Genomic DNA, 120,627 nt, shown 5'->3' on the forward strand with positions numbered 1-120,627 from the left:
AGGAATAACAAATACAACTGCTTTTTATCTTTTTAAAGAAAGTTTCACCTTCAGGGTGTGTAGAAAGAGATTCATAATCTCCCAGAAAAGAGCAACTATAAAGATTAAATAACTGAAGGATTTTTTTTCTTTTTCTTTTTTTTTTTAAGTAAGTTCTACACCCCACGTGGGGCTTGTACTCACGACCCAGAGATCAAGACTTGCATGCTCTACTCACTGAGCCAGTGGGGCACCCGAAGGATTAAATAACTAGATCTTTTAAAAATGATCAAAAAATGGGGTCACTTTGTCTAGTGAAAACCATCAAACACTTGATGGTTTGAACATTTAAGATGTAAAGCATCAAGCTGCAAAGTTCATGTGCTGAAATTTAAAAGAAAGATCCAAAGACATTGAATCATCCAACTTAGTTAAAAATTAAAAGTGATTAATCATTGCTTTCCTTCAGTGAAGGTGAATTATACTCATCACTTAACCATTAAGGAAGTTAAAATATATCCTATGGAAATATATTTTACATGTTAAAATATTTTCTAAACTGCGGAGTAAGACTGCTGGTTCGAATCCTGGTTCTACCATTTATTAGCCTACTGACCTTGGAAAGTTATTTAACTTCTCCATTCTTGTTTTCCTGTCTGAAAAATGGGGATAATAATTGTACCCAACTCAGAATGTTATTGGGGGGAATAAAGAGATACTATGTGTAAAATATTTAACACAAGGCCTGGACCATAGTAAATCTCAAGAAAAATTTGTGACTGTCATTAGAGATATAATAAAGAACTTATGAATCAAAATTGATAATAGGGGTACCTGGGTGGCTCAGTTGGTTAAGCGTCCGACTTTGGCCCAGGTCATGATCTCACAGTTCGTGAATTCGAGTTCCACATCAGGCTCTGTGCTGACAGCTCAGAGCCTGGAGCCTACTTCAGATTCTATGTCTCCCTCTCTCTCTGCCCCTCCCCGACTCATGCTCTGTCTCTGTCTCTGTCTCTCTCTCTTAAAAATAAACATTAAAAAAATTTTTTTTAACCTGGGTGGCTTGGTGGGCTAAGTGTCCAACTGATTTCAGCTCAGGTCCTGACTCATGGTTGGTGCGTTTAAGCCCTGCATCAGGCTCAGCGCTGACAGTCTGGAGCCTGCTTAGGATTCTCTCTCTCTCCCCCTCTCTCTGCCCCTCCCCTGCTTGCACTCTCTCTCTCTCAAAATAAATAAACATTTTTTAAAAAAACAAAAGTTTTCAAATACTGAACGTCTATAATGTGTCAATCACCATGTTAATTAATTTTCATACATTATTTTTTTTTCAACGTTTTTTATTTATTTTTGGGACAGAGAGAGACAGAGCATGAACGGGGGAGGGGCAGAGAGAGAGGGAGACACAGAATCGGAAACAGGCTCCAGGCTCCGAGCCATCAGCCCAGAGCCTGACGCGGGGCTCGAACTCACGGACCGCGAGATCGTGACCTGGCTGAAGTCGGACACTTAACCAACTGCGCCACCCAGGCGCCCCTCATACATTATTTTTAATTAGTTATTTTTAAAATTTTTTAATGTTTATTTATTATGAGAGAGAGAGAGAGAGCACGAGTGGGAGAAGGGCAGAGTGAGAGAGAGAATCCCAAGCAGGCTCCACACTGGCAGCACAGAGCTCCATGCAGGCTCAAACCCACGAACCGTGAGATCATGACCTGAGCTGAAATCAAAACTCAGATGCTTAACCAACTGAGTCACCCAGGCACCCCTAGTTGTTTTCAAATTATCTAAGACATTGGAACACCTGGGTGGCTCAATCGTTGGGTGTCAGACTTCCGCTCAGGTCATGATTCCCCAGTTTGTGGGGTCAAGCCCCATGCTGGGCTCTGTGCTGACAGCTCAGAGCCTGGAGACTGCTTTGGATTCTGTGTCTCCCTCTCTCTCGGCCCCTCCCTTGCTCATGTTCTATCTCTCTCTCTCTCTCTCAAAAATGAATAAACATTAAAACAATTTTTTAAATGAATTATCTAAAATGCACATGCCCCCGTGGCCAAGGAATTAACACAGCATGATTAAATGTGAAAGTGAAGATTAGAAGAGCCCAGCCTACACTGATGTTTACATTGACCACCTCTAATTCCAAGAACTCAGAGAGAACTACCGTAAACTTTCTTTTTGGTAGAATAAGATCATATGCTCCTAGAGATTTCTATGTCTACAGTAGTATATACATATATAATCTTCATCTTTTAGTATACAAATGCTATACATGCTATCCTACAACTTGCTTTTTCTTTTCCCATTTATTATATGTCGATTTTCTTTCTAGATCACTTTTTAAAAATAAACTTTTCATACTGGAATAATTTGGGGCTTACAGAAACTTGTAATAGGATCTTGTATGTAGTTTGAGACATGAAATATGAACACAAGATATAACTTAGATACATTTGTTGAACATAAGAAACCAATATTGGTTCGGGGGTATTAGCTTAACTCTGGATTTTGTTCCGATTTCACTAGTTTCTCTGCTAATGTCCTTTTTCTGTCCCAGGATGCAAGGCAGCACACCATGATGCAATGAGTTCACATCAATTTTTAGTTTTCTACCTCATTCTAACAACCGAATAGTGTTATATATTACAAGTGTACCATAATTTACATAATCCTATTGACAAGTTTTCATATTTTTTCTAGCTTTTGGCTACTGCAAACAGCACTGTAGTGAACATCAAATTGTGTACAGGCATGCCTCATCTTATTGTGCTTTGCTTTATTGCACTTCACAGATCCTGAGGTTTTTACAAACGTAAAGTTTGTGGCAACCGTGTATCCAAGAAGTCTATTGGTGCCATTTTTCCAATAGCATTTGCTCACTTCATGTCTTTGCATCAGATTTTGGTAATTTTTGTAATATTTAACTCTTTCATTATGTTAATTATGGTGATGTGTGATCAGTGATCTTTGATGTTGCTATTATAATTGAACCACGCCCATATAAGACAGTGAATTTAATCGTTAAATGTTGTGTGTGTTCTGACTGCCCCACTGACCAGTTATTCCCTGGCCTCCCTATTCCCTGAGACACAACTATATTGACATTAGGTCAATTAATAACTATACAACGGTCTCCAAGTATTTAAGTGAAAGCAAGAGTCACACATCTCTCACTTTAAGTCAAAAGCTGGAAATGATTAAGCTTAGTGAGGAAGGCATGTTGAAAGCCAAGATAAGACCCAAATTTGGCATCTTGCAATAGTTACGTTGTAAATGCAAAGGAAAAGTTCTTGAAGGAAATTCAGAGTGCTACTCCAGGGAACACATGAATGGTAAGAAAGCGAAACAACCATATTGTTGATATGGAGAAAGTTTTCATGGTTTGGATAGAAGATCAAACCAGCCACAATGTTCCTTTAAGCCAAAGCCTCATCCAGAGAAAGGCCCCGACTCTCTTCAATTTTAGGTAGGCTGAGTGTGATAAAGAAGCTGCAGGAGAAAAGTTTGAAGCTAGCAGAGGTTGGTTCATGAGGTTTAAGGAAAGAAGCCATCTCTGTAACATACAAGGGCAAGGGCAAGCAGCAAGTGCTGATGTAGAAGCTACAGCAAGTTATCCGGAAGATCTAACTAGGATAATTAATGAAGGTGGCTACTCTAAACAACAGATTTTTAATGTAGGTGAAACAGCCTTCTATTGGACAAAGAGGCCATCTGGGACATTCATAGCTAGAGAGGAGAAGTCAATGCCTGGTGTCAAAGCTTCAAAGGACAGACTGACTTTCTTGTTAGGGGCTAATGAAGTGGTGACTTTGAATTGAAGCCAATGATCATTGATCATTCTGAAAATCCTGGGGCCCTCAGGAATTACGCTCGATCTACTCTGCCTGTGCTCTATAAACGGAACAACAAAGCCTGGATGATAGCACATCTGTTTACAACATCGTTTATTGAATCTTTGAAGCCCACTGTTGACAATTACTGCTCAGGAAAAAAAGATCACTTTCAAAACATCACTGCTCATTGACAACACACCTGGTTCCCCAAGAGATTCGATGGAGATGTACAATGAGATTAATGTGATTCTCATGCCTGCTAACACAACTTTGGCCCTTGGATCAAGGAGTAGTTTCAAGTTTCAAACCTTATTGTTTAATAAATACATTTCATAAGGCTAGAGCTGTCATAGATAGTGATCCTTGAATGTAACGGGGCAAAGGAAATTGAAACCTTTTGGAAAGGATTCACCATGATAGATGCCATTACACATTTTGTGATTCATGGGAAGAAATCAAAATATCAGCATTAACAGGCGTTTGGGAGAAGTTGATTCCAACCCTCATGGATGACTTTGAGGGGTTCAAGACTTCAGTGGAGGAAGTAACTGCAGATGTGGTAGAAATAGCAAGAGAACAAGAATTTAAAGTGGAGTCTGAAGATGTGAATGAATCATTGCAATCTCATGAGAAAACTTTAACAGATGAGAAATTGCTTCCTGAGAAGCAGGATTCCATCTTGAGATGGAATCTACTCCCGGTGCAGAGGTGCAGAGGCCATGAGGACTGTTGAAATGACAATAGAGGATTTAGAATGTTACATAACCTTAGTTGATAAAGCAGAGGCAGGGCTTGAGAGGCTGGACTACAAAGTTGAAAAGTTCCAGTGTGGATAAAATGCTATCAAACAACATCACATGCTACAGAGAAATCATTCCGTGAAAGGAAGAGTCAACCAATGTGGCAAACCTCATTGTTGTTTTATTGTAACAAATTGCCACTGCCACTCCAACTTTCAGCAACCACCACCACTGTGGTCAGTGAGCAGCCATCAATACCAAGGCAAGATCCTCCACCAGCAAAAGATTAGGACTCACTGAAAGCTCAGATGATGATTAGCATTTTTTAGTAATGAAGTATTTTTTAATTAAGGTATGTACATTGTGGGGGGTTTTATTTGGACTTAATACTACTGCACACTCAATAGACTGCAGTATAGTAGAAATACAACTTTTATATGCACTGGGAAACCAAAAAATTCATTTCCTTTGCTTTTATGAGATGTTTGCTTTATTGTGGTGGTCTGACTTCTGCAGTATCTCTGGGGTATGCCTGTACATCTTTATTCATTTGTACAGTAGGATAATCTTAGAAATAGAACTGCGGGGTATAAAGATGTGTACATTTTGTACATAATTTTGATGTACATATTGCCATATTGCCTTCAAAGAAGTTTACACTAATTCATATTCTACAAAATGTAAATGAGTTCTTATTTCCCCATAAATCTTGCTGATCTGAGAGTGAAAAGAGCATTTTGTTTTTTTCATCTGCAATTCTTTAATAATGAGTAGGGTGGAGCATCTTTTCTGATGTTTATTGGCAATTTGTATATTGCTTTTGTATGAAATGCCATTTTTTCTCCTTTATACAGGAGTTATTCATCTTTTCCTTATTGATTTATAAGAGTTCTTTTATATTAAGGAGATTAGCCATTTCTTATATTTGGTGCAAATATTCTTCCAGCTAATATTTTGTCTCTTGACATCATTTATATTAACATTTTGCTACACACAAGTTGAAAAGATTTAATTACCATCTTTCCCTTAAAACTCTGAGTTTTGTTTTTGTTCCATGACAACATTATTATAAAATATTCACCTCTGTATACATTATGTGTAATCCTCACAATTTAGTAAAGTAATTATTGCAAAGAACACTTGATATTCTCGAGGAATACTGAGATGTCTTCAAACACCAAATTTGTAAGCACTACACTATTACAAAGATCTTATGAAATCATTCAAAAGATTAACACTGTGACTCCAACTTTGTTTTATTGGACTCCTCCTTATTTTGGACCTTGAAATTTAAGTGTTTGTAGACACCTAGAGGAAGCTAGGATGAATCATGGTCAGTTTTCTTTGATTTCATTAAGCTCTGATATTTGTGTCTCTTCCTTTGATATATTTGTAAGGCACTTTCTGTTAGTGTGAGCCTCTTTTTATGCTGTCGAACACACTAACCCATAAACCTTTTCTTTTATAAACATCTTCAGCTCAGAAAGAGGCAAGCACTTCCTTGGCAATGATTTTTTTTTTTTTTTTTTTTTTTTTAGTTTATATCAATGGAAAATGCTATGTCAGGTCCTTGAACCCATCTCTCTTTGAGGCCAAAGTGGGTTAAGAGTTCTACTAACATCTTCACTAATTGCTTCATAAAATACTTGCATATGCTCCTAGCTCTCTCTTGGATTACATTTTCCTGAGCATCATGTTTCCTATTCTTATCTTTACACCAAGAGTTACTCATGTTTTCAGTGTTTACTGGGTTTTCTACTCATTTGATGAATTTTTTTTTTTTAACCCCAGTGGTGGAAGCACTCACTGAACATAGTTTCTCAAAATTGTTTTTTCTTGCTTCTTTATTGATGTCATTTCCATCACAAATATAAGGCTTTGACCAAGGTTACATTCCACTCTCTCACTTAATCAAAGAGCCTATCTCATGGCAAAGAGCCATCACTTTATTAATTTCTTCAATTTCATTGCAAATAAATTTGCAATTTCATTGCAAATAGAATTTCTTTTCAGAGCCATTTTTTACAAAAGAAAATTTTAAGCATTCTCATGGAGATACTACCTAAGTGGAGAAGAGTAGGCAATAAAGAAACTATGTCAAAGTACAGTTGCTGGATGATTAACAAGATTTATTCACTACCTAAATGACTGGTTTATTTACTCATTTATTCCACAAATATTTAAAAGCACCTATATGCCAGGCATAATTAGGGCTGCATAATCCCTCATGAAGCTCAGTCAAGGGCTGGAATAATTATAGCCAGTACATATTGATTGTTTCATATTTGCTGGACAGTGTGCTGCATGTTTCAAAGTCTTTGTATATCAAGTTCCTCACTTGCAAAAAGGGGATAATAGAGTAGTTTTGCATAAGGCTGCTGAAATAATTAAATGAAATAATGTGTGTAAAGTGCCTAGAACAGGACTGGCTACGTATATAAATAAATAAATAAATAAATAAATAAATAAATAGCTTGTTACAGTTTTATGATTATTATTATTTTCTTTGTATTTAATATACCTTAAAAAGTGGTGTTATTATTATCCTCATTTTATAGATAAGAAAATTGATGCTTAGTAAGCTTAAGAAACCTATTCAAGGAAAACCACACAGTGAATAATAACAGAGGTAGGATTCAAATTCAGGTAAACAATTCTCAGCTTATTCTTTCAACCCCTCAGCTATCCAGTCTCCTATACTCTGGCTAATGGTAAAATTTAAACTTCCTTTCTAGCACAATTATGGAGGGTTATATGTCATGGACCTTTCTGGCCAAAACTGAAAATGTTAAATTGATAAATGCCAACAGTCCACTTTCTACTTGAGAAAAAAGAGATTCAGAGAGGTCTTATATGGAAAAAGTGTCTGAGCTTAAATCTCAAAACAGGGGTCCAAAGCCATATCACACTGACTAAAAGATCTTTTTAACTTTATTAAAACATAGTCATGGTGAAAATTTCTATTCACATTTATGGAATACATTTAACAGTATTACTGGTAGTTGCAGTTAGAGTGGTAAACATCATTAGCTCTTAAATTATACAATGTGACTTTGACTATATGGCTTTAAAAATGGTTTAAAATGTTTTGTAAAGGGTCTTGAAAGGAAAGGAAAGAAGAAAGGAAAGAAATGCCTTACGTATTACAATGGACATTTCTAAATGCACTTTTTATTTTGGGGAAATTTTAGATTTGCAGGAAAGTGGCTAAGAAAAAATGAGAGAGTTCACACGTACTCCTCCCAGTTTCCCCTTTACATTACCATTGTACATTACCATCATACATTTGTCAAAACTGAGAAACTGACATTGGAACATTGTTAGTAACCAAACTATCTATTTTATTTCACCAGTGTTTTCATTAATATTCCCTTTCTGTTCCAGGATCCAATCTAGGGTACCACACTGCATTTAGTTGTTATGTCTCCCCAGTCTCCTCTGGTCTGTGACAGTTTCTTAGTCTTTTATTGTTTTTCTTCAGCTTAACTGTGTTCAGGAACACTAGCCAGATATCCTGTAGAATGTCCCCCCAGTCCAGGTGTGCCTGATGCTTTTTTTATTTTTCATGTTTTGACTGGGGTTATATTATGAACTTTTTAAAGTGAAGGGAACAAGAAAAATAATCCAAAACAATTTATAAGCTTCTGACCTACACCAGTCCTGGCAATTTTTTAAAATGTGAATCTCCCCTAAGAAATGTCATTAATTCAATACAAATTTATTAAGCCTGTGCCAGGCACTCTTATAGGCACAGAGGAAACATTAAGGACAATCAGCCTAGATTGAATGGTCATGAAAAGCCTCTTTGAGGAGGTAACATTTGAGAGGCCCAAATGACCAGATGGAACTACATAAGAGCAAAGATTTGGGAGAAGAATGTTTAGGAAAAGGGATTAACTACTGAAAGGCTTTGTGGCAGAGGTAAACTTAATTTATTTAACAAGCTTCAATAAGGGCAGAGTGGCTGGGTCATTGTTATAAAAGGAAGAGTGGTAGATGAGATGAACAAAGTGGCCAGGGGCTAGCTTGCATTGGGCTTCGTAGGCCATGGCAAGGGATATGAATTTTATGCTGAGTGGGACAGGAAATCTTTGAAAGGTTTTAACTAAGAGAAAGTTTTAACTAAGAATTATATATAATCTGATATATTTTAAAAGGATTACTCTAGACATTTTGTGGAGTATGAATTTTGTGGGATAGGAATAGAAGCTAGGAGCTTCTAGTTTGAGTTCTAGAAGTTAGGAGACAATTAGGTAGTCCAGGCAAGAAAAGATAATGACTGGAGTAGGATGGGAAGTAGTGGATATAAAGAGAACTGGTTGGAATCGGGTAAATGTCAGAGGATGAGGCAACAGCACTTAGTAATGAATTGAAAGTGAAATAAAGATTTTTAAGTTTTGGGCTTGATCAACTGAATTCATGATGGTGCTACTTATTGAGGTAGAGAGAGCCGACAGAGCATATGTTGCAGGAGGAAGGTGGGGGAGGCTCAGAAATCAAAAATGATCTGTTCAGGTCAATTTAAATTTGAGATGTTTCAAGTCATCAAAAAGGCAGATGTATGTATAAGTTTGGTGTCCACCAGAGTGTTCAGGAATGAAGACATAAAATCCATATAGAAAATAAACAAGCACATATGCATGTAATATTAGTAACTTAATTTAGAGCAGGAAGAGTAGGAAGAGTAGCCAGACATCAATATTTGCTTATTTATTTATTAATCAATTCATGCATTCATATACTTACTCCACAAATATTTACTGCATAACAGCCAACCTATCAGGCTTTAGTACAGCCATGTCAATGGCCTCCAAAGAGAAGAATACAACCAGAGAAGGTGGATCATGGGAAGAAAACATTAGAACTTTAAAAAAGTATTTTTATCTAAAAACATAAAAAAAACTAAGTCTTATGAATATTTAATATGTAGATTGACACTGGCATCTCACTATTATAAGTAAAAATTATGAGTTATGCAATGTGGGGAATAATTCAGGGATTTTTTTCATTTTCTTTCATTTTAATCTATGGTGTGTTTTTTGTTTTTTGTTTTTTGTTTTTTTTGAGAGACAGAGAGAGAGAGAGAGAGAGAGAGAGAGAGAGAAAATCTTAAGCAGGCCTCACGCTCAGAGCAGAGCTTGATGCAGGGCTCAATCCCATAATCCTGGGATCATGACCTGAGCCTACATCAAAGGTTGGACATTCAACCTACTGAGCCACCCAGGCGCTCCTTAATATATTGTGATTTATTCCAGTTTATGTGTGCTGGGTTAAGAAAACTTACCAATGACATTATTATTTCATTAAACTAATCCCTCACTAAAAGGAAAGAAGCTAGGGGTGCCTGGGTGGCTCAGTCAGTTAAGTGACTGACTCTTGATCTCAGTTCAAGTCTTGATCTCAGGCCAAGCCCCATGTTGGGCTCCATGCTTGGCGTGAAGCCTACTTAAAAATAAATAAATAGAGGGGAAAGTGGGTGATGGGCCTTAAGGAGGGCACCTCTTGGGATGAGCGCTGGGTGTCAAATGGAAACCAATTTGACAAATTATATTTAATATATAGAAAAAGCTTTAATGTAGGGGAATATAATGTTGCTAGCTCTTCTAACACACTTAATAAAAATTTAGGCTAGCAAAAAGATAAATTATTTAAAAATAAATAAAATGAAAGTAGCTAGAAAAAGATTTCTGGAAAGAAAACATGAGTTGAAGACAATAATGCAAACATAAGCAAAAAAGGTGATAGGAGAGATGACATATCTACTTCCAGCGTGAGCTGTACAGAAACCATCTTATTAAATAGTGGGAAGAACATTTTGAAATCAATGATTTGGAAATATTTCTATTATAGGAGTTTAATGTACAAATGGTTTGTGTGCTACCTAAGGCTGAGACAATGGTAAGTGAGGTGAGGCATTCCCCTCCGGTGCAAAACTTAAGAGAACAGCCACAACTTCAGTAATCAAGATAAACAGTATCTTACTACAACATTTTTTTTTTTTTAATTTACTTATTTTTGGAGTGGGGGGCAGAGACGGAGAGAGAGAATCCCAAGCAGGCTCTGTGCTAACAGCACAGATCTCATGAACCACGTGATCATGACCTGAGCCAAAATCAAGAGTTGAACGTTTGACTGAGCCCCTCAGGTGCCCCCTAAAAATTCAAAATTAATGCAAACATCTATGATGAACAAAATATCAAAATTTTAAATAAAGACAAGGTCAGTACCCTAAAAAAATCTTACACATGTACATTAAAACTTGAAGGCAGAATTCTCTAAGCTATTGAAAACTCTTCCAGGCAACGAATTCCAAAGAGTTCTGAACCCATTTGTTAACAATTTAAAATGCAACATTTTCTGGCTGACATCAGGAAAGATAGAAAGTTAGTTGAATTTCAATAAAAACTTTTCATGATTGGTGGATGGAAGTGATAAAAATGGATACTTGCATTAGTAAGAACAGCCAAAGATGTACTTCTTCCATTAAGATTTACATATCTTTGTGAGTTATCTTTTCCAGCTTATGACAGCCATTAAAATGAGGTACAGAAATAGTCTGAACGTTGAATCAGACAATTTAATAACTGCTTCAGAAGGTATTAAAGATTTTAAAAACCATTGAAACCCAGTCAATCATATTGCTTTCACTAAATATATTTAGTGAGAGTAACAAGAATTCTTTCTACCATTAATATAAAAAATAACTCTTACAGTTACCTTTAAATGTTTATTTTTATCTTATCCTTTTTACATATTAAAAACGTTTTATGTCACATATAGCAGGATGTGTATATGACTTACACAAGTATACAGACTTACACACACTTTTTTTTTTTTTTTTTGCTAATAGGGGAATGCAATCAAAAAACGTTTAGAGAGGGGCCCCTGGGTGGCTCAATCTATTAAGCCCCTGATTTCAGCTCAGGTCATGATCTCACAGTTCGTGAGTTCAAGCCCCACATCTGGGCCCTGCGCTGACAGCTCAGAGACTGGAATCTGCTTCCTATTCTGTCTCCTTTTCTCTCTGCCCACCGCCCCTCACACTCAAAATTAATAAACGTTAATAAGTAAACTCAAAAATAAATAAACATTAAAAAATTAAAAATAAAAGTTTGGAGAGCACAAGTACAGGTAGTTAATGCTGTGGGTGTTAGGAATATGGCAGGATTATATTATCTCAGCACGGTGTAAAATCTCTGTACCCACGGAAGTCTTCACGAGGGACCCCTTGATGAGTCTTCATAAAGTAAGGTTTCATGAGTGAGATTTGGAAAAATAACTATTGCATAATTTGTTTAGTATAAAACAGAGCACAATGCTGACAGAGGAGATTTAAGCACTCTGAAAACATTCTTAAAGAAGATGGTATGTTCAAACCGCAGCCCTATTCGCAGAAGCGATCTCAGTCCCAGACTTGAACCTGTCGGGAGAAGGAAGTTCCCATAAAGGGGGCAGGAGAGTGCCGCTCTAATGGAGGGTGTGTGTGTGTTTGGCGGGGGAGGTGCGTGGAGAGTGACACCGTTTCTCTGAGACGAGGGCTGCCGCCTCCCCTCGCAGGAAATGGCCTTGAGGTCCCTCGAGCCGGGGCCATCAAGAGGGTAGGGAGAGGCGAAAAAGAAAACGCAGTTCCTTCAGGCTGGGGCCGCGTCTGAGGGCGGAGGCCGAGAGACCGCCCGTGACGCCTTCTCTTCCAGAAAGAGGCCAGGGCTATGTGAAGAGGGGCTGAAGTTCAGCCGCTTTTCTAACGGGAAGGGAGAGCCGTATTGGGGGTGGTGGTAGGGTCAGAGAGGGAGTTTTCGGCTCGACTCTTTCCCTGGTGGGCAGCGGGTCCGAACAGCCCCAGAAGGCATGGAGTATTCTGAGGCCTGGCCCTCTCCCTGCCGGCAGGGGGAGTCCCGAGATGGACGGTCCAGAATCCCTCCCACGAAAGGCGTTTGCGGGGCCGCTGAACCACTTTTGTACATCCCGGGGCTGAGTAAGAACTGAGGTAATTAGACGCGAACGACAGCTGCCTCGGCACCTTGGGCGCCTGGCGCGGGGCTGGGAGCCCGACGGTCCGAATTCTCGCGAGAGCGGCCGCCGCCATTTTTCCATTGATTGCAGCGGGCTGGGGGAGGGGCCGACGACGAAGGCGACGGCGGCGGCGGCGGCTGCGGCGGCAGCGGCAGCGGCGGAGCAGCCGTGGGTCGGTGTCTGCGCGCTGGTGTCTGAGGCCCAGTCTGAGGCCTCCGCGGTTGCCGGAACGCAGACGCTGGAGAGGATGACTGCCGCTGCCATTCTCTCCTGAGTTAGAAGGCCGCCACCACCCTGTCCCCTCCCCCGGCCGGGCAGAGAGGAGCGGCCGGAGTCTGAGCCATGGTGCCCGGCGAGGAGAACCAACTGGTCCCGAAAGAGGTGAGGGGCCAGCGGAGGAGGCTAGGCCCGAGGCCTGCGTCCGCTCGAGGCAGAGCAGGCCCGGGCGAGGGGTCGGCTGCGGGCCCAGCTCTTGTGCGGGCCTGGCTGTGAGGGAAGGAGGAGGTGTGTGGTGGGGGCTGTACGGTGGGTGCGGTGAGCAGTTGGGAGACCTGACTGGATCTAAGGGGCCTGGGGAGTCGAGACCTCCTTTCTCGCGTTTGTCGGGCTGGACAAATAAAGGAGCGGAGTGGAAGAGATCAGGTCCAGCTTTGGGGGAGAAAGTGGCCTTTTAAGTACTTATTTAACATGTTGAGCCAACATAATTTTGAAGACAAAATTCTGTAACAGTTGGTAATGGGCACGACAGGGTGACGGTGCTTCTTCTGGTTTTGACAGTGGCAGTGTGTAGCTTTCAGGGCTTGTGAAATCTACACCCAACTTGAGATCTGTGGGAGAACAGAGTTAACTGTTAGGACTTTTTTGAACTCCTGTTACTCGGTAAATACTGTTGGCCTGCCTAAATGGGGCCTATCGAAGATCGTTGAAAAAGTTAATGTGACTTTCATGTAAAGGTAAGAGATAGCCAAACATTACCATATGGAGAGCTGCACTACTTTTGTAGTTGGGTTGTGTATGCTAGTTTTGGGTGACTTCTTGAATTCTTAAAAGCAAGTGATATGAGAAGCCTTGACATCTTGGCTTCTCTTGAATAGTAGTAGAAGGTTAATGGTAGAATCCAGCACTGGCCAGTGAATTTCAACATATTAATAGTATCTCTGTTGGCTTTATAAATATCTTCAGCGTATCCAAATGTGTATTTTTAACTGGTTAATCATCAGGCTAATGCTTTGGATTTTTATTCTCATATACCTTAAATAGAGGCAGTGTCTTTTTGAAATGAGCTGTGTAGAATCTTGGTATTTGTAAGTGATGTTCCTTAAAAATTCTTAGTTTTGCTTTTTTAGTTGCTTTGTAGCAATTGGTTGTTACTTAAGCAAGCTCTGACACTGCAAAAGTGATATTAGAGTTATTTATGATAAAAATATTTTTCTAACTTTGTCAGATGATATTGTTTTGCAAGCACAGTTTTTTAAAAACTCCGGTATCATGTGTCAGTATTTATTCATCGAACATCACAAACTCTGTGCAAAGTGGCTAAGCAGATAAATTAATCAGAATTCTTGCCTTGGGAGCTTGCAAAGCTACTAAGAAAGAGAACACTGGTAATGTTCCTTGAGCTTCATTTAGGGGAGAGGTACCTTATTACCTAAGTAACTCTTATTCAAGGATCGAAGTAATAGTTGCTATAAGAAAGATACAACATGCATTTTCTTTTAGAGGTACATACTGCTGGTTTTCATTCTTACAAAAACCAAAGTTAGTCCTTTCTTTATTTTTTGACCATTAGAAAAATCAATATAGGTGAAACGTTAAGAAAATGCAACATCAGATTTCCCTGATTGGTGTATAAAAGACACGTTATGGATATATAACTTCGCAGGAAAATATCTGTTGTGTAAAAGCTGATACTGTAATGCTGCTTTTACCAAAGTTTGGATTTTAATTTCCTCTCCTTTAAGACTAACTCCTTTACCTAAGGCTTCAAGCACATCCCAGTTTTTTCTTCTTCTATATTTTTTGGAACATATGCCTTCCCCCCCCCCCCCCCCCCCCATCATCTAGATTCATCTTCAGGCTGTTCTTTTTCCCTGGCTCTTCTCATGATTCCTGGAAGCATGCACAGTAGTCTCACATCTTAAGACTGTCACTTGAAGTTCTTGCCTTTTTAAGCTAGCTAGCTACCTAGTTCTTTTTTGATAGCCATACTCTTTCTGAATTCTTCTTACTTGCTTCTCTTCCTTGGGTGTTCTGTTGCATTTGCTTTTGGTGATATTGTACTTTTTTGTTTTTTTTCCTATCTGTTTGTCTTATCTGCCTGCTCATTTAGTCAATGCCTTTTCTGTGTCCTTAATTATCACTTCTGTCTTTGTCATCTCCTGTCTGGTCTTTGTAGTAGGAATAGAATTATACAGTGCTAACGCTGAGGGAGAGCATAGTGATCATCTAGTAACTTACATCCCTTTACTTTAGAGATGAGGACATAGGGCCAGAGGATTGAAAGTGACTTGTTTAGGATCACATGAGTAAATTAGAGGGTGAGGACTAGAACTCACATCCCTGCACTGTTCCTTGATTATATTCTAATTTATAGATCCCTCCGTGTAACCTGGAGGGTCTGGAAGAGTAGTGTGTAACTAAATAAATTTGCTATGTGAAAATAAATTGTAGAATTAAAAAAAAAACTTGCTTTGGTTCTAATGGCTTATTATCAACAATCTAGAGGATTCTGTTGTTTTTGTTTGCTTCGTTTTGTCTTTAGGACCTTTGTATGGGGAACCTCTTACCTCTACTAGATTTAGATCTTGGTTGGGTGTGTGCATTCATGCATGTGTGTAGTTGTTGAATGAATAATATATTATTCTCATCCCTGAAGCTCCAGGACAAATGTATCATAGACCACTCCAAAGAAGGCAGCTTAGTGTAGTACAGGTATTGGTAAACCCTGTGTGTCAAATCCAGCCCGTAGCCCGTTTTTGTATGGCGGTTATTGTAAAAAAATAAATAGAATAATTTGTGCCACATGAAAATATATGAAATTCACATTTAGTATTTATAAATAAAATTTTACTGGAACACAGCCATGCCATTTATTTACTGTTGTCTGTGGCAATAGGAGAGTTGAGTAGTTACTATAGATGCTGTCTACAGGATAAATTTGAAACTACTTAGCTTTGTATTCAAGGCCTAGTACAGTTGATTCTGGCCACAACCTTCCTTTTCAGCTTATCTCTTCTCCCATGAAACAAGTTTTTAATACAGCCAAACGGGTTTCTCTGTAACTTGCTTTTTACTTCTGTTTGTACTATCCCCTCTTTGTTACTTCTTTGTTCAGACTCTTAGTATACATTTTTCCTTAAACACCCCATAGCTCATTTATTGTAAAAATCTTTTTATGACCATTTTAACCTTAGGGATTTCTCCTTCTTAGGATACCTTTACATATGACTGGAATTCATTTGGCAACTAATGAATAGTGCTTGGTGACATCTATTATGGTCTCAAACTGTAATATACATTTTTATATTATTATTTTTTAATGTTTGTTTATTTTTGAGAGAGAGAGAGAGAGAGCGAGCGAGCAGGGGAGGGGTAGAGAGAGAAGGAGGCACAGGATCTGAAGCAAGCTCCAGGCTCTGAGCTGTTGGCACAGAGCCCAATGTGGGGCTCAAACTCACAAACCATGAGATCGTGACCTGAGCCGAAGTCGGACACTTAAGCGACTGAGCCACCCAGGTGCCCCCACATTTTTATATTATTTTTTATGAATTCCTTGGCAGCAGAGATCTTTGTGTGTGTTTCTCAGTTCTCTGTTTTTGTATACATTATAGGTCTAGGACAGTATCCTTTCTGGAACATATATTCAGTAATATTCATTGATGTGGTGACAGCGTTGTAAAGAAACCTAGAATTCTAACCAATTATCCCCTACTTGGATGTTTTCCACAGCACCGTTGGCAAGCTGTTTTCCAACCTTTGCTTGAACATTTTCATGACTAATCTCTGATAACATCTTTGCCTTAGAAAAGATGTTATTTTAAGTTTTTGAGCTGAGAGAAGTCTAGACCTCTATACCTGCCATTTTTTGATGATTGCCTTTGGACAACAGAGAAATCCTAAATCATTTCCCATGGGATAGCTTTTTCTCATTGTTGAAGATGTGAGGGGGAGTAGGAAGTCAGTCCTCTTTTCTACAATCTGAGCGTCCTCAGTTCTTTAACTTTTTCTCAGTTGCTCTCTTTTAGACACAGTCCAGTGTTTTTAGTATCCCTCCTAAATTATTGTACCTAGAGAAGAGCAAAGAGAGTGTGATCTGTTCATTGTGGTTAACAGTAAAGCTTTTCACCTCACTTTTTCATTCTATTCTGTCTCTTTGAATTGTATTAATATTGGATTTCAGATCTCTTGCTTTTACTATTATCCCAATTTTTATTTATTGCTTTGTTGCTTTTATTATTCTCCTTCTTTATAAGGATTTGTGACACTAATATTTATTGAGTCCTCACTGTGCATATTACTGTACTGTGACATGTAAGGAATATGTAGAGGAAATAGGAGAGATTTATTTTTTCCCTCAAGTGTCTTATGTGTAATTAAGGATAAGGTACATATTTACTAATGGTTTAACCATAGTACTTAAAGTGATGTCCAGAGTGTATAAATGTAGAGAAGATGGAAAAGTGAAAGAAAAGACAAAAGAGTATTTAGTTTCATATCTCAGTGCATTTCTTTCTGCCTCTTTTCCATGCAGTAACTACTGCTTCTATATGGAACTAATGGTGGTGATAGTAATAACCAATATTTATGGAACATTTATTGTATGTCAGATACTGTTATATGTGCTTTGTATATATTACCTCATTTGAGCTTCACAGTGACCTCACATATGAGGTCTTATATGAAGACCATTGATATTGACAACTCTCAAAACATTATTTTTTTTTAATGTTTTTGTTTATATTAGAGAGAGAGAGAGAAAGAGAGAGAGAGAGAGAGCTTGAGCCGGGGAGGGACAGAGAGACTGAGACAGAATCTGAAGCATGCTCCAGGCTCTAAGCTGTGAGCTGAGAGCTGTTAGCACAGAGCTGGACGCAGGGCTCGAACCCACGAGCAGTGGGATCGTGACCTGAGCCGAAGTCAGATGCTTAACCAGCTGAGCCACCCACCCAGGCTCCCTGAGAACTCCCAAAACATTAAAACAACTTATTTTTTATTTGTTACCTGTTTTTCTTTTATTCATTTATTTATTTTTGAGAGAGAGGGAGCACACAGGAGTAGAAGAGAGAGAGGGAGAGAGAGAGAGAATCCCAAATAGGCTCTGCTGTGTCAGCACAGAAGCCAATGCTGGACTCAAACTCACGAACCGTGAGATCATGACTTGAGCCGAAATGAAGAGTTGGACGCTTAACTGACTGAGCCACCCAAGCGCCCCTCTATTATCTGGTATTTAATAAAATCCATCAATATTTACTACAGTCAATGTCAAATGAATATTTTTTTAATTTTATGTTTCCTAATTACTTGAGGAAATATGCTGCGATGATCTTTCTTGGTTTTGGCCGTTATTTAAAAATTAGCCTTTAAAAAAAATATTTGGAGTATTGATTTCCTTTACCAGTAAAAGGCAGTTTGGTAGTTATGTCAAGTAACAACCGTGGTTTACATATATTGGAGTGTTTAATAAAAATCATTAGTATTTCAGACACCATTGGGGAAATGTCCACTTAATAAAGCAAAAAAACAATGCAGTTGTGTATGATTCCAAATTTGTCAGGGAAAGAATGGACAATTTAGGGTTATGCGCACTTAAAGATTAGAAGGAATACTCTAAAATAATAATTATTGTTCTTGGATATCTGGATCATTGAGCTATATTTAGATTTTCTTTACATAGTTCAACAATGGGCATGTACAGTACTAAAAAAAAGAAATTTAAATGAACTAATTGTAGTTTTTGAGGTAATTTTTGGTATTATATTGTTTTTTATGCTGATTTTTATCTTTTCCCTCTCTTCTTGCTCTGTGTATTTGCCACAGAGTAATCTGATCCACTTGCGTGGCTTCAGCCTTTCATTGTAATATACCCATTTCTGTCTCCAGTCCTGACCTCTCTTCTTCTAGATTCAGATTTCCACCTGCATACTCGATATCTCTAGTTGGTTGTACTCTTAAGACCCACAAATTGAATGTAGGTAATATCAAGATCTTTTCTATCTCTCTTGTCATGTTCTCCTCTCAACACTTTTCTTTCCTGTTCTGTTCAGTTAGTGTTGTCAGCATCTATTGATTTGCTTAAGTTGGGAGATTTTTTTTTGACTCCTCCTTTTTCCTTTTTCTTATATTTAAATTAGTTCATCACTTGTATCCTTACTTTTCACTTTGTGGCTCTGCCTCTGTTTTCTCATTCAAATGTATTCCTGCTAAGTGGTGTTTTTTTGTTTTGTTTTGTTTTTTTGACCTGTAGGCTGTTCTCTTTCCTAAGCTGTCCTCTCCACAACATCAGTTAGTTTCTAAAACAGGTGAATTTATGATTTACTTACTTTGAAAGTTTATAGTTACTACTCTCCGATTGCCAAGTGAATAATAGGTACTGTTTATAAACACTGTGTGCCAGACACTATGCTAAACAGTTTACATATGTTATCTTATTTAATTCCTGTAAGAGCCCTCTAAGACAGCTATTATTTTTCATTATCTTATAGATGAAGAAGGTAAGGTTTAAAGAGGTTGAGGACCTTGCTCAAAGTTATAAAGCTGTTTGGTTCTAAGTCTGCACACACAGCCTTCACCAGTGAAAGTACTTCATAATCCAGCTTCAGTTGATTTTTTTTAAGTTTAATTTTTATCAAAGTTATACATGCACACATTTAAAAGAGTTTAATAGTTCTGCAAGATTATTGACAAAACATAGTCGCTTGCAAATTCTCCTTCCCTTTTATTTCAGGCTCTTCAAAGACAGCCACTTTCAACTCATTTTTTTGATGTTTATCTCCATATCTCAAAATAGCATGCTAGTAGTGTTCCTTCTTGGTTTTTGAGTTTAAGGCATTATCTACTGACTTCTTACAGTGGAAGATACGGTTTACTGCTCTCCCCAGCCACTCAGAGACACACTTCTCAAACCTGCTTCATCTTCCCGGTATTGTCATATTGCAAGTACTTTGGTTACATCAGTACTCAATGTGACTATAAGCTATTCATAGTTGAGCCCTGTAGTTTGCTGTGATTATTTTCCTTTCTAGTACATCTTGTTTTCCCTGAGTTAATGGTTTTTGTTTTTGTTTTAAATTGGCTTTTGTTTAGTTTTCTGTGTACTTCATTTAGCCAAGGCGTTCTCAACAGGGGGCAACCTAGTGGACATTTGGCCTTGTTGGGTGGGTGGAAGGAGGGCAGGGAGTGTGCTACTGATATCTAGTAGTGGAAGCCAGCTGTGCTGCCAAACATCACCCTATACTGCACAGGACATCCTCAACAAAGAATTATGTGGCTCAAAGTGTCACTAGTGACACTGTTGAGAAACTGATTTAGTCCAAACTCTCTCTCAAGTGTGTAAATCTCGTCTTATTTTGTTCAACCTACTAATTTTTTATTTACATTTTTTTGAATTGCAGCTGTTGTCTTAGATTTGCCTTTACTGTCATCTTAGTAGACCCCCTCAGGTCTCTCTTGTATTGGGTCTCCTCGTTCTGTATCTGATGTCTTCTTTCTTTGCTTGTTTTCTCATTTTGGAGGACCACTTTCAGTAGTGGTCTCTGGATGAGATACAATTTTTTCCAGACCTCACATGCCTGAAAATGTTTCTTTTCTCTTGCTTTATAGAGTTTGGCTGGACAGAGAATTCTTGGTTAGAAAAAAACTTTCTCTCAGAATTTTGCAAACATTGCTCCGCTGTTTTCTTTTTTTCAGTGTTGCTGTTGAGGCATCAGATGCTTAGAAGATTTTTTCCCACTATTTTGAAACTTTTTTTTTCCTTTCTGGAAGCTTAGAGAATCTTTTTGCCTACAGTTCTGAAATTCCTGTATTATGTGCGGGAATAGGTATAGGTCTTTTATAATCCATTTCTATTGAGTTCAGGGTAGTCTTATTTGTTCAGAAATGTATTTCATCAGTTCTGGGAAATTTCCTTAAATGTATTTTTTTCATTTCCTCCATTGGTTTTCTTTGTTCTCTCTTGAGTTCCTGTTGTTTAGTCGTTGGGCCTACTGACTGCTTTCTCTAATTTTCTTGTCTGTGTTCATCTATTTTCCATTTCTTTTCCCCTTGCTTTCTGGGAAATTTTTCTCAACTTTTATCTTACAGTTCTTCTACTGAGGTTTTATTTCTGCCATCATATTTATAATTTCCAAGCACTCTTTTTATTTTTCCTGAAAAAATTTTAAATATTCCGTTTCTGACTTGTGGATGCAATGCTTCTCTTATCCCTGTTGGGAAATTAGTATAGTTTTCCTCTCTGTGTATTCCCCCTTTCCTCCAGATTTCCTTTTTGTGTTTATTTGCTTGGGCTTTGTCTTTCATATGAGATGGCTGGTGATCCTTCCAAGTCAGCTCTTAAAAGAGGTGGCTTAAAAAGCTTAGAAGCCCTACAAGTGGGTGATTATGATTTTCCCTGTAGAGGGATATAGTTGAATAACTTCCTTGCAGATTACCAATGACACATCTTCTATCTTGTGCTGGACTGATTTCCCAGAAAAGGTTTCTGATCTTATGCCGGGAGAGGACAAGCTTGGGAGTTGAGTAGGAAAATCATTAAGAATGTAAAAGAATGTAAATACATTTTCATTTGTTCTCCAGGTTTCAGTATGGCATTCCTCACATTCATTTGAGCCTGGCGTCCTCTAGTGCAGAGACACCCTGTTTCATGCTCTCCGAGGTCATTTGGCCTTTTGCCAGGGAGGGTCAAGGAGTAAAAGAGGGGCCTGGGGGTTCTCACTGCCTCTTAAATTTCAATCTGTTCTTCTAGTTTGGACCCCACCCTTATTCCCACGGTGTCTGAAAATGCCAGCTTCTGTGCCTTTTAGGGTTTTTTTTTTTCCCCTCCCATTTTCCTTTAAAGTTTTTTTGTAGAAAAGTTGGAAAAAGATTGGAGAATTCTCATATACATTTCACCGAGCTTCTCTTCATGTTAACATCTTATGTAACTATGAACACTTATCAAAAGTAAGAAATTAACCAGATTTAACTAGTTTTTCCACTAATGGGCTTTTTTTGTTCCAAGATCCAAATTCTTGATCCTATGCTGCATTCTGTTGCCTTGTCTCCTTAGTTTCCTTTTATCTGTGACAATCCTCACCTTTTCCTTCTTTCATTGACCTTGACACTTTGAAACAGTTATTTTGTATAATGGCCCTTAATTTGGGTTTGTCTGACATTTTCTCATGATTTATGACCTCTCTCATGAGGTTAGGAATTAAAGAGAGGGATATTACAGATGTGATGTGTCCTCAGTACATCATATGGGAGGTCTTGGGGAATATGATGTACTGCTAGTGATGTGTTAACCTTGATCTCTTGGGTATGGTGTCTGCTGGGTTTCTCCACTTGTAAAGTTACTATTTTCCTCTTTAGTAATTATTAAATATTGGAGAGTATGCAGTTATCTTGTTTCTTTTTAAACTTATTCTGCCTACTAATTTTTAGCATCCATGTATGGATCTTGTCTTATTACTGGTGCATTCTAATAGCAATTTTCTATTTTCCTCATTATTTCTGTGTTTATTAATTGTAATTCTGTGAAGAAGAGTTATCCCTATTCTCCATATATCTACTTATATGTTTATATCGATATAGACTTCTGGGTATTTATTGTATTCTTTCAATTATAACCCAATACTATTTTATTTGCTTTGTTTTTTAAGCTGTTCCAGTCTTGGCCAGGGAAGCTCTTTCTGGTTGGCATTGGTGTGTTCATCCTTGCTTTTTGAGCACTTAACTTACTTTCTGGCACCACATTATGCTTCAGCCCGTGGTATATTTTCTCTGCCTCAACCCTGGAAACATCACTTCTGGGAGTATAGGAGGTCTTTTGGTATAAATGTAAATCTGATATAAACCAGGTGTCTGGTTTTCTTCTAAGCTAATGTAGAATTCAGCCTCTTCAGATGTAGAGTCATTACCATTTGATCTGCTTTCTGGTTTCTAAAACCATGTTTCTGGTTTCTTACAGGTTTAGGCTCTTCAAAATATTTCTTTACTCTTATTTTAGCAATATCTTGAGAAGCTGCGGAGCTGAATGCCTATATGTAATCAGTCTATCCTCTTTAACCTCTTTAATCAGTCTATCCTCTTTAAATTCGTAACTTAATGTTTTTGTCTTCTGCCCCAGGCCAGTTTTGTTTTAGCCACATTTGACTGTATTAGTTGCTGTTCCTAGGTGAGTTGTTTGCTTTCATGTGTCAATTCTGTGCCCTGCCCTGAGTGCATAGTATGAAGTACTTTTTTATCATCTGGTTCCTAGGGAGTTTTAAATGGGTGAATTGGATTTTACATGAAAACTACTATTTAAGTACTTTTTTAGGGTTTCCTCTTTTTTATTTTCCATTTCTTTTGATTAGTCACATAAACTTTTTGCATCTTAGTGTTGAGGTACCACAATTTTTTGCTGGAATGGAAGGGAGAGAGCCAGTACATTTCTGGGGTACTAGAGTACCATGGTAGCCCAACTTGGAAAGAAAAAATTGTATTGAAAATAGGGTGTTGTGAAAAACATAGTATTAAATGTATATTTAAATATCTATTATAAATTAAGGTTCCAGAAGACATCTACTTTTAAAACGGATTCATTTTTTTTAATGTTTATTTATTTATTTTGAGAGAGAGACAGAGCGTGAGTGGAGGAGGGACAGAGAGAGATACAGAATCCGAAGCAGGCTCCAGGCTCTGAGCTGTCAACACAGAGCCCGTTGTGGGGCTTGAACCACAAACCATGAGATTATGACCTGAGCTGGAATCAGATGCTTAACTGACTGAGCCATCCAGGCACCCTATTTGTGTGTGTGTATATGTGTGTGTGTGTGTGTGTGTGTGTGTGTGTGTGTGTGTGTGTGTGTGTGTGAGAGGTTTATTACACAGATTTTAAAGTGTTCTGTCCAGATACTGTTAGCTTAAAACCTAATTTTGTACGAACATTCTCCATTGTACAAAGTCTCTGGGGCAAAATGATTGTGATTGGCAGTGATGGCAAATGATTAGCAAAAATGACATAATCCTCCACATCAGGATTCTTAAAGAGCACACCTTTCTCCTGAGCATTATTTGGTATTTATATGGTGGAAGAAGGGGTGGATATAAGTGTAGTGTAAGTAAACAGAGGTCTTCTTTCTGTCTTACTGCATACTTCTGTTTACTTTATCTCTAGGTGTGGAAGCAATAACAACTGCTATATTCTTTTGTTTAGTAGGACCAAACTGAACCGTGCATACATAAAGTAGCCATGGATATGAATATTTTCATTTACATAAAACTTGCTACAGCCCACTGTTGAGAGATTACTGTTTTTATGAAAATTACTGAGATATATGTCTTGAATTTTGATGTTTTTTGAAAAAATGCTTTTAAAATTTTATCCTACCAGCAAAATCTAGCCCCTCTTACTTCCTACAAGAAACCGTCCTGATTCTCCTCTTTCAACCAGATTGCATTTCCCTAACCCTGAAACCCATTGCACTGTATCTTTTGGCATTTGAAAATTATACCCCCTTATTATAAGTTACATGTTACTGCGTTAATACCTTTATTAGATTAGAAACTCTTCTCAGTCAGGAGATGACAGCCAGAGTGCCTGGGTTTAAATACTAAGCATTGTGACCTTGGGCAAGTTACTTAGCTTCTTGGTACCTTAGTTAAATGAGGATACTAGTAACTACCTCCTAGGGTTGTTGGGAACATGAAATGAGTTAATACATGTCTTGCATATAATAAGCACTCTATAAATGTGCAGTAGGTATCATTTTTGTTAATACCTTCATTATGTTATTGCTTGCATCCTATATTCTTTCTAGGGGCCAGCACATTTATTGTTGTCCAATAAATAGTTATTGATGAAATGAAATTGTATTTTAGTTATTAAATGTACTAGTCAGTTATGGTTACAGTTCTGATTATGACCTGTCAGCTAAATATCTTTATGTGTTTGCACAAATCCTAAATGATTGTTTGATTGGACAGGTTCTTTTATATCCTGAAATATTGCTGGTATGAATATACTGCTATTCTTAGTGTTTTGAAAACTGAAACATGTAACAGAGTACAAATACTAGAAACAAATTTTTGAGTCTAATGAGGTTCTGACAAAAATCAGTTTAGTATGTATAGGTATTTGTCAGGATACCTTATGGGATTAACAAATTAGTGCTTTGTAAGATTTAGTGTGAAATGTTATTTTAAAGCAGGATCCATGTTAAGAGTAGTTTGTTTCTGGGGCGTCTGGGTGGCTCAGTAGCTTAAGCGTTGACTCTTGATTTCGGCTCAGGTCATGATCTTATGGTTCGTGAGTTTGAGCCCCACTTTGATCTCTGTGCCTGCAGTGTGGAGTCTGCTTGGAATTCTCAGTCTCCTTCTCTCTCTCTTTCAAAATAAATAATAAACATCACAAGAAAATAATAGTTTGTTTCTGAAAGAACTTTATGTGTTCGATAATTCTGATTTTCTGTAACTCTAGAGTAGTACCAATTGACATGGATGGAAGAGACTGTTGCTGTCAGTTGTATATTGATTGTGCTCTAGATTTGATCCTGTGTAGTTGACTGCTATGAGACTTGCAGTCTTTCAAATATCAGCATAACATGCTTGTATTCAATAAATACAGTGGCTTCCCAGTAGAGAGGAATTAAGGGCTATTAAGTGACATAATTAAGAAAAGATTTGGAATTTAAATCTTTCTGTATATAGTGAATCCAGTACCTTTGTTAAGATTATAGATTTAGCTTTAGGAAGACCATGGACCTCATTTATGACTTAAGTGAAATTTTCTAGTATAATCAAAGCATTGTAGTCTGACTATAAATATCTTTCTTGTTTCAAATGATACTTAGCTATTTTTATTTAATCATAAATATCCTTTTTCAATAGCTCCTGATGCACAATTCATTCATTCAGTTAAGCACTGAGTTAGTAGCTGCTAGGAGTCAGATTCAAAGATAAATAAGGAACCTGACCTAGTTCTAGAGGCTAGCCCAGTTAGTTTAGTTAGAGGGAATAGTGTTTAAAACACAAACGTTTGTAATATATTTTAAGGAAGTGAGAAAAAGTTTAGGGTACATGCATAGGTTGTCTGGGATTCAGTAGGAGAAGATGGTTCTGGAAGGTTGTGTCTTAAAATGCTGAAGGCTCTGTATGCCTATAAGGAGGTTAGATTTTTTATTGTGTATACATTAGGGGGCAGGAAAAAGTTTTTCCTAGAAAAAGTTAACAGGTTTGTTTATAATTGTTAGAAAGCTTAATTCCTGAAACTCGTTCACTGAAACATTTTTTACTTGTGTGAATGTTTTATGTCCCTGCATTAGTGTGAAAAATCTACACACAAATGAAAGTGGAAGAGGAGGAACTTGCTAATACCTTATTCTCTTGTTTTTGTTTTTTCATTTGCAGTTATTTAATTAGGTACTTTTTTGTTTTTTAAGAATGAAGTATTTCCCATCATAATGCATCCTAAGTGCATTTCCCGCATATGAGTTGTGCTGGCAGAATATCTTTTGGCATAATTGTTATATTTTTATATGGATAACCCACAGGTAGGTGTCTTCAAATATGCTAAATAGATAGGTTTCATTTGCCTTCAGAAAGTGCTAGGAGAGCTACACTCTGGCAGTATAGATCTGTTTTGAAGTCCTAAGCAATTTCTCACACTCGATGCTAGAAGGGAAGTTTGCAAGTGAGAAGTTCAGTGTTCTGATTTTCACTGACAGTACAAGGCTTATAACAATGTGGTTTCTTCACATAAGACACATTTTTGTGAGTGACTTTTGTAGTTGGTTGCTTCCTGAGTGCTTTAGCACTGATCTGTTTGCAGGCATTAGGCTTGGTAGAGATGCTGATATAGAGAACTCCAGTGTTTACCACCCTTCCTATTGGCTGAAGCTCAGGAGGTAGAGGTAGCACTGGTGTTGGAGAATAATGACTCTCATGATGACTGTCATGTTGGCAGCTGCGCAACTGAGAACACCACAAAGAAATGTTTTTAATTAGGGGATTAATGAAATCATCCCAAGGATATCCCCAATGTTCCAAATAAAATTAAGACTTTAATTCTTAACCACAAGGAGCTCTTGACATAGCCCTGGTTGTGGGTTGCATTAAAAAGTAGAATTTTTGGGGGCGCCTGGGTGGCTCAGTCGGTTGAGCGTCCGACTTCGGCCCAGGTCATGATCTCGCGGTCCGTGGGTTTGAGCCCCGCATCGGGCTCTGTGCTGACAGCTCAGAGCCTGGAGCCTGTTTCAGATTGTGTCTCCCTCTCTCTCTGACCCTCCCCTGTTCATGCTCTGTCTCTCTCTTTCTCAAAAATAAATAAACATTAGAAAAAAAAATTTTTAAAAAGTAGAATTTTTGACTCGTCTCCTAAAAGGTGTGTATTGCTTTATTAAATATAAATGAATTTATATACATTTATTCCATTTTATTGATATAAAATGTCTACCCTTTTATGTGTTTAGGTGTTTTAATTTTTTTTAAGTTCATTTATTTATTTTGAGAGAGAGAGCAAGAGAGAGTGTGGGAGAGGGGCAGAGAGAGAGAGAGAGAGAGAGGGAGAAAGAATCCCAAGCAGCCTCCATGCTGTCAGTGAAGAGCCCAACATGGGGCTCGATCTCACAAATCATGAGATCATGATAAGGTGTTTTAATATTATTGCCTTTAATTTTGAGTTTATACCAAGTTGTGTAATTTGTTACGTTATGTTTATTTATAGTACTTTGTGGTAATGAAAGAGAATTGGTGAAAAATTAGATACCCAGCGATGAAGTCTCTTATTAAAAGACATTTGAGAAATATTACTGCTTTAATTTTGACATTTTAAATATACATGTCTTGTAATATTTATTTATCATTACGTTATTTACCATTAACATGGCACAAATACAGACTCAGAATAGACACAGAAAGAAATAGACACAGAAAATGTTTCTACAATTCAGTAATATGATTTAATATAGAAAGGATGTAGTAGTTAGGTATTACAGCCCCTTCGTTTTTAGATTAGAAAAACAAAAAGGCCGTACAAGCTCAGTAACTTACTCAAGGTCTCCTCTAGTGGAAGAACTTGAATGAAACTTTTTTTTTTCTTTAAGTTTATTTATTTTGAGAGACAGGGGAGGGGCAGAGAGAGAGAATCCCAAGCAGGCTTCACACTGGCAGTGCAGAGCCCGATGTGGGGATTGAACTCATGAACCATGAGAACATGACCTGAGCTGAAGTCAGATGCTTAACAAACTGAGCCACCCAGGCGCCCCAAACCGAACTTTTCTTTTAAAGTCAGGTTTACTGAGGTATAATTTATATAGTAAAATTTGCCCTTTATGGTATACAGCTTTGTGAATTTTGGCAAACTGATAGGATTGTATAGCCACCACTACAGTCTAGATATTGAATATCTCCATTATCTTAAGAGAGTGTTCTCATGCCCCAGTCCCCACCTCCACCTGCCACTGCCCCCATACATGTTCAGGGCCTACAACCACTGATCTCTGTCCTCATATTTTGCCTTTCTAGAATATCATATAAATAGAATTCATATAATATGTAGCATTTGGAGTCTTCTTTCCTCTAGTATAAAACTATCAGAGTCATCCATGTTGTTTAAGGTATCAGTAGTCTTCCTTATTGCCAAATGCAACCGTTGTTCATCCATTCACCAGCTAATGGACATTTGAGTTGTTTCTAGTTTTTGGTGATTCTGAATAAAGCTGCTACAAATAGTTGCGTACTGTGTTTTGGGTGGTAAGTACATATTTAACCTTGTAAGACACTGCCAGACTCTTTTCTGAAATGGCTGTACTGTTTTGCATTTGGATCAGCAATGTATGAGCATCTTAGTTGCTCTACATCCTTCCTTGTTGGTACTTGGCAGTTTCAGGGCGTCAGGGGGGTTGTTTGTTTAGTTTTTGCTCTGTTTTTTTTTTTAACCATTCTACATTCTAGTAAGTGTGTCGTGATGTCTCTGTGGTTTAATTTGCATTTCTGTAATGACTAATGATGTATAGCATCTTTTCATGTCCTTGAGGATTTTTATTAAGCCTGATAAGAAAATATACTTTATGCAATTATTACATTTGCTAGGTACTGATAGGAGAGAGAGAAGATAGAAGAGTACCTGTTCATGAGGAGTTTATGATTTACAAAGGGAAAACTGGTAATTACGTTAAATGGTCATGGCTATTTGATAACCCAGTTCACATAGTCCCTGGTCTGATGAAAGGAAACGGTTGGGGAATCAGAAAACTCAGTGGTTTGACTTTGCCTTAGTCTCTTAACCTTTCTCGGTCTTTTTTATCTTCTTTTAAATGAGGGAGTTGGACCAGATAAGGTATAAGATTTATCTCTAAATTATAAGTCTACATAAACTAGGAGGTAGGAGTCTATATAAAGTAGGAGGTGTTTTTACTACTTTTATTTATTTAAAAACATTTTTTTTAACGTTTTTTATTTATTTTTGAGAGAGAGAAAGCGTGAGTGGGGCAGGGCAGAGAAAGAGGGAGACACAGAATCCAAAGCAGGCTCCAGGCTGTGAGCTGTCAGCACAGAGCCCAATGTGGGGCTTGAACCCCTGAACCATGAGATCATGACCTGAGCCAAAGTCGGACACTTAAGCGACTGAGCCACCCAGGTGCCCCTGTTTTTACTACTTTTATAGTAGTAGGTTTTTAACTTTTGTAAGAAGGCCATGTAATCAGAAAACAAAAAATCTTTGTAGATTTTTCCTGTCTGATGAAATTCATATTACCCAAAAAAGATAACCTTTTGAAATTTTAAATATTATAAATTATAATATAAATTTTAATACCTTTTGTGTGATATTATTATATTATAACCTGTAGGGTAATTTTCAAGATATTTTCTCTTGATCCTCAGAAAAACTATTTGTGGACCTTGAAAGTGAGAACTAAATGACTTGCATACAATTATACAGCTAAAAGAAAAGTAGCCACCTTGACCTGAGGGTTCTAGCCTTGATCTTTTGCCCTCTGCAGTACATTGCTCTTTGCACTATAGGCTACTCCAATAGGAAATTCAAACAGTCTTCTAATAGTTTTAAGTAACCTTCACCCTTTTGTTTCAGTTGTACAATTTCATGTTCAGAGAATTATAGGCATGCAATATTTTTACATTAAAATTATTATCAATGCTTCTAAATAAAAGTATGGTAACAGATAACAAGCTTCTTTGATTTAGTAATAATGCAGTAGAACGTTTAAGACTTGTAAACAAGTCAGTTGTATCAGAAGCTGAGTCACTGCTTGTCAACAACAGCCTACTCTTACAAGAAAACTTAGCTGTAATCAAAAATAAAGATAACAGGAATAGTAAAGGGCATATTATTTCCTCTCCTGAGAGTAGTCTGTTTAGTTTCTAAGTTTAGATACCTACAGTATATTATTAGTGGGTTACCCATTTCCAGTAGTAGAACAACTATTAAAAGGAATAAGGCAGAAGTGGAAGGGGTATTAAGATGGAAGTGAGGGGAAAAATAATGTCATTATAATTTTTTTTTGCCACAAATATGTTAACATTATAAAGTCATCAGAAAACCTGTGTTGTTGTTGTTGTTTTTAATGTTTATTTTTGAGAGAGAGACGGAGTGTGAGCAGGGGAGGGGCAGAGAGAGAGGGAATCACAGAATCCCAAGCAGGCTCCAGGCTCCAAACTGTCAGCACAGAGCCCAACCGGAGGCTTGAACTCAGGAACCGCAGTATCATGACCTGAGCCAAAGTCAGATGCTTAACTGCCTGAGCCACCCAGGCGCCCCAGAAAGCCTGTGTTTCTTAGTAGATCTGTGTTCATATGTGACCTTACGGCAAGCAAGTCACTTCAGGTTCCAGAATTTCTTTTTATTCATCTGTAAAATAAGGAGTTTAATCTGATATCTAAATGTCCATCTAGCTTTAAATATTATAATTTTATGTTATGTGTGATGAGTCATCTGATTGATGGTTTCTTAACCATCAAGTAAAATATATTGCTCATAGTTAGATTTAAACTTTAAGAAGTATTTTTTTAAGTTTATTTATTTTGAGAGAGAGTGTGAGCTTGAGCTGGGGAAGGGTAGAAAGATTGGGAGAGAAAGAATCCCAAGCAGGCTCCACATCGTCAGCGTAGAGCTCGGTGTGGGGCTAGAACTCATGAACTGTGAGATCAGGACCTGAGCTGAAATCCAGAGTCAGACGCTTAACCCACTGAGCCACTCAGGTGCCCCTAAACTTTTTTTTTTTAACTTTTTAAAGTTTTCAAACTTCATATTGTTAATTTTCTACTAACTGAATGAGTACTTGATGTAATTGTTACAAGTAAAAAATAGGTTATATAGAATTCAGAGTTTTAGATATATACTTATTTATTTTTTACTTTTTAAAAAAAAGTTTATTTTTGAGAGAGAGAGCGGGGAGAGGCAGAGAGATGGGAGAGAGAATCCCAGGTAAGCTCTGCACTGTCAGCGCTTAGCCTGGGAGCCCAATGCTGGGCTCGAACTCATAAACTATGAGATCATGACCTGAGCTAAAGTTGGGCACTTAACCGACTGAGCCACCCAAATGCCCCAGAGGTTTATATATTTATATACTTAGTTTTCTTATGATATTATGAAGTTCTGGGAGCTTGTTTTATGGGTATTTTAGAAGGAAATAGAATGCAAGGAGGGGAGATCCTAATATTAGAGCACAAAAGGTAGGTATGAATATAGGTATTTTTACAAAACTTTTAAACCATACGGTATCTATGTCATACTATTATACTTTATTACTTGATTGTGCTATATGATTTGGAAGTAAATGTCATAAATTGACAGGCAATGTTGTATCTTACTGAATATTGCTTTAAATTCAGAAAATCCATAGTCTGATATATTGAATAAGCACCTGTTAATAATGCAAATTAGTTTATCGCAGAAATAAAGTAGAATGTACTTACAATTTTTTATGCTGTGAACTAAGCTTTTATAATAGGTACAAAGTTGTCTTTTAGAAAATTCCTATATGAAGATTTGAATTTAGAAAGCAGTTGTAAAGCAGAGTGATTATTGTCAAACTTCCTTTGAATACTAAAAGCCCTTGTACTAAAAAAGTTTGAAAATTTAAAATCAGTTTGGAAAATTTTAAAACTTTCAAAATCACTTTTTAGAAACTTAAAGGTATTTTTTTTTTATGTTTATTTATTTTTGAGGGGGAAAGAACATGAGTGGGGAAGGGGCAGAGACAGAGGTAGACAGAAAATCCCAAGCAGGCTCTGCACTGTCAGCACAGAGCCTGATGCAGGACTTGAACTCACAGACTGTGAGATCGTTACCTGAGTCGAAACCAAGAGTCGGACACTTACTTAACTGACTGAGCCACCCAAGCATCCCTATTTAAAAGTTTTAAAAGAGCATACTTTATGCTTCTAACAGCAGAAGCTCTGTAATGTATTATGAAATTATTTTCCTGAATCTAATTTCCCAAATATATTTTGTTTATTGAATTTCATAAAAGACTTAGATTTTCTTTTGCAGTTTGTTTTCAGTAGTAAAGAATGTAAATTAGCCGTTTTCATTTCTTAGCTAAGCAGATCTTGCATATGAATTTGCCTGTGTTTTTCCTGTATACTTGTGGTCTTTATTCATGTTTGTATTGAATCTTTATGATTTTCTGAAGTATTTATGTATTCCTGACCAGTCTCCTCAGTTGTTGGACATACTTGTTTTCTTTGCGTATATTGACAAGTAAATGAATATTATTTATTTATTTTTTATTTTTAAGCAATCTCTACACCCAGGGTGGGGCTCGAATTCACAACCCCAAGATCAAAAATCACACACTCCACTGAGTTAGCCAGACGCCCTGCGAAATACAATTAAAAAAAAAAACAAAACAAAACACAAATCCTAGATATATGAAAGAAATTTCTTTTGAGAATTGAGCCTAAAATTAAATATTATGAGTATAATTTCACACTGATGAAAAGGCTAGGGTTAAAAAGACTGAACCATTTGGGGGAAGTTGTAGAGGGCTGCTAGTGGGAATGGAGTTAAAGATAATTGGATCCAAGCAAGTCTTGTATTTTTGTTAGTAAATGCAGTGTGTATCACTTACTGAATATAATGATTCATAGAGATGTTTTGTTAGAATGGCTCAACTGTTTAGGATGGCTAAACAGGGGAATGAGAAATGTGATATATTTGAATGATGAACTTTAACTTCAATTTCCACCCACATTAAAATGGAAACAGTGAATGATTTAATTCTTGAGAATTTAAAAGTTGAAAAAATGGCTAAAAAATTATAACTTGATTCATATAAAATTTGATGATAATGTCTTTACCTTTAATTCTCTTTTGTTTACATACTCATTTATTCCTAAACTAAATATTAAAAATACACTGAATAAAAAGTTCATGATTAGATTTAAAAAAAAATATGATTAAAATTTTTAAAACTTACATTAGATACTCAGCTTCCTGGCAGTTAACTTCTGTAGTTAACATTTTAGCTTTTAAGTGAACAAAGTGAGATATAAATTCTAAAAATAAATTTTTTTCTAAGGAATCCTTAAGGAGTACTAGGTCAATTTTAGCCATTCTCTAATGATTTCCTGCCCATCATCAGTAGTTTAATATTATTCAGGAAAAGGACATGTTTACTATTAAATTTTCAGCTTAGCTATGTATACATTTTTAGTCATTTGATTACTTCTTATTCTATGCAGCAGTCTTTTTAATGTTAACTTTTACATTGAATAATTTATTTTGATGTTCAAATTATTCTACATTTGGCCAGTGAGAACCCTTTCAACTGGCTCCTGTGTCCTTTTGACATATCTCCCCGTTCTTGGAGTACTTCCTTACTTTCTGCCAGGGAAGGATATTCCAAGGTCTTGTACCTTTCCAACACCGACACTAAGATCAGTCATTTCTACAAAGATCTCTTAATCCTTTTTGTGGAGAATGGTATTCAGAAATCACCATCTGGGCACTAGGTGTGTTTATTGTTGCAGGGATATCATTGCTTCTAGGTCTCCTCAGTAAAAAGGAGCTAGAAAATATGCACACTCACATATATAAATGTGAAATCTGTCTTTATATCATTTATATATGCGTCTATATATAACTCAAATCATATGAAAGCCTTTAATAATTAGGCAGATTTTTTTTTCTGGATTATAAGAGAAAATAGAAATGTATTTCATGCTTATACATATATTTACACATATCCATAGTATGTTTTTGTGACTATAATGTGTTTGTAACATAGAACTATTGGAAACCCAGTTGGCAGACAATTTTGCTACTTCCCCAGATTTATGATCATAAGTTCTATGTGATTAATTTTTTAATTTGGTAAAATATACATAAAATTTACTTAATCAGTTTTAAGTGTACAGTTCGTTAGCATTAAGTACATTTACATTGTTGTGCTACTCACCATTATTCATCCTCAGATATCTTTTCATCTTGCAGAACTATACCCAGTAACAATCACTCCCTATTCCCCTACCCACCCTCTCAATGTCTGGCAACTACCATTCTACTTTCTGTCTGAATTTATTTATTCTAGGTACCTAATATAAGTGGAATCCTACAGCATTTGTTTTTTGCACTTATTTCACGTAGTATAATTTCTTCAAGGTTTATCCATGTTGTAGATTGTGTCAGTATTGCCATCCTTTTTAAGGCTGAATAATATTCCGTTTTATATGTATGTATAGACATAAATACATTTTATATGTGTATATATGTATACACATATATACACACATACATACACCTTTATATTCAATCATATATCTATATTGATCTGTGTATATAAATATTTCCATCTTTTGGCTGTTGTCAATAATGCTGTTATGAACATGGGTGTTCAGCCATGTATGAGTCCCTGCTTTCAGTTCTTTTGGTTATATACCCGGAAGAGAAATTGTCAAATCAGTAGACCATTTTAGCACTCACAGCAGGTCCTATATTTAGAAAACTTGTAAGCTTAAATGATGTAAGTTGTATTTTGCTTTGCAGCATAGTTGTGGACTTGACTAAGAGCTTATGATGTCTAGCTTTTTGTGGAAATAACCCAAACATCGCATTGAGTCAACTCAAAATTATTTTAGAGTTTTGCACAGTATGTCTAATTACTTTTGTAAAACAGCATTTGTACATTATCCTAGAATATAATATTTCATTTTTAATAGGAAGTGGTTTCTTTGTGTTATTACCATTTCTGTTTAGAGAACTTCCTTTAGCCATTCTTTTAGGGTAGGTCTGCTAGCAACAAATCTTTTAGTTTTCTTTCATTTGAAAATGTCTTGATTTTCCCTTCATTCCTGAAGGATATTTTCACTGAATATAGGATTCTAGGCTGACAATTCTTTTAGCTCTGTGGAAAATATTGTGGAAAATATCTATGTTTGTGATTTTTAATGAGAAATCTTCATTTGAATTGTTTTGCCCATATGCATAAGGTATTGTTTCTCACTGTTTTCAAATTTTTTCTCTTTGCCTTTAGTTTTCAAGGATTTTTTTTTTCTTTTTTGAGAGGCAGAGCAAGAGAGAGCATGCCTAAGTGGGGGAGGGGCAGAGGGAGAGATAGAATCTTAAGCAGACCCCACACCCCGCATGGAACCCGATGCAGGGCTAGTTCTCACAACTGTGAAATTATGAGTTGAGCTGAAATCAAGAGTCAGGTGGTTAACCAACTGAGCCACCCGAGCACCCCTAGTTTTCAAGGATTTTGATTATATGTGTTTACATGAAATACTTTGGATTTAATCTGTTTGGGATTCACTCAGCTTCCTGAATATGTAGTCTTATGCCTCTTGCCAAATTTCGGAAGTTTTCAGCCATTATTTCTTCAAATAGTTTTTCATGTACACTGTCTTTCTTCTTTCCTCCCAGGACATGGATGACATGAATGTCAGTTAGGTCTTTTGTTATGGTTGTACAGATTGTACAAATTGAGAATGATTTTTTTGGTCTTTTTTTTCTTTATTTTTCAGATAAAAATGTCTGTTGTTCTTATCTGCAGGGTCACTGATTCCTTCCCTTGTCACCTTCATTCTGCTATTGAGCCTACCTAGTGAGTTTTAATTTTAGTGATTTTATTTGCTATTTCTTTGCTGATACTTTGTTTTTTTCATTTGTTTCATGCTGAACATTTTTACACAGCTGCTTTAAAATCCTTGTCAGATAATTCCAATATTTGCATCATCTTGGTGTTGGCATCTATTGATTGTCTTTTCTCATTCAGGTTGAGATTTTCCTGGTTCTTGGTATGACAAGTGACTTTTCATTTTATCCTGAATGTTTTGGGTATTACATTATAAACTCTGAATGTTACTTAAATCTTTTGTTTTAACAGATTTTCTCTGATATCCTGCCAACAGGTGAAAGGGGGTTGGTTCTCCTTCATTACCAAGAGGTGGAAGTAGAAGTCCGGATTCCTCATCCCACCTTTATAGCCTGGGTGCGAGTGGTGCCTTGTTACTCCTGGTTGGGGGTGAAGTTCAGGTTCCCCTTAAACTTCTGTGGATACCTGCTTGACTGGGACAAGGGGTTACACTTTGTTAGTCCTCCCATGAGGCTTCCACTGATACAAGTGAGGAAGTGCTTCTACCACTGGGCTGTGATGGAAGTCCCACTTGCCTACTTTGTCTTCTTTAACACCACTGTGGTGGAAGGGTGTGGGAGGGAAGGGAGTGCCTTGTTTTAGCCAGATGAGAATGGAAATCTCTTGCACCTTGATGATGGGAATGGAGGCAGAGCAACTTTCCCCCACCTCAATCCCCCCAGTGTTTGGCTGTAGTGTGATTAGTGTCTAAAAGTTTCCTGTTTTGTGAGACTGCCTCTGATCCTTTAGCTGGAAAAAGGCATTCATGTCTTGGGCATTTTTCAGTCTGTGCTTACTCATACCAGAATATATTAGGCGAAAAGAAATCCAGGGAATTAACCACCATGACCTTCATTCTTTGGATCCTGAGGTCCCTAGCTGGTCTGCTTCCTCTTTACCTTTCAGTATCTTCTTATCTTTGTTTAATACATAATGCTTTTAGTTGTATTTAGCAGGTGGAATAGGGAGAGTGTATCTACTCCCATTTGTCCCAGAAATGGAGCTTTTAGATATTTTAATGTGTAGAATGTTATGTGTGATTTTGAGACTATAAAGTGACATTCATTTTTTTTTAGAATAGTATTTAATAGTATTTAAAGAATAGTATTCTTTGAAATGGAGCTTTTAGAGATTTTGTGTAGAATGTTATGTGTGATTTTCAGAATATAAAGTGACATTCATTTTTTTAGAATAGTATTTAATAGTATTTAAAGAATAGTATTCTTTTAGAATACTATTTTCTTTTTAATTTCCTTGTAAGAGGCTTCCAAGCTTCCTTTTGGCCTCTATTTTTCCAGATATATATTAGTTGAAGTTAGTAGTTGAAGTTTATTATCATAAGCCTTCGGTTATTTTAGACATCCTTAGTTTCTTTTAACTATTTTCTTATGTAGTAACCTCACATTGCGCACAGTCTGCATATTGTCTGTTAATGTTACCTGATCTTGATTGTGCTAGTTTTTATTGTTTGTTTTCTGTAGACCTATCATGTTGGTTGTTGTACACACTGAGTGTAGTTCTTGAAATCTCCCTAGATCTTTTCCATGTGTACTGTTGCCTAGATAAATTGCTTTTGTTTTCTTATTGTACATGTTTGATTGAGCGGTTAGGTGTTTTCTCTCTTGTGTTTGAGAGGGTAGGAGTAGGCTAACACTTAAAATTTTTTACTTAATATATAAGTTGAGTAAATTTGTCAAGTTTATTTCTTGTGATTTACATATAAATTATAAAAACAAGTATATGTGCAGTGCTAAATATTTGGAAATGTCAGAAAGCATAAAGAAAAAACACCTCTAGCTTTACCCCTCAAAGACAATACTGTTAATGCTTTGATGAGATTCTTTTATTCTGAAATTTTTCCTTCCCTCTCTTTTCCAATATAGACTCTTAAAAAAATGGTATTATAGTACATTTTAAGGCTAGCATCGTTTCTTAGCAATATATTGGATATTTACCCTTGTCTGTATATCTCATATAGCATTATTTTCAAAGACTGCATGGTATGCCACTACGTATATTTATTATAATTTTCTTATAAATTATTTTCTTTTTTGGCGAATTAGACAGCTTTTGGTATGTTCTTATTACATTTACAGTAATGTTTTGCTGAGTATCTTTTTACATTCATGTCTGTACATTCATTGACAATACCGTTGGATGAATTTTTTTTTTAACTTTTTATTTATTTTGAGAGAGTATGAGCAGGAGCAGGGGAGGGGCAGAGAGAGAGAGAATCTTAAGCAGGCTCTGCCCTGTTACTGTAGAGCCCTACATGGGGCTCAGTCCCATGAATCTTGAGATCATGGCCTGAGCTGAAATCAAGAGTTGGACGTTTAACCAACTGAGCCACCCAGGTGTGCCACCTTGGATGAATTCTTGAAGGTAGGATTGGTGGACATATGTCCATTTTATTTTTTGAACAAAAATAATGGGTTTTATTCCTATTTAAAATTTTTGTTTTGGTCATGTCTATTGAGACAGATTTGAAATTGATACTGTTTATTATATTAACTATTCCTTATGTTCCTTAAATTTGATCATCTTTTTCATGGCTTTGTCTAGATGATTACTTAAAGTGCTAAATAAAACAGGACTGAAGATAGATAATCTTTTGGCATAATCTTTTAGTTGTGGTTTCAGTTAAGAGTTGTAATTGTTGGGGCGCCTGGGTGGCTCAGTCAGTTAAGCATCCGACTTCAGCTCAGATCATGATCTTGTGGTTCGTGATTTCGAGCCCCAGATCGGGCTGTCTGCTGTCAGCGCAGAGTCTGCTTCAGATCCTCTGTCTCCCTCTCTTTCTGCCCCTCTTGTGCTCATTCATTCTCTCTCTCTCTCTCTCTCTCTCTCTCTCTCTCAAATAAACATTGGGAAAAAAAAGTTATAATTGTTAAGGCACATTTTTATCATTTTATGCATAGCAATGTTTTTGTCAAGTGTGCTTTTCTGAAATCAAGATATTTTGTACCTTTCATATTTGTTGATGTATCAATCTATCAAAAATAAGTAAGATGTGCATTAATTTAACCTCTTAGTCATCTGTGTTTTGTTCCCATTTTTACATCATCTTATTATGAAGAATAGGATATAAAAAAATGAATATATTAAGTTTAGTTTAAAGAAGAATAATAACTTGGGCGTCTTTTTCAGGATATGAAACATTACCAGTACCACTGAAATCCTTATAACTCCCTCCTCCTCAGTTCTGTCCCTGCCTCTACAACCATTCTAAATTTTTGATAAATGTGTTTTTGTTTCACCACATGCTGTGTCAGTAAACAATAAAATGGCTAGTTTATATATTTTTGAGCTTTATGTAAATGGAATTATTTTGTGTCTATTGGTCTGTGGCATATATTTTACTATGAGTTGGCTCTTCCACTTTGTTTTGAGATACATTCATGTTGATGTACATAACAGCACTTCATTTTCTCTGTAACATAGTCTTCTGTTCTATGAATATACTACAGTTTATCATGGAAGCACACTTAGGATATTTATAGTTTTGTGCTATTCTGAGCAATGTACTGTAAACATTTCTGTACACATCTCTTGTTACTTGGGGCAAGAGTTCCTTTAGGAGATGATGGATGGCTGGATGGCAAGATGGATGGATAGATAATAGATAGATATTCCTGGTGGTGAGATTAATCGATTGTAGGATAAACATATTTTCAGATTTATAAGTAATATCAAAACTGTTTTCTCGAAGGGTTGTATCCGTTTACATTCCCACTAACATGAGTGAGAGTTCTTGGTTTGTAGCTTGTTTTTTTTTTGCTTACTCATAATGTTGTGCATTCAAAAATTTCTTTGTGAGCTAATCATTCGCTTCTGAGAATCTCCTGTTCATGTCTTGGCCATTTTTCTATTGAATTATCTTTGTGTATTGATTTATGGAATTTATTATTATTCTGGGATACCAGTCTTTTGTTAGTTACATTTGTTGTAAATGTCCTTTCCCAATTTGTTGCTTTTTTTTCATCCTTTTAATTTTTTGAAATCAAGAAGTCCATGATTGAACTGATCTTAATCAGTCTTTTTCTTTTTTATATACTTAAAAATTTTCTTTCCTATCCAAGGATTTTAAAAATAATATTACTTTTTATAAAGGATTTATAGTTTTGGCTTTCTTTTTTTAATTTATTTACATTTATTTAAATTTATTTTATATTTTTGAGACAGTAGGGAAGAAGGTCAGCGGGAGGGACGGAGAGAGAGAGAGAGAGAGAGAGAGAGAAAGAGAGAAAGAGAGAAAGAAAGAGAAAATCTCAAGTAGGCTCCATGCTGAGTGTGGGGCTTGATCCCAAGACCCTGTGATCATGCCCTGAGCCAAAATCAAGAGTCAAATGCTTAACTGACTGAGCCACCCAGCGCCCCTGTCACTAATTTTAATTTTAGCCATTCTTATAGGTGTGTGGTAATCTCAATATGATTTTAATTTGCATTTCCCTAATGGCTAGTGATATTGACCATCTTTTCATGTGTGTATTTGTCATCTGTTTATGCCTTGTGTTGAAATGTTTTATGTTTTTGCTTAGGTTCTAATTAGATTTTTTTTGTCAGGTGTTTAGAATTCTGGGTAGATATTAGTTCTGGTCGATTATGTGGTTTGAAATATTTCTTCTCAGTCTGTAGCTTGTCTTTTCATCCTTACAGGGTTTTTATAAAATAAACTTTTTCAATTTTGATGAAATTTATCAATTTTTCCTTTTATAGACCATGCTTTTGATGTCATCTGAGAACTCTGCCTAGTCTTATTAGCCTGGAAGATTTTCTCCTGTTTTGTTTTTTTTTTTCCCTTAAAAGTTTTATAGTTTTATATTTTTCATTTAAGTTTATTATCCATATTCAGTTAATTTTTGTATATGGTGAGGTACTTAGGTTAAGGATTATTATTTTTCTGCATATTAATGTCCAGTTCCAGCACCATTTGTTGAAAAAACTCATTCCTTCATTGAGTTGTTGTATCTAGACAGAAATCAGTTGGGCATATTCGTATGGATGTGTGTTGTGTTCTCTTGATTCCTCTGGGTATTATCTTATATATACCAACTTATCAGTTGAAATGCAGAATCATTACTCCTTTATGTCCCTTTACCATTCTTTGTTTATAATATAATTGTGTCAGATATTTCCTCTATACATTTATAACCATATGAAGTAGTCTTTTCATTTTTACGTCATTTTTATGTCAATTGTCAAACATTTAATAAAAACTCATGAGAATGAAAGTGTATTGTATTTAACCTTCTTTATCATATTGCCTGCCTTCCTTCCTTCCTTCCTTCCTTCCTTCCTTCCTTCCTGATGTTCTAAGGTTCTTTCTTTGATCGTTTCCTTTTTGTTTAGAGAAATTCCTTTATCCATTTCTTCAGAGTAGTTTTACTGGAGACAAATTCTTTTAGTTTTCCTTTATCTAAGAATGTCTTGAATTCTGATTGATTACTAAGGCAATTTCTGGGTCATTTCTAAAGGACATTTTCATTTGTTTGTTTTAGGCTTCTGAGTTAACAGTTATTTTCTGTAAGTACCAGAAAAAAATACTGTTCAGCTTCCTCTGGCCTTTATGGTTTCTGTTCCACTTTCTGTTGTTTGTTCGTTTGTGTGTATGTTATTTTTTCCTGTGTCTTTTTTCCCCCTAATTTGAGTATAGTTGACACACAGTGTTACATTAGTTTCAGGTGTACAACATAGTGATTTTGACAAATTTATACATTATGCCTTATCACCTTAAATGTAGCTTAGCATCTGCTAATACGATGTCATTGTATTCCTTATGCTGTGCTTTGATTTTCATGATTTACTCATTCCATAACTAGGAACCTATATCTCCAACTCCCCTTCACCCATTTTGCCCACTCTCCCACCTCCTGTCCTCTGGCAACCATCAGTTTGTTCTCTGTATTTTTAGGTCTGATTCTGCTTTTTGCCTATTTATTTTTATTTTTATAAGATTCCACTTTGTCTTTCTTAGTCTGACTTATTTCATTTAGCATCATAGCCTCTAGGTTTATGCATGTTGTCTCAGATGGCATGGTATCATTTTTATCTATTTATTTATTTATTTATTTATTTTTTATAATGTTTTTATTTATTTTTGAGACAGAGATAGAGCATGAGCAGGGGAGGGGCAGGGAGAGAGGGAGACACAGAATCTCCAGGCTCTGAGCTGTCAGCACAGAGCCTGACATGGGGCTCGAACTCATGGACTGTGAGATCATGGCCTGAGCCGAAGTCAGACGCTCAACCGACTGAGCCACCCGGGCACCCCCGGTATCATCTTTATTTATCCAAAGAAAATAAAAACACTAATTTGAAAAGATATGTGCACTCCTATGATTAAAAAACAAAACATTTTTTAAAAATGTTTTTATGTTTGAGAGTGAGTGCAAGCGGGGGAGAGGCATAGAGAGAAGGAGAGAGAGAATCCAAAGCAGGCTCTGCACTGCCAGTGCAAAGCCCGATGTGGGGCCCGAACCCATAAACTGTGAGATCATGACCTAAGCTCAAGTCAGACGTTCAGCTGACTGAGCCTCCTGGGTGCCTTGTGCACCCTTATGATTATTGCAGTATTATTTACAATAACCAAGGTATAGAAGCAACCTAAGTATCTGTCAGTAGGTCAACTGATAAGGAAGATGTGGGGTGTGTGTGTGTGTGTGTGTATGTGGGTATACACACGTATGCAACCATGAAAAGGATGAAATATGACCTATTTTTGATAGTTTCTATTGTTATGTCTTCAAGTTTATTAATCTTTTATTCAATAGTACCTAATCTGTTAATCCTACCCATTATATATTTCATTTCAGATATTGTACTTTTCATCCCTAGAAATTTGAATTGGATCTTTTTTATATCTTCCATGTTTTTTTCTTAACATACTCATCTATTTATTGATTGATTGATTGATTGATTGAAGATTTTAAGTAATCTGTACACCCCAGTGTGGGGCTTGAACTCACAACCTGCGATCAAGGGTCGCATGCTCTACCAGACTGAGCTAGCCAGTCTCCCTTCTTGAAATATAGAATACAATTATAAACTTTTTACACCCTTGTCTCCTAATTCTATCCTATGTATCGTTTCTGGGTTGGTTTTTCTTATTATGAGTCATAGTTTCCTGCTTCTTTACATGCCTATTTATGTTTGATTGCATGTCAGACATTGTGAATTATTCCTTGATGGGTGCTGAGTATTTTTTATTCCCATAAATGTTTTTGAGCTTTGTTTTTGAATGCAGTTAATTTACTTGTTAACAGTTTGATATTTTTAAGGCTTGCTTTTAAGCCTAAGTCTGAGCCTAATTTGGTCCCACTACTGAGACAATATTCTTCTGAGTACTCTTATCTGATGCCTTGTGTATTATATTTTTTTCATTTTGGCTGGTGGGAACTGAAATGAGCTCCAGGGATACTTTACTGTGGTTTGTTCCCCTGCCTCAGCTATTTCTTCACATGCATATGCTGATGAGTATGGCTGAATACTCATGGAGGACCATTCTACAGATCTCTGGAGCTTGCTGTTTCCACAGCTTTCTTTTCTTCAGTATTCTGCTCTGTAAATTTTAGCCAGATTGGCGCCCTTGAACTCCCACCTCATCTATTAAACTCAGGGAAATTACTGGACTCTATCTCTATATATTTTGTGTAGGTTTTTAGTTGTTTAAGATGGGGAAGGTAAATCCAGTCTACTATGTCATCTTGGTTCATAGTGGAAGTTTCTTGGAGATAGACAATAAACAAGTAAAATAATGCAAATACATCAAATGGTCAAAAGTACTCTGGGGAAGCCTGAAGCAAGGAAGGGAGATAGATGTCAACTATCAAGAGAATTGTAATTTTGAAAGGATAATGAGAAAGGAGCGCTTGGGTGGCTTAGTCGGTTAAGTGTCAGTCAGACTCTTGATTTTGGCTCAGGTCATGATCTGGTTTGTGGACTCTGTGCTGACAGCATGGAGCCTGCTTGGGATTCTCTCTCACCCTGTCTGTCTGCCTTTACCCTGCTCTCTCTCTCTCTCTCTCTCTCCCTCTTCCTCAAAATAAAATATGAACAGAAAAAATAAAAGGAAGATGAGAAAAAGACAAGATTGAGAAATTGACTATTCTGATTTTCTTTTGCTATATAACAGTCTGCCCCCAAACTTAGTGACTTTTGCTCATGGGTGTGCAGTTTAGGCAAGGCTTGGCTGGGACAGCTGATTTATGCTTTGCTAGGTATCAGCTGGGACAGCTGAAAGGCTGAGGACTGGAATCATCTGAATGCTGGTGTTCACATGTAGGGTGGTTGATGCTGGTTGCCAGCTGGGATCTCATTTGGGCTGTGGCTAGAACATCTCACATGACCTTTCTATGTGGCTACTTGGCTCCCACACAGCATAGTGGCTGTGTTCCAAGGGCAACCATCTGAGAGAGAGAGAGCCAGGTGGAAGCCGTATTGCCCTTTCTACCCCAGCCTTGAAAGTCATGTTGTGTATTACAAGAAGTCACTAAGGCTGACCCATAATTAAGGGGACTGGAATTAGACTCCTATTCTTGCTAGGAGACATGTCAAAGAATCTGTGGACGTATTTTAAAGCCACCACAATTATATTTGCACATAGGAAGTAAGGATGTCGAGGGAAGAGCATTCCAGGTAGAATGGACAGAAATGCAAAGACTCTAAGGTTGGCAGGTACCTGATTGCTTAGATTTGTTTACGGTTGAGTTCCTGCTGTAAAATGGCAGCTCCCTGAGGACAAGGGCTTTGTTCCCTGCTATTTTCTCAACACCTAGTGTTTGACAGATAGTTACAGTTCTTGTTTGTGGAAGAGAGAGCCTTTTGGCACCGTGTTTCAAAATCCTAAAAATTAGTACCTAACCTTTGATCTAGTAATTCTTTGGGCAGTTATCTTTAGGAAGAATAGTGTATACATAAGCAAAGCTGTAGTGAAAATTTGAAAGTGTCTAAATGCCCATTAATAGCAGATTAGTTAAATAAATTATAGTTTTCTATATAATGGAACACTGTAGTTTTAAACTACATGTTTTGGCACAGAAAGATAATTGAATATTGAGGGACAAGAAACAGAATTAAAATAATAGTGTACAGAATGATCTTATTTGGTTAATAATTAGCAGTCTATACAATATATGCATAGAATGGAGAGGGATCTGATAGGATGTATATCACAATGTTAATAATTGTTATTGGTGTTATTTTATTGATTTATTTTTTTTTAATTATTATTATTTTTTTAACGTTTGTTTTTGAGACAGAGAGAGACAGAGCATGAACGGGGGAGGGTCAGAGAGAGGGAGACACAGAATCTGAAACAGGCTCCGGGCTCCGAGCTGTCAGCACAGAGCCCGACGCGGGGCTTGAACTCACGGACCGCGAGATCATGACCTGAGCCGAAGTCGGCCTCTTAACCGACTGAGCCACCCAGGCGCCCCCATTGATTTATTTTTTTAAATGTTATTTTTATGAGTGTGGGGTGGGGAGGGGCAGAGAAAGAGGGAGATAGAGGATACGAAGTGGGCTCTGCACTGACAGGAGAGAGCCTGATATAGGGCTCAAACTCACAGACCCTAAGATCATGACCTGAGCTGAAGCTGGATGCTTAACCCACTGAGCCACCCAGGCACCACTATAGGGGTTATTTTAGGGTTGCTCGTTAAAAAGGTTATTTACTGCTATTAATAATAGAAATACATTTCTATTGTAAAAGCAAATAATGTAAAATGTTTTCATTGATGTAGAATAGTATCCAGGTTACTGTAATTAAAAAGCACCTTTATTTATTAATTAAAGAAGGTGGAGGAAAACAAGATTTGTACAGAAAAAGTGTGAAATGGTGTAAAACCAAGATTTTTCAGGAGATTATCTCCTGATTATAGGTTATCTTTATTTTCTTTTGAATATTTCTGTTTCCTTAATTGGAAAAATAAGCTTGTCTCGTAATAAGAAAAAGATTTATATTAAAAGAAAATAGCTACAGGTGGTAGTGATAAGCAGCTTTACTTTAAGAATATTTATCATGTTAAAAATCCAAATTTATAAACCACCTAAATCAGGGATCTCTAGGTTCCCCTGTAAAGTTTCTTTAATGGACTCAAAATATTATGTGACTTAGGAAGAGAAAGACAAATACTGTCTGATCTCACTTATGTGTGGAATCTAAAAGATAGAACTCCTGGAAGCAGATTGGTGGTTGCCAGAGGAAGAGGGTAGAGAAAATAGGTGAAGGTGGTCAAAATGCACACACTTCCAGTTCTAAGATAAGTAAGTATTGGGGATGTTACATACAGCATGGTGACTATAGTGAACAATACTGCACTGTATTTGAAAGTTGCTAAGAGAGTAGATCTTATAATTGTCACCACTAAGAGGAAAACAATGTGTGAAACAAATGTTAGCTAAACTTAGTAATCATTTTGCAATATATACATATATCAGATCTTTATGTTGTATACTTTAAATTATTACAGTGTTGGATGTTAATTATATTTCAGTAAAACTGGAAAAAATATTATGTGGCTTAGAACATTTGATTTACACTTAATTCTGGAGCTACCACTCTTTGTTAATGTGGTTGGTTTTTTTCTGTGCTAATATTAATCTTTATCACTATAGCACAGGTTTTCAGTAACCTTACAAGAGTAATTGAGCCCTAAAGTAAAAATTAGAAATGTAAATTATGAATAAAATCCTAGGTGGTATAATACTCTAATACAGATTTGATTGCAAAAATGTCTTTAGCTTAATTGTTGTAATTTCACTATCTTACCTTTGTATTTTAAGGAAATAATTTGTAATTCATTTTGTTCTTATATACCATAGGATGTGTTTTGGAGATGCAGACAAAATATCTTTGATGAAATGAAGAAGAAATTTTTACAGGTAGACTGCTGATGTAATTGCTTTAGTCTGATAATCAGCAGAACAAGTAACAGCATGTTGGTATTTTTATTTAATAACAAGGCATGTCTTAAGCTTTATGTTCGTTTGGCTTATGTTATTTCAACCTGATTTTAATAAGAAGAAAGTCACCTTAAATGAATATGCACCTTGTTTTTAACATGTGAGTCAGGGGGAAAACCTAAAAACTATGGAGCCCTTTGTTTTGAGTTTCAGGTATGGTTGTTGTCTGTTTTTTATGCAGATATATTTCATTTTCTGAAATATTAGTAGTGCTGCATTGAATCATTTAATAACTTACAGAGTCAAAACCCAGAAATCTTACTTGAATAATTAAATAAAACTATTACCTTCCTAACAGGCTGACTGCATTATAAACCTAAACTTTGCTGTGATGTTGCATCCCATTCTAACCTTTACTTAATGCCTCATTTTTTCCTGGGTCCTTTAGCTCTAAAATTTTTTTTCTTCAACGTGCTTCCTTTAATCTCTAAATGGTCTGTGGCAAGAGGCCATTTAGGAAAAGATCATATAACATTGGAGTTTACTGGGTGGGGGCAGGGGGGATAGGATGGGGGAAGGTCATAGAATGGAATGGATGGAGCATCTTAAAAATACAGTTTTTTAAATGTGAGTTAGGGCCCTCCATCATTGCCCCAGTAATTGTCACTTGTTAAAGTAAAAATGCATATCTGAATGAGGCCGATAAATTTAATAAGTTTCAGTCAGCAAAAATATTCATTCCCTCAGTTCTCTTTTTTTAATCTATGGCAGTATTCACTGTGGGTACCCAGAAGGGTAATGTGCTAAGGCCTGATTTCTTAGCTCATAGCAGCTCCTGTACCAAGAAGTAGGGAGAATGGACTTCGTGTGTGTGTAAGTTTACAACCATAATGTTATTCTTTGTAATAGCATTGAAAAGAAGAAAGTCTTGAGAGAAAATGGGTTGATTATTAACTTTAGAGGTCAAGAGGTCTCTTTGTAATGTTTTAAAATTCTTTATATTAATTGTTTCTTAGAAAAATCTGCATCTTCGAAACTGAGTTTTGTTTGATACTACGTTGTTTTCTACATGCTAATACATTCCAAATATATGCTATCAATTATACACCTTGCTTTTAAAATAAGGAACACCTAGGAAGTGTTTTTTAATGAAACAAAAATTATGGCGTTAATTTCAGAGAACTCAGATTTGAATTTAGAACTGTTAGGAATGCCAAGAAAAGGAGATGCCCTGATTTAAGAAGTGAACATGCTGTCAGGCAGACTCTGAGATCCCTCAGACAGAACAATCTTGTGTCGACCTCTGCAGGATATCCCTAGCAGCGAGCTTATCTTTGGAAGAAAATACGTTTTCAGTATTTTTATCCCAATATTTATCTTTTGTAAAATAAGAGTGTGGTTTAAATTTGTTTTTTACTTTGTTTTTTCAAGAATTCTTTCTTCAGAGTATGTTAGGAAATCCAGCTTTGTTTCTGCAGTGAGCACAGACGGGCACAGACCAAATACTCTGTTAGCATGCACAGTCGTAATGTAACTGCTGTGGACTTTTCCCTTATTCTCACTAGTCTAATATTGCTATGAGTTGTCCATAAAATAAGTGGTTTTAATTTTATACTTTGTATCTTTTTTCTAACTGTCTAGATTTTCTGTGTAGAGAACTTTGTGCCCATCTCATAGCTCACCTAAGACCCATAAAATATTTTCCCGAGTGGAACATGCTTTAGGCTTTTCTAAAGCTTTGCACTTGTTTTCTCTCATTTATCATAAAACTCTTTTAACTCAAAAACCGTGCTCTCTTTCCTAAATTATGATGTATCCTTAGATGCCTTACCTTAATGTTGCATTTAGTGTTTACATGGATACCTTCCCTGCTCTGGTATGCCACCACCACCATCACTACATCCTTTCCATCTAGTGCTTGCTGTGCTTCAATGTGTTTAAGTGCATTTTTGTCATCTAAGGCTGTAGAACAGCCTACCGCAAAACTTAGTGGCTTAAAACAACAACTAGTTTATTCACAATTCAGTGGGATGGGATCTGGGGCTCAGCTGGTCAGTTTCTCTGGTCTATGTGGCATCATCTGGGATCATTACTTGGCTGCATTTAGCTGGGCTTTGGATGGCATGTTCAAGAAGGCTTTCCTCTGTTATTAGGCACCCCAGTGCTCCTCTGATGTGGCCACGTGTTCTCTGTGTAGGGCTTCCTTGTAGCATTGTGGTCCCAGGGTAAGTGGGATTTGTTGTTGTTGTTGTTGTTGTTGTTGTTACTCATAAGAGGGGATGTTCCAAGAGGTGCAAAAGCAGAAGCTGCTAATTTTTTTTAAGGTCCTGCCTTAAATCACACAGTGTCACTTCTGTCACATTCTGTTGGTCCTAGATAGTCACAAGGCCAGTTCAGATTCATGGGAAGAGGAAAAAGATAATGAGTGGCAAAGAATCTAGCCATTTTTCATTTACCTCAAGGTAACGCTTTTTCCTTTGAGTGTAAATGGGCTCAATCAGGGGCAGAGCTCCAAAGAAAACAAGAATGGTAGCTACCCTATTTTCCTAATTCCAAGATACACCTTTTTACATTTAAATGTTTTGGAAATCTGCATGTTTAATATAACAATGTAGAGTTTTTTTTTTTCTTAAAAAACTGTTATAAAGTTATTGTTACACTTTTATTGATGATATCTGAGAATTGAGAAATGATTTTTTTTTTCTTACAGGTCTCAGATTGGGGGGATGTAAGGGGAGTGATTAGTGTTGGCAATAGTGTTATGAAAAATTTACATGTAGTCTATGGATGATAGCCATATGTTAGATTAAATTAGAAATAACAGGCCAGAAGGCAGAGCCTGAAGTAATAAGATTTTTAAGTGGCTAGCTTAGAGCCTTAAAGAATAGCAGAGCTTTTTTTGTTTCACTTATTATAGAATTGAATTCAAGAGTAAGGTGTAGTTAGCTCAGAAATTCTGCTTATAGGAATTTTAAGGAAATAGAAAAGCACACAGTTATATGTAGATGTTCATCACAGAATTATTACTAAAATGTAATGAAGTCTAACCTAAGAGTAAAAAAGAACTGATAGAACAAATTATTATTAATCCGTGTAATAAAATACTATCAACTGTTAAAAATGATAAGTAGAAAAAGTTTGACATGGAAAGATTACATGATACATTTATTAGTAAAGAAAGAAATTACAAAACAGCATACATATTCTAACCCAGTGTATGTGTTTTTAAGTGTGCATGTGTATGTGGGCAAATATATTTGGAAGGATATACTCCAAAATGTTAATAGTTATCTGTGTGTTATGGGGTTACAGACGATTTTTACTTTTTTATTTATACTCTTCCTATTAAAAAAAAGAGCAAAGTTATTTTTATACAGTTCACAGAAAAGAAAGCCATTGTCCTTAAAAAGAATAAAAGGCACACATGAGATTAAATTTTGTGTTTACTGTAGTACATTAGTCTTCAGATGAGATTCCTTTGGGGATAATTTCTCCACATTTTTTAGTGGAAAGGGAGGAGGAGTGGAGTGGAAAGAGAGCGCCTATACCTTATGCTCACATATTTAGGGGGAAGAGGCAGGAACAGCTAATGTCTGGCCGTATGATGTTGCCGTGTTATTCTTGTGTATACTATTATGCTAACACCTTGGATTTCTGAATTCTTTGGTAGGGTCATCTTCTAGGACCATCAATTCTAGTCTGTCTGAGGTTTTAAAATCTGGCCCCATGGTATTTTATAGTTGGAAAACTTGAATCTACTTCTGAAGTATATTGTTTGAAACTATGAAAGTGGATCTTTTATATTTGAAAGTTATTTTGAATTGTTAATTCTTTTACTGTAAACTAGAGTTTAAAAAGGCCCACTTTATGTTCCTCAGTTTGGGATTAAAAGGTGTGAAGCAATCATTACATGTGTTAATATGACACCTTATGTTTGTAGAGGAAGGCTTTTTCCCCCCTTTCTGAGAATCATATTATTAATGCTCTTTTTTGTTATCCTGTGTATTTTATAGAAATGTATTTTCCTTTTTTCATTTTTAAATGAATTATTATTTATAATTAAATATTTTGATTTGCCTAAATATGCTAGCCAATGTGTAAAATAGTCTATTTAAAATAGATGACTACTTTAAACATTATACTTATTTTATAGAAATTTATTTTTGTTCTAAACTACTTGGATTAACCTTAATTTAAGTAATCTCTTGCAAACCCAAAACTGTATATACCAGAAACAAATTATAATTGTATTGCTCCACCAAACAAACAGATAAACCTTGTGGCTATCCTGTCTTCAGTACTATTCAGTAATTGAATAATTATTGTTTAAAAATGGGTAACATAGAAGTAACAAAAGGTTGGAGTTGATATTGTTGTAAAAGAGAAGGAAAGAAATAAATGTATACATAACCGGTTGTACAGTTCATATTTCTGTAAAGCCTGTTATGGGGATGGTGAGACTTACCCCAGTTAAATGACTGCTGCACTTGATTTTGAGGGGAAGCAAGAGATTTGCATAATCAGATTTGCATGTTAAAATACTATTCTGGATTGAAGGAAGATAAGATTAGAAAAAGTTAAACCTCTCATGAAGCTATTGCCATAATCTTGGTATAAGATTTTGATTGCTGCAGACAGGAATAAAGAGAAAGGAGGATGGCTCAAGAGATATTCACAAGGTAGAATTGATGGAAGTTTGGTGATTTTGTGAGGTGAAGAAGAGGGAAGAGATGAGGAAGATGCTCAGAACTCTAGTTTCAGCAGCAGGTAGATGATGGTGCCATTCACTGAGTTTGGCATTATAGGAGAAGGAGAGAAAGAACTTCTTACACTAAAGTATCTGATGCAGCCTACTACCCCTGTGGAAAGAAAAAGAAAAGCAGTGTCCTTCAACAGCTTGAGAGGGAGGGCAGAGCTCCTTGGAGAATGTCTCCTTTGAAAACTTTTTGTCTTGATAATTACTGAGTTATGTACTGGATGCAAAAGCAGGAAGAAAAATTTGTGACCCTAACTTCCTTCTACATTGGTAATTGAAAAGTTTTCCCCCCTTGCTTTTCTTTACCTGCCTCTGCTGGCTGATCTGTTTACATAAGCTTGTCAGTTCCCAACACGTTAATAAATGGGGCTTTTGGACATCTGGTGTACAGATACAGTAACACAAAGATCAGGTTGCCTGTGCCCCCTAGTTAGGGATTTTCCAATTTTAGACAATTCACACTTATTTCTACACAGTTCCCTTTCTGTTTCTTCAGGAGACCCAGAAATGCTAGATTCAACTGTGCTAATGACACATTTTTAAGGATCATATTTTATTATTTTCAAATGAAAATTGCTCAAGTATACTGACTTCACACCTTGTTGACCATTGATTTACAGCCTTAAAAAGGCAAAAGCAAATATCCACAAGAATGACTGTTGATTCTTAAATATACCCTAGTTTTTCCAAAACAAACACATAAGGTGCTTTATATGTCTGACATATCCATTACAGTGGATTTCAGACATAACAAAACAGTAATACTAGCTTAGAGAAAATAATATTTTGTGGGATATGTTTACATTTAATCATAGAAAATATGGCTAATTATAATTGTTTTGTTTTTCTTTAAAGATAAACAATGTTTGTTTGTTTTAATTTCAGATAGAAAATGCTGCTGAAGAACCTAGAGTTTTATGTATAATACAAGATACTACTAATTCAAAGACAGTGAATGAACGGATCACTTTAAATTTGCCAGCTTCTACTCCACTCAGGAAGCTCTTTGAAGATGTGGCCAACAAAGTAGGCTACATAAATGGAACCTTTGATTTAGTGTGGGGAAATGGAATCAATACTGCTGATATGGTAAAACCCTAGACTTAAAGCATGTTCTCTTAAGCTGCTAATAATACTGTAATTATTATTGTTATTGTTATTAATGAGTATATTAAATCCTGAACCTTTTTTAATATCATAAGCAAAACTATAATAAGTAATTTAAGAGCCCATGTGCAGCTCAATGATTGGATCCCTCTTCGTCCTTTTGCCTTCATTCTGGATTTAACATTTGCTTGTCCTAAAGTTTGCAGAATGACATCAGTTTTTTAATTCATTCATGTAAAAGGACTATCATATTGTGTCAACTATAAAAAAGTTTCCAACATTTACTGCATGGAATATTATTCATTTTTTTAAGTGAAAAAAGCAGGATATGGGATCATGTGTATTTTATCTAATTTTTGGAAAAGAAGAGAAAAATGTATATATAAAGGAAAAGGAAAGGAAGGATATACACCCATGTTAACAGAGATTATGTACCATATACAATGGTAGGCACCTGATAGAAGCTTGGTGTTACCGTGACTTTTGCTTTAGAGATCTCACAGTGCTGTTGTAGAAATAGATGTATTGGCAAATAATTACACTAACGTGTTTGAAGTAATCTATTGTAAGTTTGTTCTGAGTGCAAAGAGGAGGCATTGATCACTTTTGCATGTGAGAGACCATTTTAGTTGGATCTTATCTGCACTATCAGAATAATACTGGAAATGGTATAACTGCTCACCAATTAAAACTCAGGTTCCCTAAGCTAAGCAAGCTTGTAAACAAGCTATAGTGGGTCCTTTAAGACTTTGTAAACTAATTTGTTTTCTTAACACAAATTTCCATGCTTTTCCATCTCCATGTTTTTGCTTCCATCACCTCTTTCTGTCTGTGTGATTGCTATTCTTAAGTTCTCTAGGGAAATACCTCTGATGGGAAATGAAATTGAATGTGTTATCTCTGTCATATTTAGAGAGCAGAGTTTTAATTGGGTCCATAGGTGAATCAAAGATGTTTGATGTTGCTTGATTTGCCCTTAAAATCCATGGTATTTTGCTTTCTATTCCATAATCTATTTGCATTTTTAAAATATAGAGCTAAAGTTTTAAAGTAACCAACTTTTCCCTCTGAAATTGATCAGTAAAATTGGTAGTCCAACAAGATATACAAAGAGAAGTAATATTTAATCTGAAACTCTGAATGCTCTGTTATATCACCACGTAACTTCTAACGTTGCCTCTTTTTAAAGGATAGTTCTATACCATCATGTGTGTCTCCCCAAGTCTTATGTACCTTTCACTTTTAAGAAACCTTACATGATGTTTCCTCATGCCACCTTATAAGTAATCTTTCTCTTTATACCCTGATTATACTTCCTCTTCTGCTATACCACTTATCAGAGCCTTCTTTTTATTGTTATTCATTTGTATCTTTCCATGTGGTAGAATGTGTATGTTTTAGTGGCTGGGACCTCATAGTAATAATTTTGCATCTTCCATAGTCTCCCTAGGCACTCTAAAAATGTGTGTTAAATTAGCACCTACATGGGGCGCCTAGGTGGCTCAGTCGGTTAAGCGTCCGACTTCGGCTCAGGTCATGATCTCACGGTTTGTGGGTTCGAGCCCCGCATCGGGCTCTGTCCTGACAGCTCAGAGCCTGGAGCCTGCCACCTCTCTCTCTGTCTCAAAAATAAATAAACATTAAAAAAAAAAAATTAAATTAGCACCTACACTATGTTTAAATAGCTCTATGTCAGGATTACCTTCTTCTCTTTGTGTGGCTATGACTGACTTCAAGTACTTGACTTCTGTATTTTTGTTTGCTTACTGTACATTTCTGAAAGCATACTCTTTGCACCTGCTTATGTATACTTATGTGAAAACCTAACCCACATAGCTACTCACCACCTCATACACACAGATTTGTTGAGGTAAAACCTCCTGTGTATTCCAGCTATATTACTTGATCTCTTATCAGAGAACGTAGAGGACCCAAACATACCTTTCCTCCTTCCATGTGGCTTCTCTTAGCTTCCGATTTTCTATGTCCCATATTGCTCATGGATTTCTAGATGTGAGCCTGTTAAGAGAGACCATATAAGTTTGTTATTTTATGTACTTAACACTTATTTTGAACTTACTATGTGCTTAGTATCATTCTGTTATGAGGCTCTATACAGAAAATCTCATTTAGTCCTTACAACCACTCTGTGAGGTAGGTGCTATTACAGCCTCATGTTATAGGTAAAGAAGCGGAGTCATGGGGAAATGGAGGTAACTTGCTCAGAGTCACACATATAGCAAGTGGCAGCATCTTTTATAGGTAGGTTTTGTATTTTTATCCTTAATACCTATGCTTTTATATAATGTAAGTTCCTAAGAAAGGCATTTCCATAAAATAAGTTTTTCTAAGGAGGCATTCCTCATGTCATGGAAACATTAAAAACATCTTTTAATATAACAAAATAGCTTTAAAACAAAAAGAATGGGGTGTTCATTTCATCTCTTATTTTTCTCAACAATGGACTAGTGTGTGGGTGAGTCCCTACTGTAGACTTGAAGCACACAGATCTCCATCTGTCGTCCACCAACCAGAGTGTATCAGAATGAAATTGCCCTATCAGATAAAAGAGTTAGGTAAAGATTACAGATCTTAGATGTTTAATTTTCAAAAGAGTAATCACTTCTGTCCTCCTGGAATCCTCTGGATCCTGGCAGTGAACTTGAAATAGGTTATCATTTACTAGGACAGGTTGTTCCTTAAGGAGTCTTTCTGAAAGTGCCCATGTTGGTATATTACATAATTATTTTGGTTAGGTTGCTTAGTGTGTTGCTTATCTGGGAATTCTCATATTCATATATCAAAACATGTTTTTACAGTTATTAGTTATATAAAATTATCTTTAGCGAGTCTTCATAAAAATGTGTTACATACTATATTGCAGACTTTTTAGAGAACATAGAAACACAGATGTTTATAATTATTTTTTTTGCACAATACTTAATATTACTTCTTAACCTTACCTTTTTTCTCTCCAGTTTTTTTAAATGTTGGGAAATGGGAACATCTGGGATACCTGTCAGTATATGTACTGTCACTGGGCTTAGCCATCCTAATATATGAGAAAATGAGTTAATTCCAAGTCTAGATTAACAGAATTTACCAGAATCTTCACTTTAAAAAATAGTGTTTGAGCACAAGGATTGTGGATGTGTTCATTTACATATTACTTGTTTTATTTTATTATAATTAATGTTCCTCATAATCTGAGATATTTTATTTTATGCCCATAGGCTCCACTGGACCATACCAGTGACAAGTCTCTTCTTGATGCTAATTTTGAGCCAGGAAAGAAGAACTTTCTGCATTTGACAGATAAAGATGGTGAACAGCCTCAAATACTGCTGGTAAACTATTTAGAAAGCCCCATATTCGTATTTTTTGTGGACTGTCACTGTTGAGAAGCAGGATTCCAAAGGAAGGAGAAGAGATATGATTTGTAATTTATATATAATAAATTATTTGTCTATTTTATGTTGGTTTGTTATAAGTGTATATGTTAATAGGGTAACAGTGGACGTCGAAAGCACTGTTGTGTGTGTATATAGTCCGTTGCTGCACTGGGAACAGAGGTTGCCATCTTCAAGGCTACCACCATGACAGGGTTGGGGTGGATCTAGGATAAAATAGAATACCACAGAGATCTTCTCCTCTGTTTCAGTGGCCTTTCCTTTGGTTAAGTATTTGCATAGTTGCTGTAAGTCCTTGGCAGTTATGCCTAGATTTTTCTGTATTTTGGGGTAGGGACAGACCCACAGAATTCTCTACTCTGACATTTTTGCTATCACTCTCCCCCCTTCTTTTTGGAATAGCTAGTTTGTAAGTTAGGTGCTTTATTTCTTTTCTTTTAGTATTTGCCTTTCCTGTCTGGTCCGGTGGTCTTAGAGGTCATCTAATCCAGTAACTCCCAATTTGAGGGGCATTCCTAAAAAAAATTGAGAAAACCTGGTCTGATTTACCTTGTTGTTTTACTGACTCAGGAAAGTAAGGCTCACAGAGTTTATGGACTTTTTTTAGAACACTTCTCTTCAATGAAACTTCACTCAAGAAAAGTTCTCTTTGATGCTTTTCATGTAGAAGTCTATTGTGAATTAGAATACCTGTCTGGACAGTAGACAGTAGTTAAACAGAGCATCCATACTGAAGCAATACTAGAATATGCTCTATCCCATCAGTTACTTTTATGATCTCTCGAGAAGATTTTGATTTGTCTGAATGACATTGAAATATAAATTAGCTATTAATTTAGGGAGCTCTAGATCCACAGTTTGGGAATTCATGTTTTAAAATGCATAGTAATTACTCTTCAGCTCCGTCTTAATTGCTTATGCTAAGTATATATCCCTGAATCCTTTTTCACATCTTTCTCATTAATAGGAAGTTTCTTACTGGAGACAGTAGGAAATGATCCATTTTATCCAACACTTTTTAAGTATGCCCTATCTGCCAGGTCTACTTGGCAAGGATGATGTAAAAATGAATGATACACTCTTGTCATCAAAAGAGTTCACAGTGGAACTTTATCCTTCTCTCATAAACAAAATTTGAAAAAGAATTAGGAAAGTTACAAAAGTAAGAACTTTGAAAGGAGACCAGAGCATCTCTCCAAAATGTTTTACACTGGGTGTCTTTTGAGCCTTCCTGTAGGAAATGGTGAGGGTGTAACATTCCTTTGAATGTCTTGGTGGTAACCGTAAGGCCTCATGTTTTTTCATTGCCTCAGCAATTAGTGTGGTTTTTGTTTGTTTTTTTTTTTTCCCCCATTGTTTGAGCAACATGTGCCACTCAGTAAATATTGGTTGTGCTGCATTTCAGGAGGATTCCAGTGCCGGGGATGATAGTGTCCATGACCGATTTATAGGTCCACTTCCAAGAGAAGGTTCTGTGGGCCCTACCAGTGATTATGTCAGCCAAAACTACTCCTATTCATCTATCTTGAATAAATCAGAAACTGGTAAGATTTTTTAATTATGGTGAGGGTGGTTGTATTTTCATAAAATCATACTGTGTTAGACCCAGAGTAATCTTGGAGATCTCAAGCCTAATCCTCTCATTTTATGAATTAGAGAACTGAGACCCAAAGCAAGGTTACTAGGTAGCATAGATAAAATTAGAGCCATATGTGGTTTCCTTTTCTCTCAACTTCATGTTGATTTTACTATATTGTTATTGCCACTCTTTAGTAATAAAGTAAAAAATATTGAATGTTGTATTTTGAAGGAAGACTTTTCTTTTTGATAGTTTTCTATTTTGAATTTTATCTTAAATTCTGAAGCTGACTTTCTTTGGAAAGGAATGTTTCCGTTATATCCTTTTGGATCAGAGTAGACTATGGGGGATACTTCTGTTTTGAAGCAGATGGGCTACGCTTATTTTATTAGACCTACTGTGTCACCTTTTAGTTTAATCAAATTGTATGTTTGAAATTAATCATGTAATTTTAAAATTCCTGTTAACTCTTTTCTGAACATTATAAAGATTTTTGAATTTTTTCAGTTTTCTCAGTATATATAAGATTGGTTAATTGCCTAAATATAATCTGGGTGCTTTTACATAACATTTTATCCTACAACAAACCTTTGCAATAGGTAGTATTATTTATGTTAAAAGAAATGGAAACTGGGCTTCCAAGAAGTCTTTGATTGCACAGCTGGTAATGCTAGGTGTGACTTCAGAACTTTTACTCTTAAAACTTCAAAACAGGGGTGCCTGGGTGTCTCAGTTGGTTAAACGTCCGACTTCAGCTCAGGTCATGATCTCACAGTCTGTGAGTTTGAGTCCCACATCAGGCTCTGTGCTGACAGCTCAGAGCCTGGAGCCTGCTTCAGATTCTGTGTCTCCCTTTCTCTCTCTGCCCCTCCCCCTGCTCATGCTCTGTCTCTCTCTGTCTCAAAAATAAATAAAATTAAAAAAAAAAAAAAAAAGAACTTCAAAACAGAGATGATTTTAAATATATGAAATACATAGTATAAGAATTAAATTATAGTATTACATTGCAAATTTTGTTCTCATGTGATCTGTAATCTTCTATTTTACTATATTTTGTAATTAAAATGTAGAATAATTTCCTTATAGCTGATCATTTGTACAGGCTTAATCGTGTATTTTTTCTGGAAATACCAGTAAAAGATGGTTGTATTTGGTGTTTAGGATCATTTGTATCCATAGAACTTTTTGCAATCATGTACCAGGAATAAAAGAATGCAAAATTATCTTCTGTTTCAGATAATTGGAGGTAATAAAGCTGTTTATCATTACACTGTCTAGAGTAGTGATTTTCAGATTTTTATTTCTTTAAAAATCATTTGGGGATACTTGTTAAAAATGTAGGTTCCAAGGCATTACTCCCCAGAATACTGGTTGGATAAATTGCATTTTGTTTTAAATAAGCACCCTAGATTATTCTGAGATAGTTGGAATACTTTGAGAAAGTTCCAGATTTAACAAATTAGGATTCTTGGAATATTTGCTTTGTATTCTCACAACCAACTTAGTCCTTTAATAGGAGTATTTACAGAACTCCTGCCTTGTGCTATATATTCTACGGCTCTATGATGCCCATAAATTCCTACAGAGTAACTTATACGTTAAAAAAAAAGTTCTTTCTTTGATTGTGCAGGTGTAATACATGTTCATTGTCATACTTTAAAATGAAGAAAGTGAAAATCACAGTACTACTAGCAGAAACTACTTATAGTGATTTTGCTTATTTCTGTTGCAAATGGGGGTATCAGGTTACGAGCATTTTTTGATTTGTATGTATTTTTTCCTTAATACTATATGATAAGCATTTAAAAACAGTATTCCATTGTATAGTTTAGATATTTAAGCTGTCTAGTTATTACTGATGTTATGATGAACATTCTTGTACGTAAGTTTTTATTTTTATCTCTGATTATTCCCTTAGGGTAAATTCTCAGAAATTGAATTACTATGTTGAAATTTAATATAAAAAATTTTAGAGGCCTTTAATCTACACTGTCATGTAATGGTAGCCTTCATTTCCAATTATTGTTTCTCACACACCTCTACTCCCTTCCTTTTCCCTACCTTTACATTTTCCCTCTAGGGTTCTAGGGGTACTGCCTTTCTGAATTAAAATAGTCTATAAGCATCTAAAGGAGTTGTGGTTCAAAAATAATTTTGTTACTGAAATTTCATTTTCCTTAAATTATTGTAAATCTTGGTACCACGTACCAAATGTTTTTATTGGAAGATGCTGTCATGATTTTGACTCAGGACTCTAGGAACACATTTCTCCATAATGCAAGAGGTTTGGAGATTTGGTGTATTCTTTCCTGTCTCCCCTGCCTACCAACTTTCCCGTAGCCAGCCACTGTTTTTGACAGGAGGTGGTAGGGGTGGACAGGGATGGGGTATTGTGTGTATGAACATTAAGGGGCAAGGAGTGGATTGAAGGCTAATGAGGACTTGCAGATGATTAGAAACTTTGTAACTAGGGTGCTTCCATTATCTGAATCCATGATAACTGTCCTTGGCCGGTTTCTTTAAGAATTATTTTATCAGCTCCAGGAGTTGGCCTGTTACATCCTACTTCATTTGGCCTATTTGATGCCTACCTTGTTACCTGCCGGTTCTGTTCAGGATTTTTTTCTGCATGTGCCCCTCACAGAATGGCATGTTTTCATCTTTTCCCTTACTAGCTCACACTTACAGTATTGATTCACAGCTATTTCAGATATAGGACCCACGTGGTAACAGTTGTCATTTAAGTTTGTTGATTTAGACATGCTTAATGACAAGATTTCTGTTATTCAGTAGCACTTTTATTAGTATCACTGAAATCTTCATAGTTTTGGAAAATAGTGCCTTTATGTGAGACACTGCATTCTTTGCAAAATATGGTGCTAAATCAGGTACAAAGGACCATAGGTTTTTCTATATGATTTTTATTGCTAATGACAAAATAAAGAGTGATGGCAATAATTAAGTGCTGTTACTCCTTCCTTTAAACCCTCTTCTCCTACCACCCCTTTTTTAAGCCCAGGGAAGGGAAACAAGGTCACATATAAATGATACATGATTGGTCTATAGGTACGCAAAGGACCGTAGTAGTAGTCATCTTCACTGTTGAGGGATTGGGGGAAGGAGATGGAAAAGAAGGGAAATTCCAGGCAGCCTCAGCCGGGAAAAGTAGAACAACCTGGTCTCATGGTCAAAGCACTGTTGTTTGCGGGGAAGAATCTGTTTATAATAACTGAGAATGAAATATGCTTCATTGTGAATAATCAGGCCACATATCCTATAGACTTGTGTTATTTCTAAGTCATATGCACTTTCCCCTTAAGTTCACCTGCTTCTGTGTTAAGTAGTAGGATAAAGAGATAAATCAGATTTGATCCCTCCCTTCACAGTCTGATGGGGAAGACATACAAGCAAATAGGTCATTACTGGACAGTGAGCTGAAGCCTCTGATATGGATTAAAGACAGGCTGCTATGAGAACAACTCAGGTGGGGGGTGGTTAGGAATTGAAGCAGTTTATAATTCTATAACAATGTAGAATAGAATACACAAACACAGTATTTTTAAATATGAAAGGCATTAGAAATCAAAACTTGAACCGTAGTCCAGAGTAGCTACTCGATATCTTCTTAGAACCATGCAGATAATGTGGAGTCTATTCCTCTTTTCCACAATTGACCAAGGCTTAGCATGAATATTTGTTTGTCCTTTCATCATTTTTGGCAATATAGTTATCCACAAAGCCTACCATTTCTCAAGACATTTTGATAATTGGGAAGCTGAAAAAGTGTTTTAAAAGGCTTCAGTGAACACCTTCAGCATCTACTGAGAAAAGATTGAAGGTTTTTTGTTTTTTTGAAACACCCAAGTCATTTAGTATTAAGTGGGAGTGAATAAGCTTAATTATTAAGCAAAGTATTTACCACATTCTCCTCACATAATGAGGCAAACTAAAATGATGAGACTGATTTTTTTTGTGTATGTGTATCTCATAAACTGGGCCTGAAGTCTACTTCAAAAGAGACATTCCAAAAATGTTCCAACAGTGGTAGCCATGTCCAATCAGATTTATGAAGCTGAGTAATTCTAATCATTCACTTAAATTTTAAGTTCCTATATGCTTCTCCTTTTTTCCCTCCTCCCTTCCCCCCTCCCTCTCTCTATTCTTCCCTACTTTTGACTTCTCTTTTTACTTTATAGTTACTCTTGCAGAGTGTGCTGATGTATAGAATCTCATACTTCATGGACTTGTTAAAATAGAGGAAGTCACTCCGAGTTTTTATATAATGAATTTATCTCCTATGTTATTAATTCTTGGCATGAATTGGTTTATAGGGCCTGATAGCAAGAGATAGCTGGTTCAGTTCAGTTTTCCTATTTTGGGTGTGTGATCATTAAAGTAAATTTGGGGAACAAAGGTTATTTTTATGTCAGTTAAACATACCTATATTGAAGTATTCCTCTTTAAATTTTATTAAATGCTAGATAATACCCATGCATATCTCTGGACATTAAACAAGATATCCTCACTTGTTCTGCGAAGCAAGGTTTTTACATAGAGCACATTTTAGAAAAAAAGTCTTTCTTAGGTGCTATTGAAAAATTAAAATAATTTCCAATTTAGTAACCGTAGTCTCTCAGTTTTCACTGTGCATTCAATTCTTATTAAGCTTTCTTTTTGTTATTTTTAATGTAAATGCTGATTTATGTGTATTTGTGTTTTCTTTTTAAAGGATATGTGGGATTAGTAAACCAAGCAATGACTTGCTACTTGAACAGCCTTTTGCAGACACTTTTTATGACTCCTGAATTTAGGAATGCATTATATAAGTGAGTATTCAAAAAGATTTTATAAATAAAATTGATTTAAGAATGAAAGTATAGGTTTTAACTAATAAAATCTAACTTACCTTCTTACACTTATTTGTAAAGTTTGGGGCATTTCTCACTTCATAAAGACACACCTTGATTAGTATTTAAGAAAAAGATCTTTTGAGAGACTGGCATATGAAAAATTTGTGCAGAGAGAGAACCAGAAATGTAGACTAGCAAAGGATAAAATTAATAAGATTTACATTGGGGATAAGCTTACTTTATTTAAGCTTCCCTCACTTATAGCTTTAACATCTTTATTTTTTTTTAAGTTTATTTATTTATTGATTTTGAGAGAGAGTGAGACCAAGCAGGGGAGGGGCAGAGAGAGAAGGAGAGAAAGAATCCCAAGCAGCTGTCAGTGCAGAGCCTGACTTGGGGCTCAATCCCACAAACTGTTGAGATCATGTCCTGAGTCGAAATCAAGAGTTGGACGCTTAACAGACTGAGTCACCCAGGTTCCCCTAGCTTTAACATCTTTATAAAGAATTGTTGTCTGCTTTTTGAGATAATCCGAATATGTAAACCATATTCTCCTTTCTTTTCACTTCTCAGTTTAAGAAACAAAGATATCTTTTTAAACTTACAAACTTTGTTTCTAATTAAAATATAATGTTGGGTGTGTGTGTGTGTGTGTGTGTGTGTGTGTGTGTGTGTGACTGTGTGTGTCTGTGTGTGTATGTTTATAAAAGACTGTATATACACTAGGTATTTTAAAATGCTCTCTGAAAGAAATTCCATATTTAAATAAACTCTAAAAGTCAGACAGTTATTTTTGTGAGTATCTAATAATACATTTACTATGCCCTTGTTTTGTATATTTTTGTATATTTTCTTTAAGGTATACATAACTTATTTTTTAAGACATTTCAAAGTACAAATTAACTGATTTTTCCTTTTTTTGTGCTACTCTTATACAGTATCCTTGAAATTATTGCAGATATGTATTTAAAGTATTCTTAGAACTTTTAATATTGATTGTGTTGCTCAGACAGCACTATATTTACATTCATATGTAAGCTCATCATCTAAGTCTACGTGTGGAAATGAACATTGTAATGAATCCCTCTGTACCCATCACCCAGCTTTGGATTTTACCAACTCATGACCAGTCTTTTTTATGGAAAACTCTCCATTCTGATTATTTGGAAGCACACCCCCATCACATCATCTGTAAATTATCTCTCGGGTCAGTGCAGAGGTTTTCCTGATTGCCTCATAATTTTTTTTAAACAATCTGTTCAAATCGGGATCCAAACAAGAGCCGTACAGTAAAACTGTTATGAGTCTTAATCTATTTTAATCCCCTTCCGTATTTTTTTCTCCTTACAGTTAATTTTTGAAAAGATATATATTGAAAACTGATGTCATTTTTCCTGTACTTTTCCACAGTTTGGATTTTGCTAGTTGAACGCCATAGTGTTATTTAATATTGTTCTGTTCCCTGTATGAATTAATAATAAGGACAAGAGTCTTGATCAGATTCAAGTTCTGTGGTTACTTTTAGATGAGCTTTGCCTTTCATTTGTGTTGCCTTCTTAGGCCTTTTTTTTGTTCAAGTCTAAATTTCTTCTGAATTTATGAATTAGAGAAAGGCTACTATTTTGTTGGATAATAATAGCTTCAGTTAATATTCAAAGGTCTTGCATTATATGATGTTAACATTAATGATGTTTTAAGAATATAAAAATATTTTATAACTAATTTTCAAATATTTTATTTCAATAGATGGGAATTTGAAGAATCTGAAGAAGATCCAGTGACAAGTATCCCATATCAACTTCAGAGGCTTTTTGTTTTGTTACAAACCAGCAAAAAGAGAGCAATTGAAACCACAGACGTTACAAGGAGCTTTGGATGGGATAGTAGTGAGGGTACTAATTCTCTTGTAATGATAAGTGTTTCTAGTATTCAAAGGAATTCTGGGAGACAGTATTATAAATAATATGTATTAACAGTTAATTAACTTTACCATAAACCTTTTCATTGCTTTTTGCTGGGACTTAGAAATAACTTGTTTTTAAAATTTAAGTTCTCAGGGTAAGTTTTTGAACAATTAAAATTTTCTTGTAAAGTAAGTTTGGTTAAATTTTACTTTTATGTACTTAAATGAAAACTTTTAAAGTTTATTGTCCTAGATTTTTCTTAATATATTTCTTAACTCTACAGTAAAACATAACAAAAATAGCAAATATCATAGCACCATAAAGCGTGTGTTACTTATAAAATACTAAGATCTCTTGATTCTTTTCCTTGTGATTACTTTTTCATCACTATAATGTATAGTTTGTGTTCTTTGTTTAATTTAGAATTATTTTGTGTAGACTTTTCCATGTTCTTGACAGTTTGCTTTTAAACAGCAAATTGATGTTTTGTTATGCTAAATGCGTTGCTGTTTTTAATTAAATTTTATCTTAAAATAGCTTGGCAGCAGCATGACGTACAAGAACTGTGCAGAGTCATGTTTGATGCTTTGGAACAGAAATGGAAACAAACAGAGCAGGTAATTCATCTTGGGTTGAGGGGAATGTCTTATCATAAATCATTCATAAGTGACTTTTATTCTATTGAAATGTTTTAAAACTTTGGGAATAGTCCAGTTGTTAAAGTACTGAATGGGGAATTGAAAGTACTAGGTTCTCACTTGGACATTAACTGAGTCATACAAATCCTCGTTAAACCACCTTAGACCTCAGTTTCCTCCTCTTTAAAATAAGGAAGTTGGGTTTTGTGATCTAGATGATCTCTTTTTAACTAAAAACTGTGTAATTCGTGTGTGTGTGTGTGTGTGTGTGTGTGTGTGTGTGTGTGTTGGGGATGATTTTTGAACAGTATTTTCAGATATTTACTAAGTAAACTATATATCTATAGCAGATTAAGTATATTGATTATTACCTTCATTTGACCAAAGAGTTATGCTTTGACATTTAGGATTCCTGTTAATCTGTGACTCTATTTTTCTTCCAATGGAAAAAGAACATGTTAGAGGTGGGGAGAGCATTAGATATATCACTGTGACATGAAGAGTTAGGTTGAACTGGGTGGGTGGGGCTCAAAACTCAGTAAGGAAGAGGGTTTATACTGGCTCTAATGACTGGGGATCACAGGGATAAAAAAGGGATACTAATCTGGAAGATAGCCTGGAGGGTCTGCCCTCTGATTAGAATTATTATGATGGTTTGGGCCAGAGTTTTTCAAACTGGAAGTTGTGATCCTTTCGTGTGTTATGAAATCATTTTAGTTAATAAACATCAACAGTTAAAAAAATGGAATAGTATAGAAAAATATAAGAGAACATCACTAAAGTAACGGTAAATATTATTTTGTGCAAATTTTGTTACAGTTAGATATACTGGATTGTGATATAAATTATTCTCTTACTATGGGTTGTTACCAAAACTGATTGAAAAACACTGGTTTGAACCATTTAGAAATGCCCTCCCTGATGTAGAAAACATAATCAAATATGACTGGGGCACATGAATGAAGAAGGCTTCATTATATAAATGGTATTAGTATAGGCAATGATGTTGGGTCCTAATTTAATGCTAATGTAAGTCCTAGATATTTGAAGAGAGATAAATTTATGGAAGAGGTAGACTAATACACTTTCTTTTCTATTCTTAAGAGATACTGAAAAAATTTTAAGTTTACATAGTGATCTAGTTTCTCTACATAGTCCTATTGTATTTTAGTAACTTTATGTAAATGGTGTTAGGGGCAGTTTCTTCTTCATAGGTCTGAAGTTATTCTTCCCCTTATTGTGTCTCTCTGTGGGTCAACAATTCCATTAAGATCAGCTGAGGCAGTCCTGCGGCGTTCCCAAATTTTGGTATAAGAATTTTGAAGCAAGACATTCACTGGAGGGTCCTTACTTAGTGAGTTAACTAACTGCCTTTTTTTGGGCCAGAAGAACCCCATTTGGCTAAATTTGGGGATTTAGTGAGAGATCCATTCTTTTAAATGAGGATATTTTGACGGAGATGGAGTTGAAGATTTTTTTTTTAACTTCTATACATTAAAAAAATTGCAGTATGTTTCCCCTCAAAATTGTTTTATGTTTAGTATTGAAAGTTAAAGTTTTATTTGCACCTTGAGCTGGAAGATACGAGTTTAGAAATCAGAATATATTCTTGTGAGAGTGGTGGCATGCAGGTATAAAGCCGTAAAAATAGCTGGTTATTTAGCTATGTAAGTATTAACATGCCTAAAATGATAGATGTATTCTCATCCTAATGAAAAGATAATATGAAGCTTAATAGTATGATAAATTGGTAACTGATTTCAACAAAACATATTTTAGTAGTGGAGTTTTTAGTGATAAGAGAATTGAACTAGTTAATTTTTGTACATTGATTCTTAAATTAGTGTTAATCTATTTTTATTGATTTTTAGTTGATTTGTGTCAAAACTTCATTTTTTATAGACTTGTAGATAAATTTTTTAAAAATTTCTTTAATGTTTATTTATTTTTAAGAGAGAGAGAATGGGGGAGGCGCAGCGAGAGGGAGACACAGAATCCGAAGCAGGCTCCAGGCTCTGAGCTGTCAGCACAGAGCCCAACTCAGGGCTTGAACTCACAGACTGCGAGATCATGACCTGAGCTGAAGTCGGACTTCTTAACCGACTGAGCCACCCAGGCACCCCTAGACTTTTAGATAAATCTTAAAGCTTTCCACAACTTCAGCAATAAAGAATGAATATCCTTTGAAATTTATTTTTAAAAGCAGGTATTATTGTGTTTTGTGTATTTTAAAAATGAATTTTAAGGAATACTTTTTAATGTTTTTATTTTTAGGCTGATCTTATAAATGAACTATATCAAGGCAAGCTGAAGGACTACGTGAGATGTCTGGAATGTGGTTATGAGGGCTGGAGAATCGACACATATCTTGATATTCCATTGGTCATCCGGCCTTATGGGTCCAGTCAAGCATTTGCTAGTGTGGTGTGTACCTTTCAGCTGACTGCTTGTGTATCCATACACAGAATACATAATAGCACAGTGGTATAATCTATTGTGAGGTAAGTATCATCCTAGATACACCTTCTTGGGTTGTTAGTAATTCCTGCTCTTAAACTAGCAAGATCTAGAAGATTTTTGACCCTTCAGTGAGTCCTAATAGTGCATGTATAAAAAGGAAAGTGAATGCAAATGTATGGCCTCATGGTTTAGTATTTTATTCTTTCTGATAGATGAGTAGATTATCTCACTTTATCCTTTTCCCCTATAAATAGTCTATTTTATAAATGCTGTTTCGTTACCATTTTTTTGTATCAAAGTACTTTTTGTTTTGTGTGCCTATTTCCATACATTTTTTAAAATTGGGAAAATAACCTCTGGTTTTTATGATAGACAGAGGCCACATTTTTTAAAGGAAACATCCCTATTCTTTAATTTAAAATCATGCATTGTAGAAGCACAGTAATTTGAAGAATCAGATGTAAATTGATTGATTGATTAAAATTAGCTTAATTATTTATATACTGAGAATCCACTTTGGAGCTTATCTAAGATTTTCTCATTCTTATCTATATCTTAATTGCTTTTTGATAATTTTATTATTGTATTTTATTGTATTTACTTACACAAAAGGAGAGCCATGGAAAGGAGTTTAAGTTGATTTTTAAAATTAGAATGTCCAGAAACATTTATTCTGAATCTATTAGGAGCCAGGGGAGACTTTCAGAGTCCTCTTGTTTTGGGCCTTACTTATGTTGTTATCAAGCTGACGGTGGTTTGTAGCTAAAAATCAGTGTTTTTAAAGCTACTCCATACTTTTATCCTCTAAAATAGTGCGTCTAGTATGATTTGTTCCTCTAGCCTCTAGGACAATTATTTCCCTTTGCTTTTTTCTCCTACTTTCATATGGCTATCAAGAAATTATAAGAAGTTATGGAATCAGTCCATGGAAATCCAAAGTAGAAGACCTTTTCTGAATAGTGTAAGATTAAGTCTTCTTTCCTGCACTGTGTTTCAGACCCTTTCCTGAATAGATTTGAGAAATTTTGTTAATACTACCCTTTGTAAATTGCCATTCTAGGTATAGAAGATTGGCCTTGGTGTAAGTGGCTAGTTTTGTTTTTCATTTTTGTTTTGTTTTGATTTTTGATTTTTATTTTTTAGTTTAAGGTCGAAGTGTCATATTGAAAAATTCTTATCTTTTAATACTTATTTCCTAATCGTTTTTAATATTGGCACTTTAGCAGAATATACTAGGAAAATATTTGGTAGTCTCAGGTGATAAAGACAATTTTTTCTGCATTGCTTTGGTTATGAAAGTATTTTTTATGAAAGATTTTTCACATATATGTTCAGTTTAGTTTTTTTACATATTAATTGAATGTTGAGGAAGCTGGTGCTGTTTGTTTTGTTATATTGGCATATATTTGAGTATTCAGCAAGTATAATTGCTTAGCTAAATCTTTTTGTCATTATTTTTTCACCTGCTGATTTACCACCACTCTCTTAAGTATGTGATAGAGATAGCAATGGAGTGATTTGGAGGATACTTCTGGAGAAGTGAAAAAAGACACATTTCTAAATGACATTCTCCAAAGGTAGTATCCTCCACTGATACATGGATAGTGGTGGTGTTGATTCAGTGGGAATTGGAAGTTATAGCTATGAAGCAATTATGTGAGCAAGTTTATATAACACACATGCATGCGCTAATAGGGCTTGCAGAAGGGAACTTAAAACTTGCTAGATTTTGCTGGAATCTCTTTAGGGAAATTATAGCAGGTGAACTACCCAAGATAGGGGTTCTAAGGAGGATACTACCTTCAGAGAACTTTAGTTAGAGGTAAGTAAATTCCCATTATTTTCTGAATTCAAAACCTATAACCTACACTTTTGAAGCCACAGAAAGCATCACACAGCCATCTAAAATTAGTTTTATATCACTGCTTGCCATTGTGTATTTTGTTAATTCTATGTGTTTTCAAAAAGAATTAGGTATAAATGTGGATTGTAAAAAATCTAGTTAAATTTCGTTCAGACTGTTTAATATTTGGCTTAATTTGACTTGAACTCTTAAAATTTATTTTCTTACGTTTATTAACGGACTCTTTCTTGGATATATGCACACACATAAACACATGTATATACTTACACGTACATTGATAATTCTGTGTTCTGTTTACTGTATATTCTTTTCAATGAGCCACGATATAATAGACACGTGTATATCGTGAGGTTAACACCCGATGCTTAATCTCAGACAATTAAGTGTGAGATTCTATTAAAAATTAAAGTTTTTTTTTTAAACCTTCATCTGAAACATCCAGTTTCTAGAGTTGTTTTATCTCTGTGTTCAAACAAATTTAACTTGAGAGTAATATTTCGGATTAAAATAGGAATGGAATTAGCACTTAGCTAATTTATCATTATGACATTTATAATAAATTTTTATGGTCATCTTTCAGCATGATTGATAGCAGACTACTTTTTAAATGAGTGCTAAGAATCGCCTGTGGTTTTTAAAATAGCTTTTAATGATATTTTCTTTATTGAATTACATTTTAGTCATTATAGCTGTGGTATTTATTAAATTGCTGGTCTTCATTTTGCCTGGCCAAGTGGGAATCAGTGTTTCATGGTTCTTTTGCCATTCTCTTATCTCTCAGATTGAGTTCTTTTTAACACTCCATCTCCAACAGGATTTAATAGAAGTTTAGGAGGCCTCTTTGATTAAATTTGGGAAATGGTATAACTGTAATCCTCTTTGAGAAGTTAACAGTACATATTTTATTTTAAATGCCCTGAGGTTTCCTGTAGTAGAGAAATTTACTTAACTGTAATTTTCTTTTACTGTGGGACATTTGGTTACCATTTTAACAAAAATTCCTTTTTTTACCCTTTAAAAAATTTTTTTAATGATTTGTGAGATAACTAGAACCTTTTCTTTTCGTTGATTAGAGCAGTCTAAACAAATCTCTCTAAATTTCATAATCAAAGAAACTTGCATCTGCTTATTGCTAAGCACATTTGAGAATATATTATTATAATGAGATAGTCCTAAATACATGCTAATAATAGATAAAAATTGGAAGTATTAATTTTTACTGGCAGCATATTTCACAAATTAAGCAAAAATGGTATAGCCTCATAGGTTTGACATTAACTAGGGAGAAGCTTGTCTATTTAATGGTAAATTTTCGACACTGTATTTTTATGTATATCTTTTGTCATGTAACATATTTATTGAGTTGCCTACTCTGTGTAGGCATTGTTTTAGACCCGTTTTCTATTTATATACTTTTATTCTATTATTAGGTAAGTACATTTAAATATCTTTATTATCACAAAATGTATTCAGAAGTCTGAAATTGGGTTTATAAGTGTCTTTGGAAAGATCAGATTGTGTGAAAGACTTCTGTTCCATAAGTAAACATAGTTTAATGATTGTTTTAAAGTTTTTAATGCAACATTATCTAATTCATAAGTACTTATGGAATCATAAGCATTTCAAGTGTTTAGTGTGCACAAATTTATACCATAGGTTCTACCCTGAATTAACAGATGATTTGGACATTCTTAAATATCTGGCTTAGCCACATAACTCATTTGGATGGTGGAGTGGTCCATATTTGTCCAAATATGTAAGCATCACATAAAGAAAAATCTCTTCCACAGACTCTACCCTCATTTTTCTAGGAATTTGTGTGGTTGGACATAGTGGGAACCAGTTTAAAAAGTGGGGACTTCTGCTTTCAGGAAGATGGAGTAGATGTACATTGCCCTATTCCTCCTGCTAAAACAACTGAAAGTCTTGAACATTATATATAAAATAAAACATAAGAAGACTGAAAGGTGGAGAAAAGGCATAAAGACTAGGGACCTCAGGACTCAAGGAATGACATGGGGTGAGTTCCCTGGGTTTTCTTTTCGCCTAATATAGTCCAAACTTGGAACTGAAGAAGCTGGCAACCTGGAAATGAACAGGCACAGATTGAAAAGCCTGCTGTCTCCAGCCAAAAGACCAGGAAAGGGACAGCTTAGCAAGGCAGAAAACTTTTAGGCAATAACCATTCTGCTCTAGCCAAACACCACAGAAAGACTGTGGCCCCCATCTTAACTCATGCCAGCCGAGGCTAAGTAGGGAGCCCAGACTTCTGTTCTCATGAAGTTGTAACTAGGCTTTCTAGCCCCCTGCCTGGGTAGTTTTCAGAGAAGGCTGAGTAGGTAGGCAGGAGTTTTATCCCTGCTGGGCAGTAACAAACCTTCCCACTACTGTTCTCCTGTTCCCCTGGTTCACTGTCATTAGAGACACATGGGGAGCCTAGCCTTCACTCCTACCTCGTAGTAAAGAGGTGCTTCTTTCTGTCCCTACTGGAGTGATGTCAGAAGAGACCTAGTGAAGAGTCAGGATTTTTGCCATCTTTGAACAGTAAGGAGAGTAGCCCCTTCCCACCAATGGTGTCAGTGGAGGCTGTCAGGGGAGCTGTAATGAGACATGCCTTCCCCTCACAGCCAAGGTGTTATCAGCAGAGGCCTACTGAGCAGTCAGAATCCCAACCCTTGCCCAGCAGTAATGAAGAGCCCCTTCCCACCCCAGAGGTCAGCAGAGGCCATGTGGGAAACTTGGACTTCTCCCACCTGGCAGTAATGAAGCAGGAACCTTTTCTTTCACTGGAGCAGTGTCAAAGGAAGCCAGTAAACCAGAAAATTCAAATAGGGTCTAGAATCTCATAAAACCCAAAATGTTTGGGTTTCATTTAAAAAAAAAAAATCACTCTATATACAAGAACCAGAAGAATCTTACTTTGAATGAAAGTAGAGACAATCAATAGATAAAAACACCAAAATGACAGATGTTAGAATTATATGACAAATATTTTTAAATAGTTATAGAAATACTTCAGTGGGAGATCCCAAACTTTCTGAAACAAATGAGGAAAATAGGAAATCTCAGGGAAGAAATCACAGATATAAAGAAAAGTGAAAGGGGAATTTAGAACTGAAAAAATGTAATACCAAAGTGAAAAACTTGATGAATAGGCTCAACAGCAGAATGGAAGAGACAGCAGAAAGATTCAGTGAACTTGAAGATAGAACAACAGAAATTGCCCAGTCTAAACAGCAGAGAGAAAAGACCGGAGAACATTTTTAAAAAGGTCCTCAGGACCTATGGGACTATAATAAAAGATCTAAGATTTGTGTCATTGGAGTCCTGGAAGGAGAGGAAAAGGAAGATAGGGCTGGAAAAATACTTGAAGAAATAATGGCTGAAAATTTCCCAAATTTGGCAAAAGGCATAAAGCTATAGATCTGAAGAGCTAAGCAAACTCCCAACAGGATAAATCAGAATCACTCTACATCAAGTCCAATTATAGTCAGACTTCTGGAAACTAAAGACAAATACCTTGAAAGCAGCAAATGAGAAAGTTACCTTTTCTTACAGGGTACAAGCACCCTGATTTCTCATAAGCAAATTTGTCATCAAAAGTTACGGAGACCAGAAGAAAGTGGCACATGTTTTCAAGTGTTGAAAGAAAAGCACTGTCAACTAGAATCTTACAACCACTGAAAATATTCTTCAGGAATGAAGGGGAAATCAAGATCATGGATGAGGGAACACTAAGGGAATTTGCCACCAGTAGACCTACCTTAAAAAATGGCTAAAGAAAATGCTCTAAACAGAAAGGAAATAATAAAAGGAAGGCGTCTAGGAATGTTAGGAATTAAGAAAGAACATGGTAAGCTAAAAATCTGGGTAAATACAATAGACTTCACTTCTCCTGCGTTTCCTAAATTGTGTTCAATGGTTGAGCCAAAACTATAAATTATTTGATGTGGTTCTAAATGTATGTAGAAGAAATCTTTAAAACAGTTATATAATAAATGGGAGAGGGTAAAAAGATGTAAAGGTTTCTGTACTTTACTTGCACTGATAAAATGATGACACCAGTAGAATAAGTTATGTGTATATAATACACCTAGAGCAACCACTGAAACACTCCAAAAAACTAGATGAATCAAAATAGAATTAAAAAAAACACATACAAGTAATTCACAGTAAAGCAGGAGAAACAAAACAAAACTAAAATAGCAGGCTTAGTTAGACCATTTATATACCAATTAAAGGGTAGAGATTCACATACCAGATTTAAAAACATGACCCAATTGTATGCTTGCTACAAAAAACTCCCTTCAAATCTATTAGTATAGACAGGCTGAAATGTAAAAATATGGAAAAATGTTATATAAATATTGAGAGAAATAGCTATATTAATATCAGATAAAGCAGACTTGAGAGCAAAGAAAATTACTAGAAATAGGGGTATTATTATATAGTGATAAAAGGGTTAGTTCATCAAGAAGACCACAATCCTAAATGTGTATTTACCAAATAACAGAGCTGGAAAATATATGAGAGTATTGTCCAAAATGAAAGGAGAAATTGGCAAGTCTACAGTTCTAGTTCGAGACTTTAATGCCCCTCTGTCAATAATAGGTAGAACCTCTAGACAGAAAATTAGCAAATAAAGAGCTCAACAACACCATTGACAAACCCCGCATCAGGCTCTGTGCTGACAGCTCAGAGCCTGGAGCCTGCTTCACATTCATATTCTCCCCCGCCCCCTCTGTTAATAATAAACATCTTTTTTAAAAGCTAAAAAAAAGAAAAAAAAAAGAATTAAAATCATTGTGTGTTTTTCAAGAATGGCGGAATCAAGTTGGAAATCAATAACAAAAAGATAACTGGTAAGCCACCAGACGTTTGAAAAATACACAATGTGGAGCGCCTGGGTGCCTCAGTTGTAAGCGTCAACTCTTGATTTTGGCTCAGGTCATGATTTCATGGTTCCATGTCAAGCTTGTGCTAATAGCATGGAGCCTGCTTGGGATTCTCTCCCTCCCCCTCTCTCTGTGCCTCCCGTGCATGCACACTCTCGCTCTCCCTTGCTCTTTCTAAATAAATAAGCTGAAAAAAATAAAAAATACTAACAAAAAATAAAAATACACAAAACATTTAAATAATATGAGTCAAAGAAGAGGCCTTAAGGGAAATTAATAAAAACAACCACAAAAACTTTGAAATGAATGAAAATGAAAATATATCAAATTTTGAGACACAGCTGAAGCAGTACTGAGAGGGAAACTTACAGCATTAAATGCTCACCTTTATTAAAATGGTTATATTCGTAAAAAAGGGGAGACGTTTCAAATCAATAAACTTCCAGCTAACCTGAAAAAAGAAGAGCAAAAGGAACCCAAAGTGAGCAGAAGGAAGGGCATAATAAAGAAAAGAGCAGAATCAGTGACATTGAAAACAAAAACAAATCAGTGAAACGCAGAGCTAGTTCTTTGGAAAGATCAATACAGTTGACACACCAGTAGTAAGGGGGGGAGGCAAAAATTTACAGTATTAGGAATGGAATGAATATCACTACCGATCATGCAGATATCAAGAGGATAATAAGGGAGTACAACAAATAACTCTGTACACATAAATTGGATAATTTATATGAATCAATTCTTCAAAAGCACAATAATTCTTCCAGTATGAATTAGATAATGTGAATAGCCCCATAACTGTTAAGGTATTAAATTCATAATTAAAAATTTCTCAAAAATTGAGTCTCCCAAGTTGGGATGGTTTCACTGGAGCCTTGTGTCAAACATTTTAGAACAGTGAGCACCAAGTACACAGTCTTCTTCTAAAAACTAGAAACGAAGGGGACCCTTCCCAATTTGTTTTGTGAAGTTACTTTTATCTTGATATTAAACCAAAGACAGTTAAAACTGACCAAGCCAGTACCCTTAATTCCTAAAGATAAGAAAATCCTTACCAAAATATTAGCAGATAGAATTAAGCAATATGTAAAGGATTATATGCCATGACCAAGTCGAGTTCATTTCAGGGATTCAGAACTGGTCAGTATTTAACAATCAGAGTTATCTACCATATTGATAGTTAAAAGAAGAAAATTCACACCATCGCATCAATTGACTCAGAAAAAGCATTGACAAAATTCAGTATTTACTCATGATTAAAAAAAAAAAAAAACTCAGAAAACTGGGAATGGGGTAATTTTCTCAAATTAGTGAAAAACATATTTAAAAAACCTACATCTAACATAGTACTTTATAATATAATAATATTTTTGAGAGAGAGGGCGAGTGGGGGAGAGGCAGAGAAAGAGGGAGACAGAGAATCCTAAGCAGGCTCCAGGCACTGTTAGCACAGAGCCCAATGCAGGGCTCGAAGTCTTGAACCGTGAGATCATAATCTGAGCTGAAACCGAGTTGGATGCTTAACTAAGTGAGCCATCCAGGTGCCCCACCATTTTTTTTTAAAGTTCATTTATTTATTTAAAGAGAAAGAGACAGTGCAAGTGGGGGAGGAATAGAGAAAGGGAGATAGAACCCCAAGCAGTCTCCATGCTGCCAGGGCAGAGCGCGATGCGGGGCTCAAACTCATGAAACTTTGAGATCATGATCTGAGCCAAAACCAAGAGTTGGATGCTTAACCAACTGAACCACCCAGGTGCCCCTAGAATGTGAAGGTTGTTTCTAAGCAAAGATGTCTGTCTGCTCTCACCACTCCTACTCATTATAGTCCTGGGAGTCCTAGCCAGCACAATAAGGCAAGAAGAGGAAATAAAATGCATTCCAATTAAAGGAAGAAATAAAATTACCCCTTCCCCATTTAGGTAACATGATTTTTTTTTAATGTAGAACAGTCCTCAGGCATCTAAAAAAAGAAAAAACAAACAAACAACCCCCCCCCAAAAAACCCTGTAGAACTAGTAAGTGAGCTTAGCAAGATAGCAGGGTATGAGATAAACATACAAAAATCAGTTGTATTTCAATATAACTAGCAAGTAACATGTGCAAAGTGGAATTTAAAGTACAATACCATTTACAAATGTGGAAAAAGAATACCTTACATGTAAATCCAACAAAATATGTACAGGACCTATGTATAAGAAAGTATTAACTCTGAAAAGAATATTTAAATAAATGGAAAGACATACTGTTCTCACCAATTAGAAGATTCAGCATAGTAAAAATGTCAGTTTTCCCCAAGATTATAGTTTAATTAGCCTATCTTCTCAAAATCTGGCAAGATTTTTTTGATGATCTAGACAAGCTTATTCTAAAATTTATGTAGAAGGCAAAGAAATAAGCTACACGTGGTAAGAGAATTTGGGGAAAAGAAGAATAGAGGGGAGAAATCATTCTACCTGATAAAACTTATTATAGAGCTACAGTAATCAAGACTGGTATTGGCGGAAGGATAGACAAATAGATCAGTGGAACAAGATAGAAAACCCAGATGTATATTTGCACAAATATGTCCAAACTGATTTTTAAGAAAGACACAAAAGTGATTCAGTGGAGGAAGGATGGTCTTTCAACAAATGATGATGAAACAATTGCATATCCCTATGCACAAAAATGGACCTCTACTTAAACTTTATACCTTGTACAAAATTTGCTCAAAATGGATCATAGATTTAAATTTAAAATATAAAATATGAATTTTATTTAAAAAATATAGGAAAAATATCTTCCAGTTCTAGAGTTAAACAACGAGTTCTTCGATTTGATACCAAAAGTACGGTCCACAAAGGGAGAAATTGAAAAGTTGGATCTCATCAAAATTAAACATTTACTCTTTGAAAGCCCATGTGAATGAAGAGGATAAAAGGAAGAGCTACAGACTGGGAGAACTTCTCTGCAAACCACGTATCTGACAAGGGACTAATATCTAGAATATGTAAAGAAACCTCAAAATAGTAAAAGTAGTAACCTCAATAGTAAAAAAAAAAAATCCATTTAGACAGTTGGCAAAAGACATAAACAACATTTCATCAAACAGGATATACAGATGTCAAATACAGGAAAAGTCCACTGTCACTAAGGGAACTGCAAATTCAAGCCACAGTGACGATAATCCTTTACCTGCAGAATGGCTAAAATAAATAATGACAGCACAGAAAGCTGGTCATAATGTGATGAAAATGGATTACTCATACATTCTTGATGGAAATATGAAATGTTAAAGGGAGTTTTTTTATAAAACTAAACATACAATTACCATAAACCCCAGCAATTATACTCTTGGTAACTTATAGAATGAAAATTTGTGTAAGTTTATGTTCACATAAAAACCTGTGTACAAATGCCCATAGCATCTTTATTTTAATATCCACAAAATGGAATTCGCCCAGAAGTCCTTCATCTAGTGAATGGTTTAACAAACTGGTACATACAAACCATAGAATACTACTCAGCAACAAAAAGGAACAAACTATTGATACATACTAAAATTGGAATGAATCTCAAGGGAATTTTTATGCTGTGTGAAAACTAGTCCCAAAAGGTTACATGTGATATGATTCCATTTGTATACATTTTTGGTAGAATTTTAGGGTTTGGGGCAGATTAATCATTGCCAAAGCTTAGAGATGTGGTAGGGCCAGGGGAAGGACAGGAAGGTGGTTACTTAAAAGGGCAACATGAGGGATCCTTGTGGTTTAGAAACTGTGTTCAATCTCTTGACTGTGGTGGTGGATATGTGAACCTTCACAGGCGATCAGATTGTATAGAACTTAATACACACACGTACACAGACAAATGAGTATACTAAAACTGGGAAAACCTGGATAATATAATGTAGATTGATCAATGTCAATATCCTGATTGTGTATTATACTATAGTTTTGCAAAAAAAAAAAAAAAAAGTTACCACTGGACGGAACTGGAGTACAAAGGATTCTGTATTATTTGTTTTGTTTTGTTTAAACGTTTATTTATTTTTGGGAGAGAGAAACAGCGTGTGAGCAGGGGAGGGGCACAGAGCGAGGGAGACACAGAATTCGAAGCAGGCTCCAGGCTCTGTGCTGACAGCTTAGAGGGGCTCGAACTCAATAACCATGAGATCATGACCTGAGCGGACATTGGACGCTTAACTGACTGAGCCAGCCAGGTGCCTCAGTATTATTCCTTATAATTGTCAACTACAATTATCTCAAAAATTGCAGTTAGAAAAAGTGGATGGCTTAGGATAAAGTTCTTTTCCTAATTAAAACAAAACAACACAAAAAACCAAAGTATATGTTCTGGAAAGATAGATAGTTGGATATATTTGTAAGGAAGACATATTACTGTATATCAGTAGCACAGAATTAGTACATTAAAATTGGTTAGGAAGTTACCAGTGGTAGTTCTGATTTATGTTTGATCTGAAAAATAAAGTATCTTATTTTAGTACCCATTTCTGTATTCAAAATAAAATAGACATTTCATGATAAAAAAAATTGTAAAAAGAAAAAAAAAGAATTCATAGGCAATGCCATTTCTTGGGTATATATTATAATTGCATTGTGCCTAGATTTTCTGCTTTAACTATAAAATTGTAGTAACCAGTATTTTTTTATATGAAGAACTAATGAATGATGTAAGAATTCTCTATGTTCTATTCTGAACTCTAAAAATTACAGTCTATAAAATGTATAAATTACATTTTGTATAATAGGAGTAAACTAGAAAAAAACTATTATCTTCACTCTGGAATGATGATAAACAATCATGGTCAACCCAAAGCTCACATGATATGTGAGTAATTTAACATACTCAAGAGGACAGCTGATGATAAGCAGAGCAAAAATTTTTGTGTGTATTAATAATGGTGCAGTATAGTATTTTATTCCATTTTTGTAATCTATAGTTTATCTTTTAATATGTAACATATAGTTTAGTATGATTTTTAGTTATGCATCACATTAAATGAAAATAAATGTATATGACCACATTTACATAATTTATTTGTTGAAGGCATAGATGAATTGAAACTAATTTTTATGACTGACTAATCTTGTTTATAATTATCCTGGAGCCAACTTGTTAAATAGTGAACTAGGAAGCTATAGAAAATTATTATAATATAGCTTGAACTGGTTTCCGAGTCTGGAAGATAATGATGGCCATGTGAATCTGTATATATCTGTACATTTTCCCAGAAAACCTAGACAAAAAGGAACACAAATGAAATGCGGATAACCTATAACTTCTGCATTACGGGGACAGAATGCCATAAACTTCCAATTACCTGTAAGTAGCAAAATAATCAAGTTCCAACAGAGCTTCTGTTGCTGCTATAGGTCTATATATGTGGAGAGGATGGAGTGGAAAGCCTTTGAGACTGTGAAACAGAGAAGGCCTTGAAGGACTTTAAATAAATACAAAAATCACCCTCACAAGGAAAAAGTACAACAGGACATGCCAAAAGAGTTTATAGCACCGGCCACAGGGAAGGAGATCTCGAGGGAGACGTGGCATCCTTGGAGGAATTTTGTCTCTGGGACAGAAGGTAGAGAAGTATGATGCCTCTGAGTCAGTGGTGAAGAGAAAACCAGAAGAAAGAGAAAAAGTGTGTCCTGTAGAATGAAAGACCTCAAGCTCTCCACTCCTGTTACCCATGCATGAAACTACACTAAGTTGACAAAAGTTTGAGGTACTTTCAAACTAAAGAACGCTGCCCACAAAATGACCGGGTGGGTGGAGGCTGGGAATCAAATTTACACAGCACCACTGTTAGAAGAGAACAGAAAATAGGTATAAAAGCATTTTAGCTGATAAAAATCCACTCTGCCAAAAAAAAAAGCCCTGAGGAAAATAACCACAGAGTACTGTAACACAGTACTCCAGACTAAATTAAATATTCTCAAGCAAAACAAAACCTGGTATCCAAAAATTTAAGGAGAAAAATGAAGAAACAATAGGAAATGCAATATGAATTGATCAAACTCAGGAAAGAAAAGAAAAAGACAAAATTGTTATTAGAAGTGAATAAATTATAAAATGCTCAAGAGAATAGAATGGAATGAAAATCTAAAGAGGGACGTAGAACGAAAATGAGAGAAAGAAAAAAGGATCTCAGAGAAATGAAAGGAAAGCCTGGCAGAGGGTGTCCAACGTAACTGAGTTTGTGAAGAATAAAAACGCCACAGGGGAACAAACCTTAGGAACTATTAGCCAAGAAAACTTTGTGGAAATAAGGGAAATTTAAGTCTACCTTTTGAAGGACCTTCCGTGTACTTGGGAAAATTGACCTGGAATGATCAGCTCAGACCATATTTTAGTAAGCTGTTAAACTTTAAGGATAAATTGAGTTGGCATCATACACTGGAAGAGCAGCACACAAATCATGGCAACAGAATAGCAATTTGAAGAAATTCACTGAAACAAAGTACAGACCAAGGATTTGACATCTAGCCAAGGTTTTCTTCAATTTTGATGGCAGTTAGAAATTCCATTCTTGAACATTGAAGAACTTATTGAAATGATACTATATCCATGAGTTCTTCTTGAGTTTATTAGGGGATAAACTCCATCCAGTGAAGAGATCCCCAGGGAAGCTTCGGCAAAAGGACTATGAGCATTTAATGTATTTATAGAAGTAAGGACTAAATGGAACAAGGGTGGGGACATAAGTAGAAGTATAACATATTATATGTAAGATGAAATAAAAAGAATACCACTCAAAAGGGGAAGGGAGAAAATGAGAGAAAGTAGAATGAGATCATAGACTGTTGAATGGGTAACAGACAAAGGATAACACTTAAAACTGGCAAACCGGACCCTAAAAGCTTAAATAAGGAAAAGGGGAAAAATGGGGATTAAGGGTGCAAATACAAGTATAATAAATGCACTACAAAAAAATTACCTTCCTAAATACCAAAAGAAAATGTAAGAAGTAGCAGAACACAGCACATGGAGAAAAGAACACAGTAAATATTACTTAATACAGTAATTATAAACTAGATGAGACAAAACATCATATCCAATATGAATGGTCTTAAGTTGCCTATTAAAAAGATTTTTAAGTTGGCTCATAAAACATATGAAAATTTGGTTTAAGCAAGAATCCATTAGTGGATGCTAAATCTAGGGCGGAAAGTTTAAGACTCAGGATATTTGCATGGTCTCCAAGTATCTCCTTACATATTACATAATTGCTGCGAGGGGATAAAACAATAACTATGTAGTGGAAAAGCTGGGTAACACTTTGTCCAGTTGATTCAAGTTCCTATCACCAATAGGGAGGTTGGGGACATCATGGTCTGTGACTGTGATACCCTTAGAAGGACACATCATAATTTAGGTGGTAGTCTAGTAAGGAATACAGAACCTGAATCTAATTATAAGGAGCATCAGGCAAACCCAAATTGCAGACATTTTATAAAATAGCCAGCCACCTCTTTAAAAAACCCCATTTATGTCATGAAAGAAAAAGGCTTTGGAACTGTTCCAGACAAAATGAATCTGAAGAGACAGCTAAATGTAATCTGTGATCCTGGGTTCAATTCTGTACTAGATGGGGAGAAACACATTATTAGGATTAGGAGGACAATTGACAGAATGGGAATATGGCAAAAGTACTTTATCAATGTTAAATTTTCCTGAGTTTGCTAACTCTATTATAAGAATATCCTTGCTCTTAAAAAGTCATATAGAATTATTAAGAGGAAAAGCATGACATGTAAAACTCTCAAATTCTTCAGAAAAATACACAATGTGTGTAGGGATGGGAGAATGATAAAGCAAGGGTAGCAAAATATTAAAAGTTGGTGAACTGAGTAAATTACAGACATTTTCTGTTCTTTAAACTTTTCTCTGAGTTTTAACTTCAAAAAACAAATAATAAACAAACAAGCAAAAATCAGAAGGAGATAGCTCTAGCTATAAACTATAACCAGAGACCAGTCCACACAGTTCAGTGAAGAAGAATCTGAGTTCCATAATTTTCTCCCCCTACCTTTTTGGTTAAGATATTGAGTGTTCTACATTTCACTTTCAATTTGGAATGCTTGACTCATTTGATATCAGTCCATGCTAAGCTATATATATGATTTTTCTTAGAGCTTTTTCTGTGTTACATTTTTACAGGATTTGCCTTTTTCATGCTTAAAATGTGTTTGAAAGAAAAAAAATCATTCTGAATGTGTCCTTTTCTTTGACCTCCAGTAAAATGCTTGGTCATGTGGAAAAACACCCACTATTTGGTTCTCCTCCCCCCTTCCCCCACCCTGTCACTTCCTTGTGTTCTGAGAACAAAATATAAGATGGATGGGGTTAAAGGCATTTAGAGTATCTTTTCATATTTTTGATCTAATTCCAAAATGAGTTGTACCAAACAATATGTGGATAGTAGTTTTGTAAGTGTTGCCAGCTCTTTCACATTTTGCCAGATCAAGCTTCTTTATTTATCTTTTGAGGAACAACATGTTCTGAATCAAAAGAAAAATGTTTGAAGATATTTTGTCCTCATGATAGTTTCTTTATATAGTAAAGAATTTCTTTATATAGGTAAATATAGTCAGTAGTTCTGATCAGACCATGTGTGAAGAGATCACAACAAATGAAATTTGAGATGATGCAGTCCAATGTTACATGTTGTATTAACTAAAATTTATTTTGTGAAAAATCGGTGATTAAAAATTAAAAATTTTATGCCCACTGATTCTTCACCAATGTTTATACTAAGTTTCTTGCTTCTGTCTTAAGGCTGTATGGAGAGAAGAGAATCACGTGGTTCCTCTAGGTGAACAGTCCAGGAGCTCTCCTACATTTTCAAGTGAAGCAGTATCTGACATGCAGGGAGAAAGTTGTCCGGTGTTTTTCAGTCTTTAGTGCAGTGGTGAATTACTGAATGATGCTAACTGTAGTGATAAATGATGGTTATTAGGTGTTTTTAATGTAGGGATAGTGTGAATTCTTCAGAGTTCTCTCTTATTTACTGTACAGTTTTGAATGTTTCCTTTTACAAGAAGATTGCAGTGATGTATGTAACTGCTTTTCTTCTGGAACTTTTAATCTAAAGATAGGATTTTTATTAGGTTATTTAGCCAAATTCCACAATAAAGTCAGCAAAAATTAGGTGGAAATGACTGTGATGTACAGTACTAGGAAACAGATTTCATGCAGAATTAAAGCAATTATTTTGTCACTCAGTTTTTATAATGATGTTGCTGTTGATCGTTTTTTTTCCTTTTTGCATTTTGAGTTCCTAATTTTCTAGCCATCTTCTAAGAATTTTGGTAATTGCAAAGTTTTATTCAGGGCTTTAACATTATAATGTTTGTAAGTAATTATAAAACAGTCATTTTTTTTCTTCTTACTAGGAAGAAGCATTGCATGCATTTATTCAGCCAGAGATCCTGGATGGCCCAAATCAATATTTTTGTGAACGTTGTAAGAAGAAGTGTGATGCACGAAAGGTAGATGCCATGTAGAAATTAATACCAGATTACCTGAGTTTATATTCAATATTCAATAGGTCCCTTTTCTTTTAGGGTCTTCGGTTTTTGCATTTTCCTTACCTGCTGACCTTACAGTTGAAAAGGTTTGATTTTGATTATACAACCATGCACAGGATTAAGTTGAATGATCGGATGACATTTCCTGAGGAGCTAGATATGAGTACATTTATTGATGTTGAAGATGAGGTAAAATATTTATTATACTTATTTGTTAAAAGATAGTAATCCATTTTGGTTGGTCATGTGTTTAATTAAAAGAGCTATTTGAGGAAACCAATTTGACAATAAACTTCATATATTGAAAAAAAAAGAGCTATTTGGGGTAACAACACTGGTGTTGTTTAAACTCTTCTTGATAGAAGGTTTTCCTTTCTCTCCATATTTTGTAATGGCAAGTTATATAAAAAGATATAAATTTGTATAAGCTTTTTTTTCTCACCATAAATTATATTTCACATAATCTTGTTTGATCAGAATAACTCATAATATTCTTTGAAAAGACAAAAAGGATCCCAAACTCTGGAATTACTTCTTTAATTTGAGCGATAATCTTATGTTTCATAACTTTCTTAGCGAAAGAAACCAATCTAGAGGTGGGCTGCACTGTGTTTCTGGCACATAATAAACACAACAAATATGTAAGTAAAATGAGCAAATTGGGTAGTATGGCCTTAATATCTTATATTTGTCTTAGTGTCATTTTCAAGGATTAAGGTTTCTGGGTTATTCTCAGCTAAAGTTTGCCACCTCTTAAATAGGCTAGGTTAGAAAGCTAGAAAATAAAGGTATTTTGTCTGTTTTCCTTTTTTAATTAGTTTTTTTTTTGTAGTCAAAACTTTATTTAAATAGTTTGAAGAATGTAACTTGGAAGGGCACAGGTAATGCTTATCAGTTTCTTCTACTCACTGACCCCTGCAAATCTCTGATTCCCCTAACCTTATTCAGTAAAAGATTCTTAGTATCCTAATTTATTCTTTGGAAACTTCTGATTTCATTATGGGAAATATTTACAATCACTTGAGTTCTTAGAAAGTGATAAATCTTTATTTTTTTCAAAATTGCCATGAATCATTTTTTTCTGATTGGAACTTACCACTCTAGTTATAAAAATACCATTTCCCAAGAGCTCAAAAGTGATTTTAAACATTCATGAAGTTTTAGTTAATGCTCTTAAGTATTAAGTGATGATGTGGTATAGAAGAACAACTTTTCTGAGCCTTACTTTGCAAAGTAAGGACAGTATTTACTCTTTATAGCTTTCATGAAAAGAGTGCTTTAGATAAAGTAGATGTTCATTGAATGGTACCTATGACCAGGTACTTTTGAAAAGTTTAATTCAAAATAGTATTTCAAACACTTGTGCTTAAGCTAGGAAATCTTTCCAAGGTATACCAAAGTAAACAACCTCTTTACAGGAGTCTTCACAGAGATTAGTATTGGATCAGTTTTCTGTATATACCTAATATATTCTTGTAAAAGGAAATCTTTTACAAATAAAGAAAACCTAGATCTAGTTTGACAGGAACTTTTAGGAAGTTCCAGGTCCATATCTTGGGAGAAGAGATGTTCTGGCCTAAAGGAGCGTCAGGAATGATCTCCAGACTCAGTGCAGAGTTCTAGAGTTGGTTTTCACTTAAACTTTACTTTCTCGAGGGATGAAGACTGTATGTTAGATGCAGTTCCCACAGCAAAGTTCTTGACAAAAAGTTGGTGCTTATTATTATGTATTGCCTGGTTAATTTAGGAACTCCTGTATAACATATCAAGAGGCTACATCTTATAGAAGAATTCTCAAACTATTTAAACAGAAACATTTTTAGATATGTATATAAAATATTTAAGGAAAAGGGGCCAAGGAGTTGTTTGGGGATTTCTAAGAAGTAGATTCCTTCAAATTAAATTTGCATGAAAAGGATTTAAAAATCATAAAAGCATGAAAAAGTGTGATTTTTGTTGTTACATTTCTCCCTCCTCCTATATGCTAGAATGTAAGATTCTTGAGGATAGATTCAGTGTTGTTTTTCTTTCTAATGGTGTCTAATGCCTAGCACAAAGATAAATAAAATTGAACCTTTTGTTCAAGAAAAGAGATGATATTCTTTTGGGATTTGAGAACAAAAGCTCATTTTGGCATTTAGGTTCACAGCTTTTACAGATTTTGGTGAAAGAAATGGTAATTTACGTTATTACTTTGCAACTATAAACATAAATGGGGTTTAATTAGAATTCTGAATCACTGATTCATTGTATTTGAATTTTAAGGACATTAATAGAAATGTTTTTAAAATACACTTTTCTTAAAATTTAGTGATTCATCACTTACATATAACACCCAATGCTCATCATAACAAGTGCTCTCCTTAATACCCATCACCCATTCAGCCCATCCCCCAACCACCTCCCTCACATCAACTCTCAGACACTTAACCGACTAAGAGCCACCCAGGCACCCCTAGATTTCATTCTTTTTGATGGCTGAGTAATATTCCAGTGTGTGTGTGTGTGTGTGTGTGTGTGTGTGTGTGTGTGTGTGTATCACCACATATATGATATATACATATATGTATGATACATATGATATATGTATACATCATATGATATATATGTATCACATTTTTATATGTGTATATCTCACATCTTTACCCATTAATCAGTCGATGGACATTTGGGCCCTAAAGTACACTTTTTTTGGTTTAATTTTATTTAAGGACTCACTCTCTAAGATAAGATAAATTTGCTTAAAATAGATATTTTTATTAGTAACATCTGAAGTTATGTGAAAAAGTTAGCATGTAGAGAAAAGGCTTTACTGAGTATATGTTTTTATTTCACTTGTAATTGTAAGATAATTATGTTTTATTAAGAAATCCCCTCAGACCGAAAGTTGCACTGACAGTGGGGCAGAAAATGAAGGCAGTTGTCACAGCGATCAGATGAGCAATGATTTTTCGAATGATGATGGTGTTGATGAAGGGATCTGCCTTGAAAGTAATAGTGGAACTGAAAAAATTTCAAAACCTGGACTTGAAAAGGTACCTTTTATAGTTTGTGGGTTTTAGTTGAGATAATAAAATAATCTCTGAGCTGTTATATAATTCTCTAACTGTTGTGACCAATAAATTCTCCTTAGGAGAAGTAATTTTTGAAAAGTAAGACTTTTAAAGCTGTTTTGTTTTTTTTTAATGTACATATGTGATCATAATTAAACTTTAGGAAAAAACTGCTTACAGGCAAGAGCATGAATTTTTGGAGGCTGATCTGTAGCTGGGGGGTGATATGGAAAAGGAGATCACTTCTGCCTTAAAAGTTACACCACGCCTCTAAATCTTTATATAAGAGTTTTCTCATATAGCAAAATGAAAGTTATTTGGCTACATCCATTCATTTTAAGATTCTGGCTCTGGAACTCCTTATGAAATAGTTAATAATAGAACTGATCTTTCTGAGGTAGGAGAAAGCCAAAGGCTTCAGCCTCTCTTGCCTCCCTATCACAGCCCTTAAGGCACTTAAAAAAAAGATACAGTTCCATGGATTATAATTTGACAACTACAAGATTTGATAATCTCTGTTATAGAATCTTTTATGTCATGGTATCAGTGATTTTTAAAATGTTATCAAACCATTTCTTTCATATTCACATAATCTGCTTTATTGAGGGGAGAATTATAGGTCAGATGTCTTGAGCATGTATAAATTATGAATCAATAACCTAAAGACTGCAGTAGCTCAAGTCTTGCAGAGTCATTTATACAGGGTTTTTAAGGCAGTATTTAAGAATAGAATTTCTCTTGCATTATTCCAACCACCATCATCATTTACCTTTTAAAATTATCTATTTCAGGGCAGATAGATGATCATGAGTTGCTATGTAATGAATAATGTAGCAGATATGTTATAACTTAGTGTAAAGAACACTGCATTCAAGCAAGGGTTGGCAAACTGTGGCTCAAAGTCTAAATCTAATTCTCTGCCTGTTTTTCTACATAAACAGTTACATCTGTCTTTTTTTCCCCCCTTGTCTTACTGCTGTAAGTAGGATTTCTTACAGTGTTGAATAGGAGTGGTGAGATAGGGCATTCTTGCCTTATTCTCAACTCAGGAGGAAAGTGTTCAGTTTTAAGTATGATGTTGGTTATAGGGTTTTTGTGGGTGTGCTTCATTAAGCTGAGGAGGTTTCCCTCATCCTAGTTTCTTAAGCATTTTTATCATGAATGAGTTTTGGATTTCATGAAATGCTTTTTCTGAGTTAGTTGATATCTAGGATCACATGATTTTTCTAATTTAGCCTGTATTACAATAGATTGATCTTCTGGCATTGAACCATCTTTGCATACTTGAGAAATGTCAAATCAGCAGATCACTGTATCACAGATATTACATAAATACATTAGAAGATGTTCCAAATCATTTTATTGCTCAGCTCTTTTGCAAAGGAAATGGAATAATCTTGTTTGAATAAAAACATTATTTGGGATTTCTTGATCTTGACTGTGCATACCAGAATAGTCTTCTAATTAGAACCTGCTTCTAAAATTTCAGATTATTATTTTATTTTTACAAAAGAACATATTTCAGATATGCATAGTTACAGAGGTTATAACATAATTAAAACGTGAAGGAATGCACTGAATGGAACTCTGATGTATAAAATTATGTGATGACTTTACCATTTTAATTATCTTAGAGGGAATTGTGCCTACAATAAATATCTAGGACAGCTAACATATTATTTTACTCTGTACTAATAGAGAATAGGAAATACACAAATAAGGGAAATTCTTTTTCTTCTCTGAGGTACTTTTGTTTTTTCCTCTTAGAATTCCTTGATCTATGAGCTCTTCTCCGTTATGGTTCATTCAGGGAGTGCTGCTGGTGGTCATTATTATGCTTGTATAAAGTCATTCAGTGATGAACAGTGGTACAGCTTCAATGATCAACATGTCAGCAGGGTAAGGAGGGTTTTTTATTTTTAATTTATTTATTTTAAGAGAGAGAGAGAGAGAGAGCATATGTGTGCACATGCTAGCCAGAGGGGCAGAGAGAGGGAATCCCAGGCACTGTCAGTGCAGAGCCTAACATGGGGCTCGATCTCACGAACCGTGATATCATGACCTGAGCTGAAATCAAGAGTCAGATGCTTCACCTCCTGAGCCACTCAGGCACCCCAAGGAGGGGTTTTTAAAGATTATTCTGAAAGACAGGAGTAGAGCTGTTTCTAATCAACAGTAGGGATTTATTAAAAATGGGAGACTTAGTTTGTCCAGTGAAGCATTTTAAGACACATGCCAAGTCATTCTTTTGTTTTTGCTTTGAGTAAATTTTCTAGTTTATCATTGTTACTTATTTTGTTCTGTTCTGTTTTGTTTTGTTTGGGTCTTGCTAAGTGTTTCCAGAGGCCGACTCCCTTTTTTTTTTTTTTTTTTTTTTTTTTTTTTTTTTTAATCTTGAGCCTTCATGTGGGCTACCTGTTGAGCACTAGAACTAATTGGCTGGTAGCAGCCAGTGATTCTGATCAAATTTTGTGAATTGGTAGTTGTATGGTACATTTTAACTCTGAGATTAAAATTGGCTTACTTGTTGACATAAAGGTAATGATGTTATAGATTTTAGAAGAAGGTAAACAGTGTAACAACTTTTTAGATAACACAAGAGGACATTAAGAAAACACATGGTGGATCTTCAGGAAGCCGAGGATATTACTCAAGTGCTTTTGCAAGGTAAATAACTTCCTAATTTGTACTGTTTATAAATTAGAGTTAATTATAGCTCTTCAGCATTTTTTGCCATTAAAAAAATTTAACCCAGGGGTCAGCAAACTATAACCCACAGACCAAACCCTGCCTGCCTCTAGTTTTTGGAAATAAAGTTTTATTGGAATGTCACTATACTCCTTTGTTGAAGTATTGTGTGTTGATCTTTTCCCTTTAACAACAGAGTTAAAATAACTTCAATATGGCCAAGAAAAAAATTGGCTGACTCCTGACTTAACTGTAGTAGTGGTTCTAGGACACAGGTTTTTTGAAGACTTAACTGTGTAACCAAGAGGAGATGTGGAATCTTCTCATAAACCTGTCAGGAAAAGCAAAGTAGATTCTCCTTTTTTTTTTCCTAGAATGTTTTAAGTTTGAACCTATCATCGAACACTTAACATGGTTTTCTAATTGTTTGAAACAAAGAAAAACTATTAAAACAAAATATTTGATGCTGGGAAATGGAATCTTTACAATCTACTTTTTGTTGACATTAATCTTTTTTATATTTCTACTAGCTCCACAAATGCTTATATGCTGATATATAGACTGAAGGATCCAGCACGAAATGCAAGTATGTTAGCATGTAGTTATTTGATTTTAATCTGTACTAATTTCTTTTGTAAGTTTGGCAAACCCAGATAACTACTTTTAAATGATTGTTTTTTTGTGCCTAGAAAAATTAATTATAAAGATTGTTATGAGATAATACCAAGTGGTGAAAACACTTGGAAAAAGTTGAACTATTTTTTAATACACTAAGAGATAAAACTTACTCTACATTTAAAAAGTGGGGTATTTATTTTCAGTTAGATAGTGCTCAGTGATGATAAATCCCAGATCTGTGTAGCAGCCCTGACTCGCCATCTAGGTGGCCTAGAGCAAGTTATTTAGCTTTTCTAAATCTTATTTTCCACGTCTGTAAAATGGGGATAATCATAGTATTTTATAGGATTATAATGAAAAATTAAACATTTTTTAGCATTTAGCATCATATCTACTAGTACATACTAATAACTCATATTTTGCTGTGACTGCTTTTTTTGGTATAAGCCTTTGGAGTATTTTATTATCAAAATGCTTTGAATGGGGACCCTTAAAAAAGTCAACTTCTGACTTACCACTCTACAAAGTTCCTGAGAGCTAAAGTTAAATATCTTTGTTTATTTGCTTAAAAAGCAAATAAAGTCTTATGAGTCTAGTATGCATCCTTTATTACGTTTTTAAAAAAAAATTTTTTTTTAATGTTTATTTATTTTTGAGACAGAGAGAGACACAGCATGAGCAGGGAAGGGGCAGAGAGAGAGGGAGACACAGAATGTGAAGCAGGCTCCAGGCTCTGAGCTGTCAGCACAGAGCCCGACGCGGGGCTCGAACTCACGAACTGTGAGATCGTGACCTGAGCCGAAGTCGGATGCTTAACCGACTGAGCCACCCAGGCGCCCCTATTACGTTTTAATTGTGTTGAGAGTCCTCAAAATAATCCTGTATACAAAGTATGTGGGTTTGTCTTTTATTATTACTTTAAAAAATTGCAGTTCCCCTTTTTTCTTAATGCTGACTCTGAATCAGTATTGCAAATAACTAGATGTGTTTGTGTGTACATGTGGATATATACACAGGTGATATGTTGACCTGTATTTTTTTCATAATTACTATAATCACTGACCTTGATTTCTGTATTTCCTTTGTTCAGAAACTACCATACTGTAAAGTTTATTTTAGGTAGTTTACGTTTTGTTTATATTTTTGAAAATCCTCATTAGATTGTGGTATAAGGCTTAGGACTTAATTTATCTTTTCACTAATGATAATCCAGAGTGCAGAGTCTGTCATATAGTGGCTGTTTAATAATTTACTGTAGGTGCTCGCTTCGGCAGCACATATACTAAAATTGGAACGATACAGAGAAGATTAGCATGGCCCCTGCGCAAGGATGACATGCAAATTCGTGAAGCGTTCCATATTTTTGACAGATACCATATGCTTTCACTCTTATGTGGATCCTGAGAAACTTAACAGAAACCCATGGGGGAGGGGAAGGGAAAAAAAAAAAGGAGGTTAGAATGGGAGAGAGCCAAAGCACAAGAGACTCTTAAAAACTGAGAACAAACTGAGGGTTGATGGGGGGTGGGAGGGAGGGGAGGGTGGGTGATGGGTATTGAGGAGGGCACCTTTTGGGATGAGCACTGGGTATTGTATGGAAACCAATTTGACAATAAACTTCATATATTGAAAAAAAAATTTTACGGTAGAATTAATGGGGAAAAAAGGAAATTATAATAAGTCATTTCAGAACAGAGATTTCAGAGGAGAGTAATCATTCTAACTTTACAGATAAAAGAATGATACCCCAAAGGTTAACGTGTCCAAGACCATAGCTACCTGGAGGCAGAGCCAGGATTTTATTTCCTATGTTCTCTGTGTCACCCACCACTCCAGATATTTCCATTAGGGCAATAACTCAGCTTTCCTTTACTCCCCAAAAATGTAGTTTTGTGCTGAAACACCAGAGGGTGCTCTATGTATGATATGGAATATTTTTACAATGAGAGTTTATTTCTATAATCGATTTTTACGTTCCATAGGGATTTGATTACATATGTAATATATATATATATATGTAGATATATAAATATATATGTGTGTGTGTATATATATATATATATAAATATATATGTGTAGATATATAAATATATATGTGTGTGTGTGTATATATATATAAATATATATGTGTAGATATATAAATATGTGTGTGTGTGTATATATATATATATATATATATATATATATATAAAAATTGTTCTCCCTATTTAAAGCCTGATAATCATTGGCGTTATTAAATAGTGTCATATTCTCATATTGGCACTTTTAATGCTTTGAGTTACATATAAAATTCTGTGAATAGAAAGTAGCTAAAAGATTGTTTTGAGAACAAAGGAAAGATGAGTGTATTAGTGAATAATAACAAATAGCATTTGTAGTAGCAGCAGCAACAATAACACTTACTACATTTTATTATATCCCAGGTAAGTACTCTATGGGGTAGATGTATTAATAAGTTTAAGAAACCAAGGTCTAGAGAAGTAAACTTACCCAAGGTCACACAATTTGATGGCGATAATAAAATCAGAAATGATTTTATTTCAAAGTTTCAGAGAGACTTTTTCATTCTAAGAGTCTTAATCTGCATGCCAGAGTTGTCCTGGAGCCAAGAGATACTATGGATTAAATGTGTGGTTTTTTAAAACGTATGAGACCTAATAACCATGTGCCATTATCAACTACCTCTTCACTCTTGTCTGGAAGAAGCTGATGTTCTAAGTTAAGAGATTAATGTAATTGAGATCTGTTTTGATGAGAGCTATCATAGAAATATGTACTGTGGGAACATAATAGAGCAAATTTATGTAAAGGAAGCTCAATTTCCAGTGACTATGTCTTGCCCTGTTTTTATTACAATAGAGTTTCTAGAAGTAGATGAATATCCAGAACATATCAAAAACTTGGTGCAGAGGGAGAGAGAATTGGAAGAACAAGAAAAAAGGCAACGAGAAATTGAGCGCAATACATGCAAGGTTAGATTTCATAAGTTTACTTTTAATTAAAATGCACTATTGAAGTTTGCTTAACTGCAATTCTCGTAACATTCATTGGGCTGATTCTGTAGGCAGTTATACTATCATTTCATTAAGCAGTACAACCAACTATATTACTGAAGTAAGATCTGATTTTTATGCATTAATAAACATTAACATGTAGTGATAATACTCAGTGCTGGTAAGGTTACAGTGACGTGAGCATTGTCACATTCTGCTATAAGACTAATAAGCTGGTAAAAACCTTATCGCATAGAAATTGAGTAGAATTCATTAAGAGCCTTAAGCAAATTCATGTTTTTTAATAGAATTCTCTTAAGAAAATATCTCTTAATGAGATAACCACAGATGCTATAAAAATTTTGGCAGCAAGGACATTGATCACAGTATTTTCCAAACAAGGGAAAAACTTGAAACAACCTGAAAGTATGTCAGTAAGAGAATGATTACTTAAATTATGATACATGCTTATAAAGAAACATGCAGTTGTTAAAATTAATGTTTTTGAATTCTTATAAGATGAAATATAGTCACTATATTTGTTGTTGAGAAAAATAGACACGGAAGAGAATGATTTCAGTTATACATTTTTTTAATTGTAATATTTTGACTATTAGGAAAAAAATACTGTCTGCAGAAGAATTACATTTTGACTCGATGACTTGCTGAGATGATGACACTATTTTACATTTTCTAGATAAAATTATTCTGTTTGCATCCTGTGAAACAAGTAATGATGGAAAATAAATTGGAGGTTCATAAGGATAAGACATTAAAGGAAGCAGTAGAAATGGCTTATAAGGTATGTTTAATTGCACTGTTGACATTTAATTATTGATATCTTAGATAACAATAGTAATCTCTTTTCCAAAATTTTTATTATGGTCAGTAGTAATATCAGCACTTGCAGTAAACTTGATAGTCTATTTACATCATCTCTCTCTCAGTGGGTGTAGCTTATACATCTTCTTTGGAACATACCCAATTGAGTTGGAGAAATTTCTCACCCTGAAAGCCAGTTCAGTTTTGTAGAACAAGAATTAGAATTAGAAACAAAAACATTTATTCTTTTTCATTCATTTAACAGGTATGCATTGAGACCCTCCCACAATTTGCAAATATTTTATTGTTTAGATGCTGTAAAGTAAGTCAGTAATATATTGAGATTATTTCTCCTGAGATGTTATCCATGAGAAGCAGGCAGCTATGCAAAAAGTTGGGGAGAATATTTTAGTAGAGGTAACAACATGTGTGAAAACTGAGATGAGGTCGTGGCCGCCGTGATCAAAAAACTGTTAAAAGGGACATTGTATTTAGATTGTCTTGAATGAGAAGAGAGTAGCTTAAAATCAAATTAGAGACTTTATACAAATAGTAGGTTGCAATTTATTCTAAGAATAATGTAAAGTTATTAGTGGGTTTTGAAAGGCAAATAGAAACGGAAGCATTCTTTAACCAGATTATTCCAAATGTTGTCTGTAATACTTGACAAATTTTTGCCCTTTCCATGTAAATATGAGCATCATTGAACTGAAATTAAAGTCATTAGTTAGAGAAAAAATTGCATGCTACATTACAGTGTTCTGGTTTTGCTCATAATTGCATTTCCAGTACTTTTTCCTGGTGTGCAGGAAAAGGAAAATTTGGGTGGGTATGTGGATGAGCAAATGAATGAACAAACAGTAAAATTGATAGATAGCTCCGGATTTACCTCATTAAAAGTAAAAATCCTTTAAACACAGTGGACTGTAAGCATCATCTTTGCAAAACAGTAGTGAAACCAAATGAAACTAAAATAGAGAAAACATCTTAACAGTTTTTACACAATTTTACAGTCTGTAATAGCAGTAACAATAGTTTATATTCCAGCAGTTTTTAATGCAGGAAGACAAAGATTGTCTTAAAAGTCAGAAGTAAAAGTTCATAAATACAAAGAGTCAAACAAACAGAAGAGAGAAATAAGTCAGTCTTATGTCCCAGAAAGAGAACTCCATCTTTGGGAGGAGTGAGGGGAATAGAGGTCGGTGGGGACACACACCAAAGCTTACTGTTTTTCTTGAAGGTCCTAATCACAAACCTTAAATAAGTATGAAATACTTTGAAGTAATCCTTTCTGTCTCCAGGCAGTTCATTTTTCACTTAAGAGATGTTGCATCCAGAGTATGCCATCTACCAGTAACATGGGCCAGAGGGAGATTTTATGACAGAAATTCCATGCCCTGAGCTGTAGATATGCTGGAGGCTCATATGGAAGGGGAGCTGCAAGGTGGCGCATGGGAGACACGGAAGCTGTGGCCTCTCTGGTGGCTCTGCGAGGCGTGCTATCCCCTGCGCTTAGAAAGATGGTTAAACCCAAACATGTCATCACCAGTTCTTCTCCAGATCGGATTAATGCAACAGAAGCTGCATATTCTCTTGGTTGTTCTCCCCTGGGTTCCAGAGTAGTGATTATAGAGCAAGGGATTATAATACATTGATTTTGAGTTCATCTGAAGTTTAGAATGTTAACTTTTTTTAAAACTAGGAATGTTTTAAAAATATGTTAGTGCATAAGTTGCATTATTTAGGGGATAATGAAATAATTAAAAATAGCATTGAAGTTATGCCTTTAACTTTGATGTCTTTGAACTTTGATGCAAATCATAAATATATGAATTTTATTGTTTGCTAGGACCTATTGGTGGTGGAATTACACATCAGACTAAACTGTGTGTGTGTATGTGTGTATATATGTGTGTGTATGTGTGTGTGTGCATATATCTATATCTATATATGTGTGTGTGTGTGTCTGTCTCCATCCGCCACCCCCCCCCCCCCCCCGGCCTGGCCTTGTTTTCTTTTAGATGATGGATTTAGAAGAGGTCATACCCATGGATTGCTGTCGCCTTGTTAAATATGATGAGTTTCATGATTACCTTGAACGATCGTATGAAGGAGAGGAAGATACCCCAATGGGACTTCTACTAGGAGGAGTAAAGTCAACATACATGTTTGATCTACTGTTGGAGACGAGAAAACCTGACCAAGTTTTCCAGTCTTACAAACCTGGAGGTAAAGAATTTTACGGTTGTACTGGACTTAAAATTTTCATGAGAAGGTTTTTTAATAGAAATGAGTTTAATTTTAAATTTTTTTATGTTCTTAAAATGCAGAATAATTTTGATAGGTTAGGAAGTAGCAACAAGCTTAGAATTAACTTCTAGATTACTTTCAAAGAGCTATATACAAAATTTTAAAAAATTAGCTTGCAGCCTTCAGTGGGATTTTTCTTTTTCAGTGCTGAAAACACTTCTCTTCCCCCCTTCTCTCTATTTATACAGAAAAAAAAGTCCAAAAACAGTACAGTCTCATCAACTCTCAGAAGTAGAATCTTATTTTTCAGGGTTTCCTTGATGAAGTGGTTTCATAACCCATTGCTGCCAACACTTTTTATTTTTCTCCATCTTCTCCATTTTTGCAGGTCCCAGGAACTTCATTCTTTTTTTTTTGTCTTCATTAAATCTGTCACAGTCCTCAATATCTTGAGGGTTTTTTTTGTTTGTTTGAGACTGATGTGGAAAGCAAAATACCACACTCCTAGCTTTACCCAGAGTAGTCCCTAAAGACAGTTACATGACCAAAGTTTTCTAGTAATCACTATGTAAACTGTAACAAATAGGGGAAAATAAAAATGTTTAAGTAACTTTAGAGAATTCTCACTATTATTGCATAACCCTGAATCCCTTCTATTGGTTGTTACAATTCAGACTTATGTTCTCTACTTTTATTCCTAAAAATTGAACTCACAAAAACCTTCTTCTGGGGGCGCCTGCCTAGGTGGCTCAATCGGGTAAGCGTCCTACTCTTAATTTCAGCTCAGGCCATAATCTCATGGTTCATGAGTTTGAGCCCCTCATCAGGCTCCACACTGATAGTAAAGCCTGCTTGGGATTCTCTTTCCCTCTCTCTGCCCCTCCCCCACTTGTGCATGTGCTTCCATGCTCTCTTTGGCTCTCTCAAAAAAGCAAAAGTAAAAAGCCTTCTACTCTCAAATTCTATTTCTTTGCAGATGCTATAAACCTCTCTTTGTTTTTTTTTTAATTAAGGCTCCTCTTTTCAAAGTAGATTAAGTATGATACTCTTAAGGGCTCCATCAGTCAGACTCTGTTCTGTTTGTAGAGAGTTCCTTTGGAGCATTTCCTTGCAGATTATTTTTGGTCTAGATAGCAAAATGATGATTAAAGTGTAACATGAGTCAGCAATAAAACCACTTTTTAAAAAGAGAACTTTAGGGACATCTGGGTGGCTCAGCGTCTGACTTCAGCTCAGGTCATGATCTTGCGGTTCATGGGTTCAAGCCCACATTGGGCCCTGTGCTGACAGCTCAGAGCCTGGACCCTGCTTCTGATTCTGTGTTTCCCTCTCTCTCTGCCCCTTCTCTGCTCACGCTCTCTCTCAAAAATAAACAAACTTAAAAAAAAAAAAGAAAAAGAGAACTATACGTGTGAGTGTGGATTGTAAAACTTGCAGATAGCGTTTTATTTATTCATTAATAATGACTTTAGCAGAATATTTTATCAGATTTAGATTAGAAATCTAGGGAAAAACCTGACCATTTATATACACTTCATAAAGGAAATTAAAACATTTAAGCCAGAGAATAACTAAGTGTTTGAAGATGATTTGCTTTTCTAGTAACTAAAAGTTTAGTTATATATAATCTGAAAACAGAAGAGAAGATAGGATTAAGTTGTAATATGAAAAATTTAAGTGAAAAAAACAAACCATGTAAACCAAAGCAATTTTCTGTAGACTCTTCTGTAGAATGTAGAGAATATTATTTGGAGGAGGAGAAGTCTTTGATTATGAACGAGGTCTTGAGTGGTATAATGAAGGTTGATCAAAAGCAAATAGGGTTGCTGGGTCCCCTTTAGAATTTGTTCTGCATTCTCTAGTAATTTAATGTTGTGGTTTAGGTCTGTATTTTGCAACTTTGGATATGTATTTTATTTTAAGTTTATTTATTTATTCTGAGAGAGAGAGAGCATGAGTGCACAAGTCGGGGAGGGGCAGAGAGAAGGAGAGACAGAATCCCCGCACCATTAGCACAGAACCCAATGCAGGGTTTGAACTCATTAACTGTGAGATCATGACCTGAGCTGAGATCAAGAGTCAGTGCTTTAACTGACTGAGCCACCCAGGAGTACCTGGATATGCATTTTTAATGTGGTTGATAAATTTATGTTATGTTTTACAAGGAAACAAACCATGAATTTTTCAAAAATCATATTTTGACTGTTGTCATTGTTTTTTGTTTTTTGTTTTTTTTTTAATTTACATCCAAATTAGTTAATCCATATAGTGCAACAATGATTTCAGGAGTAGATTCCTTAATGCCCCTTTCTCATTTAGCCCATCCCCCTCCCACAACCCCTCCAGTAGCCCTCTGTTTGTTCTCCATATTTAAGAGTCTTTTATGTTTTGTTCCCCTCCCTGTGACTGTTTCATTGTTTTAAAGAGATCTAGGAGAACTTTTTTATTAGCCTCATTTCCATTTCTTTGTAGATGTTTGTAATGTAATACATTGCAAGGAGAAGTTTATTATGTATTATATACATGTGTAACATTGTTATGTCTACTATCTTAATAGTTAGGAAAATATTACCTTGCCATCTATTGGAAATATATTAGGAATGCAGTGCTCATGTGAAATAGACTTTTAAAAATAACATCCATTTATGTTTTTGTATTTTTCAAATGTTTTGTGTTTTTCAGAAGTGATGGTGAAAGTTCATGTTGTTGATCTCAAGGCCGAATCTGTAGCTGCTCCTGTCACTGTTCGTGCTTACTTAAATCAAACGGTCACAGAGTTCAAACAGCTTATTTCAAAGGTAAGGTTTAAAATTGGTCAGTGAATATTTTTGAGTGCTTGTTCTGTACAAAGCATTGTGTGATAGTTATGAGTGTGGGAACTAGTACTTACTAGCAGGAGGCAAGTACAGTTAGAAGAGAAACACACTTCAAGTGGAAGACACCAAGTGACCAAAGTATGGAGGTCAGGAAGTGTGAGGCAAGCGCACACAGTGATGGCATATGTGTTTGGCTCAACCTCTGTATAGTGCAGGCCTAGAAATAGAAGTTAGTTTATTTCATGGAGAGTTTTTAAATAGTAAACACAAAAGCATGGGCTCTATTTGATGTGGGCAATGGGAAGTATGTTATTTGTTTGTTTTCCTAAGTTCAGCAGTGGTATGATGAGAGTTCTGCTGTAGAATGGTAAGTTCCTGGATAGAGGGGGAGTCCGTAAAGTGGATGAGGAGGCTGTGGAAATAGTGCAAGTGAAGGCATTGGACCAGAAAGGAGAGAAGGGGTAGATTGTAAGAATGACTATATGCGTAGAATCTGCAGGACTTGGGATTGGTTGGAGTAAGGCAAGAAGGAGCACAGATGCTTTGAGGAGTTTTGAACTTGGGTAGCCACAAAGTAGTGATCTAGTAATCAAAATGGAAGAGTAGGGTAGGGGAGCAGATTTGACAGGGAAGGTGGTGAATTAAATGCTGGCCATATTCGGTGAGTTAGTGATAAAGAACATAGATTCATTCAGAATTTGTGAGCTGGAAAAATATGATGAAAACATTCAAATTTCCTTGGGCCAAGCTAGTCCACTCTAGAGAAATGATTATACTGTACTCTGTAGAACACTGAGCACACAAACACAGGTGAAATTTTTCAGGATTCTTAAGCCCCAGGCTTAGATGACTTGCTGTAGTGGAAATTGTTCAGTAATAGCAAGCAAGAAGTTGATCTACTTTCTAGTCGTTCCTCTATGGCAGTATTATCTTTGATCTCATCTAGGTTTTTTTTTTTAATGCCTATTTTAACAGGGTTGTTGTGAATGTTAATGGAACAAATAAATGCTCTGTTTGTGGAGAAAAATTGTTAAGTTATTATATAAAAGTTGGGTTTTAATTATTATTGCGTTGAAAAAACAACAATGACCTCTGATTCTTCTGCCAAAGTAATAGATAATTTGAGGAGATAAATCATGTTTTGGAGATAGATTTTACAATTAAATTGCTCTTAGAAAGCCTATATAAGTGTACTTGCTCCTTATTACAGTTTAATCTAGAGTATGAGCATTGAGGTAGAATACAAAAGAAACATATGACATTGCCTTCCTGAAGAAGTTAATAATTTTATTGGGGGAGAATATATCTGTAGAGAATAAAGGCAGTCACAAAGTATTTTGCCAAGAAAGGCAGCAGATAAAGTCTAACTAGACCGCCAAAGAATTAGTTATCATTAGTTGTATTGAAAACACATCATGTTTTTTTAAATGTAAATTTTTTTGTCTGCTCATTTCTTGTGAAATTCCCAAAATGATACCTCAGATTAAGGACATGTACTTTTAGAGTAACTTGAAACTTTACCTATTAATTTAATCTCATTTTACACAGAAGAAAAATGATTTAGTAGAAGTATTAACTATTCGCAGAATACAAAAGAACTCATCAAAAGTTCAGGAGTTAAACAGTTACTGGTTTGACATCTGTTCTCAAAGTGTCAGTTATTCAGTTTCTTTGGAACCACATCCCCTCATTTACTTTGCAAGTGCCAGAGGAATAGAATTTTTAGTGAAAAATCATTACCTTTAAAATAGTTTCAGAGCATCCATTCATAAGTGATACTTTGTTCACCTAATTTACAGCATAATTAATGGATAGGACTAAAATTTTTCCCATAGAGTCTTTAAAAATTTATAAACCTCCACTAAGATTATTTTCTTTTAATTTTCTTTCTGTTTCTAAGAACTCAGCAGTGTGTCTTCATCCACATTTCCAAGTCCAGCAGAATTATCCTTGCGAGTCCTTTTTACTGACTTGCTTCCATTGCAGGCCATCCATTTACCTGCTGAAACCATGCGGATAGTGCTAGAGCGCTGCCACAATGATCTGCGCCTCCTCACTGTGCCCAGTAAGACCCTGAAAGCTGAAGGGTTTTTTAGAAGTAACAAGGTATGTCTTTTATTTCTTCATTACTATTGTCTCTGCTGGTAATAGTAAATTAAGTTTCATATTATAAGGCTGGCCTCTAGAGCCATCCACTATGTGTCTGTAATTTACCTCGTAAGTTCTCCCAGCGTCTCGGCAATTACCTTCCTTTGTAATCAGGTCAGATCAGGCTTCTTTCTGTCCTACTCCATCCGTCTGCCGGTTCTCCTCTAGGTCTTGTTCATGAGCTACCTCTGCCTGCCTGCAGTATTCTTCCCCCTCTCCCTACATTTTTTTTCAAGGCGCAGATTAGTCCTGCCTCTTTGGTGAAGCCTTACTGACCATTTCTGTCCACAACAATCTTGTCCTCTGAATTCTGTAAATTATGTTACACTCGTTCTTGAGCTTCTCCCATAAAGCACTACTTGATGGGGAAAGTCAAAGACATGCCTACTCTAGAGAAGATTGTCATTTGGGTTCACCCAAAGGGGTTCACCCTTTGCCTACTTATTTATCTCAGATAGAAAAGAGAAAGTTCACATTGATCTGTTTGTTTCATCTCTTGATGTGTTCTATCATTGATAAATGATTTTTCCTCTGTGTTTATTCATAACACCATCAGTTTACTCTGGATCAATTGAATCCAAAATTTTCCCTGTTTGCCATGTTTTATTTATTGCCTTTTCCGTTCTCATTCATCTTAGTGCAGTCTAGTCTTTTATCTCATTTAACCTTTTTTAGTGTTGTCTTATTATTCCTAAGGTGTAATTTTTATTCACCTCTGTTTTCTTTGGATACTTTTGTGTGGTGCTTATGTGTGTATCATTAAAATCCGCCCTAATACCATTTTAGGGTGAAAAGTAGGAGGGATCTCACTTTATTTTTTTCTTTAAATGGTTAGCTAATGATCCTAATCTGTAACATTGATTGGACACTGGTTATCTGTATTTAACCAGTACTTCCCCCAGATTATTTGAAAAACATCCCCAGATGAAATACCATTTCATCTATAAATAATCTGAATGTCTATCTCTAAAAGGTGAGAACTCTTTAAAAACATAACTATAATTATATTATTACATCTAGAAAATTAACAGAATTAATATCAACAAATGTCTAGTCAAGCTTCCCTTATTATCTTGTAAAATTTTTTTCTGACAGGATTTATTTGTTCAGGTAGGATCCAAATAAAGTCCATGATATACCTCTCAAGTCTATTTTAACCTACAGATCCCCCATGTGTATTTATTTCCTTGTCATTTATTTGCTCTAGAATCAAGTCATTTGTCCATTAGATTTTTTTTCTATAATCTGGATTTTGGTATTACATTCCCAAAATGCCTTTATACATGTTCCTCTATCCATGTTCATGCTACGCTTGTTTTTCTAATGAGCAAGATGTGGAATACAAAAACTTTCTGAAAATAGAAAACCCAGTAAACAAGGTATCAGTGTGTGCATGTGCGCATGTGTGTGTCTCATCTATCTTAGCACAGTTTTATGGCTAATTACAAAGACATATGAACATAATATTTATTGTATTTAGTCTCCAAAAACTGTACACATTTCCTTTAGAGATGTCATCATCCCAAATTTTACAACATTTTGTCTTGTGTTGAGGTGATATGAGTGAGAATGAATGTCACTAAAATTAATGATGTAATGTAACTCTCTTACTTACTATTTAGGTATTTGTTGAAAGTTCTGAGACTTTGGATTACCAGATGGCCTTTACAGACTCTCATTTGTGGAAACTCCTGGATCGTCATGCAAATACGATCAGATTATTTGTTTTGTTACCTGAACAGTCCCCAGGCTCTTATTCCAAAAGGACAGCGTGCCAGAAAGCTGGGGGTGATTCTGGTGGTAACGTGGATGATGACTGTGATAGAGTCAAAGGACCTGTGGGGAGCCTCAAGTCTGTGGAAGCTATTCTCGAAGAAAGCACTGAAAAACTCAAAAGCTTGTCACTACAACAGCAGCAAGATGGAGATAATGGAGACAGCAGCAAAAGTACTGAGACAAGTGACTTTGAAAACATAGAATCACCTCTCAATGAGAGGGACTCTTCAGCGTCAGTGGACAATAGGGAACTTGAACAGCACATTCAGACTTCTGATCCCGAAAATTTTCAATCTGAAGAACGATCAGACTCAGATGTGAATAATGACAGGAGTACAAGTTCAGTGGACAGTGACATTCTTAGCTCCAGTCACAGCAGTGACACTTTGTGCAATGCTGATAATGCTCAGATTCCTTTGGCTAATGGACTTGACTCTCATAGCATCACGAGTAGTAGAAGAACTAAAGCAAATGAAGGGAAAAAAGAGACATGGGACACAGCAGAAGAAGACTCTGGAACGGATAGTGAATACGATGAGAGTGGCAAGAGCAGGGGAGAAATACAGTACATGTATTTCAAAGCAGAACCCTATGCTGCAGACGAAGGTTCTGGGGAAGGACATAAATGTATGTACTTAGAAAGAAAACTCCTTGAAACAGCACCAATTGGTTTCTCAGTTTATTTAAATTTTTAGTTAAGAAAGGAACCAGCTAAGAGTTCAGTACTTTGTTCTAGGATCACCCGTAACTTCCTGGATTATAAGAGTGTTCTCTGTTGCCTTTGCTTTCATTTTCGGGGCAGTTGTAGTAACAACTGTCTTTGGACCTCCGCAGCACATCAGACCTGTGACAGCAGTGATGTCACAGCTCTGGGGAAGATAAGTGAAAAAGAAAAGGAATTAAGAATTGTTTTAAAGTAAAGAATGAAGAATTGTTTTAAAGGAAAGAATTATGATAAAAGCCCTAAGTTAAAAACTAAGAAATAGTTTAAAAAGTAAATAATATACCAAAAAGATAAAATTTGGTATTCATTGCTGAGGAAAAGTTTTTATTTGTGCATCCCCTCTCTTCTCTTTATCCCTCAATGCAAATAACCCCCTCCCCACCCCCTAAATAGTCCATGGTTAACTGGGAAAGTCAGAAAAAGGAAAGGGGCTTTTTTAAAGTTGATACTTTGAAGTAAGCTCCAAGCAGAGTATAAACTAGAAATCCTCAAGTGTATAATCACAAAAACGTTGAAGAGATCTGTCAGTTCAGGTATTTGGGATAAGCAGCAACAGCAAAAACACACCTACATGAAAACAATAAAATGACTTATAAAACATCAGATGAAAACAGCCAAAGAATGTACAAAAGTTTTCTTCAAGTATAAAAGAGAAATAGCTCAAAAAAACAAATACTTTGTATTTTATTACCCCTTATATTCTTAATTTTAGTTTTCAAAACACTTGTTCTCACTTGAAGCTTCTCTGAAATTAGTAAAGCAAATATTGATATCCTCGTTTGACTGATAAGAAAACTGAAGCTCATAGTGGATGGATGACTTGCCCAAAAGTACATGTGTAGCTAGTAAGGAGTGGAACCACTACTAGAATATAAGTCTTTGAATTGAATGCATTTGCTGTTACCTTTCTGACAGTGGAAAGGGAGTCCCACTCTATCCATCTGTTCATCCACCTCCCCCCCCCCCAATTAATATTTCCTGAATCCATTCAAGATGCCAGGCCCTACGTAGATGTTAGAAGTGGAGATGACAAAGACGCAGCCTCATGTTTCATCTGGTGGGAGAAGGCCCACAACCAGCATGAAAGTTAATTGCTGCGATGCTTATAGTCTCAAAATTTAGTCTCTTAAAAGGAAGTGGTAGAAATTATGAAATCAGTAATAAAAATGCATAAATTTGTCTTTTTAACTAATTAGTTCCCAGTAACACTGGAACCATGTGACATCCATATAGATACCTTGCAGAAACTCAAGTGGGAAAATGTGGGTTAGTGAGCCACAACGGAATCAGAGACTCTATAATAATGCTTTAACTCCCTGTGGCACTTTTACTTCATAAGGCTCATTAATTCACATCATCTCACTTATTTCTCAACAGCTGTGTGAAATTGATGCCATTAGACAGTTTTTGCTGATGAAGAAACTGGCTCAAACTGACTTAAATAATTTGCCGGGGGTCACACAGCCAGTAGGTCACACTGCTGGTCAGTCCAGCTCCTGTGATCTGATTGTAAGCCTGGCCCACATTTCTCCACCTCATAACTGCTACCCACTGTCTCTTACTTTCCTCACGTCAGAGTAAAGGAAAAATAGCCAGTAGCTACCCTTTCTTACCATCCTCAACCCTTCAAGAGCATTAGAAAATTAAAAACAGCTCCTCTTTACAAAGAGGTTAGAAATTTCTCTTAAGTGGTTTGTTTTATAGTGATGTGCTGGAGAGTTGACTGCATGAGTCTAAACGTTAAGAATTTAATAGGAATACTTAGAATTGTAGACTGAGGAGTCTCCTTCCACCTTTTTGGAAATTCATAGTGGACTAGTTTACTAGCATTCGTTGAAATAGTAAACATGATGATCAAGAGAACCCGTTTACTACAATTTATTTTGGTTTTCAGAAGCCGTGCAGAAGGCTTGTTTGAACAGAAAAAGTGGAAACGGGCTTAGAGGTAGATGAGTAGGGTTGAGAGCCAGCAGCCACGTGCTTCAGGAGTCTGTACTAAGACTGTTTCATCACAGCTCCTCAGAGACCTGAAAGTTGGTACCTGGGTAACATGGATGATGAATAATAATACGGTTCTTCAGAGTGATGAAATGCCAGGGTGTAACACATAAACAAAGAATTTGATATCTGAAGAGTGACATTTTATGTACAGTATAGACAATATGGGTAGCAACTGAAATACACTTAAAGTGATGGTCTTTAAGCTATCTGTTATAATCCAGGAATTGTTTCGGGGAGTATGGACCTTTCTCTGAAAATACTGTTCCACTGTGACCTATTGTAGGCTGCAGGCACTCAGGGATAAATAGGGAGATCAAGGTAATAAAAATGAGAGTGCATTTGCACTGATAATTTCTTTGTACAATTTTGGTTATCACTTCATTTAAGAAATACATAAAAGAAAGAAACCCTAAAGATATTTTGAGGTTGCTCTGTGAAGAGACCAAACTCTTCAGTTTGAAGAGGTGAATAGGGAAAATGGTATGATGGTAATCTCTAAAATTATAATTACAGCCAGTCAGTTAAGCCAACAATTTTTGCCAGGGCTGTAGTACACATTTGGCATATACTGACCCCAAGGTATAAGCACAACTGTCTGCATTTTATAATAGAGGTAATTGAGGTACAGAGAAGTCAAGCCACAGTCACAAATGTAAGGTACAAGGAGGAGCCAAGAATTCATTCAGGCCAGCCCATTTCACTACAGAACCACTTGGTCTTAATCACCATATTGGACTGTATCAATAACAACAAACATTTGTATCTTCCTGTGATACATTACTGTGAGTTAGAAACCAAAATTGTGGTAATAGCTTATTGTTTGAGTAATGACTTAGAATTTACTACATTTGTCATAACAGCAATCAGTGAGACTGGTGTAATGATCCTGTGAGAAAACCGAGGCCCAGAGACATTGGATGACTTACCAATAGCCATTTATTAGGCAACAACTGAAATCTAGTCATTGGCTTCTGATTTCTAATCAAGTAATTTTTTCATTATACCCTTCTCTCAAGAAATGTTGTACCTGCTGGATAGTATAAATAGAGGCTTATTTGCCAAAAGCTGGGTTACTTAGGAGTATTCCTTAAATTTTAGAAATGGACATTTTAAAGGAATTAAATGCTGCCTGAAAAGTTATATATAACAAAAAAGTTCATCACCGTGTTTATATTCTATCTCATACTTTATGGTCACATTTTCTATAGTGAATCTGAATCTTATAACCGGAAAAACAGTAAATGGACATTAATTTATTTGAAAAAGTCCGCTCAAAAATTCATCAACCCAAAAGTTGGGTCAACCTGGGAACATAAACCAGTCATGTTTGAGGGTCTCATCCTTGACTTTTTTTTTTTTTTTCTTTTTTTTTGAGAGAGAGCATACACTTGGGGGAGGGGCCGAGAGGGAGGGAGGGAGGGAGGGGGGGAGAGAGAGAGAGAGAGAGAGAAAATCCCAAGCAGGCTCTGCATCGCCGGCCCAGAGGCTGACACGGGGCTCCAATCCATGAACCATGAGATTGTGTGACCGGAGCTGGAGTCAAGAGTGGGACACTTAACCAACTGAGCCAGACAGGGTGCCCCTCACCCTTGACTTCTGATGTAAATTTTACAGAAAACCAGAGCCTGCCCTAGAGAGAGCCTTATGGCTCTAGAGGAACCACGGGCCTAAGGTGGGATGGCAGCTCTTGTTATACTGCACTGTCTATATTGTAAGAGAGAGAGGAACTTGAGTGAAGTTGTTGCTCTTTACTAGGATATGAAGACTGGAGTCTTAGAAATATTTCAGAAGTATGTTCATGAGTAACTTGTAAAGGACAAAAGATTAATAAGTATTAGAAGAAATGAAGCTCACCAAAAACAATCCTATTGCTTTGCCATGAGAGTTTATATCGAAGCTTGCGGGGGGTGGTGGGAGTTTCTGATCCATTTAGATGCTCTTCCTGTTACGGTCCAACCACATGATAAAACAGATATCATCATATGCTCGTCTTGACAGTTTTTTCTAGTAGAAATCCCAGAACCAAATTTACTAACAATTTTTGAGGCAATTACTAGATATCTACACTGTGCCAAAAGCATGATAAACATATTAACCTCACTGAATTCACACTGCAGTACTAGGAGGTAGGTACTACTCTCTCCATTTTTTAAATGAGGAAGTGGCTACAAGGAGGCCAGTGGCTTGCCCCAGGTCACATAGCTGGCCGGGAAGCAGAAGAGGCACGGTTGGAACCCAGCCAGAGCCTACATTATTACTGTGAAGAACTAGGAATGTATGTAGTTGAAAAGACTTTCCTGAAGTTTGGTTTGGGACTCAGCAGCATATATAAATAAATAGATTAGCATTTCAATCTCTCAGAATGTTGGAAGTTGTTGAAGCTGTTGGATTTTATCGTATGCTCCGTGTCCGTGTTTTTTTGTCCATGCAATGTTGTGTATTAGCTTAAAGTCAAATAACTGAAGGGGGTACTTTTTCCCTGTACAGTATAATAAAGTGCATATGATCTGTTTTATTTATATTCTAAGAGGTTTCTTTTTTTGTTTCGCTTTTGTTTTTTTTTGTACTTAGGGCTGATGGTGCATGTTGATAAAAGAATTACACTGGCTGCTTTCAAACAACACTTAGAGCCCTTTGTTGGAGCTTTGTCCTCTCACTTCAAGGTCTTCCGGGTGTATGCCAGCAACCAGGAGTTTGAGAGCGTCCGGCTGAATGAGACACTTTCATCCTTTTCAGACGACAATAAGGTTGATTAAAATCATTTCAAATAATTAGAGTCTGTTTTACATGATAGATTTGAGAACATCTTGCCCTGTTTCCAAGTAAGATGAAATCGCCCTAAGAGGGTCATTTTGTTTTTATGTTTAGTGATTGGTCGTTTTTTTTCATTCATCTAATAAACATTTGTTAAGTGTTAACTGTGTGTCAGTTACTGTTCTAGGTGCTGGGAATCAGAGGTAAAAGATACACCTGTTCTCAAAGAGCCCATAATCTAGAGAATTTTTGAAGACCAAACTAAACAGTGTGGGGAGAATGGGTTGTTTATTCTGCGGAGGTAATACATCTAAAAAACTGTTTTTAATTTATAGATTACAATTAGACTGGGGAGAGCACTTAAAAAAGGAGAATACAGAGTTAAAGTGTACCAGCTGCTGGTCAATGAGCAAGAGGTAAGTAAGCTGCTTCAGAGCAATATGACGTCACTTCTGCTAGTTATTAAAAACATAGAGTTCAGAGATGTTGTGACTCGTCATTTCTTTTGCTGTCTCTAAAGCACAGACAGGACACTGTTTCCAGAAGCTATTTTGGTTGTGCGGGCCATATTGCCTGTATTGCAGCCACTCATTTCTGCCCCTGTAGCACAAAACCAGACGTAGACAATACATAAACCAGTGGAATTAGCTGTGTCCCAACAGAGTTTATTTACAAAAACATGCAGCAGACAAATGTGGTCCTCAAGCCTTTCTTTGCCTTCCCTCTGCTTTAAAGTATTGTTACACATGTTGGAATGAGGCAGACATTTCCTGCTTTGAAAAGGAGACTTGTTTGTGCTTGATTTTAAGAAATTCTCACATAGTGCTCCAGGGGGATAGCAGTTGATCTGTAGAGCATGTAAGGATTTTTTGCATTCAGAGAGTCATTTCAGTATTTAGCAGGCATTCATTTATCTCGTAGCTGCCATATGCTCACAGATGTTAACTCCTTGAATCTGCATCAGTTAGCTATGATGTAGATATTATTATTCCCATTTTGTAGATGAAGAAACTGAGGCACAAAGAAGTTATGTAACTTGCCCAAGGTCATGTAACAGATGCCAGACAAATGCCCAGAAGAAAAAGGCAAAGTCCCTGTTTTGGGGATGTTTATAACATCTTAGTGAGGACCTAGACAAGTGTGCAAACTAAATAGCAAAGACCGTATTCCCCCCTTCTTATCCATAGGGGATGTGTCCAAGACCCCCCTCCGCCCAGTGAATGCCTGAAACCGAGGATAGTGCCGTGCCACTCCCTACATATACACTATGCTCTTACCTAGACATGTATACCTTAATAAAGTTTAACTTATGCATTTGGCAAGGTAAGAGATTAACTGTTGCCAGAAATGAAATAGAACAGTTACAACAGTACACTGTAATAAAAATTATGTGAATGTGGTCTCTCTCAAAAAATCTCATTGTATTATATTTACACTTCTTGTGATGACATAAGATGATAAAATGTGCGTGTGATGAGATGCAGTAAGGGGAATAACATAGGCACTGTGACATAGCATTGGGTTACTACTGATCTTCTGATGATTTGGCAGAAGCATCATTTGTTCCGGACCCCAGTTGGCTAACTGCAAGTAACTGAATGTTCAGAAGGGGAAATCACAGATAAAGACAGACTGCTGAAAATGGAGAAATTTTTCATAAAACGCCTTCATTTGTCCAACAGAGAGTTTATTGAGCACCCATCATGTGTCTTTCATTTCTTCTGAGAGAGAGAGAGAGAGAGAACGAGTAGGGGAGGGGCAGAGAGAATTCTAAGTAGGCTCCACATTGTCAACACAGAGCCGAATGTGGGGCTCAAATCCACGAACTATGAGATCATGACCTGAGCTGAAATCAAGAGCCAGACGCTTAACTGACTGAGCCACCAAGGTGCCCCAACCCATCATATCTCTTACATGTGAATGTTTCATCTGCGTTTGGGGTTTGTAGATAAAATGTCCCTTCTGAGACAATGAATGAACATATTTGGAGAAGTAGTATGCAGTTCCCTCATTTTAATCCATAAAAGTGATTTTTACTTTCAGAATTGCAATCACTTTATTATAAGGAGAGAAATATGAATGTGGTATTTAATCTTCACAATGACTCTGTGAGGAAGACACTACCCCCGGTTTACAGATGAAAAAAAGGAGGCCCGGGGACACCTGCCCCTCTCCCCTGCTCATATTCTCTCTCTCTCTCTCCCTCAAATAAAAAAAATAATAATTATTTAAAAAAATTAAAAAGGAGGCCCAGAAAGGTTAAGTAAACTTGCCCAAGATAGCTTACTTAGTAAGTAGTGGAGCCAAGATTTGAACCTAGGAAGATCAGCTCCTAAACTCAGTCCTATAATTGTCATACTATACAGTGCAAATAAAATGTCTTGTGTACCCTTATTGAATGTGTAATTCAGCTCTCTGATTGTTTTATGTTTGTATTCCTAGCCATGCAAGTTTCTGCTAGATGCTGTGTTTGCTAAAGGAATGACAGTACGGCAATCAAAAGAGGAATTAATTCCTCAACTCAGGGAGCAGTGTGGTTTAGAGCTCAGTACTGACAGGTAAAGTAAAATTACAGTATCATCAGCAATTAGAGGAAATCTTGTGTGGTCTGTTGATATGGATTGGTATGATTTTCTAAAACCAGAATTAAAGAATTCCTCTACTAAGAATTTTAATACTACAGATTAATAGAAGTAAGCAAAAGTATTAGAATTTGTTTGCGCTTCCTCTGTAGGATACTAAATTTGAAATTGGGGGAAGATTTCATTATAGTTCCCCCAAATTAAAAAAAAATTTTTTATGTTTATTTATTTTTGAGAGAGAGGAAAAAGTGTGATCGGGGGAAGGGGCAGAGAGAGGGAGACAGAATCAGAAGCAGGATCCAGGCTCTGAGCTGTCAGCACAGAGCCCAATGTGGGGCTCAAACCCATGGACTGCGAGATCATGACCTGAGCCAAAGTCGGATGCTTAACTGACTGAGTCACCCAGGCACCTCATATTTTCCCAAAATTTTAATGAATAATCACTTGACTTTTATATTTAAATATAGTTCATTATTCATTGATGTCAGATTCATGTTGTTGTTTTCAGGTTAACAATCTCAAGTAATAGTAGTTTAAAATGTCTTATCACATTTGTAGATTTCGTCTAAGGAAAAAAACATGGAAGAACCCTGGCACTGTCTTTCTGGATTATCATATTTATGAAGAAGACATTAATATCTCCAGCAACTGGGAGGTTTTCCTTGAAGTTCTTGATGGTATCATCCATATTTTTGTGGGGAACTATCAGAAATGCTCTGGAACTAATAGAAGCCTATAGTTTTTATCAAAGAACAAGTTTTCTTCCACCTTTACTCTGGGTTGCATTTGCCTTTTAAATATTTCTTTAATTTTGAGAATATTAATTTCTCCTTACAGGAAGTTGACAGTTTTGAAGTTTGCATTTATAGTACTTTTTACAGGAAACTCTGCTAACATTTTCTTACCTGTGTTTGTTATTTAGTTTCTTTTTTCGTTATGGCTGATTTTGTTTTGAGGATGTGGTATTGATAATTTACCAGGGATTTTGAGAACAATGGCCAAGTACCACAAACTGGATGGTTTCAACAATAGAAATGTGTTGTCTCACAGTCTGGAGGCTGCAAGTCTGAAGTCAGGGTGTTGGCAGGCTTGCTTCCTTCTGAGGGCTGTGAGGGAAAATTTGTTCATGGCCCTCCCCTAGCTTCTGGTGGTTGATTGGCAGTCTTTGGTGTTCCTTGGCTTGTTAAATGCATCATCCTGATCTCTGTTTTCATCTGAACATGATGTGAGATGTGCATGCATCTGTGTATGCTTGTGTGTCTGCTTCCGCATTTCCCCATATTATAAGGACACTAGCCCTGTTGGATTAGAGTCACCCTAATGATCGCATTTTAGCTTGATTACCACTGTAACAACCCTATTTCCTAATTAGGTCATATTCTGAGGTACTAGGGTATAGGACTTTAAATGTCTTTTTGAGGAGACACAGTTCAGCCTGTAAAAGTGACCCAGAAGAGGACCTGTGTTTGTCACACCTCCTGCTTTTAATGATCTAAATGGGAACATTTAAAGTATTGTTTTTTGGAGGAGGTAATGGGAGAAAAGTTGGCTTTGGGGTGATCATATCAAGGGAAACAACTAGTTCTATGTTCTTTTGTGACTGCTATTGCCTAGAAAGATTTTGATTTTCCTTTTTTTCCCCTTAGAAATTAAAACATCATAAGATTATGATAGTTTTCCAAGGGTTCAATAATACTAACACCTCACCTATTTCATGCTATTTAAGGTCTGATTTGGTTTAAATTTCAATTGTTAAAACTATGAGTATTTGACAAGTTAACAGGGGAGTCAGGGACAGCCAGGACACTATCTACTATGATGTGGAGACAAGTGTTCCAGATTGTGATTCCTTCTGTGAGTGTCTGGGGCCTTAGAGAATAACCAGTGTGTCTGAGTAGACCAAGAAGAGATGGCGAAGGACAGAGAAATTCCCCTTGTTAGGGAGGATTGAGTATGTATTAGCAGAGATGGGTTAGCCGGGAGATGTTACTGGATGGTGGGTACCTGTGTCAGTATCATTTCAGTATATATGTTAGCTTGACAATAGTTGAGTGAGAAATAAATCATGTGAAATCATGTGATTAAATCTAAGAAACATTTATTGACCTGTAAATTGCCAGACACTGCTAATCTCTGGTGCTACAAAAATGAATAAGAACTAGTGATTGCACTTCAGATGCTCAGTCTATAAGAAAACCAGAAATTCCACAATTTCTGCAAACCTGTAATTCCAAAATCATAGGTACTTAAGGACCAAATCAGTACAGTTTGCTCTCGTGTACACCAGAGAGAAAGGTAACAATTGAGCTGGTTTTGAAGAATCAGTAAGGTTTGAGTAAAAGAGAAGAGAGGGATTAGTGTGAGCCGGAGTGAAAAAAGAAGATAAAGTGAAGATGATTTGATTTTGATGATGTTAGATTGTGGGGGTGGTAGCCAGTAGAGAAGCAAAGATTGGCAATCCAGAGAAAAGAGTAGTTGATAGAGCAGTGTCCAGCAGGACTCAGGAAGGAGTGAAATTAGGATCCTGGTAGAAGGAGAGCTTGCAAAAGAGTAAAGAATTACCTTCAGAGACTGGAGGGAAGAGAGGAAATATTTTATTCTCAAAAACTTGTTGGGATAAGTGGGATCTTTAATGTGCACTTTCTAAGCAGAACACTTGAAGTAAATCTTGTTTAGTCAGGCCATACAGGAAAAGTCAAATTATGGGCCTCTAGAGAAAAGAGAAAGATGACCTAATCTTGCATCTTCATAGGGGTGGAGAAGATGAAATCCATGTCCCAGCTTGCAGTTTTGTCAAGACGGTGGAGGCCTTCGGAAATGAAGCTGGATCCCTTCCAGGAGGTTGTGTTGGAAAGCAGTAGTGTTGATGAGCTGCGAGAGAAGGTAAGTTCATTTGAAATAAATTGAACTAATATGTGTTTTTCTCCGTGTTGCATAAGAGATAACCTAGGAAGTAAGTGCCAAATACTCACGTGTCAACCTTTCTTTCTTTGTCTCTTTCATACCTTGTGACACCTTGTCACACACTCTCCTTGTTTCCTTAGGCTCCTGATGCTTTGAAAAATTACATTGGCTTTTGGCCATCCAGAAGTGGACCCCTCGCTTTTAGTTACTTGAATCAAGTTTGTCCTGAGTAATTAGCATTAGTTAGAAGTTACTAGAGTAAATTGCTGTATATATTTTAAAAAGCCAAACGCTTTTTAAAATACGTGGAATTGAATAAAGGATCTATATGAAGCTCTCTTTTGCATTTTTCAATTTAAAGGTTGGAATTCTGTGGCTCTCTGGGGAATGGGTGAATTATTCATAAGCAGTACTAGGATAATTGGCATCTTAAAAACACTTTGTTTCCATAATTCACACCAAACGCAAAAATAAATTCTAAATATATTAAATTTATATAAAAATACAATAAAATGTTAAATGTACTAGATGAAAAGGTTGAAAATATTTTTATGTTCTAGAGACAGAAAGATCTTCGTAAGCATAATACCAGAAACTAAAAAGGAAAAGACCACATAAAAGTATAAACCTTCCAGACAGCCTCCTCTCCAATTCTTCTTTTTTAATTTAAAAAATGTTTATTTTAGAGAGAGAGAGCATGAGTGGAGAAGAGAGGCAAAGGGAGAGAGAGAAAGAAAGAATCTTTCACGGGGCATGGAGCCCAATGTAGGGCTCTGTTCCATGACCCTGGGATCATGACCTGAGCCGAAATCAAGAGTCAGACACTCAACTGACTAAGCTACCCAGGCGTCCCTCCAATTTCTTCTTCTTCTTCTTCTTTTTTTAATAAACAGCCGATAAACAAAGATAAAAAACAAGGAAGGGGAAAAATATTTGAAACAGATATGAAGCATTATGGTCCGTATTTATATGGAGCTACTGCATTAATAAGAAAAAGGTGAATAATCTAATTTTAAAGTAGGCAAAGAACTTGAATAGGCAATTCATTGAAGAAGAAATACAAGTTAAAACAGTAACAGCATTCTTTACCTCTTAAAATGCTGAAAGTGTAGGAAATAAAATGCCTTGAGTTGTCAGTTTGGGAAAACAGGCAAGATCGCACGGCTTTTTTTTTTCTTTTAATGTCTGTATGTTTTTGAGAGTGCACGCACATGCGTTCACACGAGTAGGGCAGGCACACAGAGAGAGGGAGAGAGGGAATCCCAAGCAAGCTCTGCACTGTTAGCACAGAGCCCAATGTGGGGCTCATACGCATGAACTGTGAGATCATGACTTGAGCTGAAATCAAAAGCTGGACACTTAATCGACCGAGCCACGCAGGCGCCCCTCATACAGCTTTGATAGGTGGCTAAATTGACATCACTGTTTCAGGCTTCACTTTGGCATTATCACCTTTTCAGATGTGCAAGTCCACATCTAAGAATTCATTCTCAAGAAATATTTGCAGAAATATGAAAGGATGTTCATGAAGGTATATATAGTATAGCATTGTAACTAGAAAAATTAAAAATAGGCTCAGTGACCATTGGTAGGGAATAAAATGGTATATTGTTCAGCTGTTGAAGATCATGAGGTTATTCTGTGTCCTATTCTTATATATAGGCTATATAAAAGTATTATATAGAGAGGTTTCATAAATATAATTTTGTGCATTTTAGATATGTGTGATGTAGTTTATATGTGCATAGGAAAAGGTCTAGGAGGAATATACTAAGTTGGCATTTCTGGGACATGGTATTTGCAGGGTGGACAAGAGACGATTTCACTTTCTGCTTTTTTTTTTCTAATTTCTTATATCAAACATTTATTCCATCTTTGAAAACATCAAGCTATTTCTGTGTGGGTTAAAAGGTTGATAACTTATTTAAGCAAATTTATTTTTTAAATGAACTCATATAAAATGTTTCCTTTTACAGCTTTGTGAAATCAGTGGAATTCCTTTGGAAGATATTGAATTTGCTAAGGTAAAGTCTTGAGAGTGTTTGCCTTTGGGTACTGGTGCTCAATAAACATGGCTGTCAGCATGATTTATTCATTCATTTATTTTTTCCTTAGGGTAGAGGAACTTTTCCCTGCGATATTTCTGTCCTTGATATTCATCAGGATTTGGACTGGAATCCTAAAGTTTCTACCCTAAATGTCTGGCCTCTTTATATTTGTGATGATGGTGCCGTCATATTTTATAGGTATCTTTACAGTGTATTTGTTATTCATAGTGATGTAACATTTTTGTTGTTCATAAGTATCTTGTTTTCCATAAATACCTTTACTTTTTTTATGGTATAAAGCAGCCCTGACCAGTACTTAGTACAAGAGCCACACATTACATTTTGAATTTTTCTAGTAGCCACACTTAAAAAAGTAAAAAGAAACCGGTGAAATTAATTTTAATAAAATATTTTAACCCATTATATCCAGAATGTTATCACAACATGTAGTCAATATCAAAAATTGTTCATGAGATATTTTACATTCTTTTTCTTACAGTAATTCTTAGAAATAGTGTGTGTTACGCTTCCAGTAGGTCTCAAGCTTTCAGTAGGCACGTGTAGCAAGTGGCTACTGTGTGAGCCAGCACAAATACGGAGGAAAAAGAATAGTCATTGATGCCTGGCAGATAAGAGTTCTGACTAGGCTTTGTTACTTACCTAACTCCTCGTCATCTGTGAAATGGTGACAGTGACGTCAGCCTTGCAGGATTTTCTGAGAACAAGGACTACTGCATTTAACAAAACTGTCCATAGTACATGTTACATATAAATGTTCAATCAGTGGTGGCTGTTATTACACTTACAATAGCATGGGAATTTTTCTGTACCATTTTTAGAAGTCATTGCTGTGTTAATATAATAAACACATTTGCCATCCAGGACATCTTAGTATGAGATTATTTAACTTCACCAGTGACAATCAGATTTCATTTTCTTACCAAGGAGCATTATAACATTCAAGCGTAAGTTACTAAAGGCAGATGGCTATACCAATCTAATATGTAATTAATATTTTAAATGTAGGGATAAAACAGAAGAATTAATGGAGTTAACAGATGAGCAAAGAAATGAACTGATGAAAAAAGAAAGCAGTCGACTGCAGAAGACGGGACATCGTGTAACGTACTCACCTCGGAAAGAGAAAGCACTAAAAATATATCTGGATGGAGCACCAAATAAAGATCTGACTCAAGACTGACTCTGCTAGTGTAGCATTTTCCCTGGGGGATTTTTGGTTTTAATTAGATGGTTCACTGCTACTGTGTAGTGCCGTTATGGCCGGACATGGTTAGGGGTAACCCAGTGACACCAGCACTGATTGGACTGCCCTTCACCAATCAGAAGCTCAGTGCCCAATGGGCCACTGTTTTGACTTGGAATCATGTTGTGCACTATAGTCAAATGTACTGTAAAGTGAAAAGGGATGTGCAAAAAAAATAAAAACAAAAAACAAAAAGCGAAACCTGCTACTAGGAAAGGGGGAAGGGGAATGAGTACACTTCTTTTATTGCGGACAAATGTGCACATAGCCGCTAGTAAAACTAGCCTCAAACAGGATGCTCATAGCTTCATAATAAAAGCTGTGCAAAGGCCATGAATGAATGAATTTTCTGTTTATTTCACTGATACACACATTACCTCATTGACAATTTGGAAGTAAATGCAACTGTGTGTTGACTCTTGGAAAGCAGCAAAAATAGGAGCTGAAGAGAGAAATTCTTAGAACCAGCCATAACCCAGTAAAGAATTGTGAAGTTGTGTTTTTATTTTGTTTCATTTTTTGCAAAGTATTAAAACATTATTCTGGAACATCAAAACGTTTCCCTTAGACCGCTCCCAGCAGGTAGCAGCTCAAATTGCTGCAATATTGTAATTATAACTGATTGTACTTAAGTTATGGATGTAGAGAATATGGTTCACTCGTTCATTCAGCATGTAAATAAAATTGATCCTATTGAGTTATCATAATTGCAGTTCAACTATTTCCCATGGTTATTCTTTTCACGTACCATTCATGATGTACATTTGTGTACATTGAGGAGTATAGCAGTCTATGTACATGTAATCCTCAGTGAGGTTCCTCAGTGCTGGGTCCCATACAATTGTATTTGCCCTTGTTAATGAGGTTTTTCTGTTCAGCGGCTTCAGTTTTTTCCTTTGTACATTTACTTTTGAAGATTTACTTCAAGTTTGAATCTTCTCGAACCCTTGTAAGTCCCACTTTAATTTTTGGAGTTGATTTGTAGTTACATGTAGTTTAACTTTGCGAAAGCGTCTTAACATCGTGTTGAAAAAAACTTGCTAGTAAGGTCATAGCACAGGCTGATGTAGTCAACATGATTTCATTGCAAAGTCTATTAGAATGGGCAAGTTTTTGCTTTGCTAAATATGACTTCAATGAACACAATTCTACATAAATTTTGAAAATGCCATCTAATTTATAAAAATCAATTAAAAAGGTTTTGGTAAAACTTTTTCATGCCAGATGCTGTTTACAACGATGAACATGCCAATAAAACATTTGTTCATTCTGTTGTGTTATTTTAGTCATTAAACTTTTGTGGATGAAGAGTCTGGGTTAAGAATAGATTTATTTTCTTTAATATTTTGTAATGAGTATTGAATAATTCTTTCTGTAAGATACGTTTACAGTAAAGTTCTCAGATGAAAAGATGTTAATACTTTGGAGGATCCTGTCAATATTTCAAAATCAGATTTTTACCTTATTTCCTTTTAAGAAAGATATAATTAGAAAATAGTATTAGCAGATGTTGGCTTTGTAGTTTGAATATAATGATTGAGAATTCCATAATATCTTTAAAGTTTCTTGGAATCCACAGGGGGAAAAATCTTTTCTAAGGTATTTTTCTGGCTAATTTTTATTCCATGTAAACTGTGTGCATTCTGCTAAATTTTATCTAAGTGCTGTTCTGAGTCTGCATTAGAGGGTTGGCGTTCTCATAGTCTCCTCTGCTTCTTGGAAGCATGTGCAGTGAATTGTCTTTCCAATTACTTGGATTTTCTGGTGTGACATGACAACTCTTTGGTTCTGATACAGGCCTACTTACTTGGAATTTAGGGGTTAATAAATCGAGTTTCTGCGTTTGAGGACTGACTCTGTGGGGCAGGAGAGGCCAGTTGTCAACAAAACAGGCTTTGGGCTGGGTTTGGTTTGGTTTCGTGTGTTCCTTTAAGAGTAAACGGTAAAGTTCTCACACCTGCTCCTCATTCTGTGCCTTCTGGCCTGCTTTTTGTTTTGTGTTTGCTGCTGCTGATTACAGGCATACTACAAATACCAAGAGTGAAGAAAATAGATCTCATTATAGAAAAAAAGTTGAAGCTTCCTGCTTTTCAGTGCCTGATAGAGTGAGAGCACGGTGTTGCACTTTGACCATTTCAGTAAAGGGAGCGACGAACTGTTCAAACTCAGTTTGTGGTGATGGGCGCAGTAATTTATGCGAGGGCGGTTAATGTGATCCACCTCCCTCAGATTCAGAGAATCACTTGAGGCAGGAGCCAAGAGGCAGAACACTGACTGTGTGGATCAGTTGCCCAAGCGCAGGGCAGCGGGGCCTAGTGATCACTCATCTGCTGAATCTCCTGAGGTGGACACAGACCACATGCAATAAATCGTGACCCCGATCCTCAGAGGTCGCACAAGGGTTTTGAAGAGCTTCTACAATGGGAGAGATGGGTTTGCATCAACCAGGCATGCCGTGGGAGAACCAAGTACCTACGTATCTGAAGCAGGTGCTGAAGGTGAGGAGTGCATTCTGGTCAGAGAAGCAGAAGCTATGGTTTCAGGACTGTGCTGTGTCTGGCTGGTCTGTAGAAGCTTGCTAGTTCAAAGTCCACCTGTCAAACCAAGGTGTAAGTAAGGGGTAATAGCTACGATGAGATAAAAAGAGCAAAGGAGCCCTGCACTAGAGTATTTGGCGATCTGTTTCATAACGGATGGGAAGTACTTAGAGATTCTGAGAAAATGGTGGGGGAGGGGGCCGTGAGGCTCTGCCACAGCTAGAAAAATCGTTGCCAGGCTACACGGTTAGGAATGGTGGTGTGGTCCTTCTCTAGGCCAGGAGAGAGCTAAAACTTACTACATGGTCGAAGCTAAATGAGTACACAGAATCTGAGCATGGCTAATCAGTGTTGTTGCTAAATCTGGAAGTGACCTGTGAATGTATGGAATACAATAAAATCATTTATTCTGGTTCATTTGCTAGTATTTCCTTTGCAATTGGCTACTCTAGTTCTCCTGCTGAATTCTGTCCCTTTGTTTAGCATCAAGACCCTAACCAGCTCTTTTGCACTTGTGACTTAACAAATTGTAGTCTAGAGTATATGGAATAGAAGATAATCTGAAGCAGCTTTTTTTTATTTGCTAAATAAAACTATTCCATCTAAAGTCTGTGTAGTTTTTGAAAAACAAGGCAATATTTTAGTCATTAGCAGTCAGAAGCCTTATAAGGCAATTTACATTTTTAAAAGCAGTATGTGTGGAATGTATAGTTTTCTAGGGGCCTAGTAAAATATTTTTTATCAGGTTTGCAAAGGAGTTCATGGCCCAAATAAAGCTTATAGCCATCTATACTAGGGAGTACATGTCATCAAAGGTGCTCCTTCAGTGCCATTCCTGTGGGGAAGAAGGGTGCTATGTGACCACCTGATTAGTTCTAGTGTTAATTTTCAAAAGTCAGCTTTTAGAAACAAGAATATTTGA

At 35.9% G+C, this 120,627-nt stretch overlaps 1 protein-coding gene and 1 non-coding gene across 3 annotated transcripts; both read left to right on the plus strand.

Annotated features, from left to right (window-relative positions):
- Positions 1–12,667: 12,667 nt before the first annotated feature.
- On the plus strand, positions 12,668–118,438 carry USP47 (ubiquitin specific peptidase 47). 2 transcript variants are annotated; one of them, XM_015537931.2, is made up of 29 exons: positions 12,668–12,940; positions 46,651–46,710; positions 52,373–52,576; positions 55,828–55,941; positions 57,410–57,548; positions 62,313–62,409; positions 64,180–64,325; positions 64,875–64,954; positions 67,250–67,399; positions 83,593–83,688; positions 83,764–83,916; positions 86,595–86,762; positions 88,548–88,679; positions 89,371–89,447; positions 89,999–90,054; positions 92,946–93,058; positions 93,777–93,881; positions 95,923–96,130; positions 98,834–98,949; positions 100,954–101,073; positions 102,738–103,518; positions 108,188–108,363; positions 108,706–108,786; positions 110,813–110,928; positions 111,511–111,629; positions 113,705–113,835; positions 115,833–115,880; positions 115,972–116,102; positions 116,931–118,438. In XM_015537931.2, exons 1-29 carry the CDS (start codon positions 12,902–12,904, stop codon positions 117,103–117,105), a joined length of 4,131 nt encoding a protein of 1,376 aa, XP_015393417.2. In that variant the 5' UTR covers positions 12,668–12,901; the 3' UTR covers positions 117,106–118,438. The 2 variants fall into 2 exon arrangements, with proteins under 2 accessions (XP_015393417.2, XP_042815417.1); XM_042959483.1 differs by lacking the exon at positions 46,651–46,710 and having other exon boundaries at positions 12,670–12,940.
- On the plus strand, positions 91,345–91,451 carry LOC122231654. The gene has a single exon (XR_006208898.1). It is a non-coding gene; the product is annotated as a U6 spliceosomal RNA (small nuclear RNA).
- Positions 118,439–120,627: the final 2,189 nt, after the last annotated feature.

The sequence above is a fragment of the Panthera tigris genome, chromosome D1 (genome assembly GCF_018350195.1).
Source record: "Panthera tigris isolate Pti1 chromosome D1, P.tigris_Pti1_mat1.1, whole genome shotgun sequence".
NCBI lineage: Eukaryota > Metazoa > Chordata > Mammalia > Carnivora > Felidae > Panthera > Panthera tigris.

Coding starts and splice junctions, on each gene's coding strand:
- USP47 (XM_015537931.2), top strand. CDS start 12,902: ATGGTGCCCGGCGAGGAGAACCAACTGGTCCCGAAAGAG. Junction 101,074..102,737: donor GGTTTTTTAGAAGTAACAAG/GTATGTCTTTTA, acceptor CTTACTATTTAG/GTATTTGTTGAAAGTTCTGA. Junction 110,929..111,510: donor TTAGAGCTCAGTACTGACAG/GTAAAGTAAAAT, acceptor TCACATTTGTAG/ATTTCGTCTAAGGAAAAAAA.